The sequence below is a fragment of the Cygnus olor genome, chromosome 9 (genome assembly GCF_009769625.2).
Source record: "Cygnus olor isolate bCygOlo1 chromosome 9, bCygOlo1.pri.v2, whole genome shotgun sequence".
NCBI lineage: Eukaryota > Metazoa > Chordata > Aves > Anseriformes > Anatidae > Cygnus > Cygnus olor.
The window spans coordinates 8,122,458-8,262,905 of record NC_049177.1 but is presented as its reverse complement, the minus strand read 5'-3'; the positions used below and the strand labels follow the sequence as shown (position 1 = coordinate 8,262,905).

The 140,448-nt window shown below is 47.2% G+C and overlaps 4 protein-coding genes across 18 annotated transcripts; 3 read left to right on the top strand and 1 right to left on the bottom strand.

The window, feature by feature from the left end:
* The first annotated feature begins 55,305 nt into the window (after positions 1-55,305).
* Positions 55,306-64,165, top strand: OTOS (otospiralin). Of its 2 annotated transcripts, none has more exons than XM_040567283.1 (6): positions 55,306-56,496; positions 58,820-59,558; positions 59,858-59,943; positions 60,273-60,299; positions 61,977-62,803; positions 63,882-64,165. In XM_040567283.1, the coding sequence occupies exons 3-5, from the start codon at positions 59,892-59,894 to the stop codon at positions 62,159-62,161; spliced, it is 264 nt and encodes an 87-aa protein (XP_040423217.1). In that variant the 5' UTR covers positions 55,306-56,496; positions 58,820-59,558; positions 59,858-59,891; the 3' UTR covers positions 62,162-62,803; positions 63,882-64,165. The 2 variants fall into 2 exon arrangements, with proteins under 2 accessions (XP_040423217.1, XP_040423219.1); XM_040567285.1 differs by lacking the exon at positions 55,306-56,496 and adding an exon at positions 57,368-57,391 and having other exon boundaries at positions 59,455-59,558.
* On the top strand, positions 62,665-64,165 carry COPS9 (COP9 signalosome subunit 9). The gene is made up of 3 exons (XM_040567286.1): positions 62,665-62,803; positions 62,881-62,953; positions 63,882-64,165. Exons 1-3 carry the CDS (start codon positions 62,741-62,743, stop codon positions 63,917-63,919), a joined length of 174 nt encoding a protein of 57 aa, XP_040423220.1. The 5' UTR covers positions 62,665-62,740; the 3' UTR covers positions 63,920-64,165.
* Positions 64,166-70,119: 5,954 nt separating this feature from the next.
* Positions 70,120-75,884, bottom strand: ADIPOQ (adiponectin, C1Q and collagen domain containing). Its single transcript, XM_040567404.1, has 3 exons — positions 75,331-75,884; positions 72,298-72,517; positions 70,120-72,060 (listed from the first exon to the last, which is right to left on the bottom strand). The coding sequence occupies exons 2-3, from the start codon at positions 72,506-72,508 to the stop codon at positions 71,534-71,536; spliced, it is 738 nt and encodes a 245-aa protein (XP_040423338.1). The 5' UTR covers positions 72,509-72,517; positions 75,331-75,884; the 3' UTR covers positions 70,120-71,533.
* A 7,761-nt stretch (positions 75,885-83,645) lies between these two features.
* On the top strand, positions 83,646-139,790 carry ST6GAL1 (ST6 beta-galactoside alpha-2,6-sialyltransferase 1). Of its 14 annotated transcripts, none has more exons than XM_040568053.1 (11): positions 91,892-92,258; positions 107,397-107,554; positions 120,357-120,493; positions 120,796-120,867; positions 123,887-124,123; positions 125,202-125,330; positions 126,333-127,014; positions 130,191-130,288; positions 134,412-134,513; positions 135,576-135,750; positions 138,281-139,790. In XM_040568053.1, the coding sequence occupies exons 7-11, from the start codon at positions 126,384-126,386 to the stop codon at positions 138,520-138,522; spliced, it is 1,248 nt and encodes a 415-aa protein (XP_040423987.1). In that variant the 5' UTR covers positions 91,892-92,258; positions 107,397-107,554; positions 120,357-120,493; positions 120,796-120,867; positions 123,887-124,123; positions 125,202-125,330; positions 126,333-126,383; the 3' UTR covers positions 138,523-139,790. The 14 variants fall into 14 exon arrangements, with proteins under 14 accessions (XP_040423978.1, XP_040423979.1, XP_040423983.1 ...); XM_040568052.1 differs by having other exon boundaries at positions 120,764-120,867; XM_040568044.1 differs by lacking the exons at positions 91,892-92,258; positions 120,796-120,867; positions 123,887-124,123 and adding exons at positions 83,646-83,850; positions 87,246-87,376.
* The last annotated feature ends 658 nt before the right edge of the window (positions 139,791-140,448 follow it).

The window sequence follows — 140,448 nt, the reverse complement described above, 5'->3', positions numbered from 1 at the left end:
ACAAACAGATTTCATTAAGAATGTTAATAAATCAACCTGACCACTTTCCTAAGCAAGCAGATACAATTAATCTCAGCATCAAAGCAGAGCTCTGTGTGATGGCACGTATTTCTAGGAAACAGTACTCAGATAACAAAGATCTTTTCAGGAGCAAGCAAAAGGATAAATTATGTGAGATTGTATCATTTCTAACAAGTAATAGTCTTCTGCAAGGTGTTGATGTGTCAGGGTAAAAACAACCATCTTTGCTTCTGTTTTCCAATGGAGAGCTCTCTATTCACATGTGTTGGAACGCGTGGTCTTGAACCACATTTTAAAAAAAAACAACTGAAGTCTTTCATTATCCATCAGCTCAACTCTCTGATGAGGTCCCTGTCTAAAGCTGAAACTGAGGGGTGGTGAAAGCAAAAACCTGTGCGTATGAGTTTGCAAGATGGAAAGCCAGCATGTAAATAACCAGTAGCAGAGGAAATGGATGAAATGTGCACAAGATCATACGGGAAGCGTTAGAACTACTGCTGGTGTGTGTGGTATTTATGCACAAAAACTTGAAGTATGTTTTCTGGATCAGAGCTTTACAAAATGTGTTATTTCAAACTTAAATGGCTCTATCTGTTGTGCACTGAAGCATGTGCCTGATTTTCAGTGTATGTTTAAGACTCTTCTCTGCTTGTCAAAACACTTTGGGATAAAAATACAAAAGGTATAAGCCTTGTGATTAGTATTAGATGATCTGTCTTAATTACCCTTGTTATCACAGAGGAATCCCCAACCCTGACTTAAAGCTTTAGGCTCTGTAGGTGGTGGAGTCCCTGACACCACTGAAGTGAAGAAAGAGTTCACAGAATCACAGCATGGGCAGGGTTGGAAGGGACCTCTGAAGATCATCTAGTCCAACCCCCCCACAGAGCAGGATCACCCAGAGCACCTTGCACAGGATGGCACCCAGGCGAGTTTTGAATATCTCCAGAGAAGGAGACTCCACAGCCTCTCTGGGCAACCTGTCCAGTGCTCTGTCACCCTCCCAGTAAAGAAGTGCCCCCTCATATTCAGCCAAACTCCCCCGTGCCCCAGTTTGCACCCGCCACCTCCTGCCCTGCCGCCGGGCACAACCAAAAAGAAACCAGCTCCATCCTCCCGACACCCTCCCCTCAGATATTTATATACATTAGTGAAGTCTCCTGTCAGTCTTCTCTTTTTCAGGCTAGGTTGATAAAGCCTGTTGTAGAAAATACTGAGTAATTGACATTTTGCTCTGAGAACTGCAGCATCTCCTCCTGCAGGAAAAAGTTACAGACTTGCATCTTTTCCTGGAATTAATTCCTTATGCCTTTACTTGTGAAACTAGAGCAGGGGAAAAGCAGGTTAGTTTTCTTTCATACGAGACCAGCGATAGCACTGGAACTTTGGCCCCATTGCAGTTCAGTGGTCTGAACACACCCAGTGAAATAAAAGTAGCTCTGGATCTACAGGGTACTCTTAGTTGCTTTGCAGCAGCCTCCTGTCTGCACTGCTGATATTTCAGAGATAGAGATGTTGTTAGTGCAGGAGTTGGCTGCAGCTCAGAAGCATTTTTTAAAGACAGGTTTTGGCTTGAGCATATGCCAATACACGAGGCTTGGTCACCTATGGCGTTTTATAGATCTGGGCAGTGGTTCCCACTGGGGAGGACTGTGAGAATGAACAGGGTTCTGGAACTAGGAAACAGTACCAATACTTCATTGCAGAAGTTAGATTTGTAGTTAGAAAGGGAAACCAAAAGCGGACAGCCTGCAGGGAAGTTGGCAAGTTGCTGTACTGGGGAGAAGGGCAACTGTAGCATCATTGAGCAAAGCACTACGCAAACTGACCCCCACTAGAGTCATCTAGATAGCTTTGGACAGAGATGCTCTTCCCTAATTAGGCTTTGTGGGTTCTGGGGTGCTGAAATCAGTAGGACCTATGTCTCCTCTCCAAGTTTGGGGCTGCTCTTAAGCATGCATTAATGAGTTTGGTAGCAAGTCCTTTGCTGAGCTAGAGCCTGGCAGACCTAATGTTGCATATGCAGAGCATCTCATTGAAAGAATGTCTGACCCAGAAACATAGCAGTTTGGGAGCAGAATGCAATGTTCAGTCTTGGTAGGGTATTTGTCACCTGCTATGTGTCAGTTACTTGCAATAAATTAGAATGATATATTCCTAAATCTAATTGATAGCTGGTTCTGGTTCTGGACAATTAAGATTGATTTTATGTATGGATCCCTGGAGTCTAATATTTTACACAGAAACAGATTATATAGGCCTCATTATTTTCTAAACTATGCAAATGTCTCAAATTTTGCTGCTAATTTATTAATGTCCAGTTCCTTGTATATGAAGAGACAGAGTCTGGATAAATTTTTAAAAATGTGCTTCTGAGCATTGATGCTACAAAAACATCAGAGTTGCTTCAAAACCTTGAGACAGACAGGGCTCCTAGAGTTTTGGATTGTCTCAAAGCGAGCAATTAAGCTTGAACTGCTAGATTGAATTTTTAGAAGAATTGCTGAGGGGAAAAGGGGGAAAAATAAATAACAAAGACTTTTTGGCCTGTGCTCTTTTGTTGTAGCTCAAGGAGGACTGAGAGGTTTATTGATTCGGGTTTTCAGTTTCAAATTGCAAAAGAAGATTGAAGACTTAATTTTCCTTGTGGCAGGCGAGCATCAAACTCCTGCTTCTGTATCAGTGCATTCAGGCAGGCTGCTGTGCCAGGCACAGCTTCATCCACCTCCTTCGGACTGAAAAGAAGAAATTGCAGAACAATATATCAAAAGATCAGCCCTGAAAAAGCACCAGGCATTTGAATACGTACTGACACTTTACAGAGAGGAAAGAATGTGTTCACCATGATGGTCTGCATTTTTGAGAAATTTTGTGGTGCCAGGAGTTGGACTCGATGATCCTTATGGGTCCCTTCCAACTCGGGATATTCTATGATACAGAATTAGTTTTTTTTTCTAGACTGGCAAAGTTCCTTCTTCTCCTCAGACACACCACATTTTTGCTGGTTTTCTATTTTGAAACTGTAAGCTCCAGAGATGTATGCAGGTGAGCCAGAGGAGGTGAAGGAGGCTGTGTGAGCTCGTTCAATTTGAGATAAAGTTTTAATCCTTAGATTAGATGCAGTATGTTCCTACCTTACTTGCTAATGAGAGTTTGCTCCACAGCTCTGTATGATCATCAAGAAAAGTCTAAATCACTTAGACATAATTTAGGAAAGTTTTAAACAGTTTGCTGTTGTAAACAGTTACTCAGTTTATATAAGCACCTTTGAATAAGAAATTCAAGTCAAGGGACATTTTTTTCCTATTTTCCACTTTATTTGAAACAGACCCGTCTGTCACAGGCAGTTACCGACTCCCTTTTCACTGATGGACAGTAAGGGGGAACAGCACTCTGAAGTGAAATTATGTAAAAATCCAAAATTGGCAAGCATCCGTCTTAGAGAAGTCATGGCATACTAGATCCTCCTAAACCATCTTCTGGTTGACAGCATAAGTGCAAGACCAGTGCACGTGGAATCAGACGCATGCCAGTGTTTCCCACTGAGAAGTAGAGCAGAGTGGCAAATACATCCTCCTACTGCCAGATAAATTGACTGACTCATGTGCAGGAGGACCTGGACTCTGAATTCTGAGCGATCAGGTACTGTGTTGAAGAGAGAGCAGTCTTGGAAGATGTCTTTAGGCAGAAGATTCATGTATTTGTAGATGAAAAACAGTATTTCTATGGCATTTGGCAATTCATGCAAAGGCTTTCAACTTTTTTTTTCCTCTAAAGCTTTTTTCCCCACTAGTTCAGATGGCAGGTTACTCTTCTGTGTTTCCCAAGCAGGTGTGTCTTGAGCTTCAAACACTTATCAAAACTGTTTCAGCTAAATGACCCTAGCCTTCTGCAGATAGTCATGGCAAGTTTCAGGAGCTGCTTTGTTCTAATCAATTTTGTTTTTCAGAGCCTGATGTTTATAAGTCCCTTGATATGTAAATGTGTTATTTCATTTGTTGACCTTAGCAGTTAGGAGATTTTGAGATTTTGTTTTGTAAATGAAAATGCATTTTTGTATCTGAGTAGAGCAAGTATGGACTATTTGTGATGGCATGGATAAATAACAGACCTGATTCAGAACAATACTCAGCAAAGTCATAGGAGCTGGGAGCAGGGGGAAAGGATGGAGAGGTGTCCCATGTGCCCTTTCACCATCAGGTGAAAGAGGAAAATTGGAAAGGGCTGCATTTATCTTCCTTTTTGCTCTCATATACTCTGCCTGCTCTGTTCCTCCATGTCCCCCATCAGAAGTGAACTTCTCGTGTAAAACACAAGGCTGTTTGAGCTTCCTTCAGGTGGAAGGAGATGACAGGAACTGGCACAGAGGCCCTGGCAGCCCCCGATGGCAGGTTGGTGGTGGCAGGGCTGGGCTGGTGGCTGCTTGCTCTCTGGAGCTCCTGCTCTCTGGGCTGCTTGCTGTCTGTGTTCTGGAGGCTTGGCATCCTGATGGCCTGAGGCAGAGCCACAGGCTCCTGGGGGCGTTGGGCACAGGCCTTTGTCCCAGACAACAAAGTGCCTGGCTGCTGCTCAGAGTAAACTTTAGAAACAGCATAGGCTTTGAACAGACAATTAGGAGTTAAGCTATCTATCAAAAACCTGTAAAAACACCCTGGGGAGTTGAATTCATACTAGAATCGGGGGTGGAGATGTTCTAGTTGATTCTTTCTTTTGATGTGTCAAGAATAAGGTTTAAGAAGTATTTAAATACTTTCTTAAAATAAAGTCTTTAGTTGTGTGGGTGGAAGTAACAAATCTTTCAGCTCATAAAACTGATGCTTCGTATAATTTCCTGATGTTCACTTACCTTGGCTGTTAATGGAAACTTGTATTCCAACATCAACTCTAATCATCCCACTGAAAGCAGCTGGAAAGATTTGTCCCTGGTGACAACCAAGGGCCATTCATGCACTACACACAGCAGATATACTCTCCCCTTCTGTTCATGCCCTTTAAAGCTATCGTGAGCAGTACAGTGCTAACTCTTCAGAAATGTTTAGCAGGGCTGGAGCAGTGTGCGCCTTGCCTCAGAGAGGTGACCCTGTCTCTAAGTTAAAACAAATTGCTGCGGAGGCCTTGCCTTCTCCTGCAGTATTTGCATCAGGATATATCTCAGATCATCCTGAAATGTGCCAGTAGAGTTCAGCACGAACAGAACACCTTATTTGCTGAGCTCACCGATGCTGAGGGCTGCCATGCATACAGATTTTCCCAGATTCCATCTTTCTATTCCAGAAGTATTTCCGGGAACAGTTTTGTGGATTTTATATATTTGCCCATGATTTATGGATGTCTGGTAGATCTAACAGGTCACACAGGATCTGACCCAAACCACTGGCGTGAATGCTGAGTTACAGACATGCTCAACAACTTTATGGTTTGGGAGAAGAGTGAATTTATGGAGCATGAGTTTACAGTGCTGCGAGTCCCTCTCGGAGATGTGGTACCTCTGGGTAGGTGGTCTTGCCTCTGCATGTGCTGTACAGCTGGTCCGTGTCGGCACCATGACTGCTTCGCTCCAAAACCTACTGCACATGCTTCACTTGGTTTTTGGCTAGCAATTCTAGTGCAAAAATTGGTATTCTGAGTGTACAGCTCATTTTATGCTGAACAGTTCGCTTGTGGAAGAGTCTCCTAGCACCAAGGGTTAGCCAGGGCATTGAGCTGGCTGCCCCCCTCGAGGAGGGCACGAGCAGAGCAGAGCTGGGTGTGCGCTGAGCAGCCAGGCAGCACAGAAAGCAGAGACACTGAAAGGCCAGCGAGTGAGCACAGCAGTGCGTGTCAGGAGAAAAGCTGATTTCTAATCAGCTTTGGGGAAGGCCAAAGGAATGTGTTAGTTAAAGAATTTGGTAAGCCCTAAATTCAGCTGTCGAGGGCAGGGTAGGGGATGTAGTAGCTAGCTGTTAGGGAGGAACTTGTCGGGATTGCTATTTCAGCTGTAACATTGGGTCAGAGGTTGTACGTATGTATATATATAGCAAGTGTGTGTGTGTGGGGGGGGAACAGGACACATACATGTACATGCTAAAATCCAAGGCAGGGTTTGTGCACAACAGGCCAGAATTCATGGTTGCTAATTGTGCTATAGTGGCCTAAGTCCAGAAACTCTCCCTGTAAACTTCTGCCAGGAGTGAAACATTGCTCTATTTTCTTTCTCAGAGGCAATAAATTAAAGAGAAGATCAGAGTTACTGAAGCCCTAATTTGCAAGAGAGGGCTTAACCACTTGTTTCCAAGATTTTAAATTTATTTTGCAAACTTTTATCCTGTACAGGTTGAATGTAAGTGTTTGGAAGTGTCATGGGCAGTCTCGCTCCCTACCAGAGCAGTACAGTACAGCAGATGTCTGGACAAGGAATTGTTCCATTATTAAACAGATCAGCAAGGAGACTAGAAAGAAGCACACTTACAGCCTTTATATCTCACAAGGCCATATACTTATTCTAAGATGAGGGAAAATTAATATGGCATCTTTATTGGATGGAAAAGGCTTTTCAATTTAACCTTGAGCCATTTCCCCTTCCAAAGAAATTGCATAAAAGCAACAATGAAAAAATTTAATCTCCTTACAGGAGATAATAGGAGAGAGATCATCTGGAGTTTATAAAGCATCTTAGTTAATGGATTCATTTTAGTAATGACAGGTTTATCCACCCACATTGGCAAATCTTAATTTTTATTTTTTTTTTTTAGTGCATGCATCCAGATTACTCATGTTAAAGCCCAGAAAGGAAGTGTCATACTAAGAATAATAAAAGCACTTTCCTGTCTCTTCTTTGGCAGTTAAGATGGAAAGTGCCAGCACTTCCCCTGACACTCGGGTCCCTAATTTGGGCACCATCTCTGACCATCTTTTCTCTAAATCGTAATGTCTAAGCTACAGGTGATGCACGCTCCAGTCTGAAGTGTATCTTCTTTCCACTACATCTCTCCTTCTCCTTGGGCTTTCACCAGCTGAACAGCATTGTCATCTCTGACTTTTACAGAGGCTCCTTCTTGCAGCCAGCTAAAGTGCTTCCTTCTGTACTTCCTCCTCTGTCATCTGCAGGCTGGTTCAGCCATGCAAGATTTCTCTGCATCTTCCTGGTGGTTCCTTTTGTTTGTTTTTGTTTGTTTTCTTTTTTTTACCCCCACCAGCATTAAGTCATTAAGTGCTTGCCTTTACTTTAAATCTCTTCATGTACATAGGTACATGAAGACTTACACTGTCAAGACCGTGGCTCCTTCTTCCATGCAGCCAGGGATGCAGCTGTGCTTGCTTGATCTTAAACCCATAGCCTTGCTCTCTAGCTAAGAGGCCCTCCACGTGCAGAAGGGCCCTCCTGCAGGCCATGCCATTCTCCTTTCTGCTATACTCTGCCTAAAGCCTCTTTTGCTAAAACGTGTATGAAATCTCCGTAGCACTGCTTGGGGTTGTTGTGCCCCAGGTGCAGGACCCGGCACTTGGCCTTGTTGAACTTCACACAGTTGACCTCAGCCCATCGGTCCAGCCTGTCCAGATCCTCCTGCAGAGCCTTCCTGCCCTCGAGCAGATCGACACACACACCTAACTTGGTGTCGTCTGCAAACTTACTGAGGGTGCACTCGACCCCCTCATCTAGATCATCGATAAAGATATTAAAGAGAACTTTTTTTTTAAAGAGAAATTTACTTTTCAGCTTGCTTGAATACCTTAGAATTCTCTATAAATAGGGCCTAACTTCACCTCAGCAGACAGCTTGTGAACCTTGTGAAATTCCTCCCCAGCCCGGGTGTAAGTATTTCTCAAGGCTCTTAGAGTCTCTCATTCTGCTGCTTGGTTTCCCTAGTCAAGAGGCATCCTGAGATGCTTGCTATATTAATTGAGAAGTTGCCAGCTGGGAAGCAAGTCTGTGCTCGTTTCTGACCATTTGGTTGGATCTAATGAGAACGGGAAAAAATTCTCTTTTGGAAAAACTCCTTGCAAAGGCTTGCTCAGGCTCCATGAGGGTGTCTCCTTTGCTCTGCAGCACCTGCACAGGTATTGGGAGGTTTCTGGAAAGATTCCTAATGCCTCCTTCAGGACTTTAGGAAACTTTAATACCTCACAACAGGATAAGCCCTGATGCTGCTCCAGCTCTGCCTGACTAGGTCTGAAGAAAATAGGAGAATGACTGAAAGAGCAGCTGTCACCAAATAAAATTTCTGATCACATTCCCAAACCTCATATAATGCAGATTTCTCAGGAGAAAACTCTCACTTTGAGAAAACTGCAACCAGTAATTCCAACAGAGTAAAATGAGAATTTTGAAGGTAAATCCTGTGCCAAGAATAGTGCTCCAAACTTAAAAGAACAGGAGGAGAGATCTCAGATGTGCTACCCTTATTTTTGCAATTCTTTTGCCTCAGTTTATTTTTTTTTTCCTTTGCATTGACTCAGTCGAGGACTTTTCCTTAATAGCTTTGTGTTGTTTTTGTTTGTTTGTTTTTCTCAAAACTACTTAGTAAATGCAGTGTAAGAAAAGTGGCAACAATCTTTGCGATACCAAAGGCTTGTTTAATTTACTGGTCAGTTTATTAATATTATCTTGATCCATTGTGGTAAAGTGGTATCTTTCAAACCTGAATAGCAGAAGGAGAAAATCTTAACTCTGTTTTCTTCCTCCTGGGTAGTGAAAATGTGCTTTGACAGAAGTCTCCTCTTTCTTGTGACAAATTAGGAAGGTTTTAGAGTATCGATTGGAGGGCTGTAAGTGGTTTTGTAACAGTTCCAGATCCCCGTGAATCTGCAATAGATAGCACAAGAATTGCTTCTATTTAATCCCAGATGGGTATATGGGAGCTTAAAAGAGTCTTCAGGGATCCCATGGTGCTCACTTATTCAAAGCAGGAGCTGTGTTTTCAGTAGTCTCCATCACATTAAGTGATTCCCACAGGTTTGACAACTGAATATCCCTTGTGTGCAAAGGTACGCAGCTTCAAACCCACGTACAAAAATGCTGCAAGCCCTAGGTGTGGAGGCTGATGTGACTTTATTCTCTGATGATAAATTAGTTCCCATTTTAAAAGCAGGAATTTCAGTTTCTTATGGAAGGAACAGCAGGTTCTCCCCTGTCCGTTGCATATCTGCTCAAATACTTGTGTGCCCAAGTGCCAAACCCTACAGTGGAGACACCTGTGAGCACCCTCATTTCATTTGTTCTCCCCTTCCCTGAAGGCAATGACAGATCTCAAAGAAGAGTCCTGGATCAGGAACACAAAGCATGGCAGGGCCGGGAAGACTCATTCCCGCATTCCCAATGTGGCTTGTGGCATTCTGTAACTACCTGCAAACACTGACCAAATGGGTTATTTTATATTTGTTTTTCAGGGTTAAGCTATTAAGATGAAGGGTGTAATAACACCCTTTTAAAGTACCAGGCTGTTGTACTTCATGTACTGTTATTAAATACCACTGGCCTGGAGACTGCTGCATGCATGCTCTGGATGACTGAACCCAAGGTTCAGTCACAGAAGCGTTCTCATTTTCTCTTCTTTTCTCATCCAATAAATGTACAATTACTCTGTATGAAATTAAATGCCACCAGTAAAGAAATGAGGAACTTGTCCACCATGGATATTCTGTGGCCTAATGATTAAGACTTCATTCTCGATGCTGAACAAGGGCATGAATTTGAATCCAGATTCTGTCACCAGGCAGTTCTGACTGCCAGGCTGCTAGGTAACAGGCAGGGCTCTGCTTCAGGAGCCCCTTGTATCCATTGCTTTGGTTAAAATCTCCAACGCAGGTGGGTGGGAACTGCTGTTGGATCAGCAGTATTTGCCTTTTAGTTTATTTGATGAGTTCTCTTGATTGGAAGCTTTTGGGAGGGATATATGTTTCTGCCACCAAACTGATCCTTTCTGTATGCAATTCTTTTTTGTTGTTGTTGTTGTTTTTTGTTTTGTTTTTTACTTTTCTAACAGTTTTAATTTATGTAGAGAAAGAAAAAAAGCCTAATATATGTAAAGTAAATAGATTTCATTTTTTCTCAATCATATTCATTAGTTGAAATTAGTCACTGAATAATTTACGTGGATGGTTCTTAGTTCACCAGTTGTCTGTGAGCAGTTCATTACCCATACTCAAATTACGGATGTTTTGATTAGGTACATGAAATGCATCACAGCTGTGATCTTTCTTTCAATGTGGTTCCTCAGATGTCAGCAGAGGCTCTCCCTGTTTATACCAGCAGGAGTTCTGACTTCAACCCAGTATATATCTCTCTTGAATTGAGAACTTCAGGAGCGCTTCCTGTAATCGATGCAATCTTTGTGTTAATGTCTGTCAGCCTTGGGCTGCGATTGGTTTTCCAGCCATTTTGGGTTTGTGAACCCACACTATTTTTCCACTTAAAATCCTAATCCTGCACAGCAAATACGAGCAAACAGTCTGTCTTTTCTAAGTAAGCTTTCACAGTTTCTTTATCAGTGTCCCATAGAGCCTTGGTAGATCACGGGCTGAAAATCAGAGAATTAAACCTTCAATTAGGTATCTTACAGCCAGGCTCTGAATGGTGAAGCCAAGCGCTCTAAATTTGCTTTGGTCAGGGCTGCCCATATCATTGTGTATACACATTTTGTAGAACGTGTTTTCAGTTCTTTAGTCTTTCCTTTCTGCAAACGAGCAAATGGAGATTTCCTTGCAGCCTTTGATTTCCACCATGCCCTTTGGTTCACTTTGAAAGAAATGTAGCTTCAAAGACAGCTTAGTTGCCATTCCGCTTAAACCCTCATGGGATGCAGTCTTAGTTCACCACTGCCATGGACAAACACAGCATTCTTACTGCGTTTATTAAGCTGAGAAAAAGGTGAAATCATTATTGTTAATCTACAAACAAGGCTTGAATACCTATCATCAAATGTAAAAAGGAGTAAATATGGTATAAATTATTCTAATAGGTTTGCACAAAAAAGAGCAATTAAACTAATGCAGTTTGACTTCTTTTCAATTAATAACATACCCAATCATTTCTACATTGTTTGGAAAGACTATGTGCGGATGATATTGTCTTATGGCCTATTTTTTTTCATGCAATTAGTTGCATACATTTGCTGACAGGCTAATTTATGGGCAATTGCTTTAAAAGCAGAACTATTTTGCATTTAATTACATTGGGTTGTAATCCATCTGTTGACAAATTTGTGTGTTTTGCTATTTATTTGCTAATGCGTTCCACTACTCCAACGTGATCAGTCATACAAGTTGAATATTTTTTTGATTATATAAATACCATAGGGTAATTAAGGGCCAGATGCATGCCTGGTGGGAATGACTAGTTGCGGTATTCCTACCCCCCCAAGTTGAACCTTTTATTACTGCTCTGTGGAGAGTGAACAAAACTATGATTAGAACTGTGATGCTGTGGCTGGTTGTCTGCTTCTCAGCAGCTGCAGTAGGGAAGGGTGATGAGAAGTTTATCAGACAGGGCCCTCCCATGCTCTGTGCCCAGGGCTTGTTTGCTTCTTGTGCAGGTCATCTCCAACACACTGTGAGCGGGAGCAAATCGCTGCTCCTGGAGCAGGAGGCACAGGGTGACCGGGGAAATGGGGCCAAGCAAGGGTGGTGGGTTCGCTGTGTTCAGCGCTCACTCCAGGGAGGAGGGAAGGCAATCCAGACGGCACAACCTCTCAGTGTAGGCTGCCTTTGGGCAGCAGGTGCCAGGTGTCGAAAGCAGGGGCAGTTTGTTTGGATTGGGCATCTCGCTCAGTTGTTTGGCAGGGGGTGACTGAGCTGCATGTGCAGTGTGTTGTTTCTCTCAACAGTTACTGCTTGGACACACTGAAGAGCAGTGTTTGTTGGATGTAAGAAATGTGTTTTTCTAGTACACTTGAAATAAAACAGAAGTATTGAGCCGAGGAGTTCTGAGACAGGCATGATACTTGGACTTTGTGTCATCCTTGGGGGAAGAAGCAGGAGGGCTCAGAAGATTATGGGCTGGGTAAGGGATAGGTGTGTAGTGGCCTGTGGGTATAGAAGTGTGCTTGCTCCTTTACTGGGGAGTTTCTTGAAGAGCAATTGAGTTTAGGCTGGTCTCACAAAGAGGACAACAGCATTGGAGAAATCTTATGTGCCAGAGACGAAGTCCTGGAAAAGTTAGTTGCATCTGGGCACTGCATAGCACCTGAGAACACACTGTGGCACAAGGCCTTTCTTGTTAAAACAGCTGCCCCAATGTGCAGTGTTGTATTCCCTCTGTAGACCAAGCACTGTCATTCGTTCCTGTTTGATTATTCCATTACTCCCTAAGTAATCGTTTCTGTTTGCACGGTGATTTGAGGTGAGCTGTACTATCCAGGAAAGTGAAGGGCAGCATAATCTGGCTCCTGATATAGCTTCTAAGAGAACTTGGTATGTCCCATCAAAACAACTGTAGAGGGTACCATGTGGAAGTGACAGTACAAGTGGCAGTTTCTTGCATATCAAAAGCAGAGATTGAATAATGTGCATTGAAACCTGTTACGGTGACAGGGGCTGTATAGATGTGCATTAACATACATATGCTCTGGCTGGTTCATTTGCACTATTATGTTAGAAGCACAGGCTATTGATTCTTTTACCAAAATAAAGGCCATTACAAGGCTTGTTATGGTACGTATTTGTATACTGGTTTCATCTGTACTTGGGTTCAGATACACATCTGCTTTCTCAGCCACCAAGTGGGATTGAATTGAATCTGCAATTACCTCATTTTCAGACAAATAGTTTCTGATTTTGGATTAAAGACAAAGGTCAAATTAAAATTCTCTTTGTATGCTTTGTAGGTTGGATTTTTGTTTTCATTTCTTTTTGGTTTTAAATAACTGATTTCCTATTTCTCCTGAGTATTAACAGCTGGCAACTGTACAGGTTCTGAGAGTTCAGACATCTATAAAAATATCAGTTCCTTTTGAAGTGCTTTAAAGCATAAATTATAGTTAGATAATATCCTCAGATGAAAATACCAGTCTATGAAAAAGGATTTTCTTTCCCCACCTCCTTCTGCTTTAAATCTAGAAATTAAAGACAATAGGGACTGCAATTATCAAAGATGCCAAAGAATATTCGCTCTTGGAGGTTTCACCTAGAAGTTCCAGTTTCTGCTCAGTGTACATTGGAAAGCTCGGTTTGTTGTCAGCACTCTTTTGTAGAGCTGTCTAACAGTCTCCATAAAGCAAAGTGACAAGAGACTTTAAAGGAATGGGTGGACAGTTTGTGAAAGTCAGACAAATAAATTGCAAGCTTTTGATTCTCCAAAGCACCAATGCCTAGAATTGTAACTGAATGAATAATTTGCAGTGATTAAATTGAAGAGATTTTCCTGGATTTCAGTTCCCCTTGAAAGTCTATACATTTAAGTAGAAGTATGGTTTATTTAAATATAGTGAGTATGATTGTTTGGTCTTGAGACCACTAGCAGACAACTGTCATTTGAAGTATTTAGTGTGTGTACAAATTCCATAAATTCTGTGGTATTTTTGTCTTGCATGATAAGGAGTTACATGGAGAAGGTTTATTGCTTACATTACAAGTCATAACTTTGCTGATATTATTTGCCATTCTTTCCATGTTGGCTAACCATATAAGATGGTCAGGAAGATGGGATGGTATCATACAGTTCATAAAAGTACCAGGCTGAAATGTGAATTTTGGAATTGAATGTACTTGTTATTGCTGTTCTGATGGTAGTGGTTTCTAGTTACTGACAGGGTGAATGACTATGCGGGTGTTCCAGGCAGCTGCCGTCCTAGACAGTCTCCCTACCACTACCTCAAATCATACTTTTCCTACCATTATCATCTTAACTTCTCTTTAGGAGCAATTTGCTCATTTAAATTAATAAATGCTTTGGATATTTTGTCCTTGAAAGCTGAGATGATTAGGGAGGAGAGGAAGACAAAGACTGTAAGAAAACAGCAACCCTAACCTCTGCTTCTGAGTGGGGAAAAAAAAAAAAGTAATATATGAGCATAAGCCATGTGAAGAAACGGCGACCTGCTTGTTTCCCTGTGTTCTCCACATTTATTTGGGATCAGGAGTTGAACTTAAATGTTGTGAAGGGCAGGGGAAGGGAAAAGCAATGCAGAGGGACCGGCTGTGAGATTCAGCACATCAGTCTATATCTGCATTCCTGCTATTCCAGCTGACGGTGTAGTACGTTTTAAGGATTTAACAGATAGCAGAAAATATTGTGGTTTTATGTTTCATATTCAGTTTTAGAGCTAAAGATAAGCATTTTCTCTGGAGATCCGTGCTGGTTTCCCAGCTGAAGAGATCTAGAGAGAGTTTATAAAAGTGGAAGAAGGGGGATTCTGAAGCCTGATGAGGCTCATCTGAAACTTAATCACTGTTGGCCCTGATTTTACATTCAAAATCTGAATAGCTGCAAATATGAGTGTGGGAAACAGCAGTGATTCTATCCCGTGTCTTTCATCGTGATATCCTAGTGCCCCCCAGAGTCTGACTAATAAAATCACTGAGACCAAGATCCAACAACTGGGCTGTCTTCCCTGAGATAGATGGAAATTCTTCATGACGTAGAGCTTTGTCCTTGATGTCTCTTGCTAAATTTAATTCTAAATTGGGCCTTGGCCTTCCTCATTGCATCCCTGCATTCTCTGTCAATGTTCTATGGTCCACCCAAGTGGCCTGTCTGTTCTTCCACATCATGTATGCTTTCTTCTTCTGTTAAAGTTTTCCCAAGAGTTCCTTGCCCATCCACGCAGGTCTCCTGTTCAACTTCTTTCTCGATGGGATACACCAATCCTGAGTTTGGAGGAAGTTGTGCCTGAATATTAGCCAACTCTCCTGGGCTCCGTTTCCCTCTAGGGCCCTGGCCCAGGGGATTCCTCCAATGAAGTCCTTGAAGAGGTCAAATTAGCACTCTTGAAATCCACTGTTGTGGTCCTACTTTTTGCCCTGCTTCTTCCATGCAGGATCTTGAACTCCAGCATCTCATGGTCACTACAGCCAAGACTGCCCTCAACCTTCATGTTTTCAACTAGACCATCTCTGTACCAGGTCCAGCAGCACCCCTCTCCTTGTTGGCTCACCTACCACCTGCTTCAAGAAGTTATCTGCAATGTTCTGCAGTAACCTCCTGGACCGTTTGTACTGAGCTGTGTTGTCTACCCAGCAAATCTCGGGGTGGTTAAAGTCCCCCATAAGAACCAGGGCCTGCAAATGTGAGGCAACTTGCATCTGCCTGTAGAAGGCCTCATCCACTTCCTCTTCCTGATCCAGGGGCCTGTAGTAAACACCCACCACAATGTCACCCCTGTTTGCCTGCCCTTTAATCCTCACCCACAGACTCTCAACTTGCACTTCATCTCCCCCTATGCAGAGCTGCATAGATTCCACTTGCTCACTCACATAAAGAGCAACTCCACCACCTCACCTTCCTGGCCTGTCCTTCCTGAAAAGCACAAAGCCATCCATGGCCACATTCCAGCCATGGGAGTTGTCCCACCATATCTCAGTAATTGCGATGAGATCATAACCTTGCAACTGCACGCACACCTCCAGTTTCCCTAGTTTATTCCCCATGCTGAGTGCGTTTACATAGAGGCATTTGAGTTGGGCTCCCAACACGTCTGCCTTTCTGGATAGGGCGACTCCAACTTGTCCACGTGGGCCTGCGGTAGCTCTCCTGTTAAGCTCTGTTCCCTCTCTAGGCTCTGGGCATCCTTTGTCAGCTGTGGTGTTCAGCAGGTGTGAGGGGGATGGCATGTCATCCTGTACCTTATCGCCAGCATCCCTGGTGATATCCCCCTTCCCAATCGAATCTAGTTTAAAGCCTGATCAATGAGCCCTGCCAGCTCATGACCAACGACCCTCTTCCCCCTTTGGGAAAGATGAATCGTGTCCAATGCCAGCAAGCTTGGTGCCACGTAAGGCTTCCTGTCACCAGAGAACCTGAAATTTTGGCAGTGACACCAGCCATGGAGCCGTGGGTTAATGTACAGTATCCTTCTCTTCCTGGCAGTACTGAGGAGAATGGAGGAGAAGATGACTTGCACACCTGAGTTCCTAATCATCCGTCCCAATTCCTTCAAGTCCCTTTTGATTGCTCTCAGGCTACGTGTTGCCACTTCTTCTCCTGCCATGTTTCTGTTTGGTAAGTGGCCCCTTGCTGCCCACTTGCTCTGTGTTTGCCTCTGAGTGCTCCTGGCATTGGTGAGCAGCACCATGGGCTGGGACTGTGCCTCCAGGCTTGCTGCACAAGCCAAGGGGCTGCACAGCAAAGGGATTGCTGCTTAGCTTCCCTGAATCCCAAGGCTGTATTCCCACGCACCTGCTTCCCCTCAGTTACTGCGGCTTTAGCTGCCCAGCAGCTGTTTAACAAGGAAGGTTGCCTGCTGCTCAGAACATATTTTATGAACATGAGGACACTTCCCCTGCTACATCCAGCTAACTTTCTCATTACGCTTTATAGCAAACATTATTGTGTAGAAAAAAAAGCAGACTTTATCTGTTCCCAAGATAGAACATAAAACAAACATCCAAGGCTCTGTAATGCCAAGACATTTATAGAATGCTTTTCAGAAACTGTACTTGACTTCAGTCATCTCAAATCTTTTTTGTAATTACAAAGCCATTTTATGTTACTTTGAAACAGATTCTAAAGCTATTCTGCAGCCATGCTGAAAATGTGTGAAAGTTACACAAACACTGATTTCAGTCCTATCTTTTTTTTTTTTACTGCATTGATAATCTTTAGGTAGGAAAAGGGGTCTTTCCAGAACCCAAGTTACTCTTGAACATCTCATCATGACTGCTATAAAAGGCATTAAAAATCCACCAAATGTGAAGTTTTAATACCAGATGGAGCCATTATCATTTAGTTTTGACTTTCCGTGTGGCACAGGCCATACTGTTTCACAGAGGACTCCTTTGTCAAGGTGAGCAGCAGAGGTTTACTAGACCATGAAGTTTTTTTACTGGCTCTGAGCTTTAGGCAACTGTCTGCAGGGCATGACGGGCTGCTTCGCTTGCTGAATAGGAGAAAGGTCTTTTCTCCTTTGTCAGATTGAGATAATGGTGAAGGAAAGATTGAAATCCACCGAACAGACCACACACTTTAAGAATATCTTTGGGGCTTGGATCAGCATGCTTGTCTATTGCTATTATCTTACTTTCTCCATGCTGACATGTGAGGAACATGATCAGATTTTTATAAAAGTATTCACTGCCCAACTTTAATGTAGCACTAATAATAAGTAGGTTTTGTTCGATTGCAAAATAAAATTGGCAAAGCGCCGATCCTTTACATACCAGATACCGTCTATTGCAGGCAAGTCAAAGCTCTGCTTAGAGGCAGCCATGTTAAAGCACAAATCCATCGCAGTGTGTAGGGACAGCAATGAATGATGTGCAGGCATTTAAAGAGAGACATAATCAGAGTCTGTATGCTGCCAGAGAGGAAAAGCACATAACAGAGGGGAAAGCAGAGATCTGCTTCTGCATGTGCTGTATTCACAGTGCAAGGCACGACATGAAGCTAGCATTTAACAAATTGTCAAATGTTACTACGTAGAGTAGTTGGAAATAAAACTGACTTCTCATAAACAGTGATATGATACAGTAATCATTCAAAAGCAGAGGAATGGACTGTAAGCCACTGTAATCTGGTTCTAATTTGAAGTTGGTGGAATTTACGTCCCCTGAGCATCTTTTCTGGCCCACAAGGAAATGAGCAGGCTTCGTGCTCTCTGCGTTTACGGGAATAGCAGCTGCGTAGCTGTTTCCTCACCCCAGTCTCATCAACACTGGCTTTCATGTTATTAGTTCTCAAGATTGCTCTCACAATGATTCAGCCTTTAAGATGTGGTTATTGTGCTTTTCATAAGTGAATGGAAAAAAACGACAGAGGTTAGGCATACTTCTTCTAAATGAATTCCTTAGCAGAAGGAAACATTCAATGATGCCCCTTTCTGTGAATGTGGTCTGACAGATCAATGCATTTTCTGGGTTCTGTTACCCTGCTGAGAATTTTTAACAGATTTTGAGTCCAGACTACATCTCCCCTTATAGCCAAGGATAAGTCAATTAGGTAAACACGACCACACAATCTCACATTTCTGGATCGTCAGGGAGAGAGGGTTGTGTTGTCCCCTGTCCCATGGGAGAATCAACGCTGGGGCTGATAAACATCTATGCCGGCCGAAGAGGCATACAAAATGCCAAGGAGAATATTGATGAATGATAAACGGACTTTTTAAAATTATTATCATTTTTTTTTACTTTAAGTGTGTTCTTCTCGGATTTTCTATTTCTTTTATACCAAAGGAAGGTATGATTTTGCTGATAATTTCTGCCTACTGACATAACTAATTACTTAATCAAGGGCTTCTGGCTTTTGTTTGTAGATAACTGAGATATTAGGAGATCGTATTAATGCCCTTAGAAACACAGCAAGACTTGAGAAATCCATGAAGATATATTTAGTAGTAAACATTATTCCATAATAATTTGTCAATTACAATGTTCTTTCAGATATCTAATGCTCGAGTTGAAAACTGCTCCAGCTGGGGGAAGGATCCATCTTCTGTGCTTGCATACGTGTCTGGAAAGAAAATGCATTTTCTAAACAATTTTTCTCATGTTTTCTAGGTTTCTTGGGTTTGGGTTGTATTTAGTTAGCATCAAGGTGGCTTTGCACAGGGCTAGCAGATTGTTGATAGGTGTTACCAGCATTGCTACAGGCATAAATGGATGTTTTCTGGATTGGTAAGGGATGTCAGAAAATATTTGTAAGTAAACCTCTGATACTGGTTCAGAGAGTCATGGAGTAACTTAGGCTGGCTGGGACCCATGAAGGTCCTCTGGTCCACCTGCCCTGCCTGCCCTCCCCGCCCCCCCCCCCCCAAAAGCAGGGCTAAATCACATTAAAACTTCATAAATGTAGGCATTATGGTCTGTTCAGCCTTGAGAAAAGAAGACTGAGAGGGGTTCTTATTAATGTTTACAAATATCTTAAGTGTGGGAGACAGAGGGATTCGGCCAACCTCTTTTCAGTGGTCTGTGGGGACAGGACAAGGGGCAATGGCCACAAATTGGATCACAAGAAGTTCCGCACCAACATGCAAAAGAACTTCTTCACGGTGAGGGTGACGGAGCACTGGGACAGGCTTCCCAGGGAGGTTCTGGAGTCTCCTTCTCTGGAGATATTCAAGGCCCGTCTGGACGCCTATCTGTGCAGCCTGCTCTAGGGAACCTGCTTTGGCAGGGGGGTTGGACCCGATGATCTCTTGAGGTCCTTTCCAACCCCTACAATTCTGTGATTCTGTGATAATAGAAAGTGACTTACAAGCCCCTCACAGTTTTACTTAATGCTTAATTTCCATGTGATTTCTGTGTACTTCAGTGCTCTTTTTAATTATGGAAAACTGCACATATGAAGATGTTCTAGATTGTTCCTACCTTTGAGATACTGAACCTTCCCACCATTGTTACTGTTTTAAACAGCATTGATCCTTTGACAGAGGGGTATTTACCCATGTTCACAGCACGTTTTGCTCATTTCTGCATCTGAGAATCAGATTCTTAATTTCTTGTATAATGGCATCCTCTGGCACATGGACAGCCCATCTCTGGCATCCCCAGGAGCAAAGGCCCAGCTCCTCCTCTTGTAAGAGATTTAGGACAGGGTGGCTGCCCCTTCAGATAGGAATCCACAGTGTTAACCCTACAGAAACGAGCTGGGGCCTCATCTTTTTAAGACCTCCACAGAGAGCAGTTGGTAGAATATGCTACCAGGTCACCATCAGCGTCTGTTATAAATGAAGCTCGTTGTCTATGGTGTATAATGTGTACATTCAGGGTAGTATATTGATTTGCTTTATTATCATTTCTATCATTCTATCGTATCTTACCAGTCAGCAATACAAAGCCATAGTTTTAGTGACAGAGAACCTCACAGTCTGCCTTGTCTCTTGTTTCAGTAGGAAAGCTTACTCAAGGAGGACTAATGAAAATTATAGCTATTTATCCACCAAGGCTATGAGAGGATACATTATGATTCCCAAAGTGCTGGGTTACTGTACTGTGACAAATAGAATAGTTTCCTAAGTACCCTTGAGTGAGAACAAGTATGCAAAAACGAAACTAATATTGGAGATTTATTTTTTTTCAACCACTTTGTTGCCAATAGAAGGAGTTATAAGTAAAGCTCAAATATCTGTCTGATGGGGGGGAGGGGGGGGTTAAAGCTGATAAAGCAAGGGGGTCTAGACCCTATTGGGTTTGAAGTGAGCAGAGAAATAAATGAGATTTGAACGCAGTGAATGGCTTTTAAGACTTATTTCTACAGCTGCTCTTCTTGGCTTTGTACAGCTGTGGAGCCCTCAAGAGGAATGTGTGCTGCTGCTTGGGCCTATCACAAACACCAGAGCCCTGCCACAGTTTACACTAGCCAGGTCTGGGTTACCTTATGCGCTAGGGGTGGCAGCACACATGACAGCACTAGCTTGGTGATGGCGTGTGACTAGCACAATTAGCAAAGGCAAAAGAGAAGTTGCCTTGAAGCTCTTCCAGTGCCTGTAAAAAATGAGCTTTAGGTTTTACAGAGGTGGCATTATTTTTAAATGTCAGACCTGGACTTCGTTTCCTCTTTTAATATAAGTGTCAGTGGCATTTTGCTGCGAAATCTTTTTGTTTCACCTTCTGCTTTGATAAATTCAGACTGGCTTTCAATCTTGCCGTCTACCTTTGTATATTAATAACTCTGTTGACCGGAGTTCTGCATCAGGCTTTTTCCAGAAGCCATGAATAAAACACAAGGGGCAGCCCAGGCATATTCCAGATCAGCAGTAAGGCTTAGCATGAAGTAGACAAGTGCTGCAGTGACAGGGAGGAAACAAAACGCAACAAAAACATATCTCCATAACCAAGGCAGAGAGCTTGATTAGCAGTTGGGCCACTGGTTAAATTTTTGAAAAGCGAGTGTATTACTTGCTGGGGAGGTAAAACAGAAGCAGTAGCACTTGCAGACTTAGTAGGGAAAGAAGCTATGAGTAATAGAGTACCCCAGGAAAAAGAAATAATCAGAAACTGGTAAATACTCTACGCTGCTCTTAAGTGATAGCAGATTTTCAGTGTATTCAGACACTTCAAGGTGTTCCACTGTATGCTGTCAGAACCTTTTGGACATAGAAAATCTCTGATATTTTTGTATCTTATAAGCTTCTGTGAATCTGTCTCTCCTGAGAAGTCATCATGAATCCAGCTGCATAAAAAGACTGCAGGTACTGCTTTGCAGCATAAACAGAACAGCCCTGACCTTTATTCTATCACACAGATGTAAGTGCATGTGGTATTCCTAGTGCTATGGTGTAAATAGCTGTCTGGTACAGAAATCACTACTGATGATGACCGGGTCTTCAAGACAGACACAACGATATACCTCCTTTTTTCTATTGTCTGAATTAAAATTACTTTATAAACTGCTAATGCACTTAGTTGTTCAGTGTCCAATTTCAACCTAAAAGGTTCCGTTGGCATGTCCCTTGTCCTCATATTATGTTTATTGCAATTTCACCTCCTTGAAGATGAAACAAAGGCTTTATGCTCCTTTGGGGAAATAGGAGCCAAAGACAGTCTGCCAATGCTTGCTGAACAAAGTGTGCCTGAGGGGGCAGGCTCAGCTCTAGGGCTACAGCTGATCTGCCTTTCAGGCAGGCCTAAATGCATGGGCAAACTAAAATTCGTCTCGTGTCCTCACTGAGTAGATGTTTGCATTTGTTCAGACAAGTGAAAAGACACTCAGGCCTGCGACATGTTGGTGTGGGTTAAGGGGAATAACCTCTCTCTCTTCTATCCCATCTCTTCCTCTGTACATCCTTTTCTGTTTTTGTAGCAGCATCATATTTGGCCAACAAGTCTACCGTGCATTCTTTTTCTGGAAAGTTTCCTGGGTATCAAAACAACTAAGATTTATAGGTAGCAAATCTACCCTATTGCTCTTGGATTCCCAGAACTGAGTCAAGACATGCACCAGGTTTGGTTTTCAGCCTGCCTTCTTGTTTAATATCCTAAGGAAAGGACAGATTTGTGGTGAGTAGCATTGCCAGTGCGATCTGAACCAGGACAGTTAGCAACAAAAAGCATGCGCTGTGTCTTCAGGCGGTCTTTAATTACGCTCCTACAGGCCCCTGACCGGACTGTGACACCAGAACACCTCACTGTGTTCAGAGTGGACATTAGGTGCCATTGAGTTTAGCGAGCTATATGCTGAGCTTTACAAACAAATGTAAAGACTAGATGGAAGATGACAAGCAAAGACACATCCCACAGAGCAGATTGACACAGATAGTCATTTTGACGTGGCACAAATAGATAAGGCTAAGACTGGAACAAATTAGTATGGCTGTAATACTCTTAATTATGAAAACTCAATTTTTAGTGGAGCAGTTAAGACATGAGAATAACTCATGGTACCTAGGTTTTAAAGCACAATTCATTAAAATAAATAAAAACAGTGATGGTTACAATTTGTATGTTGTGGTGTGCAGTTGTTTGTTTTAGGACCAGATTCTGATACTTGCATTAAGTAAAACAATTCCTGGAAGATGTCCAATGTGGGATTCAGTGGTATACTTTTGTGTTAAGGTACCAACAAATGGGAGTGACAATGTTTGTTCATTAAGGCATGTTCTTGATGGGAAGGACTGGTGTTTGCTGATAAGGGTAGTTAACCTTGTGCACTTTTGTAGTGGTGATAAAAGCTAAAAACAGTACACAAGCAGTGATTTTGTTCTCAGATTCATGTAATATGGCCAGTTGCCAAACTCCTTGCAGGAGTGGTGCTGTCAAGGTGTGCTCTCTTTTGTGAAACAAAGGCCAGGTCTGAGCTGGCAGAAATCCCAATTCACATGCAGTCTTTGAATGTGTTGAATAAAGAGCAGCTAAAAGAAATTGCTGTAATCCAAACCCGACTGAAAGGCTGCTCAGATTGAAATGTAACTACTTCCCACAGCCAGTTTTTGAAAATGTCTGTTGCTGTTAATTCATTGTCTTTAAATATTTCTTTAATAACTGTCTTCATTGCTTTTGAAAAAACCTTTGATCTCATGAGATGAAAATATAACTGGCAACATAAAAATAGAAAAGCTTATGATGTTTTTATTAATACAAGTTTACTCAATAACTCTGAAGGCTTTTCTTCCAGTCCAGGAAGCAAATGCAGTGCTAGTGCAGCTGTGTCTCCCATTTCTCCATTGATACTTTTTCCTTTCTCTGTATCACTGTATTTTCCACAATTGCTGAAAACTGGAATTACTGCCTGTCCCAAGTCCACCTCCTCTCCCTGCATCTCCTTTCAGTGGAGGTTGGGACAGTCTGCTCTGGGTCCCCTGCAGTGGAGCCCTGCAGAGCGTGGAGTCATTTCAGAGCCTCTTGCCAGTTTAGAGCTGAGTGTTTTGGGTATGAGGGAGCAGAGGTTCGCCAGCCCTGGCCTCATTTCGCGATCCCACTGTGCCACCTGGAGCCACCTCTCCATGCAGGAGCAGGGCTCCTGCTGCAGTGGGCCTGATGTTGCCGCAGGGTGGGATGTAAATTTGTTAGATATAGTGGGTGAAGTTCTCATGTTGCATGGAGTTTGACAAAGCAACTTCTGGTAAAGGTTAAAAGGGAGAGTGAGGGATACAGAGAGAAGAGGAGGGTGTTGAATGGGTTATTGGTGGACTTGAGCCCCAGATATACGTGGGGAAACCCCAACAGCAAGTTGGGGATGGAGCTCAGACACTGCCCAGGCCTGCCCCTGCTATAAATACATAAAATTAACAGGATATAAATACAAATACATAAAATTAACATGCTATAAATACATAAAATTAACAGGAAGAGTCCAGGCAATAGTAATTTCTTCACACCCTTCCAAACATTGGAGACACATGGTCATAGCCCCATCCCTGGGGACAGCGACCAAGGGTGTTGAGGACACCGGCGAGGCGTTGCATGCCAGGCTGCAAGTTCCCTGTTTGGGCTCCCTGTGGCTGTGCGTCACTGCCTGACGTGTTCCAGGGTTAACTGAGCCATATTCAGGGCTGGGTCACGTCCTGAGCTACAAGGAGCTTTCTGCTGCTCCGTGACTTTCATTTTGAAAGGGGGAAGGTGAGGGGCAGAAAAGGAAGAACTTTACCTCAGAGGACGAAATTTGCCTCAAAGGATCTTCCATGCTAAGGCTGAATACTTTATAAAATTTAACTTTCCAGTCAGTTTTCTGGGAGGCAGTGAGCGAATCACAATTAGCTCTGCCGCAGGCTACGAGGGCTCAGCGGCTGAGTCATGACAGACCAAAGGGAGTAATACATCAGGAACAAAATCAATGCTGGTCAGCCTTGAGTGCTACAGCTGAGGAGCACCATTAAACAGCTGACAAGGACCATTCCCTCTCCATGACGTTCTTCCATTTTGCTACGTTAGTTATAGTTTCTGCTGATGACCTCTCTTGACTCAAGGGATTCTTTTGTGAGAAATTTCTTATATAAGTTTCACATTGTGATTCTACTCATATTCTGTCAGAGGTTAGTTCTACATTTGACTGAATTGCTTTAAATAAAAGTAGTTCTGGAAAATTAAGCCCCTTGTTTGCTAAGCCTCTGTCAGCGAATAAATGGGTAACTGATGCTAGGAAAGGAACAAACCTTTTCATGGGAGCCATGATGCTGGGAGAAAGCTGTCAGGGCTCACACATGATTCAAAAAAATTAATGGCTGTAAATAGAAAGGATAATCAATCTCTGAAAACCTGAGGATATCTTAACCCACACTATGTTTAAATTCCTTAAAAAAAGAAACTTCTACACAGAGTAAAGAGCGGTAGAAAATCTAGGGAGAGGCATTTACTAAATTTACTGGGACAGCTCAGAAATTTGTTAAAAATGAAGTAACGATTGGTGTCAGTGGATCCACTAGAGATGCATATTGAATAAACTTGTTTGCTCATTTCCCATGTATGCTTCCCTGTTCTGGAGTTAGAGATAGGTGCAGTGTGTTGGCTTCTGTGGTGTCCAATTAACGATGCCCATTAACTTCAATAAACTGCAGTTTTAGTTTTACAAGAACAGCCTTGCATGTAGTTCCGCTATCCCACAGATATGCAAACAATAGCTCTAATTCCATTTCTCTCCCTACATTTTACTTCAATAGCTTGGCAAGAAGTGATCTTATATTAGTGTCTAACAGTTTGGAATCGCTCAAGGACACAAGGAAGAGGCCAAAAATTGGTGACATTCATAATCAATTCCTCTTTTGGCTCAACAAGCGGTTTGGTTTTGTTTGCTCCTACATCTGACAGACTGTGAAATTACTGTCTCATTGTTTATAGGGCAAATAAAGAGGTTAATATTATTGGGCTGTGTTGAAATATCTGCACTACAAAAGAAGATTGGGTTTTCAAGTGTTTCCCATGGAAATGTCTCTGAAGTAGTTTATACAACCCTTCACAGAATCACAGAATCATCTAGGTTGGAAGAGACCTCCAAGATCACTGAGTCCAACCTGTGACCTACGCTTTCGCTTCCTTTGGTTTTACGTGTGAACAAGAAACAGGAGCTTGTGGTTCTTCTGTCTCTTCTTCCTGTAAACGCCAGTCATCCTGGCTGAAAAAAAAAGATGTCGAAGATGTTTTAATATTAATTTAGTGATGTTTTTAGAAAGGACTGTTGTTTAGAAAGGAAAGGAAAACATTGTAAGTTCATACAGATTTTATTTTTTTATTTTTTTCAGAAGGCCAAGCATTTCTGCTGCAGTACATACTATGGATGACATCAGAAGGTTGAAATATGGAATGCACCAACATACTCACCATCCTGGTATCTGAAGGCCTTTACTGTCCTCGTGTCATGTTGCAAATAGACACTGTCTAGGCCCTGAGTATTCCACCAGGCTCTGCAGTATCTTTGCCCCCCTGGGATTTTGGCTGCCGATGTGCAAGATCAGCCCTGGTGTGGTGCAGGTGAGTTTGGATGTGCCTCATCACTATGGACTTGTCTCATGTCCAAGGAACTTTAGGCTGACACTTTTTATCGTCACCCAACTCACTCTGCCCTTCTTTCTTGGGTACAATGGGACTGCACCAGGTTGGGAGGACACTGCCCTGCTGTCTTGGTGATGGCCTGTGACTCCCAGCTTGTCTTTGCAGATCAACCCACTGAAACATGGTAAGATTCCGTAATTATACTAAAATAGACCAATATTTTCTCAAGAAATTTACTAGTCTTTTGAAATGTTGCTCTGTGCATCAAATCCATGTATAAAAGAAATGGTAAATCAATTATTTCAACCTAGAAAGTTTTTTTTCTATAGTCCACATACTAATAGTCAAATGCAGATTGCCCTGCTTCTTAACTGTCTTCTGCCTGTGAAGTATGTTCATGTGGTCACAGAGACAAACATGCAGGCTGCTATGTTCAGGGAGTATGGCAAATCCTACCTGGCTTACGGCTGGCTCCAAAAGCCATTGAAATTATTAGAAATGTCTTGTGGGTTATCTGTGAGCAGTCCTGCAGACTACATGTTCTATGGTAATTTATGTACTATACTGTGCTCTTAAACCACGACAGTATCTCAATGCCTTCCACTCCAGGGGAGTCCTTTGGTTTACTCAGTTCCTCTGTCAAACCCTTACCAAACTTGTCAGTGACAGGTAAGTGACATTCAGAGCTAGGCTCCTCAGTTGCTTATCAAAATCATTGTTTTAATCTTGTAATCCAAATAAGTAATCAAAATAAAAATCCCCTTTTTGCAATTGCTAATCTGAAATACTCAGGCAAACTCGCTCTTCACTGTACTTCCTCAAGACGGTAGATAGCCTTCAGAGGTGTTTCAGCTTTTAGACCAAGATGGTATAAAAGGTGGTTTTCATTTTGGGTTCGTTTTATTTGTTTCTTTCTTTGTTTTTATGATAGTTGTTTAGATCTTTGCCTGAGGTAGACTTGCAGCTACTAACAGGAAAATCAGAGCAGGAAACAGTCCTTTTAGTTCCACATACAAAGGCTCCTATTAACATGGCTTCTGAATTGGATTCATCTGAAGTAAAGCTAATCCTCCCTTTGACATTTACAGAGTTGGTTGATTACTTCTCTTCTGAGCCGTCCATGGGGAGCATTGCAGGTTTTCATAAATTCGTTCCTGGATGTTCTTAATATTATGTTTTTCTGATTCCTGTTTTAAGCTCTGCACATTAATAATTCAAAGCTTACAAAGTAAAGCAAAACAAACGACAGATCAAACCTGGCAGAGCACACTGGGAGAAGAAAATATCACTGAGACAAAAATATTTTAACTGCAGTGGCCAGAATCCTCTTGACCATAATAAAACTACTTTCTGACATCAGATGAAGGCTGATGTGGCAAGATGGCAAGCTTGAGGCTAGTGTAGCAGCTGGTATTCATGCAGGGCTATATCTGACTTAAGTGCAATACTTACACATAGAGGTAGAACTGAAGAAAGTGATCCACTGCATATTCTCTGCTCAAGAAAACCTTATAATTTCTTCTAGTACCTACACAATTTATTTGAATTTACTTAACTGTGTTGGAAGTACTCTGTCCACATGACAGGAGTATCTAAGAAAGGGAAATGGTTTTCAGTATATATAGTAGAATGCAAATACATATATGTTTTATATTAGAACAGTGGTGGTAGCCAACAGATGACCCATCAGATGTCAAAGTCCCCTGTATGCAGACACTAGAGTGAGCAGGAAGTAGTCACTGTACCACAGAGCTGACAACTCTATGGAGACAGACAAAGGAGTAATTTCTGTCCCTATTTTTAGGAAATTGAAGTAAAGCAAACTTAAGGACTCAAATATATGTATGGGACAGATCTTTATAAGCTTTGAAAAAGGATCGGATTTTTGAATCAGTTCTGTTCGTTTGAAAATATAGGCCTAAGCGTTGTACTGCAGGTGCTAAATTTAAAGGTTTTCTTTAAATTCTGGCCCATATCTGAGGACAGCCAAGGAAAGGCTGTCTCTAAGGAAAATAAAACAAGTAGAATCCCATCACAGAGCTTACCTCTAAAGTCTCTCTGGTGGTGCTGCTGTGACTCAGAAACAGGCATCTACAGTGGATCTTCACAGCTATCACATCCAGTCTTCTGCTACTACCATCAATCCCCTCTAATCCTATCTATAAGTTTATCAGGCCTCTTATTAAAACTAAATAGGTTCCTACTTCAAGTGCTGTTACCATTGCCTCTTTATTCCATCATCTCAGAGGAGGTGGTTAAAAAAAATCGTTTCAAGCTTGAATTTATTTTTGACTCATTCATACTTATTTATTCCTTGTCAATATTATCTTTTTCCATTTACATAACATAGCCATCCTTCTAGTGTAAGTAGCTCTTCTTGTTTTATTGCGTTTAACCTCCTTTTTTTTCTACACCCTACGTTGAATTTACTGACAGCAAGTTTAGTGTTGGTTTTGCAAGGTTAAATGTGCCTTAATTGATCTCTTAATTGAGCTCTTTAATTGTGCCTCTCTGATCAGCTGACCTCTCCACAGCTGTTATTCTAAGAGCTCTTCTACACATCTGATGCAGTTTTGATAAGTTTATCCTTAGATGGGGTGATCAGGCCCAGAAATTTTGTTCCAGGTGACTTCTTGCTCAGGCACTGCCTTCAGAAATGAGAGTGCTAAGTTCAGTTCCCTTCTCTGAATGAGTGTGTGAACTATTTCACACATACTAGAGACCAAGTCAAAAGGTAATGTGGCCTAGTTATATTTCAGTTGCTTGTAGATACTGTTTTTCATTCACTAGAAGAAATTAAATGTTAAAAGTGTAGCAATGCTATCCTGTAACACTGTTGAGAGTCTTAAGCATTAGGCTAGAAAGCCATTCTCTTTCTTTACCTGTGTTGGTGCTGTCATAAATGAGGAGAATTGCCTGGAAGACACAGATCATGGAAGTCTCTGGAGGGCTTCCTGGTCGATGTGTTCTCCTTTTCTTCCAGGCAGGGGCGTGAATTTAACCTGGCTCTCCCAAGTCCAAGGAAGACAGATGCTGCATCGAAGTAATTTGATGCCTTTTCTAGGTTTAATGCCATCAAGAATAACTGAAAATTGTAAGCTTAGATCAGTCTGGACTGTTTTTTGTTTAACTTATATTAGGCCTGTTGCATTGGGGGAAAAAAGGGGAAAAGAAGAATGACTAGTGTCGCTTCTCTAGTAGCTTAAGAAGGAAATTTAGTAGCTTCCCCTAACAGGCAATGGGGAAAATGGACAATTTGCTTTTTTGCAGTCTGCTGGATTCCATGAAATACAAAAAAAATGCATGTGAACAAGGAAGAAACATAGCTTCAATGTTTGTACAGTAGAACAATGCAGCCATTTGTTAGGAGGGCTTGTAGCTGTTAAACACAAATGACTGGAGTAACCCCATGTGGTTCATAGTCTTATTATGCAGACTTATTGTAGTAGACACAACTTGTTTTCACACTAATTGGTTCCGTGGTGACAACCTAGAGACATTGTTCACTTTGATCAGTGAGAAGTTCAGAAGATTTTGAAATGGTATTGTGTTCCTTCTTCTTTATTTTTTTTTTTATTTTTTTTTTAGGTTTTATAAGTAATACATTCCCCTACAAAGTTAGCACCAGAGGAGTAATAGTACAAGGTTGGTGTTAAACTTATTATATGAAAATTACACTTGGTAATGATCTGAACTTTAAAAAATATCTGCTTCTTATTTCAGAAATGAAAGAGCTCAATTCCTTCCTACATTTCATTTGTTTTAAGGCAGAGAAGGAAAATGGTATCAATTTTTCTGCCAGCACATTAAAACATGTTTTTATTAACAAGTAATTGCATTGAATCTTGGAAAGGATCAGTAGCAGCAGAAAATACTTCTGGAAAGCTGAAAAATGTATTTCAGATTCCTTTGAACAAAAAAGTAAAACTGCTCCAGGAGGGTATTTCCCTTACCTGAGCATAGGATGTGAGAATTTTATGTAAGTTCTACTGCTGAGAGCTATTTTAAATCTCTTTTGAACTCAAGTAATCTGTGAAGTAAATGCATGTCTGGACAAAAAGGCACCCTGTGCCTTGTTTGAGACAAAACAAGTACAAAATTTCTGAAAGCTTAACAAATCCAAGTGAGATTCAGAGGGAAGTCCACATTTTAACTGTTTGTAGGTTTTATTTCCAGTTCTGGTCTAGTATGGATCAGAAGAGAAGAGGCATGGTAGATCTATCCTATGGCAATCTTTCCAGGACAGTCTCCTATGTGGATGTAGCTATAGCAATGTAAAGGTGCCAGAGGATTAGAAAAGAGACTGAAATGTGCCACTTCATTTAGCTTGCCAAAAAGAAAATTGAGAAGCAACACCACATAACTCAGTGGACTTTGGTCTTGCAGAGGAGGGCAAACCAAAAATAATGACTGGAAGGTAAAGTCAATAAAAATCAATTAGATTTTTTTTTCCAAGTGAGAGTGACTGGGACTAGTGAGAGTGAGTGAGTATGTGGTGGATGCTGGATCTGTAATGGAGACTGCATGTCTGACTCTTGGTTGCTTTTGTGAAACATACAAGGTACAGGACTCAGAACAGGGTGAGTATAAGTGTAATAGTCTGAAAATAAATAGGATGCTGACTGAACGATGTGACAGTCCCACTTGGTCTTAAACTCTCAGAGGGAATCTTACTTTAGTCAAGCACATAGCTGCTATTCCTGCAGCTCTGAGTTCAAGAGGTAGTTGAGGCAAATATGTTATTAAAATGTAGCAGCAGGCTTATGTCTGTAAGTTGATGGAGAATGGTTCTTTGAAGAAGGTGTTAGAAGTAATGTGTGGGATTTTCAGAAGGCCCATTTGAATCATGTGGCAGGATATCAAACAATGTTCTGAAGACTTTCCTGGGGAGATGGGTCTCTCCAGATTGCCTCTGGGAGTCGAAAATCCTAAGAAGGTTGACTTATTGGCATTAGTGACCATATGACATGCAATAGCTCGGAGGAGCTGGTTTAATCATGCAGAGGTTAGATGAGGTACATACTGCTGGCAGGCCTGGAGAAGCATCCTGGAGCTTGTGTTTCAAGGGTGCTCAAGACAGCACTGAAAGTTTCCTTCAGTGAAAAGTGAACAATGGACAGGGATGGAGGCAAGGCTGATTGTGTGCAAGGGTTGTCGGAGAGGCCTTTACCTTCCAGCTAAGTTCACCAAACCAAGGAACTCAGTGAAGCCAAGTCATTTGGAGGCATCACTTCCAGCCAGAAGCCACTGTACAGTGCCTGTGAAGGGAAGCTAAAGAGAATGGTGCTCTAAAGCCTGTCATCTTTGCTGCTGTTCATATTGCTGTTGAGACAGTAGGCACTGTGCAGGCTTCCCACTTCCCTGAGAGTGTTTTAAAATGCCTTGGAAAAAACAAACCACCTGTCCTTGGATTTTCACTCTTGTAATCAAACTTCATATAGTGACCTCTTAGAGAAGAAAAGGTCTGGTGACTGGTTGAGCCCCGAGCCCTTCTGAATCCTAAGAGTAAGTCACTCACTGAAGATTCACCAAGGACCATTTCATCCTTGCTTTATAAAAGAAAAGACTGATGTCCCAGCCTAACCAAAACAGGCAACAAGTGTATAAATCCAAGATATCCCATAAAAAGTTTCCTCCTGTATCTCCTCCTTTTCCAAACAAGGGTACAACTCCCTTTTAAAAGCCTCTGCAGGCTGCTGCAGCAATATTGTAGTTTGAGGCTAGAAGGAAGATGGAGTTTTTTCTAAAGGAATAAAGAAGCAGTTTGATTAGAGTATGGCAAACCTCCCAGCAACCCTTCTATATTTTGGGGGGAGTGCTTGACCTGACAGCACAGCTGGGACCTTGTGGCTCCAGATGACCATCCACTGATCCTTAGGTTTCCTTAAATCATCCCGATACAGTAAAGCAGTTGATAACATTGGAAGCCAGGGCTCATACCTTTCAGACTCCAGGTCCTTTGGTGTTTGTTCTTGCACTGAAGCACACTCACATTGGCTAGTATAGGAAAGAGATGATGAAAATGTACTTTAGCCTTGGATTTTGTGTTGGTGGAATTTAATGAAATTTCATCCACGGTATGGCTGAAGGTTTGTGGGTCCCCATCTGACCACCCAGCTGGAGTGCCTGGATTTGGCAAGTGGGCATGTCAGCAGGATCACTTCTGAACAGACTGTGTCTTTCAAGGAATGTACTTCATGCACATTCACTGCTGCAACATGTGTTCCTTGGCCACCAAATGCTGGCAGGAAATTTGTGAAGGATACAAAGTAAGGTAGTTGGAAGGAAAAAAGATACCACTTGGATGGAAATGTTCATATATTGGAAAATGATGTCTGTTTTGTAGTAAACAGGCTGTTAGGTATGTTTGTTATTTTTAGCCAATAATGCACTTGATGAAAGAGTGCACTTGATAAGGAACAGCCTCTGATGTGAGGGAGATGGTACAACAGCAGGTTGTTATTAAGGCTAGCTTGATTGGCAGCTGTAAAAGTAAATAGTGGTGCTGCTCTTGGTTAACAAGCGGCAAATGGGGGGATTGAACAAACTTTCAGATCATTAAACAAATGGAAAGCTTGCTCAACATCAAAGTGTGGTTTGGTGTTCTATTTGTAGCAAAAAAAAAAGAAAGAAAAGGCTGGACTTGGTATTTCTGCAGTCCTTGTGTAGTCTCTGTCTGCCCTGCCCTGCCTGGGAGCAGGACTGATGCCATGGAGAGGAAGGGGTTTTTTAACTCCTCGTTCGTGTGGGTAGCTTTATAGTGACATTTGTCTCCTCAGACATTATTTCTCTACCCGGGTTCCACCTCTTTTGTTAAATCCTGTCCTTCAGGGAGCCAGGAACACAAATCTATTGCTGAGACAAGGGGCTGCAGCCATTAGGTGTGACAGCCAGGCACCGTGGCCCGGATCCAGCCTATTTCCATTAGAAGGCAATGCAAGGACCACTGTCAGTCACATCGCCTAATTAGTGGAACTAGGATGGAACTAGTGGAATGTTACTGGAACTAGGATGATGATGATGATAGAAAATAAAGGGAAATTTTAAAAATAAAAGATTGAAAAAAATACAACTCACATAGGGCTGTTTATTGCTTGTAGATAATTCAAATGTCACCCATCCCTTTAAACCTAGGCTCACGGGGGTCCCAGACTCTGTGCTCTTCTCTGCTCAGGGTTGAATGTGAGCTTATAGTTTTCAAATTTACCCATTCTAACTGTGAGGATAAATTCTGTACCATTTTTTTTATTGCAACCTAAAATGGAAGAAAGCTCATTATTTAAATACAGCATCAGACTTCCCCTTGGTGTTACACAGTGGTCTTCATGCTCTTTCAATGCTACTAAAGTCTCTAACTGAGCTACCAGCCTCTAATTCAACTCAGAGACTAACAAAGGGAGAAAATGGTAAAAGTGTTGTTTATCTTAGAGAAAGACTGCTTACTGAAAGTTTGGTATAAAGATGCTCTAATACTTCTGGGAAAAATAAATCTTTTTTTTTAATAGCTCTTTGTAATGCAAATGTTCTGTAGCAGAGCCTGTGGAACCTTGTGTTATTAATCACCTTGAGTATCCAAACTTTATTTTTAGGACTGTGCTGTTTAGCTATTGGGAAAAACTATAAGTATACAATTTAAGTGAAAAAAAAAAAAGAAAGAAAGAAAAAAGGAACTCATAAAATACACAACAAAGGAAAAACCCCTACAAATCAAAAAGAAAAAAAGAAAAAAGAAACATGAAGACATTTGATTTCTCCTCATTTATCACACCTGTACAGGAAGATAGCCATCTGATTACTTATTGCTTTGAGATGACTGCATCAGCCTGGGATGATTTTTCTATTATTATTGTTATCATCTTTTTTGCCTCTCTTCTCCCATGCCTCTTGTCTATAACAGAGATGAGGGAAATCGTTCCAATAGCAATCCTAGCACTAGTAATAATCAAAGAACTATTCTGTTCTTATTTCAGATTCAAAGAAAAAAAAATTCATTGTTCTTTTTCCCTGGTCTCTGCTCTTAACGTAATACATTACGGCCACTTTTTATGTTCTTGTTCATCCTGGGGCAGATCATGATGTAGGTGATTGATCACAGAGGGGAGTAGGAGCTCGCGCTCGGATGTGCACCGAGGACAGGAGTCTCACAGCCAGTTTAAGCCAGCAGCAACTTTTTTTGTCTTCCTCTCCCAGCAGTGGAGAAGGGGTATGGGCGTATCGTGAGGGTGTTCTGCTGGACATGGCTGGGGTGTTGTCACTCACCATACCAAGGCCACCTGCCATGCAGTTTGTTGTTTCTCATGTTCCTCAGCCAGCTTTTTTGCCATCACCTGTCCCATTTTTCACACCCAAAATCATGTTCCTTAGTGGTTTTTAATTGGAATGTCACACCTAATTTAATTTTTCTTTGTAAGGTAGTCTAAAATATTTGTTGCTTTCTGTGACAAACAGAAGCCAAATAGGAGGATGGATTCTAGTTGTATGCTTATGTCATCAGAATACAGTTTTGAGTTGCATTTACACATTCTGCCTTCCCCAAATATTGGTATTATGATAAAGCTCAGGGCAGTGTTATTCAGATGAACTCTACCGTTTGCTTCCTGCTTCCACCAGCTTTCCTGCTTTGTTTCCCTCTTGCCTCCTCAATAATCTATAATTTTCCAAACTCTGCTTCAGCCCACGAGTCCCAAAGGTCCTTTATGCACCCTGCCATGCTCAGGCACAGCGACCCCTTTCCCTTCCCCATGCACAGACACATCCATGCCATCGAGCATCCTGCCCTTCCCAGCACTGCAGTCCCCTCTGCCTGTGTACCACTGCTCTGCTGGGACAGGGCCAGGTTTGTCCCAAAACGCTCTTGTTCAGAGGTGGGGCTGTGAGCCCGGCTGCTTTCTGTGTTAGCTGCTATATAACAGATAATCAGTTTATAAATAAATTGCATCACATTTTCCCCAAACTGGGCAGCAGCTTTCTGGGAGGATTGGGACTGGGACAATCCCCAGCCCCGTGTGCTCGACAGACTACTACCCGCTACTGATCTTCCAGACAGGTGGGGAGGAAGCTGCATACCGTAGTCTGAGGGGAATGAAGGAAGACTTCAAGGCCTTGGCACAGTTGGTGAAAGAGTCTGGGACGCAAGTTATTTTCTCTTCCCTCCTTCCATTTTCAGGTGATGACATGGGACAGAATAGAAGGGTCCAGTTCATAAATGCTTGGCTATGTGACTGGCTACAGGCAGGGCTTTGGGTTCTTTGATAATGGCTGGTTTTATAAGACACCAGGCCTGACAGTAATATGCGGGGAAGGTTTATCTCACAGGGGCAAAAGGGTTCTGGGACAGGAATTAGCGGGGCTCATTTGGAAAGCTTTAAACTAGATCCGAAGGGGGATGGGGTTGTAGCTGGGCTTGCACTGGTGAGGCAGCACTCTAGCAGTGATGAAGACTGGGAGACCTCCCACCCCCCGGGGTGAAATCGGCGTGCTCAGCTCGCTCCCTGAAGTGCCTGTACACCAATGCACGCAGCAGGGGAATAAACAGGAGGAGTTAGAAATCTGTGTTCGGTTGGGAGACTATGATCTAGTGACAATTACAGAGACATGGTGGGACAGCTCACATGACTGGAGTGTGGTCATGGATGGTTATGTCCTGCTCAGGAAAGACAAGCCAGCAAGGTGAGGTGGAAGAGTTGCTCTTTACATGAGAGAGCAACTACATTGTATTGAGTACTATCCAGGGGCAGATGAGGAGCACATCGAGAGTCTGTGGGTGAGAATTAAGAGACAGGCTGGCATGGGGGATACTGTTGTGGGTGTTTATTACAGGCCTCCAGACCAGGATGAGGAAGTTGATGAGGCCTTCTACAGGCAGTTGAGAGCAGCCTCGCAATCACAGGCCCTGGTTATTGTGGGAGATTTCAACTACCCTGACATTTGTTGGAAGGCCTACTCAGCCAGCCAGCCACAGTCTAGGAGGTTCCTCCAGTGCATTGATGATAACTTCCTGATGCAAATGGTGGTTGTGCCAACTAGGAGAGGAGCGCCGCTGGATCTTGTCCTCACTAACAAGGAGGGTCTGGCTGAAGCGGTGAAAGTTGAAGCGGCCTTGGTTGCAGTGACCATGAGATGGTGGAGTTTGGGATCTCATGTGGCAGGAACAGAATACCAAGCAGAATTGCAACCCTGGACTTCAGTAGGGCCAACTTTGGCATTTTCAAGCAATTGCAAGGGGAAATCTCAAGGGACAAGGTATTTGAAGGTAAAGGGACCCAAGATAGTTGGTTAGCGTTCAAGGACTGCTTCTTCCAAGCACAAGATCAGCGCATCCTAACAGGTAGGAAGTCAAGAAGGAGAGCCAGGAGACCTGCATGGTTAAACAGGAAACTGCTGGGCAAACTCAAGTGGAAGAGGAAAGTCTACAGATCATGGAAGGAGGGGCTGGCCACTTTGCTTTGGCATGACATAATTGTCATGGTTTTTTTCATGACTGTTTTTTCTGTTCCATTATCAGGTGTGGTTGCAAGCCAAAAGGGATGCTTGCACCCAAGACAGGCCCAGAATTAATAGATGTAAAAGCAGCAGGTCCGGTATATTCTGGTGGAAAAAAAGCTATGTCCCAGCTTTTCCTACAGGATAGGCATAAGGAAAATGGTGGCAGCTGCTGTGGTTTGCAAGGAAATCGAAAAAACATTTGTGCAAATTCTCGCGGCTAGATTTATTCTGCTGGGTTTGAGGCCACTCCTTCCCAATTGCATTCCCATTTCTAGTTCAGGGCTGTGTTCTTTGTCTTTCAGCAACTGCGCAGCAGTAGGCCCTGAGGACTGAAGACTGTGTTTTGATCCTCAGCTCCTTTTCAGAGCTAATAAATAAGTTAGCTGTTGGTTTATGTAACAGTTTGGAAGTCCGCATCACTCGAAGGTGTATTTCATTGGTGTGGGTAATTAGCAAACAGTACCACAGCACTATAATTTGCTGTTTGTTTTCCTCTGAAGCAAATAGATATAAATTGTTTAGAAGGGCAAACCTGTGCAAGAGAAAAGCATCCAGGCACCCAAAACCCAGTTTATAGCAATTAAGGATGTATTATTGGCATCAACAGGATTATTGTCATTTTTAAACTGTGCAGCTGCTTGTGATAACAGTGCTCTCCCAGAAAGGCAGTGGATCACCAGTATGCTGGGCCAGCAGTCACTAGGGCAGGCTGGGAGCCGCCCACTGCTATGCTGAGGTTGTTTATCTTAGAGGTCCAAGGCCACGTTTCTCTTTCAGTGCCTCGTTATCGCTGCTGGTATTCTCAAGACAGCCTGTATGCCTCAGCCAAAATTGAAGCCTGCCAGCCTGCGTGGTGCAGTGGGTAAAGGCAGATGGGAACTGTCTGATCAAACAGCTTTTTAAACAGAAAGCACCTGTTTGTCACAACTGATTTTTTTTTTTTTGTAGGAGTACATCCCTTTCACTGGATGTGTAGGAGTAGATCCCTTTCACTCCTTTCTAGGAGACAGCGCAACTTGTGACAGACCAGTCTCCCCTTTTTTCCGCAAGTCAGCACCACAGTGCTGGGCAAGGCCAGACTTCTGAAGTCCCAAGCCCAGCCTTTGTTTGTCTAACCTCATGTAAGCTGTGGAGCCCCTGTTTTAGCTGGGCTTGTCTCAGATTTTGATATCTAGAAACCAGATGTCAAATAAGTCTTGAGAAGCAATTTCATTTTCAAATTTGAAAAAGAAAGAGAAAAGTGATTTGTAAGTGAAATTTATTTATCTTTCTCTACTGTGGAAGACATGGAAGCTTATGTTTTCTTCTGAAAGAGAATAATTTCTGTACTTTTAAAGCAGTTTTGGATTCCACACTGAACAGACATGCCTTCTTTCAGCCAGCCGCCTGGTACTCTTTGGAGCTGCAGTGGGGTCACTGCACATGCTCTGAGGCTGCCCTGAAGTTCCCTCTGCTGCTGTGGGTGCTTCTCACTTCCTTTTGTACTTCACAAAACAAAGGCAGGTCACCTCAAGCTTCTCTGCCTCTGCTCTGCCATCAGGAGCCCCACTGTACAGACTTGTATTAAACCAGCAGGCTCTGACTGCATCTTTTAAAAAAGACACACGAGGGCACCATGGAGGCGTAAACCTCATCTTCTCCCTGTCCAAATTCATCCTTTCCAGTAAACCTGGGCACTGCAGTCAAACAACATATTCTTCCCCATAAGGAACCCAGGAGCAACAAGCATCCCCAAAGTTGGGTCTGCTGCCTGTTAGCAAGGCAGGCTTTTGGCCTCATTCTTCCCTCAGCTGCCTTCTATGCTGAGAATTGACGTAAACGGAGTTTCTAAGTGGCTTTCTTAAACCCAAGCATAGGCATGGCCACACTAGGCAGGTACCCTGCCCAGTGAAGTCAACACAGATCTGCATTTCCTGAATTTCAGATCACTCAGCCAGAAGATCACTGCAATGACCAAACCCAAGACACATCCACTCTGGTGGTGTGTCTTTGACAGGCACCAGGGTTTCATCTTCGGCAGCTTTCTAGGCACCGGCCATCAAGATCCTTGTGCACACCGCAAGAATGAGATAGGACCCAGTGTTCTCACCCCACCCTGCCCCACTGGAGAAAGCCTCAGACTGGCAGTTACATGGATTCCTCTCAACCCACGCAGAAAAGTAAAGTTGCTCTTTCTGCTTCTTTCTGTAGTGTTTATGGCCACACCAAAATCCAATGTTTTGTCCAGAGTTTGTACTGAGTGATTAAGCAGATGTAGTGCAGCAGAGCTACCCATGTGAAAGAGTGTCACGGATGTTTATGCAGTTTTAGCTGAACTGAGAATGAGAAAATAAAACAGCCTCCAGTCTCATTTGTAATTACCCGTTGGGAAGGAAATTAAAATGACCGTATTTAAGTTTTCACTGTCTCCTGGTGACATTTAGAGATGGGGTCACACTTGGCAAAGGCAAAGTAATCAGCCAAGTACAAAACCTCACACAGCCCTATTTCTTGTTGCAAGTGGGCCGTTCAGTCCTCTCTTCTCCCTTACACAGGTATGCAATTCATTTTATTAGTCCCTTGTGAATTACATTGCAGACAATGACATAACTGAATTTAAACAAACTAGACTAGACTCTCCTATGGTCTGGTGAACATTTATGTCACTCAAACACCAGGAGACCTCCAGAGAGGTTTGAGTTTTTGTCCTTTTATCCTTTTCTTAAATACTTCAGAAAAATCAAATGTCAATGACATTTTCTAGAATAAATAGTTCCAGTGAAGCTGCACAGAGATTTGGGTGATCATATGCTTTTTGTGTACAACAATGAAGCAGGATTAGTTTTGCCTTAAAGACAGAGTTGTGAAGCTCCCCACTGGCATCTCAGGAAATGCTAATTCTTCCTTACTCAGGTGGATAAAAGATTATGACTCAAATGGTTGCATTTAAAGGAAATACCTCCTCCCTAGAGCATGGTGGTTCTTTTTGACCATGAGCCAGCAGTGTGCCCTGGTGGCCAAGAAGGCCAATGGGATCCTGGGGTGCATTAAAAGGAGCATGGCCAGCAGGACAAGGGAGGTGATCCTCCCCCTCTACTCTGCCCTGGTCAGGCCTCACCTGGAGCACTGTGTCCAGTTCTGGGCTCCCCAGTACAAAAAAGACAAGGATCTCCTGGAAAGAGTCCAGTGGAGGGCCACAAAGATGATACGGGGCCTGAAGCATTTCCCTATGAGGAACAGGCTGCCCAGGGAAGTTGTGGAGTCTCCTTCTCTGGAGATATTCAAGGCCCATCTGGACGCCTGCCTGTGCAGCCTGCTCTAGGGAACCTGCTTTGGCAGGGGGGTTGGACCCGATGATCTCTTGAGGTCCCTTCCAGCCCCTACAATTCTGTGATTCTGTGGCTCTTATCTAGAGGTTAGTACCAATAGATAAAGAATATGTTACTTAGATTGAGAGATCTGTATGTTTGTCAGGTTATATGTTGCTAAGAGGAGCAGGGGACACTGTGGCTTTTACATGTTTTATGGAAGATTGCCTAGGCTGCTAATGAAGTAGGGTCAGATTCTTGTCTGCATAACTTTGTGTGATTACAACTTCCAGTAGAATAAATATGGCTGCATTTAGTTTGCTTTGAATTGAAACTTTTGATTTGAACAATCATTTTATGGAAAATAATGTAAATAGTCTGGGGTTTGTTTTGGTGGGGCTTCTCATCTACATACCATTCTCATTGCTATCTGCAGTACCCAAAGTGCTTCTTTTTTATCCGCAGAAGCATGAAGACTAAAACGAGTCAGCTCAAACTGATTTTGACCCTGGGCATTGAGAATCAATCCCAAACTGACTTCAGCCCAGAGCTTAAGTGAGATAAAAGCAACCTGTATGCCCTGGGACCTTGACCTCCTTGTAACTTGGGGATTCTTTCTAGAGAGCACTTAAGCTTGTACTGAAACCCCACTGGAGGTAGGTGCTAGCTGTAGCGGGCTCCAAAGAGATGTTACAGTTAATCTTAACTCTAACTAGTTAGAAGAATTAGCATTTAAGAGGGTTTTGTGCTTTTTTCTTTCTTTTTCCTAATTTCACCGCAGTAAACATAATTAAATGGCTAATATCAGGCATTGAGAATCACCTCCCTGTGTTTTCATTAGCTGAGCTGTTCTCACTCTGCATTAAACATTCATGATATTTATAATAAATAGTGCATGCATTGTTGTGTTGAAACAACAAACTTCCTTAGTGAAGTAATTAGGATGTGGGTCCGAGGTTTTTATATAGCAAGTCAGACATTATTTAACTTTGAAGAAATCCTGTGCTAGGCCTTTTATCAAGAAAGTCCATTTGTTTTTAAAAAAAACTTAATCAATAAATCCTAATTAAAATCACCTGTCAGATAAGTAGTAGTCCTTAAGATTTTGGTTTTATACCCAGTAGGGTTCTAACTTACTGATGACATAAGTGTATTTACTGACTAGATCAATAGCCTGCTCAGTAATTGTTTTTTGCTAAGGTTACAGGCATTTGGCTGGAAATAATTAGAACTGTTTGTGATGATGGATTTTTCTGAAACTTGCTGTAATACCTGAAGAAACTCTTGCCTGGATGCCTTGAGGCACAGACAAAGCTGCATTTAGTTCAGTGTGCTGCACAATCTTCCTAGCCTGTCTAAAAAAAAAGATTCTGTTTAATTTTCTATGATGGGACTTCCAAAACTCAGGGTCCACAGTATGTGCTCTACAGCCGATATGTAGAATCATATCACATTTACAGCATTTCCAGTTTCAAATGTGGTGATACTTGTCTACAGTTCTCTGTGGGAAGCATTGAGATTTGGTAGCGGTCTTTGACCCCAGAAATTTTGGAACTTCAAACTTAGGGGTGACTTGTGTTATATGGCATTGCAAGGACTTTCCTCCTTTCATTTATAATCTGTTAGTTTCCCTGTGTGTGTCTTAGTAAGGGATAGTTACACTATTCCCCTAAGCCAGTGTATAGAAGATGACAAAAGTGATTAAAAAGTAGATAATGCTTTGAAGCACTATATACTTTTGTCAAGGTAAGTATCAGTTTAAATAGTGAGAGTGGCTGGTAGATCCTTGCAGTTCAGTCAGGATAAGGCTAGCTACAGCAGTGGTCTCAACTCTCAAAGAATTTGGAAAAAATGGAAAGCGTGGAGAGCAGCCAGTATTTTTTTATTATTATTATTATTATTTTTATGACAAAGAGGCTCTAATAAAGGTTAGATGCTTCTCTAAAAAAGCCTCTTCTAACCAGCAAAGGGACTAAGAACATATTCGATTTAACCTTAAGCACATGAGTACTTCTCTTTATTCTTTTGGGGCTGACTAATGTGCACTGGGCAAGGTTTCTTCGTTGTTAATTCCAAAGTACTTTGTCACTCAGTGAGACTCACACTTAGACCTCCTTCTGTTGTCCTTGCAATGTGTATTGCAAGGGTCAGCCAGGTGGCCCTTCTCTTCACAGATTGCTGTGCAATGAATCTCCACTAGTCAACATAACAGCCTATGCTAGCACACGCCTTTGTCGTGTTGCACAGTTCAGTAATAAATACGTCTGACTTCTGCATCACATCCTTTTCCCAGGATGTCTGTTTGCCTTTGTGCACAGAAGCCAGCCATACATATTTATTACTGGGACGGAACAATAATTAGGGAATTTTTCACTTGAATTATGCTTTTTACACTGTTACTTGGTGTTGTGCAAAAATATGTTAGGGAGTAAACACAACTTGATTGCAATGACAAGAAAGAGAGGAAATATTTATCTTCAGTAGGCGTATAGTCTCAAAAATGATTATAGTGATAGCTTTTATCATGCTCTTTCTTCATCCCATTTCCCTTAGGTTAAGACTCAAGTCACTGATGCAATATCCCAGAAATAACATTTCAGCGTATTTCCAGACACCATCCTCAGCTGGGTATTTGTAGCCACTTGCACATAAATTACAGGGAAAGCTTATAGGACCGTAAAATATTTTCAGTAAAATCTAAAACCTTTGACTTCTTAGCTTGCTCATGACAAACATCCCAGCTACATAAAAAACAGAGCATATCCTCAGAGAACAGAGACTTTCAGTCTTCATAATCATTTAAAAAGAGAAAGATACCACAGATGGAATGGCTAGAAATGAGAATCCTCCTGAATGTGAATTTATCAAGCTATCCGACCGAGTAGCTGACTTTCACAGATTTAACCCTGCCTTTTACTGTGTCTTTAGTTAAATCTGAAGGGTAAAACAGATTTTATACCTAAAACGTATAAGTACATATATGCACATATATACACGCATTTGTCTACAGGAATTTACATGAAAATGTGTTTTCCAAGGGAACTCCAATATTGTGAACGAGGAAGGACATCAGGTTCTTGTTTTGGTAGGATGAATCATCTTTCCTTGACAATAACAAAAAATGAAAGAACTACCTAGATAATCTAAGTGCCTGCTTTTACATTGCTATATTTAGGTAGGATGATTCACTTGTAATTTAAGAGGCAAATTTACATAACAGGGCAATGTCAGTTAAGTGTCTAAATGTCTAGATCAGATTTTCCAGCTTCCATGAAATGCAAAGCTGTCATTGATCTCTGTGTGAAGTGAACTCTAGGAAATCAAACTACAAAGCATATTGCAGGGACATGGCCGTACAGTTCAGTTTAATTCATAAGAACTACCGTGTAGCATCAGATTGACCATTTTCAGACTCAGAATATCAATCACATATACTTAGGGAAAGAGTGTTAAGAAGCAAGGAACATGGCGTGATCGTTCCCATGGCATAGCCTCCTAGCTCGCAGCAGAGAGCTGCTAGGGATTTTTCGTACTCAAGGTTGCACCTAGAGCATTTTGTTTAATAGCTACTTAATGAGTCTGCCTTCCATGAACTTTTTAGCCCGTTTGTGAACCTCACTCACCTTGAAACCATTTGCACTTTTGATTGCTAACTATTCTGTAGTGATATTTTCCTCAGTATAATTAATTATTTAATAGTTGCCATCCTCTATGTAAAATGCTGATAAAGGTCTACTCAGTGGAAGAGACATGATAAGAACATGGTTTATATAGATTATATAACCTTGCTGGAATCAGATTGCCACAAAAGCATACTAGGGAATCTTTAGTTAGGGTCATTCTAAATTAGGTAGGCTAGAAGCAATCATTTTTGTAGAAGAAGTGAATCATTTTTCCAGAAGAAAAGGAAAATGAACTACATATGCTTTGAATATGTGGATGGTGAGAGAGAAACTCTTTCTTTCACTGATTTAATTGAGTTAAAAATAAATATTTTCTTTGAAGTGTTGCTTGGTATGTCTCAAGTTACCAGACTTCTGTAAAAGCTAATGCAGTCAAACTACGCATCCGCTGCCTGATGCTCCGTGCTTTCAAAGACTCTCGGGCATCCTCATGGGAACATGCCAACTTACAGTGACACTTTCTCCAGTTAACCAGAAAATAGAAAACCAAGAACAACCCTTCCAAATCAGCATCAATTTTGCAGGATGACAACTTACGTATTTGGAAGGCATTGTTTTTTGCGTATCTGTAGGACTGATAAAGTCAAACTAATAAATAATCATAAATGATCTATACAGTTTTTCATCTTTGAAAACCTTTTACTGGTTTTTCATCTTTGCGTCCTCTGTAACCACTGACTCGGTGGCAAACGACTAAGCTTTGATACAGTCATAAGATCCTGTGCTTTTCAGCTTCCCAGGGACTAGCCAATGTGCAAGCAGTCTTTTTTTTTCAAACAGCCTATCAGTTGGCCCCCTTACCCCTTAAGCCATTGACCTATTTTCAGATGACGTGTTCAAGAATTCATCATTTTGAAGCAAGTGGTCCACAGTCTGAACAGAACATACCTAAATCAATCCCTCTATTTTAAACAATGCAAGAGCTATACATGAATTCTTGTCTCATTTCCCTTCTTGTTCAGAGGCTTCTAGGAGTTGATCCTAATCCTCTAAGTAGACCAGGACGATTCCTCTCGTCCCCCATCTTTTCCTGTGCAGCTTTGGGTTTGGGTACAGGTTTCCATAATAGTAATAAACCCTTTTGTGAAGATGTCTGGTTTGCTCTGTCAAAAGATTTTGCTCTCACTTTTTAATCTCAGGCTAGTAATTAGGTTTTCCATCAGGAGATTAGTTACTCACTTGTCCACCTGAGATTTGCTCTGGGCAGTAGCCAGCTCTTTGAACAAAAATGTTTCCTTGTGATTATAAGCTTATCAAGACTTTACAGCCCTCCACCGCTACCCTTGTGCAGAGGTGGGGTGTCTCTTCTGGCACTGCCAGGGATCTCAGGCCAAATGGGTTTCCAGAGAGTCTTATGGAGATGCAGGGTAGTTTTTGCACTCCAGGATGTGAATAAACCTTAAGGCATCTCAGAAATAACAAGGGTTATGCAGCCTGTGTCCTTTGTAACCCACTGTAGTGAGTTCAGTTACTGCTGCTTAATACTGAATATTCATAAAGTCAGCAAATGAATAATTGGGATACATTTACATTTTATTACTGATATGGGATAGCCTGAGTATCTTGCAAAGATGCTGATGATTCATTTTGGCATGACAGTAAGAGGGTGCAGAGGGAATCTGTCAGTATGACTTGCTAATGCAAAAATAATTGTTCCATTTTCTAACTTAAATATCAAGAAAGACACTGATCTTTAAGAGTGAATCTGCCTAGTAGTCTCTTTCACTATGTATTAGAGATCTGTACAGAGCCAGCATGCTGCAGCTTTATCTTTCTATTTCTGCAGTAACTGAAGAAGTGAGGAAGAGGAGGCAGAAATAAACCTCCCCAGAAACACAGAAATGACTAAGAGCTCCTGTAAGCTGCAGATCAATTCTGATGCACTTGATAAATGAGGAGGATTAGATAAGTAATTTGAGTAGAAAGTAATAGCAATGGAAGGAGCTTTCCATTATGCTGAGACCCTAACTCTCAAAATATAACGAAGCTTTTATGGGTCAATTTAATTATAGCTGAGCTATACAAATATTTACCACGGCTACATAAGAAAAAGTTACGTTCCTCTATCTAAGTCCGCTCCATAAATACACCTGCTATAAAGATATGTAAAGAAGGTAGAATTGAAAATTTCAAAGAAAGCTAAATTTACAACTTGCTTCAATTCAACCCAGTGTGCTTATTTTTGTGATTTTGAATCATGGTCTTCTCCTACATGGTGCCTTTCCATTTGCTAACATTGATGTCCTCGTTGCTGTATTGTATACCAGCTGGTGTTGCAGGGGTCACGTCATGCAGTGTGTTGAAACACTTGGACTTGGGCTGACCAGGCCTGTTGGTCCTCCCACACAGGGCCACTGTTTGCCTCCATGAGTGTGTGGTGGGTCTGTGTCTTACCCCATGGGGTAAGACTGTGTCCTGATTGTGGAGGGGAAGAAAGATGGCACTGGAAGATGGTGGCTTTGGCAGTGTGTATGTATGTGAGCAGTTTCCCTAAGATCTGCCGGTTGTCGGAAAGAGGTAAATATAGCAGACACAACACAAGAAAAAAGGCAGATGCAAGCCTTCAGGCAGCTCGTATACAAGAATGTACTCTACATCTGGCAGACAGTTCACATTATATGTCTTTGATAAATAGTGCTTATTAAAGAGTTAGAAATTTCTCATTCCCCAGAGAAGTTGTTTCATACATTTTTCAATCTTTAAGCAAAATGAAAAAGTTTAATGAAAAAGCCCCTATTCAGCCACCCTCACTGAGCCTCCAGTCAAGATTTTCCTGAAGTAAATAAATTCTTAATTTGCTATAGATAATGTCTACCAGATGATAGTACCAGAAGCACAAGTGAAAATGAAAGAACAGCAGACTTGGAACAGACATTATTACTCACTTTTCCATGAACAGAACCATCAGCGTGTTGACTTAAGGCAAGCCTGTCAAGGCAGGAGGAGGCAACTGAGGTCATGCAGAAAGGTTTTAGGTGGCCTCTTTCTAGAGCAGATCAGCCATGCAGATGTGTATGGGATGCAGTATGAATCGCCAGTTCACCTGGTCCAAACTGCCTTAAGGTTAGGGTTGGGGTTTGGATGGAGAGAAAGCACAGAGTCCTGTTGTGAGTGGGGTTGTGTAAAGGCTCCCAAAGGGAGTTCAGGTCTACCCAAAGGCTTCCATGGTGAGCACTATTTCCTGGGAGAATTTGGCGATGTACATGTTTTGGTAGGGTCATAATTAGGGTTAGGGTTGTTAGGTTTTGGAGAGAGAGAAAGCACATAATCCTGTTGTGCATGGGATTGTGAGAAGGCTGCAAAAGGAAGTTCAGGCCTACCAAAAGGCTTCTGTTGTCAGCACTATTTCATGGGAGAATTTGTTGAAATGTCTGGGGCAGGGCCAGCAGCCTGGGACAGGTTCTGGGAAGACGTGCAGCTTCTAGTGGCTCGTTCCCTTCCTTTGTCCGGGCTGGCACGGAGAGGGACTGAGAGGTCCCTCATCCTGCCATCATCCTGCCGCAGTTGTCTGCCAAACCTCCGACAAGTTGCCTGTTTGGAAGAGTACTAACAAAATGACTTCCATCAGTGGAAACTGAACAGAGTTCCTTATGAACAGACCCTGTGATAGGCTCAGACGGTTAATTCTGGTGGCCAGCATTGCTAAGCCGGGTGCTTCCCTCTTAGTGTGGGTCACCAAAGCCAGGGACAGGGAATTTGCTGCCACACCTTCTGTTTTTCTGGGGCCTTTTGTTGCACCCGGGGCAGCTGCTCGACAGCGTGTCACAAGCAACGGCGAGCAGACCCCTTCAGCCAACGGGCTCATCAGCCTCGTATGCTGAGGTTGCTGGATATGTCAGTAGACTTTTAATCTTAGGTGTGGATTTCCCCCAAAAGTAAAGGATCTCACTTGGGGGAAGAACGCTTTTGTCTCCCTTGCCTTTGCATAAGCGACCACCCGCTGCCACCTCTTCTTGTCTTATTAGGTTCACATAAAGCAAGGGCATCGCACTCCTTTTGTCACCCGTGTGATCACTTGGGACTTGGAACAGAGGGAAAAGATTAAATGGGAGAAAAGAAAGCGTCATCAGTTTGCTGAAGGTACCTCATTCTTTTTTAATCCCGTGCGCTGATGCACCCCACATCTTCTGTGGTTTGTCGGCTCAAAGGGCTTCTCAAGATACAAACCACGATGGTCTTAGGCTGAACACCCCTGCCTGGCGCAGGACATCACAGCTGCACCCTGCTTTCTGCACTGGTAGCTAGTTTCTGGTGAGCAATGGCTGAGGGGGCGCACGGATATCATAGCTCTGGCTCGATGAGGCTACTTTAATTTCTGGAAGTCTAATTGCAGCAGCAGTTGAACGGCAGAATGTGTGACTGTCCAACAGGATGGGCACTTGTGGTTGGAAAGGCAGAACTTTTGGCCAAAGAACCCAAAGCTTTGTACCTGTGCTTAATGGCAGCCCCTGAGTGCTACCCCTTTGCTTATGGCCCCTCTCAAATCTCGGGAGCTGCAGAAGCTGCCTCTTAATGTTGTTGTCTCTTTTTACGGCAGCAAACCGGCTTCTAAATTGCTGTTCTTTATTTTGCTCAGAAAGAAAATAAAATATTCAAAAACATTATTGATATTTGAATGGAATGGCTTAGGAGTTTTTCACAACTTGCTGATGAATTCAGTTTCCAAGGGGGCCCTCCTGAAGAGAGCTGCAGTATTACAAAGTAAAAATAAGGGAAGTGAAGGGGAATTAACAAAGGTTTTTACAAAAAAAAAAAAAAAAAGCATATTTTTAACTTTTGATTCCCCCAGCTGCCTATAGTCTTACGGCAGGGTTGTCCTGCTCCGGGACAGGAGTCCCAGCCTGTTTCCTGAACCATCTCATCTTTCCAGTTCTTCTCTAGGAAAACCTAAGAGTGGGTCCACAGAAGAAATAGGTGGAAGTTGCAGGAATCAAATGCTAACGTCTGGAATTAGTGCAACACCTGCAAAGCAGAAAAGTGTGTTTTCCTCATACCCCTTCCTGTAAAACAGGGAGATGTCAAAGCTTTGTTTCAAACCAGGCAGCCTGGCAGGACCAAAAAGCGCCCACACCAGTATGTGGTCGCAGTGGAACTGAGCTTGGCTGCCCCATGTTGCCTCTTACACAGCTCCTGTTCTCACATTTTTAGGGGACATTGGCTCTTCTGACAGGCTGTTCTAAGGATTAGAGCACTCTTCTTTATTCTTGAAATCAATTCCTTGCTCGTAATACAAAATGGTTTGGCTGACCGTTTTCGTAATTGCAGCTCTGACTAGCAATTATCTTCCAGACTGTGCCTAGAAGAATGTGAAAACACCCAAAAAATCAGAGCGATGTCTGCGAGGCACCTGCAATCTGCGCAACCGATAGCTCCACCCGCATCACTGAGCTCTTAAAAAAAAAAATAAATAAATAAATGGCAAAAAAACCCGCTACTGACCCAAACCGCTCCGGCGCTCCTCGCCGCGGCTGGCAGGCGCTGTGCAGCCCCGCAGCGCCGCCCGGCTCCCGTCGGCCCTCTGCCGCCACCTGCCGGCCAAAGGCGGTACCGCAGGCGGAGGGGCCGCGCCTGGTAGCAGCGGCGCCGTGGGCAGGCGCAGCAGCGGCCCTGCCCGCGGCAAGATGGCGGCGCCCGCATCCGGAGGCGCGGCGGGCTCGGCTCGGGCCGGGATGCGGCGCTGAGGCGCGGTGCCGCTGTGGGGCTGCGGGTCGGGGCGCGGCGAGCGTTTCCGTTGCTTCTGGTCTCTGCAGAGTTCAGGAAAAGTGGAGAGACGGGGGGGCATTCCAACAGAGACGTCAGCTAAATCACACTGAGGGGGAGGAAGGAGCAGGGTTCGGTGGTCGCCATCCCTTCATTAGGAGGTGCACCACAGCCCTCAGACAGCCGGGCGTGAGCGCTGTGAGGTGCGGGCTGGCCGCCCCACACGATGTGCACCACCTCCTGGGCCAGCAGCAGGTGTGAATCTCAACCGTAGCATTTCAGTGACTTCGCTGACCGCTGTCGGCCAATTTCATTCCCAGGTGGAAGGTGGAAGAAGCCTTCATGGCCCATACAAAGCCAGAACGGCGTCGCTTCCCGGAACAAGGAGACTGGGTGTACGTACAGTGCTGCCAAAGGAAGGCTGCCAGGCAGTGCTTGTGCCAAGTCAGGGACTTTTTGGTTTCTTACACTGCCCTGCCAGCAAGGGGGCTGGGAGTGCACAAGAAACTGGGAGGGGACAGAGCCAGGACCACTGACCCAAACTGACCGAAGGGATGTTCCTCACCATCCCATATGGCATCGTGCTGAGCAATTCATACGGGGTGGCTGGGGGGGGGGAACAGGATGGGGAGGACTGCTGCTTGGGGATGGGCTGGGCACCATCAGCAGGTGGTGAGCAATTGCATTGCGAATCGCTTGCATTGGAACGTTCCATCATCATCACCAGCAGCGTTATTATTACTTCCCTGCCTTTTCTGTCTTATTAAACTATCTTTATCCTAACCCACGAGCTTTGACTATTTTTTCTTCCCAAGTGTCCCGCGGTGCCGTTTGCTCTAGCCACCTGCCAGGTTAAGCCAGAACAAGAACACAGATGGGAAAGGGTAGAATGCGCACCTCCTCGTTTGGCTTTCGAAAGGACACAGACTAACAAGTTACTCTAGTGAACAGTGTGATTGGGCAAGTTCTCCTGACTTAGGGAACTTGTCAGGGCAGCTGATCTTCTTTTTCTAATGTTATTTTTCATAATACTCACTGCAAACCCTTGCTGAATTTGAAAAAGTTACAGAGAGGTTGCCTGTGACATCTCTGGAAAGGGAGGGGCGTTTTCATGGAGGTGCGACTCTTTCTGTAATCTCTTGTCAAAAACTTCCGGGTAAACGGATCCTTCATCCTGTTGGATACGGATGTCCTGCAGGGGTGTCTACCATTCCCACAACAGGGATAGCTGCAGAGCGGGTACCGCGTGGGAAGGAGATCCGAACGACAGCTAATGTCGCCATTAAAAACTCTGTGGGAGCAGCCGGGGACAAGACGTGGAAGGAGAACTTGGTGAGGAGCTGCTCTGCAGGGTGGAGGCGGGCAGTGACCCAAGAGGAGCAAAATCAGCAGGAGAAGATAGGGGGTTTGGGTGGGGGAGATGTTGGGAGAGGCGGAGCAGCTGACAGGAGCGACTTTTCCCTTTCCTGTGGAGGGAGATGATGATGGAAAACCTGCCCCGGAGAAACGTTTGCTGTTTGCAGTTCAGGCTGTAAAGCTGCTTCACAGAATCACAGAAGTTAGGGATTGGAAGGGACCTCGAAAGATCATCTAGTCCAATCCCCCTGCCGGAGCAGGAACACCTAGATCAGGTCACACAGGAATGCTTCCAGGTGGGTTTTGAATGTCTCCAGAGAAGGACACTCCACAGCCCCCCGGGCAGCCTGTTCCAGTGCTCTGTCACCCTCACCATGAAGAAGTTTCATCTCACATTTAAGCGGAACCTCCTGTGTTCCAGCTTGTACCCACTGCCCCTTGTCCTATCATTGGATGTTACTGAGAAGAGCCTGGCTCTGTCCTCCTGACACCCACCCTTTACACATTTATAAACATTTATAAGGTCACCCCTCAGTCTCCTCTTCTCCAAGCTAAAGAGACCCAGCTCCCTCAGCCTTTCCTCGTAAGGGAGATGCTCCACTCCCTTCATCATCCTTGTGGCTCTGCGCTGGACTCTCTCAAGTTTGTCTTCCTGAGAACGGCTGCATGCACGTGGTGTCACAGGCTGTGAGTGCTCCGGCTGGGATCTCTTCATGAGGGGCAGCAAGTCCCCGGGAGAACCATCATCTGCTGGAAGAAAGCCTGGGGGGGACTTCTCAAAGGTAAGAAGCCTTCAACATACAGGGATCCCTAACTCGTGCTGAGCATGCGAGACAAACGTTTGTGGCACAAAGGTCGAGGACAACTTCTCAGAGGTAAGCAGCTTTCCCTTTGTTTCCCCATCCTCTCAGGAGCCCTCCTTAACACTCTTTGCGCACACTTGAGGCCCACAACACTCATTTTCTCCTCTACATAGCATACATAGCATTCCTAGTCCCTGCATTACCTGCCTCTCCTCCCCTCCCCAAGGACCTGCGTGCTCTGCTCAGGTCCCTCTTGAGGTCCTGCAGGTCTTTTAAATACCACTCCCTTTTTCCATGCTCCCTTTGAGAGTATTTGCACCCTTTTCAGATCTTGGTTGGGTTGTTTTTTTTTCTTTTTGGACCCAGTTGCATAGGGTTGTTTTTTTGTTGTTTTTTTTTTGACCAAGCTGCATAGCCTTTTGTTTTTCAGATAGCCTACTCAAGTGTGTGATTTCTCCTGTGAGTCATGTTATTACATTGAGTTGATTTTTTTGGTGAGTAATCTGTTACACTCCTAGATTATTTCTACCTATGTAAAGAAACCTAACTGGGACTCTTACCCAGACCCAGACCTTGAAATGGACCCTAACCCAGACCTGCACCACAACCCTAACCCTAAACATGACCCTATCTCTGACCCTTAACCTTAACCTCCCCTAACCCTGACTCTAAACCTAACCCATACCCTGATCCTAACCCGGGCAGGGATGGTTACCTGGATCCGGACTCTAAACCAGACCCTAACGCGGTCTGGGGCACAGGCTCGAGGGTCTGGGGTCAAGGGTCCGGGGCTGGGGCTCGGGGTTTGGGCTTAGGGTTGGGGATCAGGGTTAGCTCCAGGTCTAGGGTCCATTCCGGGTGTCGGGGGCTTGGGGTCAGCTCCAGGGTGGGGTCTCCAGGGTTGAGGGTCTGCAGTCGAGGGTCCACGGTCGAGGGTCTGGGGCTGGGGCTCAGGGCTGGGGCTCAGGGTTTGGGCTCAGGTTCGGGGCTTGGGGTTGGGGCTCGGGGTCAGGGCTCCAGGTCCGGTGTCCGTTCTGGGGGTTGGGGGCTCAGGGTCACCTCCAGGGTTGGGGACTCGGGATCGATGACTTGCAGGGCAAGCAGGCGATCAGGCCCAGTCAGCATGGGTTTATGAAAGGCAGGTCCTGCTTGACGAACCTGATCTCCTTCTATGACAAAGTGACGCGCTTGGTGGATGAGGGAAAGGCTGTGGATGTGGTTTACCTTGACCTCAGTAAGGCTTTTGACACCGTTCCCCACAACATTCTCCTCAAGAAACTGGCTGCTCGGGGCTTGGACTGGCGTACGCTTCGCTGGGTTAGAAACTGGCTGGATAGCCGGGCCCAGAGAGTTGTGGTGAATGGAGTCAAATCTGGTTGGAGGCTGGTCACAAGTGGTGTCCCCCAGGGCTCGGTACTGGGGCCGGTCCTCTTTAATATCTTTATCGATGATCTGGATGAGGGCGTCCAGTGCACCCTCAGTAAGTTTGCAGATGACACCAAGCTAAGTACGTGTGTCGATCTGCTCGAGGGCAGGAAGGCTCTGCAGGAGGATCTGGATAGGCTGGAGCGATGGGCTGAGGTCAACTGTATGAAGTTCAACAAGGCCAAGTGCCGGGTCCTGCACCTGGGGCGCAACAACCCCAAGCAGTGCTACAGGCTGGGAGATGAGTGGTTGGAAAGCTGCCTGGCAGAGAAGGTCCTGGGAGTACTGGTTGATAGTTGGCTGAATATGAGCCAGCAGTGTGCTCAGGTGGCCAAGAAGGCCAACAGCATCCTGGCCTGTATAAGAAGCAGTGTGGCCAGCAGGTCTAGGGAAGTGATTGTGCCCCTGTACTCGGCTCTGGTGAGGCCGCACCTTGAGTACTGTGTTCAGTTTTGGGCCCCTCGCTACAGGAAGGACATGGACGTGCTCGAGCGAGTCCAGAGAAGGGCGACCAAGCTGGTGAGGGGTCTGGAGAACAAGTCTTACGAGGAGCGGCTGAGGGAGCTGGGATTGTTCAGCCTGGAGAAGAGGAGGCTCAGGGGCGACCTCATCGCTCTCTACAGTTACCTTAAAGGAGGCTGTAGCGAGGTGGGGGTTGGCCTATTCTCCCATGTGCCTGGTGACAGGACGAGGGGGAATGGGCTCAAGTTGCGCCAGGGGAGGTTTAGGTTGGATGTTAGGAAGTACTTCTTTACCGAAAGGGTTATTAAGCATTGGAACGGGCTGCCCAGGGAGGTGGTGGAGTCACCATCCCTGGAGGTCTTTAAAAGACGTTTAGATGTAGAGCTTAGCGATATGGTTTAGTGGAGTACTTAGTGTTAGGTCGGAGGTTGGACTCAATGATCTTGAGGTCTCTTCCAACCTAGAAATCTGTGTCTTTGTCTGTGTGTGTCTGATGGCCTGGGACTGGGGCTCAGGGCTGGGGCTCAGGTTGGGACTCAGGATTGGGACTCGGGGTCACATCTGGGTCCAGGGCTCAGGCAGGGTCCGGGTCCGGCGCTTGGGGTCTGGTCTGGGTCCAGGTCTGGGGCTTGGGGCTGGGTCCTGGTCCGGATCTCAGGGTTGGATACAGGTCCAGGGCTCGGGCTTGGGCCTGGGTGTGGGTCCTGGGCCTGGGGTCGCGTCCAGGTCTGGGGCTCGGACTCAGGCTCCAGTCTGGGTCTGGTTCCAGGTCTGGGGCTCGGGTCCGGGGCTCGGGGTTAGCTCTGGGGTAGGGGCTCTGGGGTCAAGGGTCCAGTGTCAAGGATCTGGGACTCGGGCCCAGGTACTGGACCAGGGCTTGGGATTGGGTCCGGGTCCGGAGCTTGGGGTCGGGTCCGGGTCCAGGTCTGTGGCTCAGGTTGGCTTGGGTTCCGGTCTGGGTCTGGGTCCAGTTCTGGGTCCGGGTCTGGGGCTCAGGGTCAGGTCCGGGTCCAGGTCCAGGTCCAGGGCTTGGGGTTGGGTCCAGGTCCAGGACTCGGAGTCAGATCTGGGGCTCGGGTCTGGGTCCGGGTCCAGGGCTCGGGGTCAGGTCCAGGTCCGGGACTTGGGATCGGGTCTGGGTCCCGTTCTGGGTCTGGGGCTCGGGGTCGGGTCCAGGTCCGGAGCTCAGGATCGGTTAGCTCCATGGTTGGGGCTCGCTCCAGGGTCAGGGCTCAGGGTTGGGGCTCAGAGTCAAGGCTCGGGGTCAGCTCCGTAGTTTGTGTTTCGGGTCCAGGTTTCGGGTCTGGGGTTTGGGTCTGGGGCTAGGAGTCCGGGGCTACGGTTTGGGGTTGGGGGTCCAGGGTCAAGGGTCTGGGGCTGGGGCTCAGGTCTGGGGCTAGGGTCTGGGGCTCCGGGATTGAGGGTCCGGCGTCGAGGGTCTGCAGTCGAGGGTCCAGGGCTGGGTCTGGGGTCGAGGGTCTGGGCTAGAGGGTCCGGAGTTGAGGGCTCGGGGCTGGGGCTTGGGGCTGCGGTTTGTGCTTTGGGCTCAGGGTCGAGGGTCAGGGGTCGAGGGTCCAGGCTTGAGGATCCGGGGTTGGGGTGTGGGGTTAGCTCCAGGTCTGGGGTCTCTTCCAGGGGTCGGGCGTCAGGGTCAGCTCCAGGGTCAGGGTCAGCTCTGGGGTCGGGGTCAGCTCCAGGGTCCTGGGCTTGGGGTCAGCTCCGGGGTCCGGGGCTCGAGTCCGGGGCTTGGGATCGCCTCTGGGTCCAGGGCTCAGGGTGTCCTCCAGGTCTGGGGTCAAGGGTCCGGGGTCGAGGGTCTGGGACGGGGGCTCGGGGCTGGGGCTTGGGGCTGGGGCTTGGGGTTAGGGCTTGGGGTCTAGGGTCAGGGGTTGAGGGTCCGGGCTCAGGGGTCTGGGGTTGGGGCGGGGAGTTAGCTCCGGTTCTGGGATCTGTTCCAGGGTTCGGGGGTCAGGGTTAGCTCCGGGGTTGAGGCTTGGGGTGAGCTCTGGTTTGGGGCTCAGGGTCAGCTGTGGGGTTGGGGCTCTGGGTCAGCTCCGGGATCCGGGGCTCGGGTCCGGGGCTCGGGGTTAGCTCCGGGGTGGGGGCTCCGGGGTCGAGTGTCTGGGGTCAAGGGCCTGGGGTCAAGGGTCTGGGGTTGGGGATCCGGGGTCAAGGGTCCAGGTTCAGGGCTCAGGGTTGGGGGCTCGGGGTCAGCTCCAGGTTGGGGGCTAAAGGTCAGCTTCGGGGTCAGGGCTCAGGGTCAGCTCTGGGGTGGGGGCTCCGGGGTCAAGGGTCCAGGATCAAGGGCCTGGAGTCGAGGGTCCGAGGCTCAGGACTGGGGCTCAGGTTTGGTTCCCAGGGTTGGAGCTCGGGGTTGGGGCTCGGGGTTATCTGCGGGTCCTGGGGGAGCTCTGGGGTCGTGAGCTCTGTAGTTAATAGCACATCACGGGTTAACCGTATCAACCCCACTGCCTTCTGTTTTGATCAAGCCATTGCCAGGCTACTAACATGATGTTTCTTGATACAGACCAAGATTTCTTTGTCCCTTTGCCAGGCTGGAGAGAGCTGCTCTGCTTTCACTGGTTGTGACTCTGAGTCCCCCTAGCCCCTTCCCTTACATCTTTTCTCATACTATAATGTCCCCTGGCATGGTGAAACCAAAAATGCATGCAATATCCAAACTGGGAGTGACCATGGACTTGCGTGATGGCATGATGGTGCCTCCTAGTTTTGTTTTTTATTGCCTATTTGATTTGTCTTTCTGCGTGTGGCTCAGCAGCAAACAACAGTTTACTATAACTATCTAATCTGGGGGTTGAAATGTTCAGCTGCCCTGGGCCTTTAAAGTGAAGCAGGAGATATTTCCCCGGGTTCCTGATTTTGCGCTTACTTTAGTTGGCCATTTTGTTGTTCACTTGTCTGGTACTGCAAGTTCCTCTCTTGATTCTTCCTCATCTGCCCTTGGCTTTGCCATCTTGGGCAACCCAACACTGTCAGAAAACTTGGATCCTCTGTATTCGGAAAAAGGAAAGAAAATGAATCTAGGAATGCCTGAAAGCTGAGGCCAGTTCAGATCTAAGGAAAGCATCTTTCAGTCACATGAATCTCCTTTTGACCTGTGCTATTTGGACCAAGTTGCTGGGGAAAATAATCAAGCGCTTGTTTTCCAGAGATGTTCTGTAAGTCACAGCTGTTGGTTGTTTCTGATGTGCAAAAGTGTTGCAGCCTTACAGAGAACATTTTGTCTGCTCAAACCGGGGACAAAGCACTTCAGATGCAACTGTAAGTGTCATTTGGTTTTTAAATAAGTTCTTACAGAGCTCTGCGTGCATGTGCTTTTGCCTATTAAGTAAAAAGTATTCCGTTCATTAAAGCAATGTACAATTCCTTTCAATGCCTGCAGGACTACACAAATTTTTGTGTAACACCAATCTAATATAGCTATGCTGGAAACGGTCACTTTGTCGTATTCATTTTTTTTCCTAGTTAATCTTAACAAGTAGAGCTGATTTGCTCCACAGAAGCTGGCTCAGTAACGCAGCCCCTTAGAAGTGAGGTGACCGGGAGGCAGGGTTCTGGCACTTGCAGGACTGTTCCCCACCAGGGAGCAAGTCGCACAAACAACTGCTCGGCCCATACTGCATTCCCCTATTCCGAAGGGGATGTCCTCAGTGCTCCTATTGATTTCTGTCTCTGACAGAGCTGACTGATGCACGTGGGATTTTCTGGCTTTGCGAGCCATCTACAGATAGAACTTATTGATTGGATCCTCTTAGGGCTGGTTGGTGGGATGCACTCCCTAACGTCAGCCCCCTCTATAATGTAACAAAGCTTGCATGAGTCAAAGGCCTTACCTGAAAACCTTCTTGAGAACTTGCCCCCTGAAGAAGTCAAGGAGCATGACTGCTCCCTGAGAAGCAGTCATGTACAGCAGAAGTCTCCATACAAAGAAGTAACATTTAAAACAACTGTATCGCTTGTCTGTATCCCCTGATACAACTGATACAACTGTTTTAAATGCTAATTCTGATCCTCTTTATAATTTCCTAGGCTTCCTTTAGCATGGAAACCCTGAGAATTTATTTCCATCTCCAGTTTGTGCTTTAACAAATGAAAAACTTCAATAAAAGTTAAATTGAAAGCCTGTAATTGCTGGAAGACTGTCACACTACATCAGGTCTGTGATTTTCTTAGCTCTGGAAGTGGGTAACTCTAAGCTTCAAAAGACAGAATAAGAAACTGTAGAGAAGGTGGAGGTGAGGCACTGTGCCCCGTCTCAGTGCATGTCAGTGTGAGCCTGGTTAGGGGAATCCTCCTCTGATCAACAAGTGTCATAGCAGACCCTGCTGCAACCTGAGCGATGCTGAACCTGAAAAACCTCTGTGACTTTGTCATCCTCCCACAGCACCTCATTAAATCCTCCAGGGGAGAGCTGCAGGATGTAGGTGTGTCAGGAACAGGTGTTTTCCTTTGTCATCCCCCAAAGCATGTTTTCTCACCTCCGGCTTGGAACTGCACCTCCCTTATCATCTGCCAGAATACAAAGGTGCCAATGGACGAGTACAGAAGTAGTTGTATGCTTCTTAATTACAACCAATTCATTTTGTGTGTGTGTGTATTAGCATATGTAAGTGCTTCTCATTGCAAAGCCAAGTTTATAAATCGTATTCAAACTAACTGTGCTGGTGCATGGACCTGAGCACGCGGCTGCCCCAGAGGACTCCCCCAGGCAGGGGCCGTACCTCCTCTCACCAGCAGCTGCCGCAACCCAGGCAAGTGGGGCAGAGCTGCTGCCTGTATGTGAGGGATGTAGGAACCCATCCTGCAAGCCTCAGAAATATTAAACAGGAGGATGAAAGCTTTTTAAGGATGGAATAGGTTCTGTTTTCATAATATTTTTCTTCTCAGCCTCCGCATGAGTTGGCACAGCTTGGTGTGCTACAAAGCACTCTTTTTTTCCCTTGCTCAGAACATCCTTAATTAATTCTTGGCAGGTCTGTCTAGCTCTGTGCATAGCTAGGAAGAAACTCCAGCAAAGCTGGGGCCTCCTGCAAGGCCACTCGCTTGGGCTGCCCCACTCCAGGCCTTTGTGTGAGTAGGGAGGCTTCCACTGTGTGAAGCTCGTGTGGCAGACAAGTGGATGTGGTAGAGCAAAGGCACCAATGTCAGATCCCACAAATGCAGTAGGGAAATGCAGTGGTAAGAGTTCTCTAGAATTGTGATGGGTAAATGATTTTGCAGATTTCAAGTAAAGGCAACTGAAAGTTTCCAGCTGACAGGGAGCAGGGGAGCTTGCGCTGACTGTACGATCAGATCATCGCAGCGTGAACGTGAGCAGTGAGCTCTGCGATGGCATTTCAGCAGCTCCTTTCCATAGCAGAGCCTTCTAGAAACAGCTGCCAGGTTTGACAACGCAACCTTGAGCTGGCCACGTTTTCTAGAAATGTAGAAATCTGCACATTGCCATGGAACGACAGAGCTCTTCCTGCTGCACCTTAGTCCCTGCCTACACCTGCTGACCTGCTGCCATCAAGAGTTTTGTGCTAAAAGAAAACCAAGATGTGTGTGTTGACCGAATATTCTCCAAACTGCTTCTCCCTTCCAGACTTTGGAAGTGCTCGATCTGTTCGGCAACCTCAGCATGATGGAGCCCAAAGCACCTGTTTGGCACTGGGAGAGAAATCTTTACTGGAAATCAACGTGATATGAAAATGCATTTCAGTGCGCCTTATCGACCCTGTTTGAAGGTTGCGGTACTCTCGTCATCACTGTGGCAGATGTCATCAGGGACCTGTTTTTTTGTTTTATGCAAGCTAATTGATTCCAGTTGGCACCCGATGCACATGTGCATTTTAAGGATCCCAAGTAAGAGCACAAATCAGTGTCAAGCATTTGAAGTTTTTGCCTCTCAGCTGGAGAGGGAACTCAATATCCTCTCAGAAATTTGCTCAAATAATCTTTCTAAAAATCTACTTTTCTGAAGAGGGGGAAAGAAAGGAAATAAGGTGGGTAGCAAAAGTAACAATAATCTCTGAATTTGCTTCTGGATTTTCTTCCTCTGTTTTCAAAACATAGAAGTGTTATTGCTGAAGTTGATTCTGAGGTCTCTTCCATGGGCAGTGTTGAAATATAATGCAAATGTGAGCAGTTAAAATTCCTCTATGTGAAGATGACAAAATCAGATTGGTGTGCTAACTCAGTGACGTTTCTCTCCTTTGTCCCCCACCCTTGTTTAAACAGTGCTGATATTTTACGGCAATAGAAATCCTTTTGGAATTTTGTGGCTGACTTGGAGCTGCAGACCTTTACTATTGCAAGTAGAAGAAAAGGGAAGAGGAAGAGAGGTAATTTCTAAAGTGAAATTAAATTAACCACAAAATAAAACATTTCTGAAGACAATTTCATGTCAGTTTAGAGAAGCCTTTTGGATTTATGCCGCCTAAAATAAATTATCATTTAAAACTTCAGTACTGTATTTTTTTAATACTCTGATGGAGTTCTGAAAATATAAGGAAATATAATTGAATCTTATTACGCCTAGATTAATAATTAAATCTATTTTTGAACAGAATCTTCTAATACAAGAAGAAATAACATACTTTGCATAATTCTTAATATCTTCTAATAATCCCCAGTTGTACAGATTAATTTTTCAGAAACAGTAGCTTGCAGGAAAAATGAAATTTATTGGCTTCCTTTTCTTCTGTATGCTGATGAACATGCTAACAGGTAAGATTACTGATATATTTATTCTTTATTTTTCAAGCAGTCCGAAATATTTTGTTACCGAACAAGTCTCTTCTATTTAGTATCAGCTATTGCTTGTGTATTAATTGTAACTGCTTCCTGGTGTATTTGGTTTGTAGCACTCAGTGACCACAAACGGGCAATTCTTTACTCATCTGTTTGAGAAAGAAAAACATTTGGCTGTAAGGAGGGCCCTGTGTGTGTCTCAAAGAGCTTGTCAGCTTCTGGCTACCCAGCAAACTTTTTTTTTTATTAACAGAAAGTCCTTCAGTGTGAGAACTGGTATTGATGAGTTTCCTGTTTATTTACAGATACCCGGTCAATTCAGGAAGGAGATGGTAATTATATCTTTTTCTTTCCTATGTATCATTAACAATTCAGAGAGTCAATTGTAACTCCCAGACCTGATCCCTAGCATCAGTTTTGGCAGGAACACAGTAAACCCAGTGGGTTGGGATTCAGGCTTTCAGAAGCGCTTTCATCTAGTTCTGGTGGAGAAAGAAGGGGAAGTTTTAAGGTTTAATGAAAATTTAAGCTAATGTATTTGCAATCTTAAAATGAAAAAAACCTCTGTAACAAATATGACAACTTCTTAAAGGTGAATCCTCCACAGGGTTAAGGTCAAGTCACGAATGATCTGCTTTATAAAAACGTAACTGGAAAGCACCAGACTTATAAATATATGAGAGACATCTGAGAATTCTGGCAGTCCCGATAAGTAATACTAGATGTCTGTCTACTTATTGGCAAGAAATACTCAGTTCCACAGCAAAAAGATTAAAATTTACAAATTGCCACAAATCCAATTAAAGAAATATTGGAACAAACCCCTTAGCACAGCCACCCTGTGGTGTGTGACACTTTGGGTGATTAGCCCATTGGACTGGTGTTTGCCTTTGATTTATAAAACAAACCAAAAAAGAAAAAAAAAACAACTCAGCATCTTAATGATATTTACACCGACTTACTGATAAGATAAATTCATTTTGAAAAAGGAGGTTGCATAGAAATGTCTGTTATAACAAGGTACTGCTATTGCTGGTGTAAATCTAACCCGCAGGACAGGCAGCAGCATCTGGAGTGCACAGGCACAGATATGCAAGGGGAATGTTATAACAGATATGGAGAACAGAAATATATATACAGAGTAAGAGCTGATGTGATTACTTCTAATTAAAAATATTTTCCCCCATGCTGCATCTTTCCTTATGGCTCTAACATCTTATGAATGTATCATCTGTTTTCACAAGTTTAAGGTTTAAGCGCACTTAAATTTTATTTGTGTACAGCAAATATTTCTTTGGCAACCTCTGAAGTGAACGTGTGGCATCTAAAAGCAAAACTGTTTGTGCAACGTCCTGTTGTTCTCATTATCAACAATTACGGTTTTCTTTTGTTGGCCAAGCAGCAGACTGCAAAGTGAATGTAAGTTCAGTGGTACCATCAGTGTGTTCTCCACCACAGACAGCATTTGGCTGGTTTGTTCTGTTTGTTATAAGCCATCTGTGCCTGTGCACACCAAAAATTATGAAATTAAGGTCTGATCGTAGGATTGTTGAAGGTTCTTAATTCCCACTAAAGACGCTGGTATGAAGCTGAGTCTAGTGAATGAAATGGCTCCCTTTTACTTAAAAGGGCTTTAAATAAAGTCAAAATACGGGGTTTAGCTTTGCTGCATGGAAAGACATTTCTATCTACGTGGTTGTAGCAACTGTTTACATTGTACATGATTCTGTGTTTGCCTGGGTTTAGGCCGAAGGCTGATCAGCTCCTGGTATTTTCAGAATTTTTGTTTCCATTTTATATTTGGCTTTTATATTTTTATGTGGCAGAGGAAATGTAGTGGAAGAGCAATGGGGAAAATATCTTTAAGGGAGCTAAAATATCTTTCAGGAGCTAGTGGCTCCCTCTTTCATGCCGTGCCCAGCAGCAGGGAACCCCAAACCTCATTGGCCCAAGCTTTCAACAAAAATGCTTCATATTACATTAATTGACATTTTTCTTTATTATTTGAGATCTTTATCGGGACTCTGTAGCCATGCCGTACTGGCCCTTCTCCTCCAGCGACTTCTGGTCCTACGTGGAGTATTTCCGGGCACTGGGAGCCTACGACAGGATCGACGAAATGGCCAGAGCCTTGTTCGCCCAGCTGCCTCTGGGCAGCCACCTGGGCTTCCACGTGCCCAGCCGCGAGCACTGAGCCATTGCTTCCCTCCTCGTGCCTCGGCCGCGCCGACACGTCCTGGTGGGCGGACATGTGCAGGTGGGCGCCCGGCGGGAGGCCTGCCCGTCCTGCCGCTCCCGCTCTTTAGAGCAGGTGTGTGTAGCGCTGCGTGCGCTGGGAGGCCAGCGGGTAAAGGTAGCCTTTCCTTGCTGCCATTTCTGCTTTTGTGCAAAGTCAATAAACTCGTCGGTTGTGTCAGGAGGTTTTGTTTTATTTTTTTAACGCGTCACGCCCGTGGCCTTGCCTCAGGAAAGCAAGCTCTGGCATACGCTGGGCGAGCCGAACACCAATCCCCGCCCGTCTCTGAGGCGGGGGGGGGGCGGCAGGGCACCGGGGCTCTCCCGGCCCGGCTCGGAGCCGCTCCCCCCGCCCCAGCGAGGGTTCCGGGTGCCCCAGGCCCAGCTCCGGCCCCAGGCCCCGACACCAGGCCGCGTCGCCACGGCAACCGCGGGGCCGGCCGGGCCCCGCCTGCAGAGCGACCATAGAGAGGGCGCGCAGAGCGGCGGGGCCGGAAGCGGAAGCGGGCGCGGCGGGGCAGAGCAGAGCGGCGGCGCCATGAAGCCGGCGGTGGACGAGATGTTCCCCGAGGGCGCCGGGCCCTACGTGGACCTCGACGAGGTGAGGGCGGGCGGGCGAGCGAGAGAGAGGGGGCGGCGCTCACGGCTCTTCCCGGCGCTCACCGCGTGTTGTTGCAGGCAGGGGGAAGCACGGGGCTGCTGATGGACCTGGCGGCCAACGAGAAGGCGGTGCACGCGGACTTCTTCAACGGTGAGGGCTCCGCGCCGCCGGGAGCGCGGCCAGAGCAAGGCTGCTTAAAGTTAAGGTTTCTCATGCTACTCACGAGTTAGGACCCGGGGAAAAGCAGACTTCTTTTATTCTGCACTTTCAGTAGTTGAGAAAGATCTCTTCTGGAGCTGGCTTATTAAGGAGCAGGCTTTGCCAAGAAGCTCTACCACCAGGTTGTGCTGTTGCATTGCCTTGAAAGCACTTATAAATGAGGATTAGGTATTTATTGCGTGGCAATTGTAGGCTTTCTGTCAGAATAACGACTTGGCACCAGGTACGTCGTTAGTATATACAGGTATATTGTCAGTATATGCTAACAGCAAGTTTTTGGTGTTTTTTTTTTTTGTGGGTGTGAGGGAAATGTTAGCAGCTGCTTCACAGCAATCAAACTTTATTAAGGAAGGGATTTTTAACAGTAAATCACAAATATGTATGTAACTCTGCAAAATGTATAAATGTGTGCCTGAATACTGTGACTGCAGCCGGAATTCTGCACGAATTTCTTCATCTTGATGCATGCTTGAAGCTAATACTTGTTTGGCTTTGTAGTCTGCAGATCACTGTCTATCCATCCTGAATGCAATGGCTAATTAATGCATTTTAAAATGTCCCTTCTTTCAAGCTTTACTTTGCTTTCGTGAGTTTAATCGCAAAGCTTGCGTTGTACAAGTGAAGCAGTTAAATTCACATATGATAGTGAGCATGTTCCTTGGATCTGCCTCTTTTTCATTTCTGTCTGCTCCTGTGCTGATGTTACACATGTAGTAACTGGCAGTACAGTAGCTGTCGTGTACCTAATTCACCTTCATTTCTTTAATTCCAGTAACAATGAACTGCTTGTGTGCTATGTGCGTATGTAACGGTTGAGACTTCAAAGGTTAATTTTACTTTGTCTTGTTTTTCTGACTAGATTTTGAAGATCTCTTTGATGATGATGACATCCAGTGAACTTAGTTGTCCTGCTATGCAGTGCTGGGATGTGGAGTTTTCTCTAGGATCGCCTGTGGTGTCCGTTATTTATTAAAATAATTAAAACAGGAAAATCCTGCGGAGGGGTGGAACCTGTGTAAGCTGCCAGATGGTGAAAGATAACTAAGGAGAGAATTGTGGACTGTTACTTCTAGGAAGATGTGCGTAGGCTTTTCTTAAAATTACACTTGCTGATGTGTTCATTCAATAAAATACTAACAAAAACTCTTTCTGGGATGTACTTTGAAAGTAGATACTGCTGTGTTCTGAGTGTGTTTTTTTTTTTTAATGCACTACTTTGTTCTTACTTTGGATATTATATAAAGATACAGGGCAAGATGTATTGCTGCCTGGAGAAGATTTTCTCATCTTGCAGTTTAGGATTATCTAGAGCTAAGATGACTGGTTTTTCAGAATAGTCTTTGACTCTCATGTTTAGCAGTAGCGCCAGGAAGAGTGGGGGTCTTCTCTAGTTTCAAGATAGATGTGCAGTTCTTATCAGTACTTTCTTTTAATCTAAGTAGCACAGGAACAAAAAGTAGTAATCTGATCGTAGCATTTTTTTGATGCAGGCTTTTACTTTTGGAAAAATAAGTGTATGGTATTGTGCCTTTCAGAGACCAAAATGAATCTCAGAATGAGAGGAGCCAGAGAGTTTTTAATGCATTGTTTCAGAGTCAAGAGTTTAATCCTCTCCTCTAATCATATGTTAATCCTTGAAGATCAAAGTGGTATCTGTATTCATAGAACCATAGAATATGCCGAGTTGGAAGGGGCCCACAAGGATCATCGAGTCCAACTCCTGGCACCACACAGGTCTACCCAAGAATTCAGACCACGTGACTAAGAGCACAGTCCAAACACTTCTTAAACTCTGGCAGATTTGGTGCCGTGACTACGTCCCTGGGGAGCCTGTTCCAGTGCGCGACCACCCTCTCGGTGAAGAACCTCTTCCTGATATCCAGCCTGAACCTCCCCTGTCGCAGCTTGACACCATTCCCTCACGTCCTATCCGATTAAGGAGAATAGATCGGCGATAATTCCATTCATTTATCACAGAAATAGTCCTGTGACTGATCTTTCTTTAAAGAGACTTAAATTTCATCTGGAATGTTGATAGCTGTAAATGCTAAACTGTATGGAAAAATCCCAAATGAAACACTTTCCTTCCATGCCTCTTGCACAGGTTTTTGCATGTTTTTAAACTTAAAAAGGTTCTACACGAGAACAGTAGAACTAAGTGGTTTTTTATCGTGTTCTTGTGGATTTCTCAACATCTTCCATTTTGTCATTCAGACTACCTTAGAGCATGTTCTGACACTTACTCTGCTCAGTGCCTGGCATTACAATGTGTCCCTCAAGGAACACAGGCTCCCTCAGGCTTGCTGAAGCAGTCTGCTTTTCCATTTTAGCTCTTGCTTTGGTTGAAGTGGGAGGGATTTCACGCTTTCTTCATTGATAGCAATGTAAACATTGACCGTTGAGTGTTAGAAACAATCCAAACAAAGTTGCTGTCTTCAGTGCTGTGCTTTCTCTCAGCTAGGTTTTGGGAAGTGAGCTGTTACCAAACAGAGGGTGCGTTCTGAGCAGGTGCACTTAAAAAAAAGCTTTAAGAAACAGCTGTTCCTTCTGCTGTTCTGGTTGTTTTTGCTGATGCTCGGGTTCTTCAAGTTAGTCGTCTTTGCTTTTGGAATACTTCATTGTCCTTGTTTTATATAGGTTTGTCCTCTGGTTTTCACTTGCCTTCCTTAACCTTTAAGAAACACAAGTCTGAAGTTTGATCACAGCAGCGAGAATATATGTTCTACAAAATAAATTCTTCTTGAATTATTAGTTGATCTTCAGTATGAATATTTCCTCAGTCCCTTCCACCTTTTTTGAGGGGTTTAGCCACCTGCTCAAGGTAGGTATAGCTAACTCCTTTTTGTGAAGCTTTCCAGAATCTCAATGTTTCATGTTAAAAAGTAGTGTAAGCAGACTGTTGGCACGTGGGAAGTATGTCCGTAGGGGAGGAGCTTACTAATCCCAACACTTTCACACAATATAAAATTTCTTATGAAGAAAGCTCCTTGATTAGATGAACTGTCTTGGTGTGCAGCTGATACCCATCTGTTTGTAGCTGCTGTGAGCACTAATTTGATATTACCTCCTGGGTACTGAGCTTGCATTTAAATCTGGCACCTGACTCGGGTTTGTTCTCTCAGGACACGGTGAAATGAACAGGTATGTTCTTCAGAGTGGGGTGACACCGAGGGCATGTGTTGTGTTGTCAGTCGTCTGGAGTATAAAGCTGCCTCTGCAATGAGACTGGATGGATGGGGAGTGTTTATATAACTTCCTTTTTCTAAGAAGGCTTCAGAGTAAGAATTTTCATCAAGGACTTCAATTTGTTTGGGTCTCTTTTGGGACAGTATTAAAATGGAAAGGCTAATTTGAAGAACAAAACACCCTTGAGCTTCAAATTGTTTCTACATTAGCATTTGGCAAGTCTTTTGGTCTAATTAGTCTGCAGGCAATCAGCCTGTGATCAGGAAATAATTATAAGATGTCAAATTTCTAATAAAAAATGATGTAAAGGGCATTTGTCTGACACTTCATTTGCTGAGGTTTGATTCCTGTACCTCTTGTGGATTTCGACACCATTCTTAACAGGCGTTTCTAAGTTAAAACACGAGCCTCTTGCAGCAGTGTTTCACACACACTTTGGTGACTTTGTAATCAGCTGGGTACTACTTGCTATCTTAATGTCCAAATAAATGCTGTAGTCTGAGGAGATTTATGGAGGTGCTGAATCTAGTGCCATGAGTTGTCCAGTTGATTTCAGTGAGGCAGACTGCAGCACAGGAGGCTGGCCATCTGCCTCTGTCTTGGCAGCTTGAGGTCCTAAGTACCAAAATGCTTTCGAATGGGTGCAGCCCGTTGTGCAGCCCAGATGAAAAGCACAGGCTGCAGAACGCTTAAATGTCAGCCTTTTCCCATTGGTAGTCTCACAAGGCAGATTCTGTTTGCAAGAAATTGCCAGCTGCTACAATATAGTAGGAATGTGCAAACTATTTTCAGCTGAAAAAAGTCATTGTGTGGGAGAGAAAGTTCCAAGGCTGAAGGAAGCTGGCTTTGATCTGGGCGTGGTATTTCTGCTGTGCCATTTCTGAGCTGCGCAGCAGGAGAACCCAGAGCTCCATTGCTCTTCGTGCAAGCAGGAATGGAAGCTCAGACCTGGCGTAGCAGTGGGTGTTCCTTGGTTATTTGGTTTGGTTTGAAGTTAACTTCTAGAGAATGAAAATCAGAGGTTTTCCCTTCAATATGTTACTTCGATAATTGAAGTAGACAGTATTTTTCTCAATAAAGGAATTGATTTAGATGAATAAATGGAGTTCTTCCTGCTTCCCTGGGGAGTTGGGAGGCTGGCAGGCATCTAGCTCTGAATATGCAGTTGCTGAGCACATGGAAACGCGCTCGGCAGATGACAGCGTAGCCCTTTTTCTCAAGCAGCTGCAAGCAGCTCAGAACAGAGGGACACAGGAACGGCACCTTTTAAAGCTTTTAAAGTTGGCGGATAGGACCTTTGGTGAATGTTTTCTGCCTTCTTTGTGGAAAATTCAGTTTGCTTGTAGTGGATTTCCAGTCGGCTACACCTTCAGCTGTGTTCATGCTACATTGCCTGCAGTTGCGGTGTGTGTGTATGAGCCTTTACGGTCTCATTAAATGAACTCATGTAACCTCCTCACGGGGCTGGAAAGGACCCTCCTTGTAATCACCTAAAAGGCATTGCTTTGGGTTGTTTTTGGTTATTTTTGGTCTTGGCTTCCTTGGGGTAGCACTGAAAGTGCTGAGCTGGGTCTGCATGTGGTTTCCTGCTGGTTTGAGGTAGCTTTGGCATTGCCGGGATATGGGCACTGTGCTGTGGGAATCCCGCTTCTGTTCTCACTGCCTCCAAGGTGACAGATGGCCTTAAAATATTCATTGGAATATGTTACAGTAATAAAATGGCTTGTCTAAAAATACCTGTCAAGACTGGAGAAAGCTGTGCCTGACCCCTTTGAGAAGAGCACTCTGTTTCAGAGTCAGCCATGGGATCAGAGGGACCTGGCTGTGAAAAAGTGTCTTGGTTCATACCCCCTGCTCCTCCCTGTCCTGGTTCTGTAGGGGACGTGGCTTCAGGTGGGATCTTCTCCTCCCCCTCTGCTGTCCTACAGGTTTATGGGAGGGGTTCCACAGGTTTCTTTGTGGGTCGAAATTGTCTGATACGGCTGCAGGAGGAAATAGTTGAAGTTTCATGTTCCTGCTTCAGTTGGAATAAACCCCCTGGAGTCAGGGGAGGCTAACACACTGAGCCTGCACACAAGGAGGACGCACAGCTGTCCTCGAAGAGCAATGGAGTTTGGCAGGACGGGTGTCCTGGGATGAGTCTGTGGAAGACGAGCTGTGGGTGGGGTTTGCCGATTTACTGTCCCTGCCTTTGGCACGCTGAGTCTCTTCATCTTGTACCTACATCCAGCACAAACAAGTCAAAAACTCCCAACAGTCTTGTTCCCGGTTTGGGTGTGCTCAGGATGGGTTTTGTCCAAAGCATTTAAATGGGAAAACTAAATCTGCTGGCCTTTCCTGCGGGAAGGTACAACGCAGGTTAGCTAAATGCAGGGTTTATCCGGTGCATTCCTCCCTGCCAAAAAGCCTCTGGCAACTTTATACTAGACAAGTAAATGTGATGCAAGTCCTCCAGGAAAACTATTTCTCTTTTTCTTGTAGCTCTTCATGGTTTAGTGTGACTGCTATTCGTAGCCCAGTTAATTACTGACACAAGTGGTTACGGGGGGTTGAGGCACAATTAGGATCAGCCGATGTTGTCTCAGCTGCTGTCCGGCATGTATTTGGTGTGGATGTCTCCTTGGGAGCCTGCATGCAGACACCTGCGTGGCCACCAGGAGGCCAATGATGGTGACCCTGGGCCTCTCATGGGAGGCTGGTCGTCAGCCACAAGGTCTGATGGCACCTGGGAGCATCCCGAGTGGGGTGAATTCATGTGAGGGGTGATGTGGGGGGCAGGAAAATGTGGGATTCAGTGACCATTTCCCATCAGGGCCAGCATAGCGCTGGTCTCCAGGTTTCTAACACTCCCTACAGCTGTGGCAGCTTGGGGCAGGAGATGCTGCTGGCCTGGGTGGGAGCTGCATTAACAGGGTGATGTTGGTGCTGGGGCCTTGTGTGGGCTGGGTAAGAAACCCGGGGCTCTGCCCTGGCTGCAAGCACATGGCATCAGGTTTGTGTGGCAGGGTGAAGAGCTGTATACAAGCCTCTCAGTCCTGGGGCAAGGGATATCACTGTAAGTATATTTGCTCCTGCTGTGCGGCAGCAAGGAAAGGAGTAATTTATTTTGGCTGCCTCTTGGGAGCCAGTCTGTAAATCAGTATTTTCTCCTACTGCCTATTCCAAATGTCTCTTAGCACTTTGGTAGCTTCCATTTTCCCTGCCTTCAGAAAGTACATTTGAAAATGTTTGAGGGGAAAAAAAAAAGCCACAACACTGCAAAGCTTTGATTTGCTCCTTTTGATTTAAGCTTCTTATGCGATTTGATCCAGCAATTGTTTCATTTTTAAATCTCCTTTTGTTTATGGATTAGTTTTGTTCCCCTGCTCCTCCCATTCCCCTCCCATTAATTCACACAGTAGGAGCAGGCTTTTTTTCCCAGCTGTCTGAACTCAACATTATCGACCTGAGCGTCACTTCAGGACTTGCTAGGTCTGGTATGTTTGAAATTGCCTGGGCTAGAGGAGCCTCTCCAGTTCCTGGCTGCTCAGGAACCATTCCGCTAGTTCCTGGCTGGTGGATCTGGGGACTTAGTCTGGAAAACCGAGTTTATCCTCCCTGAGAAGGAGGGAACACAGTGTGAGGTGGTGTGATGCTAAAGCCTCAACAACAGCTAAGCAGGAGTTTTTTAAGAAAGCAAAAGTTGGGTGACCCTGTGTGTGCTGGCACAGGTGCCCCTGCCTTCCTGGCTCAGAGCGAGCCACACTGTGATCTGCTCAGTGTGTATATATTATATATATATTTATTTATTTATTTATTTATATATAATCTCCATATACTATTTTTTTTCCCTGGACTGCCTGGTAAGGCTGCAAGAATGTCCCTTTTCTTTAAACCCTTCCCAACAATGCATACAAAAACACAAGAGCATCCTTTATTGAGACAGTATTTTATTGTTGTTGTTGTTTGTAGTGTGGTAGTTGACTGTAGTGTAGAAAATGCAGCTGCTGGAAATATTTTCAGTAGAAGCTTTTTGTGCTGTCTTGTGCTTGTAGTAACGCATTAGCTCTGATGTGTGCTAGCTTGTTCTCAAGCTCAGTGGGAGTCTTCTTTAACGTATCTGAGAAGCTATCTAATGCTCTTTTCACTGAAAGTCAAGCAGGTTCCTCGGAGAGCAGCTCGACAGGATTGTCACCAATCTCAGCCCTAATGCTCTTCCCTCCATCGAGCTAATGTTGCTGAGAGCTGGGGCAGGTCTCCGGGTGTTCGTGCCAGGAGCCTCCCTCGGTGTGGGAGGCTGCACCACCTGAACTCTGCCTGGGTGGTGCGTGAGCCTGTGCCAGTGGCACTCTTATGGTGTGGAAAACCAGCAAAATGGCTGTGCTGGTTCTCAGCTTGTGGCTGAGCTTGGGAACTATTCGGAGGGGAAACGGGACAGGATCCTGCCAGTCTGCAGGTAGAAACCAGGGCACCTTACGTGCTGACAGCCTCTGGGCTGAACGAGCGCTCGTGCCATCACTTCCAGTGCCAGGTCAGTGAATTTGGGAAGGGCCACCTCCACCTCAGGAGCTGCGAGGACCTTCTGCTCATCTGTGCCCACCTCAGGACCCCCAAAGCCACACAGGCAATGGGCTGCTTCTGCTGCGTAGCCTCACGGGTGCCCCTAAGTCTTTTCAGATAAATTGAAAGAGAAGATCCCTGACCTAAATGAGCACGTCATCTAAATTAGAGATAATGATAGGGGATAAACATAAAAGGAAAATCAAAGGATTAAAGTTAATGAAAGTTAATAATCTGAATATATTCAACGATCTGGGCTAAAAAAGGGAGACGACAAACCATGGGTGGACATCAAAGGCCCTAATAAGACTGGGAGATGTAATGGCAAAACTGCAGCCATCGGTTCCAGCTGCAGGCAAGCACAAAGATGGCTTTCAAATCTTAAAATGCTGGCTAAAATATGTACTTTTGTTTTAAATGAATCCAAGTGGTTAAAAAAGGGAAACGTAGAATGCGATATTTAAAAATAACCATTTTTTTAGTCAGCTTTATATTTAAAAAAGGCCAGCTGATCTTTAGAGTTACTGTTTCACAATGTGGTGGCTGACTTTGGGCCCAGGTCTCCGCAAGGAGAGCAAGAGCAGAGGTAGGAGTGAACTCTTGACCCCAGACAAGTCATTTGTGTATAACCTCACTGATTTTACAGGAGATAGGGTCCACCCTTGGCAATCGTTGCCCCCACAAAAGGCAATTTTCTGGTGAATATAGTATAGCTATAGCGCCAGTGCCCCAGAGCTCTGTCTGGGGTTAAGCCGCCTTCTCCTCTCCCATGTAGCACACCCTGCTCTAATGGAAATCCAAGTCTGGGTACAGGAGGAAGCCCATGAAAGTGGAATCGTTGATGTTGTCAGCATAGACACCGTTGTTGTCCCCCTCCCCATAGACCTGGAGCCAGACCTCATCCCCTGAGCTGAGGTGGAGCAAGACCGAGCCACTCGCTTGGTCGACGTTGTTGGTCTGGAACTGGTCGTAGGTGAAGATGACCGCCTTGTCCTTCTTGTAGAGGCTGACCTTGACGTCCGACATGTACACCGTCAGGTGGTAGGCAAAGTAGTACGTGCCAGGGATGCTGCAGAGGAACTTGCCGGTGCTGGTGTCGTAGTGGTTCTGCTCGTTGTAGAAGATCTTGCTGAAGCGGATCGGGACGTTGGGGTGGGGGGCTCGCTCCGTCAGCCCCACGCTGAACGCGGAGCGGTAAACGTAGGCCCCTTCGCCCTTGTCTCCCTTCAGCCCTGGGTATCCTGGAAATCCTCTTGGCCCCTCTGGCCCTGGGGTTCCCGTTTCGCCTTGGTCACCTTTGGAGCCTTGCAAACCTGGGGGACAGAGTTGGGATCAGGAGTTGTTTGTACTGTGCGAACCCGTGGCCACAACCCACTGGCCTGAGACACAGAAGGGACTGTGGCTTGGGGATCTGCTCGGCGGCATGGAGTGAGGCCTGTCCCCTGAGGAAAGGTTGGATGACCTCAACACCCATAGTGTGAGACACCATGTCCACCCCAACCCTGTGCAGAGCTCCTCCAGTGCCAACGTACCCCACGCTCCTCACCAACCTTGCTCTCCTTTCTCTCCCTTTAGTCCATCTTTTCCATCTTTCCCGTCCCTGCCGGGGAGCCCGTTGTGGCCAGGGTAGCCGGGTGCTCCTCCCATCCAGTTGGCGCATGGTGTTTTGGGGTCGGGCTGGGGATCTGGGGCGGCCACCTCTGTGCAACAGGGGGCCACCAGCAGCAGTGAGCAAAGGAGGAAGCCTGCTGAGTCCCTCATGGTTGGTTCCTGAAGTGGATAAGGGCTTTGTTAACTTTAAAGGTTAAAAGAAAAAAAAAATAAAGCGAACAAACCCCCCGCCTCTTGACTAACAAAGCAGAGTTAAAAGTTAAAAAAAAAAAAAAAAAGGAAAAAAAAAAGCACAGTTAAAGTTTTAATCAACATATCTGAAGGAAAGTGATTCTGCTTGGCCTGATGGCCCTTCTCCATCCAGTGGGGCACTGGCATCGAGTCCAGCAAGCTGAGCCAGGACAGGCCCCTGGGAGAAGCGAGGATCTCAGCCCTGGAGCAAATCCAGCGTGGAGAGGAGCAGACTGCAGGGCTGCGCTTCTGCACTGGGGCAGCTGGCGCTTGGGACTGAGCCCGGCAGATGTTGGGACATCTGGGGCTGGTCTCTTTGCAAAGCTCTGCTCAGTTAGCAGCAACGTGCTTTAACTTCTGTCCGGCTGAGTGAACGGCTCGTTGGAAGCACAAGCTCCTCTGGCAGAGCTTGTGTCCAAATCTCAGCCGCCTTTATGCTGAGCAGGTGGTTTATCGCCGTGTGTACCACACGCTTACCCTGCTCTGATGTGAACAGAAGTTAACGGTCAAGCTTTTGGCTTCTAGTGAGCAACAGTATTAACTTATGATGATGTTTTTTTTCCACCTGAATTGTATTTTTTGGATTGCAAGAGCACACCTTATGCAGTGTCTGGACGATGTAGGGTCATACTCTTCTTTAATTTCATCAGAGCAATTAGCGTGGCTACCCCAAACCAGGTGTGTATGGCCAGCCGGGTGCATTGTCCCGAGGCTCACAGAAATTGGTGGGTCCTTAGCAGGTTTGGATCAGGCTTTTAAGAAACAGATATTTTTAAATGACCATTGTATAATACTGCTCCCCAAGCAGAGATTATACCCTGGAACAAAAGGGTATCCTGTTATGAGGATTTTAAGTGGCATACAGTACAATAAATGTGGATAACAGTGTGGCCTCTACAGTCCCTTAGCTCTGTAATTTCCAATGAAAAATAATATTTCAGAGCAACTTATTTGCAGGGTTGATTTTTTTCTTATGTGAGTTATTTAAATATCATATTTCCAATAGTGTCTCATTAGCTCTGGCATAACAGCTTCAATGGAAGCTAAATAGCAAAGAGGTTACCATGATTGTGTTTCTTGTGGGATGTGAAGGGGTTTTAAAGAAAACTTCAATGCTCTGCACAGTGAGTCCAGCAGGCAGCACCCAACATATAGGCTTAAGGAACTCTTCAAGCCATCAGGATCCAGCACCCTGTGGTGGGGACATAGCCCCTGCATGGGGTATTTTTGGGGCTAAGGTATGCTGTGGCTGGGTGTTTGTGGACCGGACCAGTGACCATAATCTGAAACTTAGGACCTAGAGTGGACAAGTAAATCGTGCAAGTACCCTGGGGATTGAGCTGGGGTGTGTGTGTTTGGGCACGGTGCAAGGTGGCCAGTTTGCCGTACCCAAAAGGACTGCATTAAACCGGGGGGGCTTGTCCCAGCTCCATGTCCTCCCTCTTGATGCCAGCACCCTCCAGTATCAGCACAAGCCATCTGGGGACATTCAGCTGCCTGAAAATACACTTGTGTTCAATAAAATATGCCTCAAAATTCCAGTTCTTGAGCTGTGTTTTGATGGTTTTGCTGGGGTTAGTTCTGCTTTCTCATACGCTGCCTACAACTGAAATAGCATTAAAACTTCAGTGTCATGTGCTCAGTGCAGAGAGCTGGAGCCAGACCTGCTGGTGTCACAGGGCTACCCTCCTGTGAGTTCAGGGCGGGAAGGGCAGCCCTCCTGGCCATCGTCCTCCGCCTTGTTCTGCGAGGCCAGGAGAGGTGTGCATCCCGCAGCACCCCGGGGTGGCTCTCCACCACGGTTATGTTTTGCAGCCTAATTTTCTCCTTTTTAATGAGAAAAGTGCTGTGATAAGCAAATAGAAGATGATTTCTAGTAGATGTTGCTACATTTTGACTCCGATCACAAGTGCTTGTTCGAGAAACCAAGCAATTCTCTGGCATTTGAATGTCAGTGGTACCTTTTCAGATGAGGAATAGATGAACTGAGTACTCTTGGTGGCTGTCAGATAATACAGGAGCTCCTGAGGAAATAAAAGCTCCTATGCATTACAGAAAGTCTATGCTGACAAATGAATATGACCCATAAGAACTACGCTGTTCAGAATTAAAGTGCCACACAGCAAGGTGTATGTGTGTTTGTGTGTGTATATATATATACGTACACACACAAACTCTTTGCACAAAACGGAGAAAAAAATACTGTTTTCCAGCTCCTGTATTTTCTTCAAAGGGCGTAAGCTGGGGGTTTGGGTTACGCTGATCTCTTTTCTTTTTTATGCTGATTGCACGCAGCACAGGCAGCACGCTTCTTGCTGCAGTTACAGCAGTGACTTGCTCCCAGGGCTCATCCCTTAAATCCGAGTGGCACAAGTTTCCAGCAAGGAGCATGTAGAGCTCAGGGAGATTTGGAGCAAAAGCAGCCTTCCTGGGGCTCTTTGTGGAAAGAAGGGAATCCAGAGGTACCCTTACAGTGCTCACTGAAAGAGCCATGTGTTTTTGTACTGTCGTTCCTGACTACTTTTGATTTAGGAGTTTTGATCTCTAAATAGCGTTTCCAAAAACAGGAGTGTGAATCTAAGGGAGATCGGCTATTTTTGGTTTAAAATAATCACTAGCTATTCCAAGAATAAGCCTAATAAAGGAAACTTCTTGTGAACAGAGAAGTCTGTCTGTGATTTAGCCCAAAAGAAGAGAAAATCCAGAATTTAGTAAGAGGGGAAAAAAAAAATCAAGCTTACCAGCTCTTTTGAGTCCTAGTTGGCTTGCTGCAGTCTCCTTAGAAATGAAGTCCGGCTAGCATGTCACTGTCCCTAAGGGCACGAGCAGCTGTCAGCTAAGATGCTGTATTTTCCATTTGCTATTGCGCATGCTGGCTTAAAAGTTGGGTTTTCCCATTATTTTTTCCTGGTCATTGCTTGGTTTTGGGGCTGCTTATATAATCCAGTTGTGAGTGATAGCTTGTGAAGATATCCATACCAGGGGAAAGACTGGTTTGGGAATTTCAAAGGAACCCAAACAGAAATGTTCTGGGGGGGAAGTCAGTGCCTGAAAGCCCACTTGTCAGGGGCTCGGCTCTTACAAGCCCCCGTGAACAGCTGCTGCTCTGGGTAAACTGGGAGCCCTTGTTAGCAGCTGGTGGAGAAAGTAAGTCTACGGGCTTGTATTAACACATTTGAATGTCTTTTTTCTCTCTTTCTTTCTTTCTTTTTTCCCCCCAGTGTGTTAGTAAATGATTGTGTGAGAAATGTTTGCTTCTCCTTGTACCGTCTGGAGCCGCGGCTGCCGCACCAAAGAAGGGAATCGCCTGGGACGGGGCAGTGCTGGGGAGAGCTTTATTTCAAACAGAGCTAGGCTAACAGGCCGGCCTCTGAGCAGCTGGCACACATCAGAGCCAGTGGAAATCATCAGAGCAATTTCAGCCCTGCGGATGGTTTTCAGTCTATCACAGGTTTCAGCCTTAGGCCAAACCAAAGTTGTCTTTTCCTGCGTTTCCTTCCGAAGTGGGCTCTGCGTCTCAGAGGAGGCTTTGTGCCCTGGTCACTCCTGGGCAGCTTGGGGTTAACTGGATGTAACCTCAGCAAACCCTGCCTGCAAAACTGGGCAGGGGAAAACCAGAGCAAGGTGTTGTCCCAAGCAAGCATGGGGAAGCAGCGTCAGGGAGCTGGAGTCCCTGGGCATGGGGAAAGCTCATCCAAGGGAGTATCAGCAGAGAGGTGTCCTGAATTTCTGCTGCTCTAAAGAGATGGCTATCTAGGAGGGAATAAGAGGATGTGTAAATGAATTAATTTCTTATATGTAGAGCTGGGAGTTAGCAAGGATAAGTTCTGAAGTAGTGAGGAGAAGGACGAAGAAGGGAGCAGCTGTTGGATAGCTGCTTGCTTGCTTCCTTATTTTGGTCAAGCTGTCGGTCCAACATTTGAAGAATTTGGATATTATTTTTTTTTTCTTGACAATAATTTTTCCAGGCGGGGTTGAGACCTAAGTCAATCATCCCTCATGCAATCCCAGTAACATAGGATGGAGAACCGTTTGGAGGACTCAGTGAAGATGAGAGGTTTTCATCTGCTTCTCCCCGGCCAGGAGCCAGACAGATTGTTGTCTCTGCCAGCTCTTGGCTTGACCCCCGAAATGCATGGCTGGAGAAGTTTATTAGGCTGCTAGTATCTGAGAATCGGACGTGACGTGTTTCATAGGTAGTGCTGCAATTACGGCATGGCATTTCGATTCAGCTGTTAGGAAAATGCCACGGCGATGAATGCCTCCTGGTCCATCAGCAGCCTCCCAGACGGTATCTCTGCTTCCCAGAGGAGGGCAGGAAGGCGACGGTCGCTGCCTGCCTCTTGGCCGGGGCACACCCCGCTGCCACAGCCCCATGCTTGTGTTCTTGTGCTCCTACCTGCTGGGTCTGGGCATCGGGGCCAGCTCCTGTTCCCAGTGCAGGGTGAGATGTGTACGGCCCAGGGAGCCGCTCCTGCCTGCAGGATGTGAAAACACCTCAAACGCCTTTGCTCTGCCCGGTGCCATACCAAGCCTGCCACCAAGCGAGGGGTGGCCCGGCTGTGCCCACCGTGGCGGTGCTGGCAGGCAGCGGCTCCCGCAGGGGCTCTGGGGTGTTTTCGGCTCCCCGCGAGCCCTGGTCACCGGCCTCGTGCTCAGCCTGACCTTGTTTGCTCTGCTGGGTCCAATCCCAGCCTGAGAATGTGAGAAATGCAGAAATGACGGATTGCGGACCGCAGCCTTCCCCGAGAATTAAAAATAAGCACAAGGTTATATTTAGATGTCTATAAAACAGCGGGAGGCTAATTATCAGCTGGGCTCCGTCGGCGCAGGCATGGTCCCTGCTGCTGCAGCGTGAGGGGTGAGCGCCGTGCCCCCCAGGGACGCCCGCCCTGCGCTGTCCTGCCCTGTCCCCTCGCCTTCCCCTCTGCCCTGGATACTGCACGTACAAGGAACAGCACACAGTCTCCACTTCGCTAAAAACAGCTAGAACTGTTTACGCCGTTCAGCAGGCAGGCTGGCAGGCTGTAAAATGCTCTTTTCATACAGCCTGAGGCTGCGCGCAGTGGATGGCCGGTGCCCCGTGCCAGGGGGGTGTCGAGGGGAGCCCAGCGGTGCTTGCCGCGCTGGGGATGCTGGCCTTGGGGAGCCCTCGCCCTCCGCCCTGCCGGGTGCTTTCTGCCCTCACTGGGTTACTCAGGGCTTCCAATTTCTCGGCCCGTTTCACTCGCACAGACGGGCTCTGCTCGTCCTGGCAGCAGGCAGCCTGGGCAGGACGGCTTCTGCCAGGCTGGAGCACGCTGGTGTCTCTCTCCAGGGTGACAGTGGACGATCTTCCCTGGCCCCAGGGAGCGCTGCTTGGCTCCCAGCGAGGGATCTTGGCACGTCAGTGTTTCTCATGCTGAAGGAACAGGACATCGAGACGTGTTTGTTCAGGCCCTGGCCCTGGGGCTGTGTCAGCCCTGCCAGGTCCTGCCCTCTCTCATGCAGGCTGGCAGCTGAGCCAGGTGTTGCTCCTTTTAGCACAGGCCAGTCTGGTCTGGAGCTTGTTCTGGGGTGGGAAGGATTGGGGCAGGGAACAGAAGACAAGGCTCAGTGACCCGGTGTGCAGCGTGCCCCCCTGAGCCATCCGCTGTCCAAGCACCCCACCAAGTCGTGTTCCCAGCAGTGATGGTGTCTTCCCAGCGAGGCACCTGGGCACGTCTCTGCCCAGCTCTCCCCTTGCGTTCACCCAGCTGACCAGCCCACAGTACAGCAGGTAATCCCGCAGCCACCCGACTTCTGTGTGCATCCACCGAATCACACTTTTATAACCAGGTAAATTGTTCATTCGGAGAGTATTTCTCAATAACTTAAACACAGAGAACAGCAGCTTTCTGTGCAGCTGTGAATTTCTGCATCACCCAAGTCAGCTGTGCGTTCTGGACAACAGATGGTGCTAAGAGCCCTGGCAGACCGGCCGCTGCCACGCCGAGCCTCCTGCAGCAGCGCCGGGCTGCGGGGCTCTGCCTGGGCGTTGTGCAGGGCCGGCAGGGAAGGCGAGCAGGCACGGGGACACCACAGCCCCGAGAGGTTTGGTGGGAAGGCAGCTTTGGTGGGGGTGCTGGGGTGGCTGCTGGGCTCTCGGGATGAGCCTGGTGGCAGCCCAGCGCCATCCCTGTGCACATCCACCCTGCGGGATCATGTCCTCCCATCGCTTTTCTTCCCGTTGTGTAAATGCACAAGAATCACTTTTGGCCACAACTGTTTTTCCATTCACTCCGGTATCGACCCGGGGCCGCTGGCTCCAGTAACCTCAGCCGTGCATTAGCTGCCTCCCTGCTCTTTGCGGCCGATCAGTGGGGTTGGTTTTACAGCACGTTTTGGGCTTTTCGGCAGGTCTCACCTCGGAGGCGAGGATGCTGCGGGGCAGCGTTTGCAGGCACCGATGAGCATCGCAGGGGCTTTGAAGAGGAGAGGCGCGAGGGACGTGTGGCTCTCCCCAAAGGCAGCGCTTCTGAGCAGCAGTTGGAGCTCTGGGTCCGAAACTCATCTGTGCCCACCTTCCTTGTGTTTGGTTCTGGTTTGAGACCAGTGTATCAAAAGTGGGAGAAGTCACTGGAAAAGCCTCTGGCTGGGCTTACCGATGGAAACTGGGGTGTCAGCTTTGTGCTTCTCCACGAGATGGCAGGGTCACGGCATGTCACAGTGAGCAAAGTCCCACCCTGCCTCTGCACGGGCACCTGTGGGGCACCTGGGCTCATGTGGGGACTGTTTCCGTGATGTGCTTCTGGCAGAGCTTTCGGCTCGTTTTGCATCAGTTCAGTGACTTTTTCCACTTAAAAGACAACTGCCGGACTCTCTTGCGTAATGCTGAATGTAGAGGATAAATCCTTCATCTCCTCTGTTCCCCTGTTTCTGTGACACTTTCCTGCCCATCACTGTACCACCCCTCGCATGCTCACCTACGTGCTGTGATTGCAGGGCGGTAGAGCAGGCGGCTTGGATGCTGGCTGGTTGGATTTGGGAGCTGCTTTCCCAGGACAGGACCCTCCTGGGCTGGCATCCAGCTGCCTGTCACCATGCCCTGGCCCTTGGGCAGACAACTCGTCCCCACACGCCTGGCTGTGCTGCGGGCAGTGGGGGCACCACAGCATGGGGAACCTGTGCTAACAGGTTCCCCATGGACTAAACTTGATAAGCTTTGCTTCAAAACACCAGTAAGGTGCTAAGGAACAACAGTTTGCGTCTTTCTCCCATCGTTCACAAAACCTAATGACCTAGACACAAGGACAGGGTTAATTAAAGGCAGTGTGAGTCTTATGTTGTCCATAAAATGAACTATTATTGTGGACTATGAATGATGCATATTTCATCAAGAAGCTGTAAATCTGATCAAAAATGACTACTACGTGTTTTGACTTTGGGCATTTTGTGGTGTAAATTAGCACAGAGCATTCCTCGGGAAGTTGCACAGGCTGATTCATCCGTGACGCTTTCCATGGGGTATTTCTTTATGCTTAGGAGAAAGCATTTATGGTTGCTATAGGGCTAATGCAAGGCTTATGAGGTCTTTAATTATTCATTTTTCTAAGTGCTTGTTCTCCTGACTCGAACAGCCAAAACCACACTATGACTGGCTTCAGCAGTAAATTGTATTTTTTTATGGAATCAAATTACTTTGCCTCTGCTGCAGACTTTGCCTCCTTTTGCTACGGAAGACGACTGATGTGACTATGCATATGGTAACTTGCTCTCGGCTCTCACGGTGTTGTACATCCTCCTGCCCTTGGCAAGCGCCTGGAAGCCTCCAGCCCTGCAGGCAGCCCTCTGTGGCACCCTGCGCCGTGCCTGCCAAGAAGCCGAGGTGCAAGCTGGAGAGGCCGATCCGGCAGGCGAGGCACCATCACTGCAGAAATGCCGGTGAACTTTGGGGGACCGAGGGCGATGTGTTCGGAGCACCGCGGGCTCTGCTCAGGAACAGACAGAGGTTCATTTCCAGGGCGTTTTCCTCCGCGGCGTGGTGCGGTGCTGGGCCGTGTGGCTGCGGGGAGGCGGGTGCCGACGTCGTGGCCGTGGGGCCAGCGGCCAGCACTGAGCCCCCAGCGCCGGCTGGGTGCTGGGAGCGCGGCGGCGGTGCGCAGGAGCCCCCCAACGTAGTGCTGCCCAGCTGGGCTTTGGGCAGCCCGGGGTCTGTGCTCACACGGGGACCCTGCAGGGCTGGAGATGCTTCTGCAGTGAGGCACGCTGCCTTCCTACACCTTTATAGGGTTTTGGCAGGGTTCGCATGTCGGTGCCTGGCCTGCTGCCTGCAGCCAGGCACTCCCCTTCCTCCCGCTCCTTGCTGTGCTGTTTTCTACGGATTAGGCTCAGTGGCATAAATTCATCTCCTTTTATACTTATAGCTCCTCTGAGGGTGGTGTCTTTAATAGGGACTGTCCTTTCTCACTGCTTTGGCAGGGCAAGTGCCAGCGTCCTGCTGTCTTTCTTCTCAAATGACACAGAGGTTCTCTGAATAGCAAGGAGGAAAAAACAAAAAAAGATCTGAGTTATTTCTTTTTTCAGACAGCTTCACACATCTGAAAAATGCTCTAAATACTTCCTTTTCTGCCTTTTGGTACTCTTGCTTCCTTGGGGCCTTGCCACTGGTGTTGGGGCAGACCCCAGCCAGGTCGGGCCGATGCTCCTGGGCTCCTTCGGGGCGGAAGAGCCCTGCCCACGGCTGTGTGCGAGCTGTCACTCGGCGCTGTCTCTGCAAATATTGTCATTAGGCTGAAACATAAATAATCACTTACAGCTTTGCCACTTCAGTTTGTGATGAGCCTGCAAATGTCAACAGATGTTTGTCAGAGATAATCAGGCCACTTTAGTGCTTAGTGGCTTTGTCATCTCTTGTGTCTGGGGGCTTTGTTTGTCCCCCACCTCCCTCTCAGTGTGTGGTGCTTTTTCCAATGCCTCTGAAAATAATTGACTTCTTGTCTTGGTCATTTTTTACGTTTGTTTCCAAAAGGCACGGGAACAGCCCCTCACCGCGGTGACTGCCATGTGTGCGGCAGTCGCTTTACGATGCGGCTCCAAGTGCAGTGGTGCTGCCCCAGCGGCCCCTCCCCGCACGGCCACTCCCCGAGCGAAACGTCCTCCAAGAAGCATCTCCTGGGTCACGAGCACAGGGCCCTGTGACAGCCCTAGTACCCACACAGTGCAGACAGCTTTGCTCTGAAACACAGAGCAGGAGCAGCCCAGTGCTGCTGCTCATGCCAAGCATTTCTCCAAGCGTTAATAGCTCTCTTCTCCTCTCCCCCGCTCCCCAAGCAGGACGGTTGGGACCTGGGTCTCCTGGTGCCCGTGGCAGCTTGGTCATCCACAGGGAGACTGCAAAGAGAAGCACTGACCCCGTCGCATCACCCCAAAGAAACGCTTCTTTCTCTGTTCTGTTTCTCTCACCCAACTTCTCCGAATTTGTTCGTTACTCTTCTTGCTCTCCTATGCTGTTCACCTGATGATCTATTATTTTTTTTCTCACCTCCTTCATATTCATTTGCAGCCGGTCTTGAGCAGAACAGGAACCCAGACACATCTGAGTCGTGTTTTCCACTGATGGTGCCGTATGCCAGAATAAATGATCTCTTACAGGGCCGTGGTAGGGACCTTATGTATGGTGAGAATTTAACAACAGGTGGGTTAGGAAACACAGGGGGGGCAGAGGTAGCCGAGGAACATGGGGAGAAGCGGTCTCAGCTACAGCTCATCTGTGTCCGTGCATCCTGAGGTGGCTTTCATAAACCTCCTGAGGTTTGGGTACATCCTCCTATGGCTTACTGTTGCTGCAGGCTGCCTCTCAGAGGAGCTTTCAGGCTCTCGGTGTCCCCTGGGGCTGCCGTGCCCGGCTGCAGGCGCAGGGAGCAGTACAGCCGCCTGGTTCCTGAGCACCACCTGCCTGAGAGCACGCGGGGCTGAACCCGGGCTGGGATGCTTGCTCTGCCCCTCGAGGAAGCCAGCTGAAGCCTCTGTCCTGGAAAACCCCCTGGCATTTGCCCTGTTACCACCAACATGCCATACGCTAAGCGTGGGGAAATGTTTCTGTTCTGCATACTTGCTTAGCTCTGAACGCAGGACGAGGACACCATCCTTCCCTTTTCCATGAGAAAGGAACTGATGCGTTGTCTCTCTGATTTTTCTTTGGGCTGTGTGCTTTGACCCTTCCTTCAGGTTCTGTCTAGGCACTGGGGGGGTGTTTCTCGGGGCTCTGTGTGTTGGACAGGCTGGGCAGGGGCTCGCAGCATCCCTCTGTCCTGCAGTGGCACCTGCACGACTCCTTGGCTCCGGACCCCAGCACACCCGCTGCAGGAGGCATCAGGAGGACTTGTCTCCCACCTGCCTGGCCCCCAGGTTGGAGAGCGGTGCCCAGCGCGCCCCGCTGTCATCTCCCTCCCCTTCCACTTCCTTCATAGCGAAATGCTTTGTTTATTTTCATACTTCTGCAAACCAGCCTTGCTTCTTGCAGATCCCGCAGCCTGCAGGTAGGACTCTGTTTTGGTCTGCGCTTGTTCTCACCATCTGTGGGCCTCGTCTCACCGTTTCCTACTCCTTGACTCAGTTTGGGTTTTGTGAGCATTTCCACAGAGCTCTGATTCCTGCCCTGTTTCAGCGCATTCCTGTGGCCTAGGGCTGCTGTGCCACTGCTGTGGTGCCTCCGTGGTCTCCCACCCAGCCTCTCACCCACCCGTGTGGCTTCTGCCCAAGCCAAGCTCTGTATTTCCGTGCTGAGGAAGGAATATTTTGGCAATTTCTTCTCCCCTCTACACTTCTGAACCCATAACAGCGTGGCAAGGGATTCCCCTGTCCTCGAGGAGAGCTTGTTCACTTCAGTGCAGCCTCCTCACAAGCCCCCTGCTCATCTCGTTTCTCCTGTAAATAGGGTATTTTTCAAGGTTTAATTCCATCCACGAATACAGTAGCTTTAAAATCTGTAGAAGCACATGACAACTTGCTTACTGTTCTCCAGTTAACTTTTGAGCAGACCCACTGCCTTAGAATTAGAGGTATTAAATCAGAAACATTGCTTTTATTCATCCTCCCTTTCAGGTTTCTTCTGCCTCCTTGAAAAGCTGACTTTCTTGCTGGAGTGTTTTCCAGCTGGCTGAGGTATTTTGGAGAGTCTGAGGAAAACCAGGGATTTTGTAGGCAGCCTTCTGCACTGGCAACCTGCCCACTCCCACCTGCTTCCAGGTGGGCTTCTCCTCCTTTGTACCAGGAAGGGAAGGGCTCCGCTGTGGGATTTGGTGAGTCGGTAACACAGCATGGGGCGAGTTTGGGGTGTTTCTCTTGGGTCGCTGCCACTAAAATACCAACAGCTGCCCTAAACCCAAACCTTTCAGCTGGAGCCTTCCAGCATTTGCAAGCCACCCCCCTCCCAGAGGGGGCTGCGGAGCACAGCCCCCTTCCCTAAATACGAACTTGTGGATCTCTGCTGGCCTCAGCCCTTCTGCTGTGCTCCTACAAGAAATGCACATGCGGGAGGGGCAAGGCTGAAGGCTGCAGGTAGCCGCCTGCCCAGCGTGCTCAGAGACAGCCTGAGAAAAGGGTCGCTTTTCTTCCGAGGGCGCTGCGGCTGGGGTCGGTTCCCTTGCTGCAGCCAGCAGGACAGTGGCAGCCCCGGTGCTCCCCGTTCCTTGTGGTGGCCAAGGCTGCTGCCCTGACGCCTCGTGCCGGCGGCATTTGGCTTCGCCACCCCGTGCTGCAAGAGCCGGAAATGCACCGTGGTGTGGTGAAAACAGGAAGCAGCGAGGGCCTGATCTTTTTATAGTTTGGTCAGTCGGTGAGAAAATGAGAAGTTATCTGCTGCTCTTATCTAATAGTGAGTTTTTTGCTTCCTGTGTTACTGCGGTCAATGTAGAAACCCTCTTCCCTCATGAACTTCATTTCCTTGAGGTCTTTTTTTAAATTCACAGCTTGCCCTCCACACACCCTGATGCAGGCAGCTTTCAGGTCACATCCTGCCCTGAAGCTACACCTTGGAAAAGAGGTGGTGCAGGAGGTGTGGGCCAGGAATAATGCCTGCCATGGTCCTATGCTTGCAGTTGGCATCTGTGCAGCAGAAGGCAAAAGGATGAGGGTGGAGAGAAGAGGTGCCGTGAACAGAGGCTCCCCTGCAAAGGGGCAGAGTTGGGGCCGGGGCCAGCCGGCTCTGGGGGCACGCGGAGAGGGTGGCTCTGGACCAGCACCTTCAGCTGGTGGCCCCCCCACGCCAGCCCTGAAAGGGCTCACAAGTGTGGACAGGGCTCCTCACAGTCCCTTGGGAACCTCGGTCTTGGGAAGAGAGGATTTGGCCAGAAGCATGCGTGTACCTCTGCATCAGGCGTACGGCTACGGGAGGTGGGAGGAGAGGGAGAGCTTGGGCTGTGCTGGCTTCTGAGCTGGTTGTGCCAGTAACAAACAGAAGCCTGTAAGCGAAGGCAGCTTTGCACCAGCACCTGTACAGCTGTTACAACTGCTTGTACCAGCACCCTGCCCTTGCTGCTGTGCTGGCAGAATAACTGTTGGGTTTTCCTTCTGCACCCCAACAGTAATTGGAAAGTTGTACTTGAGTTTCTTGAGCATTGTGCACAAAACCAGGTGGGCATGAGGGGCTACCAGCTAGGAAGGTGCTGGGTGAATGCTTGGGAGGCATCCAGGGACTCTCATTTGGACAATTCCAAAGCAAACTGGAGCAAATGGCAGGGGCCTTTAGAAGGAGGGAGAGCTGCATCCCAAATGCTTTGCTTGCAACTGTATTTTTATGCTGGCAAATACACTGGCGTCAGTATAAATCATTGCCTGGAAATTCCTGTGCATATATTATCAGCTGGTGACATCTTTATTTACCCTGACTCTTTGTTTATCTGGGATTGCAATACCAGATAAAAATCCCCTATACGTTTCCTTCAGCAGCATAAACATTACTTTTCAGTGACCTCAGCTGCTTTCCAGTGGGCTGTGTGTCCCCAGAGCTCCTCCAAAGCTTTTAGGGACGTTGTGCTCCCCAGTAAGCGCTCGCTGCTTGGGCTGGTCCTGCCGAGCATGGTTTACCTTGGACTTGAGCCTGGAGAGCACTCTGTGTGCCTGGCTGCAGAGCATCCCTGCTCCTCGTCCCTTCCTGCCTCCTGGAAGGAATGGGGGCTGGGGACGTGCAAGGGGAGAGCTTTGCAACACCCAAATTGCCTGTGGGTGCTGCAGGGTTGGAATGGTGTTGAGGCCAAGGCTGGACTTCATGCTGCTGCTAGGAGGGGATGGAAGGGAGCAGTCGTTGGCCTGGGGGAGGCTGTGACCTCACAGAAATTATCCTCTTGGATTATTTTGGAAATGAGCTTCCAAACAGCACATATTGATGGTGAATTACAGTAATGGGCTGGCGAGCTGCCCTGACAACCTCCACACTGTGCTTCTAGTGGAAGCAATCCTAGGTATTTCATTACATCGGGAGGTTGTAGGGCTCAGTGAGTGTGGTTTCGCTCCCAGTCCCAGCGCGTTGCACCAGGGCTCACTTGGAGCAACTTCTGGGGGCGTGCTGCACGTGCAGCCCGGGGCCAGCGCGCTGCCTGAGCGCTCTTTAATCCTGTCTTGGGTGCAGATCAAAAAAGCCAGTGTGCCAGCTGGCTGAGTGCTGCTGGCTACCTCGCCTTCCCCACCGGGCTTTCTGAAAAGAGGGTGCAAAGCGCCTACTGGCTGCTGTGGCACAGGATGTGCTGTAATAGCCGTTCCAGCACCATTACAGCAAGATCTTCTTGCAGTTCTTTAGGAAATAAGCACCGAGACTGAGCATAAAACAATTTGTTGCTTTAAAAATTCCCTACATAGCAGGCTCCAGAATTAATATGGAGGACTAAGTTTTGAGTTTCAAGTAAACCATCAAAAAATGAGGGTGTGAAGACCTCTCACCATCCCACTGGCTCTCAGGAAAACCTAAAGAGGCAGAATCTGTGGTGTTTTACTGTGTTGAGCAATAGCTCCCTGTGACTGTGGCAGAACTACTCATACAAATTAGCACTGATCAACAAGAGTGACAGTTGTAAAATCTGTCCCTGAACCTCCACGTTTGCAACCTGAAAATGCAGGTAATCAGTCTGCAGATCAGTTCAGGACCTTCAAGGTGTAAAGGTGCAGGTACTCACGTGATAATTAAACCATACCTAGGAGAAGTGAGGGGAAATTGATAACTCTCAATATAAAAAGCACACGGTGAGAACATCCTGCAGCTACTCCTCTTCAGCACAGCACAGCACAATGTCAAGTAGCTGGTTAATACAGAAAGAAACTTTACACCCCCATAAATTCAAAGCCCAGTTCTTGATTTAAAGGAAAGAAGTGGTTGTAGAGTACTGTGACGTCCTGGTGTGCCACTGGTATTTTTGATGTACACCTGTGGTTGCAGCGGAGCCGGTTCAGCTGGAGTAAGGCTGGTCATCAGTGGCTGAGGACTTGGTTCTCAAGTGCCTGGTACCACCAGTTTCAGCTAGTGCCGTAAATAGAAGGAAAAACTGCAAAGCACACCCAGAAAAATTGTATTTTGTTGAAACACAAAGGAATGGCTTACATTTCAACCCTTTGAAGTCAGTAGGCTATTCGTAAATTCACTAAAAAAGAAGGTAAGTAATGACTTCCTTTCTTAAAGCTTGCCTCTTACATCCTTTAATTTCAGCCCTGCTGCGGTGGGTCAGATGACTTGATGAATCTGCAGAACACCCCGCACCAGGATGCCAGCAGTGCCATGCCCCTCATCGGCGCTCTCTGTGCTGTGAACCACCAAATGGGAGAAGTTGACGCCTCCTGGTAAGCAGAGCCAACATCCCTGGCCCAGCCTCAAGCACTGCTCTGTGCACTGCGATCAGATGCTGGGTCCAAAACCACCTTACGGTCTGGATGGGGCTGGAGGGTGCAGTGTCTGCCTTGTCTCTGTTCCCTGTGCCCAGCCTGCTTGGGGTGTTAGGAGACCCTGACTGAGGACGGAGGATGCGCTGGGCTTCCCCAGGCAGGGAGGACGGGTGGTAACAATGGGGCAGGGTGGGCAGCTGGCCAAAAAGTCTGTGTTTCAACCAGCACCCAGCCCTACCTCCCTGTAGGGCAAATCCAGGAAAGCATAATGCAGATGCTGACAGCCCCGTGGGGGTGACCATGACAGCTTTTGGGGGCTGGCAGCTGGGTGCCAACCTCCGTGTTGGCCTGGGCAGCAGCAAGCATGCCTTTGTCCGGCAGAGCCATCACATTATGGCACTAGTTACGATGTCTTGAAAGGTTTCTCAGAGTTACTGCATACAGTTCAGCTCAGATAAGCTCCTAATTCTTCATTGCTGAGCAGACAGGCACCAGGTGGGATGTGAAGTAACCACACTGGATCCACTGCTCCTTAACTCTGCATCGGGCTGGAACATCTCCTCTGCAGGAGGAGGCTCACAGAGCCCCTGCCTCTTGTCCCGGACTCTGAGGAGCAATGAGGAGTAGCATATCTTGGTGAGCACTACTTGGAAATGTTTCGTTGAAATTATTTTTCAGTTGAAGTGGTGTGGTGTGGTGTTTTTTTTTCCTAACAAACTGAATATTATTTTTTTAATCAAGAAAACATTTCAAACCGAGTACTTTCCATGTTGAAATTCTTGGGTTTCATGAAAATATTACATCATTGCTTTCAATTTGTGTTTACAGGATTTCCTGGTAAGTCAGGGGCAATGCTGAGAACGCCACTAATCCTTCTGTGAATTCATGTCATGGGGCAGAGCGGTGCGAGTAGCTCTGTCTTTTTGCTGTTTTCCCATCAATGATGTCAGGTGCCGACAGCACCGTCCCTTAGTGCCGCAGCACAGCGCCTTTTCCTTTCGCAGGGAAGATGTGTCCCCCCAGAAAGCAGCCCTGCACGGTGGCAGACCAGAGCTCTGCAGCTCGCTGTCGGGCAGGCATGCTCCAGCCGCCCTCCTGGGGGCCACGCGGGGGTGAATGCAATGGTGGGCAGTGCATGGGGGTGCTGCTGGCTGGGCTTCTCAGCTCCAGTTGTGCAGAGGAAGGCTGTTTGTTTGTCAACGTCTGGATTACTGTAATAAAAACTAAGTTTGGGGGTTCATCAGGGAGAGGCAAGCTTAAACCAAGTCTGATGGTCTGACTGCTGAAGGGGCACCTCTTGTGCTGCCAGGAAATCTCTGAAGGATGGCCACTGACTTTGTTGTCCCAAAGGAATGAACACCGGAGCCACTCTCCTGGGTAGCCTGAAAAAACACGGATGTGTGGGGAATAAAACACAGCCCTGAAAGAAACCACTTCTTGCCATGAGCCCATACTGGGGAATGCTGCTCTCATCCAAGGAAATTCCTCCTGCTCATCCTTGACCTCCCATGCTGCTGGCTGTGACCCATGGAAGATCTCCTCCTCCAGCAGCGTGGCTGTGCTACGCCTGACATGCAGGAAAAGACCTTGTGAAGAGTTACAGGTCCACGTCAGGAGTTACAGGTCCACCCCGTCCCTGCGTGCTTCTGCCAGCTGTGCCCAGGAGAACCCACGGTGCTGCACACTGTCGCCTCAGCAGCTGGATGGCTTGGAGCGTAGCCAGGACTGGGCTTTTCTTCCGGGAAATGTGCTGCTGCTATAGATACCTAAGGCATGATTTAAAGATGTTTCAGTTGCACTTATCTACTCTACAAGGTGTTTTTCAGCTAATGGCAGATTCTGTAGCAGTACCTTCAGGTTCCCCCCGTGATGTGGTGCAGTCTGAGGGTCTCCAAGACCCTTTTGCGTCTCAGCAGGAGAAGATTCCTCCTTTATTGCCATAATCAAGATGATTAGAAGGGGATGGGGGAGAAAAGTTATTCATACACTCTGGTTCTGTTTGGCTTTAAAATATATGAATTCCTCTCTCCCTAAATAATAGGAAGTGACATTTTCTTCCCTATTTTAAACTTTCAAGGAGCCAGGGCATGAGCAGCATACAGCATCCTGCTGGGATGCTGATTGCAGGAATTGGTCTAGGTGATAATTGTCCAGACTTGAACCCTCTCCTGTGTGAAGACAACAAAGAGAACAGAACGATAGCTGCACTTGGACGTTTGCTGTTTTTAGCTGGGCTGAAACACGGCACGGGAGGGAGGGCTACGACTTCTCTCTGCCGTGTGCTGCCACGCAGCATGGTGTGCAGGTAGGAGATGGAGAAGAAAACTGAGCTGATGGCATTGATGCTAAAGCATTCTTCAGCCTGGCCTGAAGGGAGATTTTACATCCTTGTGTTGCAACCCAGTGACATAGAATTTTCCAAGAAAAAACAGACCCGCCTTTTTTATTATTACTTTTTTTTCCAGCTGGGACTGTGTGCGGACTTGCATTTGTTACCTTGTCTGCAAGTGCAATCTGAGACAATTGAACCTTCCTAAATTGTTGCTGAGTCTATATGCTGCATGCCAGCAACAATTATAAATCCTTCCCTGTTGCTGTTACTGCTTGGGGTCTGCCGTTTCTCTCCCAGTTAAATGTGTTGTATTTTTGTTGAATGCCAACAGCACAACACTGAGAAGAGATAAATACAACATGGGCATAATGAATCACGAGCTCTGGTAGCCTCGCCCCAGTCCCAAGAGACTGTCTGGAGCTGGCCAAAGGAGAAAACACAGTGGCCTAACTGTTTTTTTTTACTTCACTTTTGCCTGGAGAGTGCACCCGTGGGAATGCAGGAAGCAGGAGGCATCCTGCCCATGCAAGAATCCCAGATGCCAAGAGGAGCAGGAGTGCACAGCGGTGCGCAGGGGCGGAGGCTGGCACCACGCTCGGCATTGCCAAGGGGCGCGGGCTGCTCCTGCTGCCCAGGGCAGCCTGCCCGGGGTCTGGCACCAGGGTCATGGAGAGAGCTGTGGCCAGCACAGTGAGTGCCAGGGAACTCGAGTCGGTGACAACAGCCGCCCGTGAAGGCAGCACGTGAATTGGAGACTACGGGCAGAAGTGTGCACGTGTGGTGCTGTGCAACCCCTGCACTCTGCTCAGGGCAGGTTGGGCTTCAGAACAGACATCTACATCCAGGCTGGGGCACAAAAGTTAAACTCTGGCTGGGGAGGAACTGGAGGTGAGCAGCAAGAAGGATGGCAGAGCTCGGCAACATGACCTGTGGGGACAGGCTGAATGAACTGGCGTTGTTCTATTCAGAACAAGACAAGGGAGATGAGTTAAACTCTAAATATATAACAGCCTACCACAGAGTACGTCAATAAACTGTTCTCCGTGCCCACTGAGGACAAGGGAAAAATTACAACAGCAGAGATTTTGAAAAGACGGTGAGAGAAACTTTCCAACTGCAGGATAATTAAACCCTGGCAAAGATACAGCTTGCAACATCTCCATCAGTGAATGTTTTTAAGACCAGGTTAGTCAAACCTTTGTCAGGAATGATGCTTTGGGGCAAGGAGGATGGACAATGTGGATTTGGGGGACCTTCTGAACTCTCGTGTCAATTATTTTCAGTTGGTTTCACTGTACTGAAGTCAGAAGCTTCAGGAGAAATTTTCTGCTGTTGCACAGAGTAAGGCCATTCATGCAGGTCCCCTGTGTGGTTCAAGGAAAGCCAGGCTGAGCAATGGAGACAGGGACAACTTTTTGTCATGAAGCTATTAAAGCTTTAATCAAAGAGCTAAGGAACTGAAGATAGGACTGAATATTTTTTTCATGTAAAAACCAATCAAAGCCACCCTTACATGTCTCTCAATAAAGGAGTCCTGTTCTTCCCAAACTTCCAATATTAGCAGACAAGGAGCACGAATGCTCGTCGCTGGAGAGCTGACTGCTTGTCTGCAATGTGTCTAGCAAGAACCACTACGATGTGCCCTTCCTTCCCTGCCCAGACAGCTGTAACTCGGTGTGTGCATGTAGCCAGGGGGCAAAGCTGTGCCAGCCACCGCCATGAGACCTGTTCCTTTCTGTGCAGCCACCCGGGAGCCTGGCAGCTGAGCCTGGAGGAGGATCCGTAACACCAGGATGTGTGTCTTCATGTGCTGCAGCAGCTACCGGTGCTGGCGGTGGGATGAGAGTCCCTGAACCGGGCTGGGATGGGACACATGCATGCTGGGACAAAAGCCTTCTTTTTGTGATGTTCCTCCTTCAGGCTGCACGGCCTTTTAGAGCAGCAGAAAAAGAGGAGTGCTTGTGACTGCAATGGTCACCCTGCAACCACTTGTTCTTCTGCAGCATAGGGAAAAGCATCTCAGACAAAGAAGCTGGAGACAGCATTGTTCCCTGGAAGGAAGCACAGCCAGAAGGTAGGAGTTGAGAGTGAGACGAGGCAGCACACTTGGTGTGTCCCTCTGGAATTTGGCTGCTTTCCCCCGCTCCCCCTGTGGTCCCTGCTGCCTGCTCCAGGGCACGGCAAGGCAGGTGGGTGAGGTTCACCCCGCGGGGCCACAGGAAAGATTGCTTTCGTTTATCTTCACGTTTTGTAATCGCTCCCAAAGCCAGGGGAAGGTTTCCCTCCTCGATGGGTGGTCCCTTCTCTGGCAGCGTCAGGGTTTGAAGCCTCGGTGCAATGAGAGGGGAGGGATGAGCGGTGCCAGGAGGAGGGGAAGTGCTTGCTGTACCAGCCGGGGGACTTGAGCAGTTACGCTCCCTCCTGCAAGCGGTGCGGTGCCGGGGATCCGAGGTGCAGCTGAGGAGCCGTGAGAGGAGACTGTGTCATGGGAGACGTGGAGGCAAGCAGGTGTGTTACCAACCTGGGCCCCTGGGGGAGGGCAGGGGGCTTTCATCCAGTTGCTCGTGGGGGACGGCAGCTATCTTCCTGCACGGTCTGACTGCAAAAGGACCAGCAAGATGCTCAGTGAAGGATCTTACCCCAGGCCAAGACCTTTCAGAGCAACCATCCGCATAAACAAACATGATTAGTGGTAAGTGTGGGCTGGCCAGCTGCCTTTCTTGTTTATGATCCTGCTCAAGGAGCCTCGCAAACTCATCCTAGCTTCAGCTTCTGTGTATAGGTTTAACCACCTTGTAAGTGCTGGAAAGTGCCTGAAACCATTTTGCCCGTGCGGCAAAGCGCCTGTGTCCTGTGAAACCCAAGCTCTGGGGCTTGTGCTCCAAAAAGGAGCGTCGTAGGGCCATGTGGGGCCATGGGGACATGCAGCCAGGACCCGGCCCGCACACCAGCTGTGCCTGCCCATCGCTCCAGGCCCTGCGTGCATCCACGTGCCAGCAGCCCTGCAGCCTGGGGTAGGTGCGAGGACTCGGCTGCCCTGGGCGAAAGCTGTGTCCCCCCCTCTGCTTCTCCTCCACCTGCCAGGGTCACGCTGCCACAAGCTGTACCTGCCCACAGCATCATGTCACCTGCCTTCTGCGATGGCACTGCGGGTTGTTTCTTCCCTAGGGGGTGATTTCAGTGCACTCTGGGTGTCCTTGCAGGTGTCCCAACCCCTCTGGGGTCAGTGAGCCCTAGGGATGGGCTGGTTGCAAGGAGCAGGCTGGGGAGATGTGCGGTCAGGGGACGTCACCGGCCGTGGGGTGGCACGGTGAGGTCGGGACACAAACCTGCAGGGTGTGAGCCTGGGCCATAAGCTGCGCTGGGCCGTGGGGGCCGCTGCTTTTGGCTCTCCTCTTCCAGAGTTCAAGGCTTTGTGGTGACATTAACCACATCGGTGCCTGGCCGCAGCCTTACTAGTAGGTAACTTGGCAGAACACCTTTGCGCTCACTGCCGCGTGCTCGGAGGTTTGGCAGGGAACCAGAGGTGCTTGAAGCCTGACCCGGCTTTAAACCGGGACCGTGCAGCGCTGGGAGCGAGGCCAGGCCCTGGGGACACCTCCTAACGGCGTGTGGGTGCCCGCAGGCCGTGCTGTGCGCCCCCAGGCCGTGCTGTGCGCCCCCGGTCGTGCAGCCCAGGCCCCGCGGTGCAGGGCGGGCGAGCCCCCTTTCCGCTCCCCAGAAGGGCCGCGGGCACACCGGGGCCGCACAGAGCCACCAGAGCATCCCCGCGGCAGGACGGGGAAACTTCGTCCCTCGCTGCCGCCCCGTCCCAGCGCCGCCACCGGACGCGTTTCGGCCTCCGGCGGGCCCCGGGCCGCGGGCACGGAGCGGGAGGGCCCCGGGGGTCCCGCGAGCACCGCCCAGCACCGCCCGCTGCCCCCGGCCCTCAGCGCCTCGGCCGCGGCGGCAACAAAGGCGGGCGGCGGCGGCGCAGGTGGGAAGGGGGAAGGGAAGGGGAGGGGAGGGGCCCGGCCCGGGCTGGCCGCCCCCTTCCCCGAGTGCTGCGGGGCCCGGCCGAGGAGTGCCGCCCCCGCGGCGGGGCGACGTCCCGGTGCTGCCTGCCCCGGCCCCGTGCCGAGCCGCTGCCCACGGTGCGCGGCCCTGCGGCGGGCGGCCCCGCTCCCGAGCGCCCGGAGGCCGGCGGAGGAGCCCCCCCGGTGTCCCCCGGTGTCCCCCGGCCCGGCGGCGGGGCGCAGCCCGTGAGTACGGCCGGGGGCGTGCTGCGGGGCTCGGGGCGGGGGCAGCCCGTGCGGAGGTGCGTGCGGTGCTGCCCGCCGCGCTGTGCGGTGCCGAGGGCCGGCTGCGGGTTGTGCCAGGAAAGGGGCGCGGTGGAGCGGGACCGGGGAAGGGGCGCAGGCTGCCGCCTCTCGGCGTTGCCTCCACGGCCTCGCCGCGGCTGGGTCTCGTCCTGGCGGTGTCGAAGCAGAAACACCCGAGGGGGTGAAGGTGCTGGGAGGGCGGCCGGACGCGGCCGGAGAGCCCTGCTGGGCGCGGGGGCAGCGAGCTGGAGGTGCGGGTCCCGCCGCGAGCAGGGAGCGCGGCTTGGTGTGCGCTTGCCTCGGGCACTCGCTGGCCTAGTGGGAGCCAAAACCCCCTTTGCAGGGCTCATGGTGGGTTAACACTGCTGAGCCGTGCTGCCTGAACGCAGGGGAGCACCGCGATGTGGTCCCACACCGGCCTCCTGGCCTCCATACAGGGGAGGACAGCGGCCGCCTGGGATGCTGGTGTGAAGGGTGCTGCCGGGGGAACGGTGCCTTTCCAGCCTCAGCTTTTGTTGCAAGAGCTGCTGGTTGTACTGGGCTGCGTATCTTAGAGAGCCGTCCTCCCCGCCTGGTGCCCAGGGCAAGGTCAGGTTTGGAGTATGCAGCCCTCACGCCCTTCTGCCTGGGTCACGGCATCAGTGAAGGTTTCAGCAAAGCTCGGGGTAATGGCGGGGTTTGTGTAGAGGTGAGCAATGCTGGATGTGCCGTAGGAAGCAGAGTATTCCTGGCGAAAACCTTCCCCAGAAGGCCCCTGGGACTCGGGCCAGGAGCGCCGCATGAGGCCAACTTTTCCCGTTCGTTTCCGCGGTGGCTGCGGGAGGGCGAGGGCTGCAGGAGCTCGCCTGGACCCGGCGCTCCCCTCCTGTGGGCAGCGCAGCTCCTCACCGCCGTGCCGGCTGTCGCTTTGGAGGCACTACGGGCACAGGGTCCAGCTGGAACGTGTGTCACTGCCTGGCTTAGCTCCTGAAGCTGTTTGCTGCTGCTGGAGGTGGCCGTGATGCGGGGAGGAGTGAGCAGAGCTGCGTGTGCTCGGGAGAGCTTGGGGTCCTGGGTGCCAGGGGCAGGATGGCACCGCAGCCTGCAGCTGCCCAGCGCTGTGCTGTAGCTCCTCTTCGGTCATTTTGTGGATGCTTCCTCTAGGTGGGCAAAGTGCTGCGTCGTGGCCTTGTTCGCGGTAAGCAGTGGCGGCGGTTCAGGCTCTGCGGGCGTGCTGTGCTGTGTTGTGCCTGCACCTCTCTGCAAAAGCGGTGGCTGGGCTGAAAATCCTGTTTCAGAGACCTGGACAGTGAACCACCAGCCGCGACCAGCAGCATGCCTGTCTAGCTGACAGCAAGCATAAGGTTACATGTCTTGGTTCAGAAAGCAAGAGGAATACACGGGCGTCTCCTCCACCTCAACCTGTGCAAGCAAACGTGTGTTTATGAGGCTTTGATAACAAGGCTGCTTGCTTGGCTAACTGCTATTTGTTTGGAAATACTCTGTTACTTGGTTGAAACCAAGCTGTGGATGTGGAGATGCATCATCATCAGCCAAGACCTAATTTTTCTGGGACAAAGCAGGCAAGTACTTGAATCTTAATTTGTAGCAGTTGCTGACAGAGTTCCCTCTTGCAAGAGCTGGAAATGCATGGGAGGAAATTAAAAGTCCCAGAATGAGATGGACGAGGGTGCTTTAATTAATGGCAAAGTGGATGTAGCCAGTAATGTTTCATATCTTTAAGTCTGTCCTTGAGGCTGTGGTTTAAGAGGAACTTGACTGCAGAAGCAGGATTACTGCACGCTCAGCGGCTTATTTCCCTGTCTGTGCGAGAGGATAGGTGGCCTGCTGAAGGGCAGAGCTTTGCCAAAGGCAGTGCATAGGTGACAGCGCCCTTGCAGGCATCGAGCACGCAGCTGGTTGTGAAGCACAAGTCTCTCCCAGCCTTCACGCTGCTCCAGGCTGGAGGGAGAGGAGGATGATAATTGGTGCTAGCCAAAATCCGCTTCGGGTTGTCGTACCCGGGGCTCTAAGGCTGGCTTGGCTGGCTGGCTCTGAGGAAGATGTTCGAACTCAGGGTCTGTCACCTCCCTCTGCTTCTCCTGACCCACCTGAGCCATTGCACTGGCAGCTTTTGGAGGGGCAGGAATGGTGCAGTAGGGTTGTGGTCCTCTGTTCTGTTCATGGAAAAGTCAAAGCAGCCCTTGCAGCCCTAGGGGAAAACATTGTTTTCCTGTTCTCAACTTGGCATTTATAAAGATGGCAATAAAAGATCTGACAGTATTATTTTGATGATGTTTTATGAAACGTACTGGCCTTTACTGTAGCCCTTGTCTTTGCTAGAGTAATGTAAATCCCAATTCTGCAAAGGATTTAGCAATCAAAGAGCATTATGAATCAGTCTGATACTTTGTCCCAACCACAGCCCTTCTTAGGTTGCTGACCTACATACAGCTTTTGGCATAACTGCTCAGGGAGGCCAGGCTCTGATTCTGAACGTGGGGTGGTACGCGTGCTGCCGAGCTGCTGAGATCGCTTTGTGTGCGGGGAATGTTTTCACCGAGGATACGTGCAGGTCTGCTGAAATCCCTCATCGCTTCAGCTGTGCTTGAAGCTGGTGCTGCTTGACTGGGAACTTGTCTGTGACGTGTGAGCTGTAGGTAGTTCCTCCAAATGCTCTTTCAGTTGTAATCGTGCTGATTATAAAACTCAAATATGAAAGGAGGTGTTTTTGCTGTAAAGAGCTCCTAGATATCTGGCCGACAGGAGTCGTTGTTATCAGATGCTCTAATTACTTGTGTAATTAAAGACCTTGGAAAAACTTACATACTTCGGGCATTTGCTTATAGATAAAATCCAGGTTTGTTGCCTTTTTTAAAACATGCGTGGCAGTTCAGCCTCTAATGAGATGTGAACCCAAAGTGTCCTTCCTAAAACCAGCCCAGAGGTTCACTGTGCCCATGCACATCTCATCGCTCTGCTGTGATGCCTGCAGTAAGGAGGTGAGCGGGTACAAAAAGGAGGGGCTGGAAGTGGGTCTGTGAAGCAGCAGCTCCACGGGGAGCTCTGTCTGCTCCCTGCTGGCTCGTGACGAGCTCCCAAGCATCAGCCAAAGGACACGGGTGCGGTTCCTACTGAGGTGGTGGCAGTGAAAACGGACAAAGCTCAGGTGAGCTTGCTTTCTGCTGCAGCTTGGGAAGGCAAGGAGCAGTATGAAATGCCATAGCTGATGGCACGCAGAGCAAAGACAATCTTTGGGGTCAGTGTTCAGATTTGCAGCAGAGCAGGACTGCCCTCGGCTCTGAGCAGCGTGGGGTCTGGCAGTGTTGGCTCCCTCCCTGGGTAAGGGAAAACGCTGGTGTAAATTCTTCTTTCTTTTTTTATGTACCCTGTTGTGGACATCTTTGATTGTGTGGGCACATCTGTTTGTGTTTGTTAAACACCACGTTGAGCAATGGTGCTGCATTGGTTAGTGCTTTAAGGCAGCACTTAAGCCTGTTCATATCTGTCATGATTTCAGCTCTGCAAGACAGATCCCTTCGTTTGCAGGACTGCTGGAAGCAAGGAGAGGTGCGTGTGTGCTTCCCACCATGTGCCAGCAGGCTGCACATGTGCCTTTTGGTGTGGTCGTGGATGCCAGCTCTGGTGAAGGCCCTTTGAAGCGGGGTGTGCGTATGCTGGTGTTTTCATCTGCAGGTCTGGGGTATTCAATCTATTCTGGTCCTGAGAGCTCCTAGGAATTCATTTGGGGAAGTAACAGGGCAGAGTGATAGCACCTCTGTGAAATGTGGGGACTGTGTGCTGTCCCCACCGTGCTGTCCGCTAGGTTTTTGTCTCTGCAGGTCCCGAGTGGTGCGTTTGCTTCACTCGGGTTGTTGGTCCCTTGTCAGCCTTTTGAAGCTGCCTGCTGAGTTTCTGCCTCTTGTTGGGTGTCTTCAGAGACTTGAGAGTTGCGGCTCTGCCAGCAAGATGTCAGATGATCTTAAATATTTGCTCATGATCTGTTGCTCACAAGTTACCATAACCTCTGTTCTCAAACAAAGGTTGCAGAGAAAGCTGCAGTGCAGCATCTTGCTTATTCCTCTGTCTTCATAAAAAAAAAAAAGTCTGTTTGTGATACCTTAATTTAGAATAGAAACACTGCACAGAATATCACCCTGCATACCAACAGGATGCTGGAGGGCAGGGAGGCCTCCACTTTTTCCCTTTTATGCTTGTGCCCTGGATGCCTGGAACAGCACCTCTGTGAATGCAGAAGAGAGCTCCTTGCCAGACTGAGCTAAAATTTCTGTGTGCTCTTGATGCGTGTTTCCTCAGGGAACTGGCAGCTACCGAAAATTAACAGAGCGGAGCTGCCTTCATTCTGCTGCCCGGTGTGCACTCCAGTGCTGCTGGAGCAAGCCAGGAACCCCCAGCCAGCCAGCCCGGGCACGCTGCAGCGTGATGCTGGTTCTGATTATCGCCGTCCCTTTCCCAAGGCACCTGGAAATATTTGGAAACTTTACTCAAATGCACGGTGCAACTTCTAAATACATGTTGGCTGTTAATACGTCTAGCTTGACAGTGAGCAGAGACAGCATCTACAAGGTCCCTAGCTGGTGCCTGCTCCCTCCTGCCTGCGTTGGTAGAGAGGGCTGTCAGCAGGAGCAGGGGAGGGTATGGGTATTCTGCCATACGTGGTCGCTCACCTGGGGCACAAAGATCAGCAGAATTCTGTTCGTCTGGGCTTTATGAAGCTGTTTGAATGAAGTATGGAGCTCGAGCCAGGCCTGTCACAGGCACGTTGCACACAGATCTGCATTTAGCAGCCCTCATCACACTGGTGCGCATGGTGGTGCTGGAGCCCTGGCTTGTGGCTGAGATCCCAGACTGAGAGACGCTGAGAGCAAGCTAGCACTCCTGTTGTAACTAGTACAACCGTTCCTGCTTACGGGGACTGAAGCAGTTTGCATTTGTAACTGTATAACTTTGCAGAAAGATAGAAGTATGCCTTATGGCCCGTCTCTCGTACCACTACAGCATTCGCTGATGAGAAGATCAAAGGGATTGAAATCAGTTTGCCATGTTTCCTGCAGATGCCCTGTGTGAATTAACGGAGGTCACAGTCCATAGGAAGTGTGCCAATGGTGTTAACTGGGATGGAGTGACAATAGGAATTGTCATGGCAATCTTGCAGCAAAGATAGCTGCTTACCGAAATGGTTCTCTCAGAGACTGAAAGCGATCCGCGGTCATAGTTGTCCCCTGCAGAGCGCAAATCTCAAGGAGCTGTTTTTATCTTGAAATAACATTTAACTTGCAACACAAGAGTGAAAAGGTTTTGTGTTTTTCTAGATTCATTTGTAGGACTCAGCGTTCAGGAAGTGCTGCTGGCAGAAAGGTAATGTAGACCACCACGTGCCTTCCGAACAGAGTAGCTCAAGCACTGAGCATCCTAAAAACAATTGTGTAGTAAAAATTAAATAAATAAAAATTTTTAAACACAAATCACAAGGGTTTTGTGTTTCCTTGACAAATTTGAAACATGGTTGAAATGTACTCTTATCAGTCAGAGAAGATACGTTAGTGCTACCGCTTCCATTGTCAAACACGATCGAGGTATAGTTCTGTGTAACTCCAAGGTTGTACTGCAGTCTCGTGATGGATAATCAGCGTATTATTTCTTGACCATCTTTATGACCCAACTGGAATCCTGAAACCCTTTGTGCTTGCTAGGGGTCTTAAGGAAATTGGAGATTTGAATGTACAAGATTATAGGTGTTACAATCAAACTGTATTTTATTGTTTTCATTTTAATGTAAGCTTATATAATTGACATTAATACTCAACCCAGTGTTTGTTCCCTCAGCAGAGATTCGGTATAAAGAATTGTCAGGGTGCTGGGCGCTTCATAAGTGAGATTCATCAGCGGAAACAAAAACCTTGTTCTCTGTCAGCTCTGTGCTGATTTTTCTGGGTGAGTTTGGTTGAAATACGATTTATGTTTGTTTACATTTCTGTGGCCCCAGGTAAAATTCCACAAACTGGGCAGAATCCAGAGGAAAAAGTCAAGGTGCAGAAAAAGAATACAGGTCAAATTAAAACCCTTTTTTGATTCTGCAGGATTTTATTACCCAGCACTACATATCATTACTCTGTGAGTCTTTCAAAGGGACTTTTTCCCACTTTGGAGGAGTTCTGCTGGTACGTTGATGAAGTAGCTGGAGGCCTTCGTGCTACGTGCTGCTAACTTCTCAGCATCACCGAGGTGGTGTGTGAGGGAGGGAGCTGAGAGGTAGGTCTGGTATTAACCAGTGCAAAGGCAATAACCTAACGGAAGTGGGCAGAGTTGCTGGGAACAGTGCAACAGTGGAGGAAAACAGAACTTTTCCTTCTTCCTGATGCCAGGCTCTTGGCACCCTTTGGGGCGGAAGGTGGTCAGCTGCGCTCTGAGGAGTGGTTGTGACAAGGACCAGGAAAGCACAGACTCATGGAAGTAAGCAAAAAAGGAAAGATGCTCCAGAGTGTAATGAAGGAGAAGACATGGTCTGCTCTGTGGAGAGGAAAAGTGTCGGAGAGTGGAGCTGCTTTTGGGGAGAAGAAAAACAAACAAAGAAAAAAACCCTGTAGGAAGGAGTGGTTAAGTGGATTTAAAAGGAAAGGAAAGGAAAACAAAAACCAGAAGGGGCCAGGCTTGAGGGTAAGTGGAACAGAGATGGTGTTGAGGTTGAAGGAATGAGGAGCAGAGATGAAGGAAATAGTCCCAAGGATGTGTTTTGTTGTTGGAGGTAGTGGGATTCCTGCAGGCCAAGGGAGGATTGATATAAATGTAATCAGGAAGGGGTGGTTTGGAGAGATGTGAGAGTGCCAAGCTAGAAAAGCAGAAAGAGCATTACTGGAAGAACACTTTAATTGAAGAATGGCTTGCATGATGAGTTAGCCAGACTATCTGCTCATGATATAGACTGGGGACTGAGATCACTGGAATTTTCTGTCTCTTCAAATTAAATTTTACGTATTTTTAAAGAATAGCCTTCTTGAAGTCTGGCCAAATGAGTAGTTCACCTGTGGACTGAGGAGTCTGAAAACATGACTGAGACTTTGCTTTGAGTAGTGGCCCTGTGCGTGTGGACATCTGTGTCATGTGCGTGGTCATCTGTGCTGAGCCTGCTGCAAGGTGTGGGCTTTAAAAAGTGCCACGAGTCCTCAGGGGAAGAGAGGTGGGAGAGGTGCATGGAAGGAATCTCATTTTATTTTGATTTATCTGCTACTTTTCATAGCAGTCGCTACTTGCTGTCTTTCATTTCATTCTTCTGTAATCCAGTGTGGGTGTTGGTTGGGAATATTTTAGGCACTGTGGATGCGGCTCATCAATTTCAGTTGTGGTTAGGAGCGTATTCTTGAAAATCAGTGGGAATTCCTTCACATCTGTACCTGAGGTAAAAATCAAGTTCACTTTCAAGTGTGGCAAAGCCCCTTTCTGCCTTCCCTCTCCCCGTTTTGGAAACCTGTTAGCATTCCACGTTTGCTCTGGGTAGGTGAGGGCGGTATGGCAACCCTGCAACTCTGCTCTTGCTGCGGTTTTGATCTCTCAGGATAAAACCAGGGAGAAATCCCACAGAAGTGTTCTCCAGGAATCCGTGGGCAAGCTTCTTGTTCAAGGTTCACATGTGTAACCAGTCTGTCTGTGATTCAGCAGCCTCTAGTTTTGGCTGAACCACAGGGAAAGAGTTCTTGACCGGGATCTCAGAGGTGAGCTCAGCTCTGCACTTTGTCGTCATCTCTGGGCAGATCGCTTTGGAAAGCACCAGTCTTCTTCAGATGGACAGCACTGGTGTGTTGCAGTGAAATGCATGCTTTAGGGTTGAGAAGTTTCCTTAGTTATTATGGGAGCGTAATCAGATAAATATTTCATTAGATATTTATGGATTGTTTAATTAGATGGATAGACAATCACATACTTGCCATCTAGGTAGGAAAAAAAAATCAAAACAATTAAGGATTAGCTGTAAAATTTGATGTCAGAAATGGTGTTAAGTTTCTGCTTGGACACTCTTTAATTATGTTTTGTTTAGTCCATGCTGGAAGTGAATGAAAAGGAATGAAATCCAAGCTTATTTGAGCTAGAATTGAGAGGTCTTACCAGGGTCATTAATGCATATTAACTCATACTTTTAAAATTCATGCCTGCCATTAATTTGGCTTAACTCTTCCCATATGTCTCCATGTAGACAAGACCCTAGAAGCCTAACTTGTTTTGAGGTATTGCGGAAAGGCCAAGGTTTCAGAGGTCTGAGTGCCGTGCCCTGCCATGTGTGCAGTGCAGCAGGTAGGTGCGGTGGTGGGGTTGTCGCATCCCTGGTTGCAGCAGTGCCAGCTGGAGAGCTGGGGCTGTAGCACAGCTCTTTCTGCTCACAGCCCGGCCTCAGGGCTCATACCTGTCCTCAGCAGAGTTTTACGCTGGGTCTTAAGCTGCCGATCTGCCAGAGCCATTTTTGGGCAGCGCTCATCCTTCCCAGCACCTTGTGGTCTGATGGGCAGCTGAGCTGATACAAGCCTCACTTCTTTCTTCCCAGCTTCCACCCATTTTTTGCAGCTTTCAGCGCAGGTTTTGGGAGGAGGATGAAGGAAGTTGAGTTCAGATAGGTTGGAAGCTGCAATATGCTTTTTGTTTGCAGCGCCTTGTCTGGGGAAAATGGCGAGGGGTGCCTGGAGAGCTGGCAGGCACGGAGAAAGGATGCAGCTGGGGTCATGCCTGGATGAGACTGCTTCTGGGTGCCAGAACCCCCTCAGCTCTGGTTTGCATGGGTCACCTTTCTTCCTGGCCACGCTGCAGCTCCTGCTCGGGCCGTGGTTGTGCTGGAAGCTGTGGTGTGGGCTGGCTGCCTTCCTCCTGCTGCTGCCTTGCGCCCTGTCTGAGGGAAGCGTGGAGAGCAGAAAGTGGTGCCCAAACCTGCCTCGTGGCAGGCAGGTTTCCAGTTCTGTCAGTGGGAAGGTGGTGGCAAGAGTGGGAGATTTCTTCTCTCCTCTATCCTAGCAATGCTCCTCCAAAGGTGTGTGTTTCCCTTGGCGTATGGCCAAGGTAGTAATCAGTAACTTGATTTTCTGTATTTCCCCTGGAAGTTGCTGGCTTCTGCTTCTCTGGTTTCAGCAGTGGTCAGTGTCTGAAGTCTTTCTCCTGTAGCATTTATGAAGCAATTGAAGGTGAACAAGGGCTGCTGTAGCTGAAGGCGTCAAAACCAAGCAAAGATACATCCCTTCAAACAGAGTGCAGGCTGTGGAGTTGGAGTTTCTGTAGTCAAGCCTATGGCCGTGTCTTTGATTTTATTTTTTATTATAATTTATTTGTAAGAAGGTTCCATTTTGTAGGACAGGTAGTATTTTAGTAGCATCAGACATGTAAAAAAAAACAGACAGTGTACCTTGTAGTAACGGGGGTTTTATCAAGCGTAATTTTGTCCTTTTGGAATTGTTAAGTGGTCAGCCTGGGTTGACAAGAAAAGGGACAAGAAAAAGGACAACAAAAGGGTTGTAAAGTCAGGCTCAGAAGGCAGGATAGTGTTTAAGTTATGCAGCTCTAATTCAACTTGCATCTGTGCTGCAGTTTCTGATTGCATGGTTCCATGGCTGCTTCTGAACTTGATGCTTGTCCAGGTCCCTCTGGATGGCATCCCCTCCTTCTGTAGGATCAACGGCACTGCTCAGTTTGGTGTCATCTGCAAACATGCTGAGAGTGCTCTTGATCCCCCTGCCTTATGTCACTGATGAATGGTTAATTGACAGCTGGAGCTGTGCATATTCTGAGTGTTACCCAAAGAAATGTGTATTTGCTTGGAGTATTTAGACTCTTAGAAACGGTCCAAAACAAGGCTGCTGGCCTTGGAGTCTCCCCGTCACTTACTCTGGTTTGGGGCAGGTTGCTTGGTTTCTCCGTACCTCTCCGTAATGCAGAGGCAGCTTCTCTGCCCTGCTGGGCCCTGCGAGTTGCTGGGGGTCTGTGCTCTGCAGGAGCCAGAAGTGGCTCTCAGAGGGACGCGAGTTTGGAGCTTGCCTGGGGCTCTGTTGGCTGCGGTGCCAGCCTCGTGTCCAGACAAGAGTGTGGCTCCTCCGGTGCTGTGTTTTGCACCTGGCCAGCAGGTAGCTTCATGCGGTGCCTCCGTGGCTCAGCCTGCGGGTCTGGGCGTAAGCAGGGGCCAAGGGCACGAGGCTGGACCGGGTGAGCGTCCACGCTGGTGCCGCGTGCTGCCCGGTTGGGCTGGCTCCTGCGCCTTGGCTGCTGGCGGGAGGGAGCTGCTGCTTTCCTGGTAATGGCTTAATGGTTCTCTATTTAACCGTAATTAACCCAGCAGGCAGGGTTTTGATTATTACGTTTTAGAAGAGTTGTGGTGGCAAGGCTTGTAATTTTGGGATGAATCAGCAGTAACAATTAAGCAATAAACAAACATGATTTCTTTTACCAGAACGCAGCAGAGTGTTTTCCTCTGCCAAAGCAGCCGGCGGGTGCTTGTTCATGTTGCAGCTGGGGAACGTGGGGAGGAGAAATAATTTCTCACCTGTGAAAAGAAGGGAAGAGGAATTGATGATAATTTTCTTTACTGCTATCACTTCCTTTTTCTTATTTTTTTTTTTGCCTTTTTTGGGTTGGGGGCTCCTTTGGCTTTTGTTTGTTTTGTTGTGGTTTGTTTGTTTGTTTCATCTTGAGGGTGGGATCTTTTTTCGACACTGTTGTGGGGGGGTTAACATGAAGTTCTTGCTTAACCTTGTCATTTTCAAAGGTGACTTCCCATCAACTAACTGCTGGTATTCCTCATGGTGCTAATGCTTGCTCTGTAGATAGGCATGTGCACATATGGGGAGTAAAACTTGTGGCAGCATCTGGTTAAGCAGTAAGGAAAGTGCCTGTGCTGCACTGGCTGAACATGCTGGCCTTGGATTTGTGGGGCATGCTCCAAGCAGGTTTGGGGAAGCATTACCTGTGGTCGGGTGGGTCTGGGACAACTTTTGTGCCTTTTGAGCCCTTGGTCCCTGCTGGAGTCTGGCTGTGTGGAGGTGGAGGAGGTCAGTGCTATGTTAGTTATCGCTCACCAGCCACCCCTTTTCCCCCACCCACATTTTCTGGCAGCGTTTTAAAAATGAACTGTAGGACCAAAGGGTGGTGTCTTATCTCCGTCCTACTTGCAGGAGCTCCGTGTGCCTGGGTCAGGGGACAGCTGTCTTCTGCCCAGCAAAATACTGCAGCCTTATTAGAGAATTGATATCTGGCTGGGACACAATTTGCTCTATTTAAAAATAAAAATTTAGCTGGCCTGTTTTCTTCTGCCTGCGACTCGTGTGATAAGAGTGTGGTCTGGTTTGTTTTCTGGTGGTATGCTGGTGACCCTGCCCTGCAGACGGGTTGGTCCTGGCAGCACGGTGGGAAAGATGCCCGCTGTTCAAAGGGGGGAAAGCACAGCCCTGTGGAAGTGGGCTGAGGCTTCTCTGCTGCGCACACCCGGGCTCAGGCCGTGAGGCTGACTGCTTCCTTGCTGCACATCAGCTTTTACAGCTGGAGTGGAGACAGGGTAGGCTCCTGACCCAACTTTTTTTTTATTCTTGTTTTACTTTGTAATCCAATAAAGCAGCATAGAGAGAACTACTACATGAAGCTGCTCACTTAGCTGGCTGCCAGGGCGGAAGAGGAGGTGGTTTGCTAATGTTGCCTGTTTTGTTAAGCTTAGCCTGGGCTATCGAGCGAATCTGCAACCTTTTTCATGGGAGGTGTCAAAGAAGGTGGAGAGGGCTCTGACCCCCCCGGATAGTCTCCAGATTAATTACGCCTTTTTGTTTTCCCCGTGGTTGCAGAATGGGTGGACTCCCTGGGCAGCCCCTTCCAATGCATGACCACCTTCTCCATGAAGAAATTCTTCCTGATACCCAGTCTTAACCTCCCTGGTGCCACTTGAGGCCATTTCCTTGCAGTCCCTGTATTGCCACGGGGATGCCCGTATCAGGCCATGATCAGAAGGTGAGGTGGCCAGATCCCTCTCATGCCTACGGCTTGTAGGACAAGTGCTGAGGGTTCGAGCTCCCCTAAGGGACACAGCTCACGCCACAGCCCTGAGGCCCAGCTGGAGCTCTGTGCCCTCATGAAAAGCACAGCTGGTAGGAGCCAGGCTGCCAACGGTGTTCCTGAGAGGACCATGCCCACGTCACTGCCCATTGTGAGCAAGGGCTAGAAGGGGTGCAGGAGCCTGCAGAGGGGCCTGAAAGCCGCGCGCCTGTCAGCCTCGGCTGAGCAGTGCTGCTGGGCCAGGCCAGGCCAGGCCAGGCCAGCTCCCAGCCCGTTCTGCAGCTGCCCCAGAGCCCGGTGCGTGCTTCCACACCAGCAGCTGCATGGCTCTGCCCATGGGGACATCTCTGTTTGCTCTGCAGTCACGTGGAGAGGAAGGCCCGAGGGGCTGAGATGCGGAGGGAGGGCAGGAGCCAGGCACAGAGCCTGATGTGCTTACTGCATGGCGTGAAGTAGCACGTGGACCAGGGGTCCTGGTGACTGCTGGGGCTGCTGGTGGGGCTTCCTAGCCTGGCACGCACGTGCAGCCACCCAAAAACACTGCTGGTTGCCAGAAGAAGCATAAAACGTTGTTTTCTGGTTTAGCAGCCCGTTCTTCCTGCCTTCCCCTGGCCTGACGTAACCCTCAAAGATCTCTTTGGTTTCGTTATTTCTCATGCAGCCGCAGCCCTGGGGAGAGCTGGGCACTGGCGGCGTGCTGACATCTTCTAGCACCAAACGTCGCCCTCAGCCCTCCGGCCTGGTGGCAAGGACGTGTGGCCGCACCACGGTGCCCGCCGGGGTCGCTGTCTCTCGCAGCCCCCTCTGCTGAGCTTTCTGCTCCTGGCAGGGCTGGGTGCCATGGTGCCATGGGCCTGGGGTCCTCAGGGTTAGAGGTAGCTGCAGTGCGGGATAACAGCGTGTCGGGACCCCTCTGTAACCTGTGGGCACTCGGGTTCCCTGCCGATAGCAGGGAGCAGAGCTGCGGGACGTGTGGGGCAGACCCGTGCCAGGCCATGCACACAGGCTGGAAACTTGCCTGGGGCAGGGTAATTATGGGAGGTGGCAGTTTTTGTGCGGTTTGTGTGCACTGACTTGCTAAACAGTCTTGTGATTAGTATCTTATTTAAGAGGATTTTAGGACGTGTTGTAGTTACTCCTAGTTTCTTGTAGAAATAGGGGAGAGGTTAGGAAAATGAACTCTGAAAAGGCTTTTTTGTTTTCCTGGCCAAGGCTCTGCGTAGTCGCTTGTTGCTGCAGGTGTGCAATGTGTGTCCTGGCTGCCCACTGTGGTCCCAGGTCCAGCAGTCTGGATGACCGATGTGGCTGTCTCACATTGCATCCTTAATTTCTTTCCTAGGCTAGAAAACTCAACTAGACGTGAGATCTGGGCATGAAGAACTGCATGCACAGCTTGGATGTGGCAGCAGCTCGCCCGGACCTCACCTGGCCACCCCGCTGTGACTGGAAGGGTTTCACAAAAGCCGCTGTGGACAGCGAAGGAACCTGGAGATGAAGGTAATGGCCATGTTTCTCTTCTCTTCCCTGTGCCTCTTTTTGCTTTTGCAGGCCTAGCAGCAAGAGCATGGCTGCTGTCAGCATGATAAGGGCACGTATATACAAAGGCATTGCTGTCTGTAGAGGGGCTGTCTTGAGTTGCACGCAAAGTTGGGAGGGGTGTGAAGAGAACTGGGAGGGCTTTCTGCTCTTCTGCTTGCACCTCTCCTATCCTTTTTGTAAAGCAAAAAATGTTTATTCTGCTTCTTGGGGGAGCTCTTGTAAATGTTGATACGTACTGGCTAAGCTCCAGAGATAAATGCCTAAGATGCAGTTGCATTCTGACTTGCATAAAACTAATCTAAGATGTGTGCTGGGGCTCACTTTGGTTAGGGCTTTCCGCAGAAACCCTTTGGGGATATTGCTGGTGGTGCTGGGTTAGAGTAATTAGCTGGATGGGTTCACAGCCGACCTCTGCTCAACATGCCTGGAGATCTCCATGCTTTCACTGGTGGTGCCCCTACTTTTTTGCCCTCTCCGTCTCTCTTCCCTGCTGACATCCTGTCTCTTATCACAGCACTGCAAGCATTCATTAGCTGTCTCCCTGGATGATTAGCTAGTCCGAAAGATCTGTGCTGCCTATGGAATATTCCTAGCACTCTGTGCTTTAGTGTGGGGCCAGATTAGTCTAATAAATGTGTGAATGGGCTACCCTTTGGTGCACAGTTCAGTGCTTTGTCACGCTCCTCATTTAACACCACCTTCTCCTGCACACGGGAGACCAAAGGAAAGCAAACTCAGTAGGGGAGATTTTTAGAGGTGATTGCAAGTAGGGGTTTTGGACTTATGCCCATTTTCATGTGTGAAGAGGGTTTGAGAGGATTTCATTGTACAGTTGCTTTTTTTAATCCTTAATTTCCTGGCATCAGGAATGCCAGGCAGCGGTGGCCTCTGTCCCTTCCCCATTTTCTCCACCGCTGGAAACATGGTAGTCTTCCCTCCTCTGCTTAAAACCTGAATCTTTAATATGGAAAATGCACCCCCCTCTCTTCCCTTCTGGCCAGGGAACACTTCCCAGTGTTGTATTACCTTTAGCATTGCAAACTGGAGAGCCCCAGCTGTGGTGGTGCAGCTCAGCAGCCCACCTGCCTGGGGACTGAGCGCAGGGAGCAGCTGCTGCTGTAGTGTGTCAAGACCCAGGGGTACAGGACCCGGCCAGCACCAGCAGGAGTGGGAATGCGCTGCTGGAAACAGGTGAGTGGAAGAGAGGAGAGGCACGGCACGTTGCCTTGGACATCCTTGGCAGCTGTTTTTTTCCTGGGGAAAGAAGGAAATTGAGCCAGAGACGGCTTCTGGTGAGACGGGATTTCGGTATAGAATAGAGGATCAAGCAGGTCAGCCATGGAGTGCTGCCTGTGTGAAAACTTTTTATTTATTTGTGTGTGTGTGTGTATAAACAAGGGGTTTCGTTTCTGTTTTCTTGTTCTTTTATGAGAATACTCTGCTTACCAGGCAAAGAAGTGACTCATGGTGTGACTTTGGGCTTGCTGCTGAGATAGTAGGATCCTGGAGTGCTGTGTAACTTGCAGGAGTGGGACTCATACTCCCTGGGAAGGTGTGGCAGCAGCTCTGTGTGCCCATGTGAAGTGTAAGTTTGCACCAGCGAGTGTTACTTTAGCCTCGGTTGGATGCCAGTCTTTAGGACAGCAGAAATCTAAGGCCAAGCTGACCTCTCAAGCACAACTTTTGCTTTTAATTCAGAGATATTAATTCTCTTAACTTACTTTGGTAGGACAAAGTCTTTATCTCCTTTTGAAGTGAGGAGAAGTCGGTCTGTTGGACAGTCACACCCAATCGCCTTTTACTAAATGAGGCTTTGCATGAGGCAGCCTGGTTAGGCCTGGCTTGTAGTATGGAAAGGTTGCTGGTGGAATTCCACCAAATGTATCAGCGATATATTTGGTCTGCAGTATCTTTACCTCTCAGTCTGCACAACCCCCTTGTCAGCAATTACACTGTGTTCAGTGCGTCAGTATCTGAAATGGAAAATGCCCATTTCTCTTTCCTCCTTTTGGCTCATTGGAAACGAGAAGTTAAAACAAAAGCACGCCTTACCCCTCTGCTCCCTGGGCTCTGCCTCACTGCCAGGACCCTGCTCCTCCAGGCAGCAGCTGGCGGGGAACAGAGCCCTGCATGCTGCTGGGAACCGTGTCCCCGTGGTACCTGGGGCCTGGGTGACAGACAGCAGGAGCACAGCCACACACAAGGACGACCGGAGGCTCAGTGCGCTGCCTCTTCTTCAGCAGCAGTTCTGCAGCGTGGGTGTCCAGGCTGGTTGCGCACACTCAGCACTATCTTGGACCCGGTACTAAAATACAGTTTCCTCTAATGGGGATGTGTAAAGTATTATGCAAGATAACAGAGTAATTAGGTGTTGTATAAGATAATGGAGTAATTAATTCTGAACACTTGATTCTGAAGCTCAGTGCCAGCCCATCTGGGTGGTTTTCCTTTAGGATGGCTCCACCATTGCTATCGGTTTTGGGCAGCTTTCTGGATCGGGAGTTGGTTGGTCGTTTGTGCTTGTGGCTCTGGGTCTCCTGGTTCCAGCCTTCTTCTGCCTATTCAAGGCTTCTGCTGGCTTATGTTCACAAGGTCCATGCCACAGTCCCGGGCTTATTCACTTCTGTGTACATTGTTCTGGAGTCATTGGTGTTGGTTAACACTATACAATACCAGGGTTTAAAAGAATGCTTGTATACATACCTATGTGTAAATATATCTGTGGGTGTTTATATTTGATTTTACAGGTGTGCGTGTGTGTATATATTTGTATTCTTGATGACAGGTGGTTGTGAAGCTGTACATACATAAGCAGGACGGTGCTCTTGGCTTGGGTTAGGGTTGTACACTGTTCCAGTCAAGGCAAGCGGGTGGCTTGCTCACCTTCCTTTCAGGTTTACAGATGCAGTTGCTGGAGCTACTTCTGTTGCCAGCTCCTGGTGCAGAAGATGACCAGCTCAGGCATTGCTTCTGGTGGGAAGCTTCTGTAGGAGTCATACAGACACAGATTTCTAGGTTGGAAGAGACCTCAAGATCATCGAGTCCAATCTCCGACCTAACACTAAGCACTCCACTAAACCATATCGCTAAGCTCTACATCTAAACGTCTTTTAAAGACCTCCAGGGATGGTGACTCCACCACCTCCCTGGGCAGCCCGTTCCAATGCTTAATAACCCTTTCGGTAAAGAAGTACTTCCTAACATCCAACCTAAACCTCCCCTGGCGCAACTTTCGCCCATTCCCCCTCGTCCTGTCACCAGGCACGTGGGAGAACAGACCAACCCCCACCTCGCTACAGCCTCCTTTAAGGTAACTGTAGAGAGCGATAAGGTCTCCCCTGAGCCTCCTCTTCTCCAGGCTGAACAACCCCAGCTCCCTCAGCCGCTCCTCGTAAGACTTGTTCTCCAGACCCCTCACCAGCTTGGTCGCCCTTCTCTGGACTCGCTCGAGCACCTCCATGTCCTTCCTGTAGCGAGGGGCCCAAAACTGAACACAGTACTCAAGGTGCGGCCTCACCAGAGCCGAGTACAGGGGGACAATCACTTCCCTAGACCTGCTGGCCACACTGCTTCTTATACAGGCCAGGATGCTGTTGGCCTTCTTGGCCACCTGAGCACACTGCTGGCTCATATTCAGCCGACTATCAACCAATACTCCCAGGTCCTTCTCGGCCAGGCAGCTTTCCAACCACTCATCTCCCAGCCTGTAACTCTGCTTGGGGTTGTTGCGCCCCAGGTGCAGGACCCGGCACTTGGCCTTGTTGAACTTCATACAGTTGACCTCAGCCCATCGCTCCAGCCTATCCAGATCACCTCCATCGCTCCAGCCTATCCAGATACGTTGGCTCTGAAACTCACAGCATCTTGGTGAGCAGAGGACAGGAGCCCAGAACAGTCACTGCACGCCGGGGGTCTGGGAGAAATGGGAGGAAAGCTGACAAAAACAAACAAACAAAAACAGATAAGAGAAGGACTTTCAAAAAGGAAGGTTCATGGAGAGGAGGAGGAGCTCTGGAGATGGATGTGAGGATCCCACTGAGGCAGGAGGTGACTGCACACCACTTCACCCTGGGGAAAGGCCACAGAAATTTGAGTATCCCCTCATGCAGAGTCAGTGCCGAAAGGATAGCGAAGGGACTTAGGAAAGGTTTCCCAGGAAGAAGAGGAGTGCTGGAGATGCAGGCACGGTAGGAAAGTTGCTGGTTCCACACAGGTCACGTGTGGCAGAAGCAGCTGTGTGGTGGGAGCTCCTTCACCAGCACTGCACTGGCTTGGGGAGGGCCTCCCAGCTGCTGTCAGGAGCAGCTCTGGCAGGTGTTGTGCATCCTCGGTCTCTTAAAAATAGCTCTCTTAAAAACAGCGGCAGTCAGAGAGGTGGTTTAAGCGTAAACCACCAGCGCCTCTGTGCTTGTTGCTTGAGCAAGTGTTTGATCAGATTGTGTTGAACGCTGTACTTTAATCTCCTGAAAACAGCAGAGCCCTCGCAGAGTCAAAGGGTTCAGGCGACCCAGCACCTTGAGGTGAGCGTGTGGGGAACTCCGTCCAGCTTCCTTTCTCTTATCTACATCATCACCTCCTTTGGCTGTAACCTGCAGAGATCTCCACGAGCGCTTGTCTTCTCATTTCTTGCTCAGATGGTCTGCTGTGAGCGAGCCAGCTGAGAACAGATAAGAAAATCCAGGAGCAGCTGTAGTCTGAAGAAAGCCAGCCTGGTCTGCCGAAGGTTGCTTTGCAGCTCATGTGTGTGAGTACTGTGCGGTCTCCAAGCAGACTCCCCCCAGGGACGTGAGGTTTTGGAGCAGCTGAGGAAGGAGCACCACATTGTGTTGGCTTTGCCCGTTGTGCTGGTGTTTGGGAGCTCTGGTAGTTGGTGAGCTTTTAAAGCCCCCTCAGAAAGGGCATGTGAGGTTAGCTGCGAGTGTTCTCATTGCTGCAGCACGGGTGCTCCACCATGTTTGAGATCTACTACAGGTAAAGCCGTACAGAGGTGTAGGCTTTTTTAGACGTGCAGCTTAGGCTTTTTATGTGACCCAGGGTGAGAGGAATGTAAAAGCTGGAGCAGGCTTATCATCTTGATTCCTGTACTTTATGGAAAAAAATGAAAATTATTGTTCTTAACAGACTTCAGAGAATATTCTTAAAACTATTGCTTTTGTTTCACTAGTGATTTCTATGTTTAACACTTAAGGAGGAAGAATTTAGAGAAGATGACTTGCAGAAGTAATTTCACTTACGTAAAACTGTGGCCTCTATGCATGTTGGACAGCTTTCTGAAAAGCTTTTATTTCAGTTACGTCAATTTCTTACTGCATCCTGAACGTGTTATTTCCTAATTCAAAAATAGGAGGGAGATATAAGAACATAAGTACGTGAGTATATGTATTTGTAATACATCCTGTTCAGGTGGACAAAAGGCTTGACACGAGCCAGCTGTGTGCACTTACAGCCCAGAAGGGCACCTGTGTCCTGGGCTGCATCAAAAGAGGAGTGACCAGCAGCTGGAGGAAGGGGATTGTCCCCCTCTGCTCTGCCCTGGTGAGGCCCCACCTGGGGCACTGCATCCAGGTTTGGGGTCCCCAGCACGAGAAGGATGTGGACCTGTTAGAGCGGGTCCAGAGGAGGGCCACAAAGATGATTGAAGGGCTGGAGCATCTCTCCCATGAAGAAAGGCTGAGAGAGCTGGGGCTGTTCAGCCTACAGAAGAGAAGGCTCTGCGGTGATCTCGTTGCAACCTTTCAATACTTAGAGGGAACTTACAGAAAGGATGGAGAGGGACTCTTTACTAGTGCAGACAGGACAAAGGGGAATGGTCTTAAATTAAAAGAAGATAGATTTAGATTAGAGATTAGGACAAAATTCTTCACTGTAAAGGGTGGTGAGGCACTGGCACAGGTTGCCCAGAGAAGCTGTGGATGGCCCATTCCTGGAGGCTTCCAAGGCCATGTTGGATGGGGTCTTGGCCAACCTCATGTAGTGGGTGGCATCCCTGCCTATGGCAGGGGGGTTGGAACTGGGCGATCTTTGGGGTCCCTTCCAACTCAGGCCATTCTGTGATTCTATATCAGTGGAAGCAGAAGAAACTTAGCTGAATTGACCTCATTCTTGGAGAAGGAAAAAAAAAAAAAGACTACTGAAATGCAAATTAATGATCCCAAGATAGTTTGAGAGGACATTGCTAGGCTTTTTTCTGGCTCTTCTTTGCTCTCATATTGGAGAGATGCACCACCTTCTAAATGAGAGGGGATGAACTAACTAGGATACCTGGGTTTTGGGATTCTCAGCCAGTTTTGCTGAGGGTCTGCTGCTGTGATTACCTGAGGATGGGAAAGACATCTGTGCGCTTGCAGGGGAGTGGAATGATGAAGAGATGAACTCAAGTAAAGGATACGGCACAGGCAGATCTGTGCACTTGTATGTTCAGGTTATTGTTGTGCTCGTGCCCAAACTGCAGCAGACTGTGATTAGAGTCAACGTTTGGTTCTCCTCCCTGTGTTGAAAACCAGTCCTGCACCCAGAGATTTGCCAGGAGACCCCAGAATGGCCACTACTGTGTACCTTCAGATCCCTTTGCAAGCTTGGATGTGTTGTAGTAGAAGCCTGGATCCTGTTCTGAGGAACTGGAGGAGGGAAAATCACGGGAAGGAGAGGGGGGTACACCACTGGGGAGGATTCCCTTATCTGGAGGACTGAGGATAGTGGAGATGAAGGGTCACCTAGATCCAACTCCCAAGGGACTGTGCTGGCATTCCCAAATAAATCAGGTCCTTTTTCCTTCACTCAGAGTTCTTGCTGAAGGGGAAGGGGCCGTTGTGCCTAGAAAGGTGCTTGGACTGCTCCCCGTGGGCCAGCTCGCAGTGCCTCTTAACCTGGGAGTTACATCACTGCTGGGCATGGAGGTTGCTCGTATAAGCAGCTGCATTTAGCTCTCTAGGTCTGGTCCTGAATTCCTGCTTTTTCCATGCCTGGTGACTGCCTGTCCTCAACAGGTAAATGGGGATACTGATTGTCCCTTAAAACTGAGTAAAAGCAGGCAGGTTTGTTTAAATAAAATAAATGAGTAACTTTTACCTAAAGCTTGATCTGAGCTAGATCAAAAGTCAGCCTTGTTTAAAGTTTTGTGAACTTTAAGCCCAGTGCTTTCCACTTCGGAGGTTAGGTCTGATGTTAAGCAACAAGAAGGACTTGCCATGTCTCAAATGAATCAGACAGGTGCTGGAGGTGGTGTGAGATCACCCTTCCAGGCTCTAGCACCGTGTGGGATGTTGCTGTGTGCAAGATGACAGCTGTGTGAAAACAGCAGTTCTTGCTTGAAAGCAGCCAGGCGCAGTGTCAAACACTGCAGACTTCCTGTGAGTCACCTGCCTGCTGCTGGCTGTAATAGCCTGTCACATACCAGAGCTCAACTGGATTTTGCTTGCGGGTGAAGGAAATCTGAGTTCCTCGTCCGCACATAAGCGTAGAAGTCTGTTTCAGAGATAGAGATAATTTTGGCACGTCTGCTTATCTATGCAGCCCATCTAGACGTTTTGCTGCAAGAGATAACTGTATGTAGCGTATGCTGCACGATCTAATCTAAGGGATGAGCTTTGCAGTATTCTGCACGTACTCTGTGATTTGTGAAAGTTTGGTTCAGCTGAATGTTGAGCATTTGATGCTGACGTTTAGACTCTTTTCTTAAGGATGGTGGAAGCCTCAGTGATGCATTTTGGCCTCCTCTGTTTGGGTTATTGACATGCTTCTTTAAATAATTGCATGGATTTTGTGATTAGGGTTCCTGAATGAGTGATGCATCATGGATTGGCTTCACACTGAGGTCCGGGGCATCTGCTGCAGCGTGCTCCTTTGGATCAGGAGTGCACCACTGAAGCTCGTCTGCTGATCACCTCACGCTTGCTGTGCTCCCGTTCGTTTTGGGCAACAGTTTTGGATTAGGCGGGGCTCGAGTCAAGTGAAACCCAATGAGAAGATTTCCAGGAACAGTCTAACTCCCCACAGATACACCGGTTGCTTGGCTTACTGCAGTTCATGGCCGCAGGACACCAACAGAACTCAAAAGGAACACCCTCTCCTGCGCTCAGTGCCTCACAGGTGATGTTGTGAGCTTCCCTTCAGGATTCACTCAGCGAAGATGAAGTCAGTCTTGGCAGTACTGTGAAATGGCTGATCTGAGGACAAAACTGACTGATGCAGCGAGATGTTAACACAGTATTGAAACAGAACTAATTTGTGATGTTATAAAAGGAAAAAATGCAGTACAGATAAGTGTGGCTTTCCCTTGGGGCACAAATTGTGAATTAACGCTGTTAGGTGTGTGCTCATCTTGGGGCAAACAACATTCAGGATCATCTAGCTGTTATGGCTAGGAAATTGCTCGATTTTTAGCAGTTATGTTCAGAAAGCATGGTGAGAGTGAGGAGCGAAGTGAGTGTTGTAACTAGCGATGGCAATGCTTGGTGCTTACTGCAGTCCGGGTTCCTTGCATTCCAGTTGAGATTGGCCTTTCCTGGAGCCACTTTCTTCGCAGAAGTAGTAGTCTGGCTTCTTCATGGCCAGGTGGCACCAAGGGGAAGGGAGGAGAGCTGCGTGCTCGTGCAGCCTGCTTCTAGGAGCTATGTCCTTGTTTAGCTGTGCTGGAGTCACGTTTTTGGCTACATCTTCCCTCAGTACCTCATCCCTCCTCCCAGCGAAGAGGGTGGGCACCTTCCATTTTTCTAGGAAGCTCAGTGAGTTTTAGGTCATAGAAGAGCTTGCAGCCTGCTGAAATGTGTTGTGCTAAAGCCAGTGCCAGAACTGATGCTGTGCAGAGGAGGTAAAATGGCTGCAGCCTCCTTTATCGCTTCAGGGAGCAACCTGTGTTTCTGTTGGATTTAGCTGTCTAAAACTCTTCCTCCATGCCTGCAAGCCACCACCTGGCTGTGATGAAAAACACATTTGCGCTTTGTTGGTTGTTTCGCTTTTGTTTCTGTTTGTTCAGCAGCCCTGGTCTCCGTTTCGTGCAGCTGGCTCAGCGGAATACCCCGCGCGCTCAGCCTGTCTCCGGCCAGTGGCTGCCACACTGCCTGCCCTCAGGGGCTGCTGCCCACTGCCTGGGTGGCTGCGTCTGTCCCCTGGGGCCATGCAGACCCCAGGAAGATGGGCTACCGCTAGGCAGGGCATGGGGAAGCAGGCTGACACCTGGCAGAGCTTGGGAACTGCTGCTGCTGGGGCGGTGACCAAGTCGTTCGTGTCCGCAGGCCCCATGGCGGCAGCTGTGGGGTGGCATGGGGCCTGGTGGAGGCTTGAGGCTTCTGTAAGTTTTCTGGGCTTCATACCTGTTTTTTCTGCTAGGAAAAAGCGGGCTGATAACAGTTGGAGCAGGAGGTGTTATTAAATAAGCTTGAGAGACACTACAACAGTCTTTATTGCCCTTTTGGCCTCAGTAAACTTTAATTAAACATACTTCAGTATCACAAGGATAGTGCTTTTTTCCCTCCAGTAACTGTGTTAATCCTCCTTAATTAACGTACTGCACTTAGATCACTTTATACCCTGCCCATAAGCACAGCACTCCTTCGCTGGGATGCTGTCATGGTATATAAATGAGGAAATAAAAAGGGGAAATCTCCAGATAGGTGGTACCAGCGGGTGCGCTGCATGGCGCTCTGCTTGCCGTGCAGTGCCGGGCCCCACGTCCCGAGGAGGAGCGGTAATGGCACATAGGCCCGGGAGGCATCTGTGTGTTCCCGCAGTGTTTGCGGTGCTGGATTCTTCAGCTGGGGGCATGGCCATTGGTTTTTGGGTGGACGGTACCCTTGCATGTGTCTGTTTGTTGGGGGGTGTTGAGGAAAGAAAACTGTGAGGAGATTTGAAGTGAAGTGTTCATCAGGGAAGTTTCAGTAATATTTTCTGTTCTTATAAATACGTATGTGAAACTTTGAGCAGGAGGAGTGTTTTAAGTTCCTTAAATGCCTTTAAACATATCTAGATGCCCAGATTTATGTTAAATGTTTATATTTCATGAGATTTATAAAATCGAGTCTCAATCAGGCAAGGTCACTTCCCTGGTGACTTTCCTATGGGCTTACTGAAGGTAGATACATTTTAAACAATGTACCAAGAGGTTTATTGACCAGTTACCTGCTCAATAACTCAGACTTGATTTTAACAAACCCATCCTTGAAGTTTGGTTTTTTTTGCACGTGGACCAGCTTTCTCTTCCAGGAGATTGCATGTGCCGAGCAGACTGGGTGTCTGCTCTGCTTTGTAAAAAATGCGTGAAATGCTCAAGTATCACACTTGCAAGAAATGCTCAAGTGTTTATTAAATCTCACAAATACAGATTTAAAGCTGGGTCCATTACAATGCTATCAGCCTGTAATTTATTCTTGAAATAGTAGCTGGGGGTCAAAAACAAGGTAGAGCTGTGCTTGCTGTTGTTCACATCTGAAGCCCAGGTAGGCCATGAGCTCGCTGTGAGAGGACGTGACTCGCTGACGTGCCTTGGCAAAATGCATGTTTGTCATCTGCTACTGCAAATATTTTGGCTTCTGAGATCCTGGCTGCTGCTTCAACAGTGAACAATATTCAGGATGTTTTTGATATATAGATTCCTACATATCTGTTACGCGGGCTTCTCTCTTACAGCCTGACACTTAACCTGGACATGGGTTTCCCCAGTAGCTTGCGCTTAGTGATAACCGCTTGGTTGGGGCTCTTTCAGCCCTCATGTAACCAGTTGGGCCTGCTGATACATGACTGTAAGAGGTATCAGTTTAGCTTGCTTAACACTGGCTAGGGAGAACAAAAGCAGGTGTTATGGGGTTATGGAAAAACATTTGACTATTGTAATGCGGTTTTCCCCTCTTCTGTTTTTGTCAGGGACAAAAGAATTAGTTGTCTGTAATTTTGATATTCCTGTTTCTATTCCATTATTCAGGTTCCTTGCATGGGAAGGAACTATTTTGATTTTGAGAATTAATTGAAACTCTTGTTAAATAATTTCTTTTTACAAATTCTCTGAAAATTGCGTGTTCTGATGGGCTGTAATGGGTGTCCATTCTAATATTGTTTGCTGTGGTTGCGGTGTGCCTTTTGTTCTCAGCACCTGGTACTTTTTGGGGAATACTCTTGCCACCTTTATGTCTCTCTTACATTATAGAATAATGGGTTTCTTAGTGAAAAAAAAAAAAAGCTTTATTTTAAACATTGCAAGAAATATTTTGCTTGCCGTACAGGGACTTTTGATTAGTGCTTTCTGAAACCAGTGGCTTCAGAATTGCCATTTCATTTCTGTGCTCCAGTGAGGTTGGTGTGGCGGAGCGCTGTGGTGGGTGCTAGCTCTGTGTATGAAAAGAAGAACCAAAGCTGAGTATTGCTGCTGGGCCAAACTGACAGGCAGTGAATGTGCAGTTCTGCAAGTTTATTCCAATCTCTTAGTTGGCATTGAACTAGGTTCTTTTCTGAGCAAGTTGTAAAGAGTGATTGCATTGTCCTTGCAGAGATGGAAAGATATCACGCCCACCTGCAAAAGGCTGGCGTCACAGAAATATTATCCTGAGGGGCTCTGGCTGGCACAAAATGTGTTTATTGTCCTGGGGCCATGGAATACTGGTTAGGTGTCTTGGTGTGTGAAGATATTTGCAGAGGCAATAAGTGTTGACCTGCCACATGCTGCTAATTTAAAATAAAGAGTTGCTGCCCTCTCATTTTGAAAGATAAACACCCTGGAGAAACACATTGCTGGAGAAGAGGGTAGAAAATGAGGAAGTAATTTGTTTGATCTGAAGTCATAATATAAAGTAAATAGTCCTAAATGAGTGCTCACACCCTAGTTTTTATAGCTCAGGAAGTTTTACTGTTGGCTCCAGTGTGGCAATCATTATGATAAAGCTTAAAAAAATAAATTTAAGTAAGATAATTTAATTAGAATAAATTTAATTAATTAAAAATAATTTTTAGATGATGAAAACCTCACTAGTAAAGTCATGATACTAGTGGGACACAGGTATGAGAGAAGCAGTGCTTTTGGGAATCAGTACTGTACATGCATGGTATAATGTTTTTTCTCTTTTGTTCTTCAGTTTGAACATGAAACAGGCAATTTTAGAAATTGAAAAGCTTGTTACCAGCAATGTTCTCCAAATCTCTTACTACAGAGTGAGGCTTTTCTGCTGGAGAAGTCTTTAATGGCAGTGCTGCTCGCAATAGACTCTCAAGGGTATGTGCTCATCATGAGAAGACTTCTGTTTTACGCTGACCTCTGAAAACTTCCCCCTGCCTGCAGCGAGCATTGCCAGTACTTCCAGGTCCTTGGAAGTGATTCCCATCAGGAGACCGGGGGAGCTCTGGCAGTATGGCCCCCCATCTGAGCAGGGACATGCTGCCAGAGCACTGCTTCACCCGTGGGCACACGGGCCCTGGGGCTGATACCAGAGCCTCCTGGGCTGATACTGACCCTGTGGCTGAGCCATTTCGAGTATTATTCTCCTACACACAGCAGGGCCAGGGACTGTTACTGCAGGTCTGGGGCAAAGGGTTGTGCTTGCGGCTTTGCAGAAGGAGAGGATAGGCTTTTTGGTGTTAACTATTTTCCTAACAGCATGGGAATGAAAGTGGCAATGTGATGCACTTGTCAGAGCTGAAGATCCTCCCTCTGCACGTGCTGGGGTCCCAGAAGGGGCAAGGGGACAGTTCTGTCCCTTGTACTGTCACTAGCCATTACATTGGCGTAGCCGTACTGTACAGCTGTGCTAACTCCTTCCTTCCTCTCTTGGTACTTCAGGACTGAAGACAGCCCCTGTACACACATGCTCTGGAAGCGTGATAGCAGCAGGGCTCCCATCTCTGGAAGCTGCACCCCAGTGCTGCGGGGCACACCGCTCCTGTTACGAGGAAAAAACCCCAAGGAACTGCTTAGAAGTAAGTCTTCTCTGTTCATCTAATTGAAATCCATGCAGCTGAATTAATAGGCCAGGCTACACGGAGTGTTAGAGAGATCTTTTGAAACCCAGCTCTGCAGGGACAGACCTTTAGTTTTAATAAACATGTTATCGGCTGTCACCTGATATACTGAGTCTGTGAAAAGTACAGTTTCTTCCACTGCAAAATGGCACAATCATAGTTTGTTTACAGCTATAAAGGTTCTTGATAATTCTTCCTTTTCTTTCTTTTTTTTTTTTTTTTCCCCAGGACAGTAATAGGATTTTTTTTTTCCTCTTCAGTTTCCCTGGGAATGTCACTTTATTTTGAATGGAGGGATTCGTGCTCTGCAACTCTGTGTCTTCCCCCTTCAGGTATCCTCTTCCTTTTACACACTTCGATGTGAGCTCATGCTGCTGGCCACTGCTCCTTCACAGGCTCTTGCAGAGGCTGCTAGGTGGAGGGAAGGCACAGTACTGAGAATTTACAGAAAATGAACACAAGCTAAAAGGTGTAGTTGCAGTGTAAAATATTCTTGTGGGGGGCAAGAAAACACTCAAAAAACCTCTCGCAAGAGCTTGGAAATAAAGTTTTACTGCTTTGTATTCAATCATGGTAGAGTTGTGGGTACAGATGGAAATAAGCCACGCATAAGTGAAGGAAATCTGGAAAGAAACTTAAATGTTGTATGTTGAAGTATGAAATGGTTATCACATTATCCAAAAAAGGCTGAGGAACAACTGGTTAAAGTATAAGGTTTTTGCATGTGCATCAGAGGCAAGAAAACTGCTGGCGAATGATACTGGTATATAAATGGAGGTAGCCAAGAGAAGCGTGGTAGGGCAGGTGATGTTCCCTGCTTGTCCCATCCCCAGAGGCCACACCTCTGGAACTGTCTTTTAAATTGAAGGTGTTATTTGACATGGCTGCTGAATACTTCGGAAACAACTTGTCTGCACCAGCAGTTCTAAGGAGCTGAAATGTGGAAATCCTGAGTTCCAGCAGCATGGAGCCTGTTCACCTGGGTCCCTGGCCCAGAAAAATGGGAGGTAACAAACAGGATGCTATATTTCAAAGGGACTGTGGTGAGATCCATTGTTTCAGAGCAGTAAACAAATTAAAAAAAAAAAAAGTCGTCAGCTCTAGAATATGTAAGAATATGTAAGAGTATGTAATGGAGAAGTCTCATCCTCCGTTTGCAGAAGATGATGTTTCAAATCTATTTGCCTCTTTCCTCTTTTTTCATTTTAAATTTGCAAGCCTGTAGAGAGGGAAGGGAACTTGAATTTTCAAGTTCCTGGTGAGACTGCTCACCAAGAGCCTCAGAAAAAACCTAAGTTGTCAAGGGATAAGAAAGTTCCTGTCCTAGATTAGTAACTGCTTGGTGGGTAGGAAGCCAAGCGGTCGGATTTCACAGCACCACAGGACTCCCGCAAGGATTCGCTCCAAGATCTCCACTGTTCAACAGCAATAAATGATTCGAAGAGAAGAGGAACAGCAAGCGTGGCTTGCTTTGTCCTCAGAGGACTGCTGAGACCAGAGGAAAAATTGGGAAGCTGCAGAGCGAGCTGGAGATCCCAGGTGACAGGGTAGTGCAGTGGCAAGGGACACCTGTGGTAGCAGAGGTGCAATAGAGCTCCTTGGGTTTATTCTGTTCCTGCCCTCTCTGTGATGGGGACAGCTCTCTGAGTCAGTCCTGCTTGTAACATACTGTGAACTCCTCGCGGACAGCGCAGAGCTTGGGGCTTAGAGACCAGCCATAAAGGAAACAGAAGCGGAGGGAGTTGTGGAAGGAGAAAAAAGCAGCCCGGCTGTGGGGCCACACGGCCTGAGCTCAGCGTGCCTGTCCGCTGGGCCTGTGCCCAAGGGCATCGGTGCCGTGCAGGGGGTGCTGAGGGAGTCGGCCGGGACGGACAGAGGTATGGAGAGGCTGCTGTGCAAGGGGAGAGTGAGTCAGGCAGGGTGCAGCTTGGGAGAGCGCCGAGCGGAAAAAGGAGGGAGTTGAGAGGCACGTGGCCATGGATGAAGGCAGAAGGGGTGTTGGGGTGCAGTCGGGTTGGCTGCTCTGAGCCGCAGAGAGGAGGGGATGTCTCTGCAGAGAGCACCGCTGCAGGCTGCATCACCCCCAGCTGTTCTGCACACAGGAGGGGGCTCAAGAAGCAGGCAAACAAATGTGCGGAGGGTGGGCGTTAGTACAGCCGACGATACAGCTGCAACCCTAAACATTTTTGGAAGCTGGGTGTATTTCTGGGAGAGAAGCATATTCACGTGTTTGCCCATAGTTGCATGGTTTCCATATATATCTGCTTCTGGTCTCTGTAAAAAACAGGTGAGAGCTTGCCAGGCTTTTTGTCTTAACACAGTGAAGCCACCGTTATAAGCACTTCTAGGGTAGATCTGCTGTGGGTCTTGAAAATATGGATTGCCAGCTGTTCTTCTCAACCCGACTAAGGCAGCTGTTCTTTCCTACCACTCAGCAAACAAAACCACCATGACCTTGGCTGGTGGTCTGCATCAGGACACGGGTGTCCAGGATGAGAGAGGAGGCAGCGTTCTGACACCTCAGATGTTAAGACCTGAGTTCAGTAAGGTATTTGAACATAAAGGTTAAATAAAAGAGTGCAGGTTATGATGTAATTCCCTGTCTGCCTTGAAGATGCAGCATTTTTATTTGCTCTCTGCAGAGGGCTAAGATTTAGCCCTCAAGAGCTGGCGGCATGGAGCTCGCCTGCCCGCTTGATAGTGGAGCTGATGCAGAGCCAGGCTCTGTCACCTCCAAAGAAGCACACTTGTGCAAACCACGCTGACACACAAGTGCTCACAAATGACTTACCTACAGGTCTCGGAGGAGAGCACCACTCAGGTGCTATCGTAGCCTACCCAGAAAATAAGTTGTCTTCTCTCTTGGCAAAAAAGACTCCGCCAGCTTACAAATCAAAGCAGAGTAACTGTTTCCATTGCAGTTATCGAGGTGGGGTTGCACTGTATGAAGTGCTGAATGTGAGTTTTCCATGTTCCTTTGTGTGGCCTGGGAAGAAGAGGTGCTGTGACTTGTTCAGCGTCTTCTGCTGCAGGGCATCAGGAAGAGTGTCCCAGCAGGAACTTGCATTGAGCTTGGACTTCCTATATGAGCGCTCGTCGAGATGAACTTGCTGCTCCTCTGGGTGATCCTAGCCATGGGAAACAAAAGCTGACAATACTGAAACACGCCTGCTGTGGCCTCTGCCTGGAAACCTGAAGTTTCCCGGAAGTCAGCCCCTCATCACGTGTAAAGAAGTAGAACAAATTCAGGGTGGGGGGCTGCATGACGTGTTCAAAGGGCATCTTGGAGCTTCGCAGTGAACTGAGACTAGACAGCTCTATTTTGGTGTTTCTGTTTCTCTATATATATAGATTTTGAAAGCACTGCTGTGTACATTAGGGCTGCTCACGGAGCCCGGGGCAGGCTGGAGGCTGACTCAGCGGTGCAGTGGCTCATGCAGCATCCCGCCTCTGCCGCGCTGCCAGTCCCTGCCCGCACCCACACCGAAGCGCTGCAAGTCAGCCCTGTGCAGAGCAGGAAAGAGGGGGCGAAGCATCCTGCACGGACCACAACAGAAAAGGAGCTGCGAGCAGCGTGGGGAACCACTTGTAAGAGAGGCTGCAGTGAGGTTTTTAATCTCCCTGCACACGCGCTCCTTCCCTATTTGCTGGAGCTCTGCCTCCAAAATGCTGCTGACCAAAAAGACCTCAGCGTGCCTTTCTAGCGCTTGCTTCTCAAGCAAATGAAAAACCAGATGGTCTGTCAAGGCAGGGGAAATTATTTCAATGAAAACTAGAATTACTTGTGCTTCTTGATTTATTTACCTGTTTGTTTTATTTGTTTCCTGGTTTATGAAGTGGGGGTAGAAGAATGCCTTTTAATTGTGGGCTGCACTGTGACAAGTCAGGATGATTAATAGACTTAAAAGTAGTCAGCACTGGGATACGTGAATAATTTAGGACCTAATCCTATGAACTGGAGCATTTGTAATTTAGCTTACAGGGTATTCTACTGACTCAGTGTTCCTGCAGAAGCAAGCTACTTCTTGAAATGCATCACACTGTGTCAAATGTGCACTTCTCATGCTGTGTTTCCTTGGTGGAATGAAGCTGTGAAGTCTAAAATACATTCTTCTGGACAGTGTTTTGTGAGGACCTGTGGATAAAGTATTATGTAGTAAAGTAATTTTTCACACTACTTGCTCTTACTTGCTTTGAAAAAGCAGGGAGTCTTCTATGCCATTGCTTTTGAGGAGGAGTGCATGAATCACTGAAGAGCAGGCAGCAAGATATTTCCCCAGGAAAAGTTAGCTTTTTTTTTTTTTTATTTGTCCCTATGCAACGTTCATTGCGTATCCACAGCTGGAAGCAGCATCCGTCGAGAAGGCTGTCAGTCTGGTGGGAGCAGAGAGCCCGGAGCCTATGAGCAGGCTCACACTTTGGCTGAGGCTAGATTTCCGACTAATAGGGAAGATGACTGGTGAGCAAAGTTTGAACCACTCATTCTGAGTGGGTGTTTAAGCTTTTAAAAAGCCAGTGTGTTAGTAATATTTTCTCCGCTGACCATTCCATGCCTGGGTAACGGTTTTTATGGGACTGCTGTGCTTATCTGAGGAAATGTGTTGATCTCCAGAGCCATGAGGTTCTTCCTTAAGAGTTCTTTTTTGTCTTTTTTTTTTTCTTTCAGGTGTTTCTTGAACTCTTCCGTGTGTCACACAGCCGTTGTGTTTTGGTATATCCTGCTTTAACTCCTGGCCGAAAATCTGCCAACAGCCAAAAATGACTTGAGTTGAAGACCTACTGTTTTGTCCAACAGGTAGTATTTGGTAGTTGGTGGCTTCTAATAAATCATAGCTTAGCACGGCTTGCTTTCAGCAACTTGTCCAAGGAGGGAGTTGTCACTAGTGCCTTGACTTGAGGCATGGTCTGCATGCATGTATTTGCCTCCTGAGGCGCGCCGGGAGGCAGTTTGTGTGAAACGGTTTCACTGGAGAACGTGGCTTTGTAGGAGAGGCATGAAGACAGAAACACCTGAAGGCCATCTGAAATGTTTTCTGTTGCCAGTGTTTTTCCATGCCAGAAAAACAAATGTTGGGCGTGTGTCACTCTCGAGGTATTTGTGCCTCAGCACGTTTCCTACACTGGCCTTTTGTGCTACCTCGGCTAAATGCTCCTGCCACTGACATGCCCCCTTTTATTACATGTGATGAGAGCTGGAGGTGGCTGCTTATATGAGGTAGTGCGTAAGAGGACAGGCAGTGCTGTACAACAGGGTCTGGCTTTACTTTCTGTAGGGCTGACATACATAGAATAACATCTATCAAAGGACATTTATGAACCCGAACATGCTGTGGATTAATTGGCTCCCTGCAGCTGTTTAGTGAGGTCTCACACTGAGAGTACACTCAGCCCACTGCAGATTTGCAGAAGTTTCCTACGTAGTCACCAGATGTGTCAGTGTTGGGTTGGTGAAACTGCTGGTGTTCGTGAACTCCTGTTTTTTTCCACAGTAACGTGCCTCATTATGTGTTTTGTTAGTGTTCAGGCCTGTGGTCAAGTGGAAGCTCAGTTTTGGAAATGCCACTGGTGGGATTTGGATATTGACTGGCTGGGATGGGAAGGGAAGCCAATGCAAGTCTGTTCATTTGATTTTTGAGGTGGTGGACTTTGAAATGAGATCTTTACAGAGACTGAAATGTTAAAATTGCCCCTCTGTTCTCTCTCTCCCCTCCTATTGCCTGCACACTTCTGCTTATAACTTTATACATAGACATGCATGTGCACGCCCCCTTGACTGAGATGTGTTCCTCTCTCCCAGGACCAGCTTCCTGCTCTGTGTTAGTTGTCCCATTTGGATGCAACGTACACTATGGTTCACATCAATGTGTTGAAAAAAATTATGTGTGTTCTTGTGGTGATTCTGATAGCTCTGACAGTTTGCCTTTGGAAAGAGACAAGAGGAAGCTACTATGTTCCTTTCAAGACTGAGAATGATGATTCACAGATTCACAGGACTTCAGAAAAGTGGAACCTACTTAAATCACAGGACCTTGTCCATGAAGCAGCTGGTAGAATGGGTCAGATGCCTAAAACTTTGCTGAGTAATGAAAATAAAGTACAAGGCAGCATCTCCGGAACAGTGGAAAAGTCCAAGAAAGCATCAGACTATGTGAAGGTATGGGATAAGGACAGCTCATCGCGAGATCTTATACCCAGGCTGCAGAAGGTCAGAAAAAACTACCTGTCCATGAACAAGTACAATGTGACCTACAGTGGGAAGAGGAACACTGCTAAACTCAGCCCAGAGCAGCTGCTGTGCCAGCTACGGGACAGGGTGAATGTGTCCATGATACATGGATCAGATGGTCCATTTAATACATCCGAATGGCTGCGATACCTGCCGGAGAAAAGCCTCAACGAAACAGTGGGCCGCCTGGGTCGCTGTGCTGTTGTATCCTCAGCGGGGTCTCTGAAATCATCTCATTTGGGACCAGAGATAGGTTGGTATTTTTCTACAAGGATAAAGTCATCAATACTGTTTTATAACTTGCATTGAACAGACGGGACCTAGTGGCACATTCTTACTCTGCTGTAGTCACAGGGGTATTTAAAATAAATTGAAATATTTTCCTTACAATTAGGCTATAGTGAGTGAACATTACAACATAGGAGAAGATGGGAATGATGATGAGATATGCTTCTCCTCTCTTGAGTGTTTACACTGCACAGTATAGGCTTCATTACAACACTCTAGCTGACAGTCCCTGTGAGCATTAGACCTGGGACAAGCCTTGGCCATATCTGCTGTCATGAGCAACTACTGATGACAGCAGCCATCTCTCAGTGGTAGAAATAGAAACGATTTTAATAAAAAACAGATGCAGTCTCAACTCTGGAATCTTGTGAAGATTTGATTATGGTATAATACTGCTCTTCAGAAGGAAAGCAGTAAGTAGAAATGTTTCCCCAAATGGATAAGCCCCAAGGGAGTGCAAGGGGCTGGGTTTTGTTGAGAGGACATGACTTATGTGCAGGCAGTTCCGTTCTGGCTAGACCTTTTAATTTTCATGATCATGTTGACATCACCAGAGGGTAGAACTAATATGGATACCAGGAAGTCTTGGCACCTCAAGTGTTTGTTTCTTGAGGGAGTGTGGGATGTGTTGAGTAATGCCAGTGTGCTCATTGTACACTCAACAGTCAGGAGCTTTTTTATTCAGAAAGACATCTACAGAGAAGGAAGTTAAAAAAAAAAAAAAAAAAAGAGAGAGAGAGAAAAAGAAACAGCACTAAAGGGGGAGATAAAGACACAGCCCTGATCAATCTGCTCCAGTTGGCCAAGTGTTGGGCAGAGAGACTGGAGATAGGCAGTCTTCAGAGGTCCCTTCCAACCTCAGTGACTCTAATTGTTGCTCATGGCTTTTGAGAAGTGACACTGCCTCACTGACTCACAAGGCAGTGGCTGAGTTTGGGTGGCCTGGCAAATGATGGTCTGTGCTGTGCTGTCTTCTTGATACGTTAGGAAGTAGGAGGCCATGTTTATCTGAAGTTAATGCAGTAATTCATAAATGCTGAAGCATCAGTCTTATAGCGTGGATTATAAAGAGGTGCGTTTTGATACTAAAGCTTAAAGAAAGTAGCATGCAGGGAAACCAGCTCTCCAGCCTTCAACTCTGGGTTTTGTGCTTGACAGAAAATTCACCTGTGCCTGGAGTTCACTCAGCTTTCTTCACTGCTTGTTGTTTGAGGCTCAGTTAAGATTCACACTCTGCTAAACTGACTGCAGGAGTTTTAAAGCCTGTGGTTGTCTCTCCTGTGGAAATTGTTTGCAAGCATAAGTGTGTTCATAGGCTATCAGCTGGATCGGGTCCCCTTGGCCTGTACTAAGCTGGAAGTAGCCTTCATCCTTTGAAACAAGGAGACGGATAGCACTTTGATGCATTATTCATGAACAACCTAGGGAAAGCCTTCAGAATTGTAGTCCCAAGCTGCTAGGATGGGGCTGAATGGTCTGAAGTGTGTTAAAATGTGCTGAAGGAAGCAATGAAAAAGGCGTTGTCGGTGTTAACCAAGGTAGCATTGCCTCCTGATACAAATCATGGTTGACAGGTGGTTGATGGAATTGTTTCCACCTCCTAATGAACACTTGAGGCCAGGCAGGTCAATGCCTGGGAAGTCAGACGTGGCTTTTTCTTTGAGCACCTCCCTGGGCTTGTTTAGGTGCCTCCTCAAGTTCAGTCCCTGAACGTTTCTACAGAGGTGACCTGATCTCTTGTTTAACGCTCTCCTCTGACCCAGCTGGCTTGTTTCCAGTGGTGTCCGTGTTAGGCTCCTGCATGTCAATAGAACGGCTCCTTTCTCCCTAACGAGACCCCTCGAGAGCCGAGGACGTTGTAGCGGCATGTTGTACCTCGGCCGCACTGCTGCGAGCGCATCAGATGTGGAAAGCAATGTCATTGTGCCCGCAGTCAGTCTCCTCCTCTGCCCACAAACTGCAGCACCAGGCTCTTCCAAGTCAGCGGGGATGAATTCTGGAGAGCTCACTGTGTAATGTGCCATTACCCCTGCTGGTGCCCCAGGCTAGCGTGCTTCCTGCTTCAGTCACAGACCTGAACCCTTCCGCTTAGGCAATCATCTCTGCTAACGGTTCTGCACAGTTTTGGGTGCTTGGAGCCTGCTCTCACCGCAGCTCCTTCAGCTGGGCAGTGTGAATATTGAAGGATGCAGGAGTGTGTGCATAGTTTTTCCCTGACACGTGTCAGTGTAGGAAAAGCCATGGTTTGGTTGAAGGAAGGTGCCAAAAAGAAACTAAATCTGACATACTTAAAATGAAGCGTTTTCTTAGATGCTTGAAGGAGCTGATCAAGTATCATTCCTTCAGTGACCAGGATACACTTGTTCTGTGCAATCACATTAGGACAGCAAAAGAGCAGCCAGATGGTGTAGGGAGGTCTGGTGGATCGGAACAGGAGATCCTGGTAGACGGGCAGCCCTTGCCTCACCGGCTTCTCGGTGTGGGCGAAGGTTACGAATTGGCAGGTTGCAGTGGTCGTGTGCCTGCAGCCAGGGCGCCGTGCTGCCCAAGGGGGTGATGCCAGCAGAGGAGAATGCAGTGAATCCTAAAGCATTTAGGAAGCCAGGCCTGTTAAATACACAATGGTGGTTTTATTTCTGCAACGTGGGAGGTACACTGGCCAACTTAGGCCAGCTTCATTTGCCTCTGTGATCATTAGACACATTTTTCAGGCGGGTAAACCTCCAGGCTGTGAGAGAGGACAGTGGCTCACAGTTATTTCCTAATTCTTTATTTTGCAGCCAGCCACATGGTAAATTAATTGTGCATCGGTCTGTGTCCCCGTAATGTGTTTGGAAGGAAGAAGAGGGGAATGGAGAGACACACTACGCTCTCCTGTGCAGTGCAAATACTGCGGCTGCTCTCTGAACCTGCGAGTGAATTGTACTTTGAAAAAGTGGATTTCTAAAAGTGTATTGATCATGGAGCTAGGCTAGCAACTTCTTCCACAGCATCTGGGCTGTTACTTGCAGTAGTTCAGGGAAACTCTCCGGCAACTGGCCAGATTGCATTAGAAGTGTGGGTGAACAACCCACTGCGCATCTCCTCTGTAACTGCCAGAGCAGCTGCCAGCTCACTGGTTTTCCTCTGTTTTCCCTTCAGATAGCCATGATGCCGTCTTGCGGTTTAATGGGGCTCCTGTCAAAGGATTTCAAGAAGACGTGGGGCAAAAGACAACAATTCGTCTCGTTAACTCCCAGGTGAGTTTGATGAACGTGCCCAGATAGACCGAGTATGCCACGGCTGTGTGCTTCTCTGCTTGGGAGCTGCATGGCAGGGAGCGGCTTTCCTTCTAACAGGAGATGCTTGCAAGTCCTCTCCTCATTGCTGAAATACCTTCTGAGGTTACTGCAGTTAAATTACCAGGTGCTAGCAAATGCCTGCTTGCATTCTGCTGTAAGACCAAGGTAATTTGATTTTCAGCTTGGCTCTTCCTGTGTGCACAAAGCTCAGCTGCACGCTTGCTGTTGAGAATTGGGAATGTGAGGCACAAGTGTCACTGTAGCTAAGAAAAGACTGATGTGCATGAAGCCACAGTTGTGCCTGCCCCAGAGATGGGTATGAAGAACAAAGGAAGTCTGTATGGTTTAAAAAAAAAAAAAAGCACAATACTTTTTCTGCCCAGAGATAATGCAGATAATGCATTAGTGATGTTGTTAAATGGCTGAAGATACGTGGCAAAGGACGTACCTTTAAAGCTGTAGCTGCACACAGCCTGGTGTGAGCCGGGGTCCCAGGACTTCATGGTAGAGCACAACAGAAGGTGCCTTGTAATGCAGGGCATCCCTGATGGAGTGCAATTCTCTGTGATACTTTGAGAGCTCTTCTTCAATATGAGGCTGTCTCTGTGCTAATCTTTCTTTGGACTTCAGTAGACTTTGAAGCAGATGCCCAGTGTTTAAGAGACATGTTTAGTGATGCAGCAGCAGGGTATGTAAGCCCCCTGTTGAGGAGCAGAGCGAGACCCATAGCAGAGACCGTTGTTGTTCTGGGTGCCCTTAGGAGCGTTTGCACTGTGCTTCCATATAACTGCTGCACCTAATGTTTGTCCACTTCTTTTGGGGAGAATTTTCAAGAGTAGATGTGCAAAGAGAAGAGGAAATCAGTGTGCTGGTGAGAGAAATAAATACAAAATTGTGCCCAGAGCCCTTGTGCAGCATAGCAGTGCGGTGGGGGCACTGCCTGACCCAGGAGGGGGGACAGAGGTGATGGGGACATGAGGGGCTGAGTGGGGCAGAGACGAGGGGCTGGCGCTTGGCGTTGGTGCTCCAGGACCAAAGAGACACCTTCCTGCTCTCGTACCAGCGCTGAGCTCTGTAGGCCTGCTGTTTCCTCACCTGCTCCTGCATGATGTGCCACAGCAGGAGCCTGGCCATCCTTTTCAAAGGGTGGACGCGGAGCCAATGGCTGGCTAACTTCCAGCTGGTTTCCCTGGTTCATTTTAGGTGTCTTCAAATATATTCCTGCTTCTTGCGCAAATGCTGTTGCCACCTCTCAGCTCTTGGGTCACCGTCTGCCCGGGTGGCTGTGCTCTGTTCTGCTGCTTGCCGCCTCTCGGTTCCCCTGTGCTAAAACAGCTCTCGGACGTGGGGCACGTCCTTGCTCAGCCAGTCTTTTTGTAGCAGACACATCTGGCTGCTGACATCCTTCCTCAGCCCTGTTTGATCTCTCAGTGTTTTATCGTTTCCTTTTGGGTGTGTTTTACAATATCAGATAGCGTTACCGCTTAAGAAGACTCTCTGGAGAATGTGCCCATTGCCACCCTCACCCTTATGATAAGAAGTCGTTAATCAGTGAAAACATGTGCATGACCTGGGTGATCCCAGGCTTAGCTGCACAGGGAGGAGGGCGGCAGCCTGACTGTAGAGGTGTAATATATAGGTGTAGCTGCATCATTACACTCCACGGAGATGTGCCTGCAGCCGTGGTTGGCGTTTTTCACCTGCCACCATTCCCTCTAAATGGAGATACCAGCTTAGAAAACTTCAATTACAGGGCGAGCAAAACTGTTGCAATTTCTAGAGGCTGAAGTTACCTCGAAGTGCACTGTCGGTCTAGCTGCTGCCCAGGGCAAAAGATGCAAGTTCCTCCATGGGAGGCATCTCCCTTTGGGAGTTTCTAAGCCAAACTGTGAGCTGGGGGCAGCCCTAGCCGCAGCCCCTGTAATCTTCGGGGATAAGTAGACTGGGAACTGTTTTTCTTCATATTAACCGCCTTGTTTTGGGGATCACCTGGTTCCGTTTCACTTCTAGCTTGCAGAGGTTGTTTAATAATTGTTTTAATATATTTTCTGCAATAAGCAAAACCAAACCGATCGGGGAACAGTACCCAATTGGTAGTTTGCTCACTAGTCTCTAGGACATATCTGGGGCTGGGTGGTTTTAAAAGCAGGGTGGCGTATCTTGTACATCTGTTAAAAAGGGGAAGATTAACGGATTGATGTCAGTGGAGGGGGGAGAAATTTGGGATCTTCAGATCTGGGGATAGGCTTGTAGGTCCACAAGCTTCATGGTTGTTCTAAATAAAGAAGTCCTTTAATATTACCTTACTTATTTTCTCAGACCTTCACTGTTTCATCAGTACTGCTTCCTTTAATGGCATGTTTTCCTGCAGTCTTATGCAAAGCATCAATTTGTGCTGGGAAAGGACTTGCATCTTACAAAAATAAGGGCTGAGGACTCTTTGGGGGGAATGCCAATGTCGTTATGTAGGACACAATTCCTTTCTGCAGAGCTGGCCAAGGAGCAGAGCACCTCACTCCTCCCAGCCCTTGTTTATAGTTCTCCTTGGCTGGCTTCTCATTGCAAGGGAGAGCACTGCTTTGGCTGCGTTTGCTGTTATTGGCACTAATGAGTCTGCAGGGAGGAGAAGGAAGGAGATAGCACATCAGTGGAATGAAGTTAGGTGGTGGTGGAAAAGAGGGAGCATGTTTAGATTGTGGGGCAGTGACTGCGATAGCTGGAGGGAAGGAACTCGTTTTGTTATGGTCGATTGTACCAGGAAGACAGGTGCTGTATTAACAAGTTACTTGCTAAACAACAAGCTGGCTAAATAACAAATCTAGCTAGGAAATCAGTAGATTGGTCAAGTAACTAGAATCAAAAGGCTGAGCAGGACAAGTCATGTAGCAATTTAAATGACATTTAAGTACTTGGAAAGAATCAGTCCCTCTGTTAAGCAGAACAGATAGGTATCTAGGGAGCCAGATTCCTCCAGTGAACTATTTAAATGACCGACAGGAACTAACACTGCCAAGAACCAGCTCCGTGGTGTAGGGAAGGAAATGGCAAAAGCCCTGTGGCAGTGGAGATGCTGCCCGCCTGACTTGTTACACCTTTGCTTTTGTGCCCCTGGGCAGCTCTTCGGAGATGGGTGTGCTTCTGCAAGCTTGTATGGTTATGCTTGGCCCACCTTTGCTTCCTCTGATGCTCAGTCTTTCTTGAGCCCTCCTTCCACATGTTTCACATTAGTTGTTGTATTTTTTTTCTTCCCCCTGGAAAAGTTCCTGGAAGATTTCCAGCCTTTTCATAGAAATGCTGAAATGAAAATGAACCGCCCAGGTTCCTCGCCGTGTTTCTGCCCTGTGTGGGGCTGCATCCCGCCCTTGCCGGGTGAAAGGAGGAAGGACAGCTAGTGCCTGCCGCCGCGCTCTCCCTGCCAACCTCTGGTGTTGCCAGAGCGCTTGGAGCCCTGCGCTCCGGTATGGAGGCGTGCTGCTAGCCAGTGACCCAGATCCTGCCGCTGCTGCAAGGAAATGAGGCCGTGCAGCACACGTGGTCGAGGGCAAAGCCTAATCCACTGGAGCTGAGACCAGATGAAAGGAAGCCCTTTTTGCTTTTTGAGTAACGGATGGACTGGCCACAGTGTCCGTGTGTGCTGGTTAATGGGGATGGTCAGGAAAACGGGTTGCTGCTGGAGGCAGCCTGGATGCTTAAGGATAAATTGAATAGACCTTAATCAGATCCTTGGAGAACATGGGGACAAATAGGAGCTGATTTTTATGAAATAGCTTCTCTGGGACATAGCTTGTAAAGATCTGCGGATGTGTGTTAAGCTTGCGTGTAGGGAGGGCAGAAGGTCAGCTCCTGTCCTCGGACACCACTTGCTTTTTGCTGCAAACCTGTGTTAGCGCTGGCTGTCGAGAGCTGTGCTGGTCGCATCTGAGTTGTCAAGGGAGTTGTTCTCACCTTCATCCCGTGGGGCACGCTCAGTAACTGGTGGTGGGGTGGCTGTGGCTCTGCTCAAGGAGGCCTTACTGCTTAGCCACCTGCTGATGCTGGCAGCGGTCTGTGTGTCACTGTGTGTTTGTTGTTGTCATTCAAGCTTGTCACCGTTGAGCAGCAACAGTTCCTGAGGGATGCGCTATATAACACTGGAATCTTAATTATCTGGGATCCAGCACCGTATCATGCAGAAATTCATGAGGTAAGGCTGAGTTTTCTCTAAATAAAATCAGATGAAAATGCTTTGAAGTGCAACTGTTAACTCACTTCCTCCTAATGTGGGCAACCACTCATTTTAAGGCCGTTCTTGTTCCCCCCTTCATTGTCATGGCTGTATCCATACCTACGAGAGTATCTCATGCAGCTCTGTTCCGAGGGGAGCATTTGCCTGTTCCTAGTCCCTGTGCAGAGCTTCAGGCTGGGTGTAACAGGTCACTACGTTGACTTTCTCATGGGCATATGCCACCAGCAGGAGACCACCAGTGGCTGCAGCTGTTGCAACCCCCCTGTGGAGGGATGATCTCTCTCTGTTGGTTGCTGTAAAGTTTGTTGATGAGAGATGCTTGGGTATTTAGAGGCACCAGTCAGACATAAGAGATACTTGATGCAGTATGATTGGATTAGAAAACCCTCTGAAGATCTTAGCAAATGTCACCTCTCTGTGTCAGCTAGATTTTCAGTTGTGGGTGTTGCAATCCCTTTAGCATTCGCTTTGCTTTTTGAGCACAAAAGGGGGCTATTTGATAAGCGATGAGCTTTGGAGGCTCCAGGTGAAGCAGGTAGGAGTGAATAATCCATTTTTTACTTTTGTTTTAAGCCCTGTCCGTAGCTGAGAGTTTTTTGCAACTCTTTGCTCTGGACTGGATTTCTTATTTTCTCACCAATGTTTATTCTTTTGCCTAGTCCCACCTCTCGAGGAGATGTAAGGGTGTATGTACAGCCTGGTTATGAGTCAGTGAAAGCAGGATGGGGTATTTTTAGTGTAAAAAAATCTATCAAAATGACTTTAAGAAAACAGAGTATTCCTAAATATTTCTATTGAAAGTGGAAGTATCAAGATGCAAATCAGCTTGTACTGTTTGAGATGGCTGTGCTGAGGACACTTGCCTGCGGCATGGGATGCTTTGTACTCCAGTGTGGAGGGGGGTGGGAGTCTGTGTTGCTTAAGGCAGACTTCCCAACCTCATCGGCTATTGGGGTTTTCTGTCCGTTATGTGAAAGAGTGTGCTAGTAATAAATCTGACTTCTTGCTTTTGTTTTCCAGTGGTACAGAAAACCAGACTACAAGTTTTTTGAAGCCTACAAGTTGTATCGTATTAGACATCCAGAGCAGCCTTTCTATATCCTGAATCCAAAAATGCAGTGGCAACTCTGGGATATTATTCAGGAGAATTCTCTGGAGCATATTCAGCCTAACCCCCCATCTTCTGGAACACTTGGTGAGATAACTGTCTTCTAAACTTCATGTTCAGTTTGCAGAAACTCTTCAGCATGTCCTTTTCAAAGACAGTTCTGGATTTACATTGTTCAAAGACTTATCAGGCTCAAAGGCCTGATTGTTTTATGCCAGAACTAAAGCATCCTGTCTTGAAAGTATCAGCTTGGTTGTGTTAAAATAAGCAGTTTGCAGCACACTTCTGGAACAGCAGTTCTAAGCATGGCCTGGTTCCATGTGGAAACAGGAGAGTAGATTGCAACGTTGAGACATTCTCTAAGATTTCTGGCTCCTAAAGTCAAAGCAGTGCAACTTCACAGCGGGCTGAGAGGAAGGCTGTGGCTCCTGCAGGCTCAGATCTTGTCAGACAAGTTAATGTATTTATATAGATGAAGTCTAAGTGGTTACCTATTTCATTTGTGGAAAAAAAAATATATAGCTAAAAGCTTAATGGGGTGCTGGGGATGGTCAGGCTGAATTGTTGCCCTGAAAAGTTCAGTGATCCTTCCTCCTTATTCAGCATGCTAAGGTCTTGTTTGTTAGCATGCTAAATCCAGCTTTCCATTAAAGAGACTCACTTTACTTTCTGCTGTTGCAAAGCTTTTCCTTCTTATTGGAGAGCAAATCTCACAACCATGTGAATAAAAAGGAGTGAACTTCTCAGGATCCCACAGCTATGCGGAAGTCACAGCACAGAAATATGGTCTTGTTCCCCCCGTGGACGTCAATCTGCTGCACTTCAGCCACTCTTGACTCTACTCCTGTCTTTGCTGAGGAGCAGGCGTCCTTTAAATCCATGTAAACATGGGTCACTTTTATTTCTGCCAGCTAAAGCCTGTTTTTCTTCCACAACCTCGCCCTTGTCCTGTACCTATTACATCATTATCGGGATACGTGCAAGACAGTTGCGTAAGAATACAGTCAGTGGCTTCAGGGGCAAAATCTTTTTAACACTAGGTGCTGTCCCACTTCAGACAGCAAATTCCTCTGTGGCTTAGCTTTGGCCAAGTTGTCTGCTTGGTAAAACAAGTAACCTCACCGGGCACAGGGGAGCACAGACATGCTCCAGGTTTCTTGGAAGGGTCAGTGTAAATGAAAATTGCCACTTGGAAAGGTGGGTAAAAATCTTCCTAAAATGTAACTTCTTTAACAAGTGCTTTCACAGATGGGTTCTCCTAATGTCTTGTAAACTCCTTCTTCCTCTCATCATTGCTCCCAATGTCTCAAGTCTCAGCTACTGCATGGCTTTCATGTGATAGTACACATTGCTTCTATTTCCCTAGTGTACTCGTGCTATTTTTTGCACTTCTTCAGCTCAGAAAAGCAGCCAGTCACAGGATGGCTGAGGTTGGAAGAGATCACCTAGTCCAACCCCCCTCCTCAGGCAGGGTCACCCAGAGCATGTTACACAGGATGGCATCCAGGCAGAGTTTGAATATCTCCAAAGAAGGAGACTCTACAACCTCTCTGGGCAGCCTGTTCCAGTGCTCTGTCACCTGAACCGGAAAGAAGTTCTTCCTCATACGGTGATGAAACCTCCAATGGTTCAATTTATATCCATTACCCCTTATCCTATCATTGGTCACCAGTGAGAAGAATTTGGCCCCACCCTCTTTACATTGTCACAGAATCATCTACGTTGGAAGAGACCTCCAAGATCACCTAGTCCAACCTCTGACCAAGTCCATTGTCCCCTCAGGTATTTGTAGAGGTTGATAAGATCCCCTCTCAATGTCCTCTTCTCTAGGCTAAACACTCCCAGCCTGCTTAGTCTTTCCTCATACGACAGCTGACGTTCAGCCAACTATCCACCAATACCCCCAGGTTCCTTTCTGACCAACAGCTTTCCAGCCACTCTTCCCCCAGCCTGTAGCATTACATGGGGTTGTCACACCCCAAATGCAGGACCTGGCTCTTAGCCTTGCTGAACTTCATACAGCTGGCCTCGGATAAATATGGCCTGTTTCAGCCAGATCATGTCTGTGCCTAGCACTGGCATCAATGGGCTCAAGTCATTCATGTGCCTGTCAGAAGACACAGGAGGGCAGCACTGCTCTGTTCCAAGGAAGCTGTGTGAGCCTGTTCCTTGCCTGTGCATTTACACCTAGAGCCGTCTCCAAGCAGGGTCACTTCTGTATTCTCTGCGTTAAAAAGAGGCAGATGGGAGAAGGTGAAGGAATTCTGTGTGCTTACCCAAGCAGGTTTGAGATGGGCTGTTTGGATAAGCTGAGCAGAGCACACAGCTGGCGGACACCCACGGTTCCGTGAATATCTTGGTAAATGGCAGCACTCTTAAAAAAAAAATGTCCTTGTGGCATGACTGTCATCCTAAGCAGTCTGCTCTAACCAGGTCCATCGGATGGGGCAGAAAACAGCTCCGTCTGGCTAGATTTTTCTCCCTCTCATCTGAACTCCCAAGAAAGGAAACCCTTCCCATTGGAGTGGGATCCTTCATGCCTGGCCATCAGTCTCACCAAAGTGGTTTGTGAGTTCTCTGGTTTGAAATGGGGACGTTTGTTTCTTTCCCTCCACAGGCATTCTGATCATGATGACGCTCTGTGACGAAGTGGACGTGTATGAATTTCTCCCTTCCAAACGGCAGACTGACATTTGCCACTACTACCAGAAGTTTCACGACCGTGCCTGTACCATGGGAGCTTACCACCCTCTCTTGTTTGAGAAAAACTTGGTGAAGCATTTAAACCAGGGCACAGATGAGGACATTTATACTCATGGGAAAGTTACTTTGCCTGGCTTCCGAAACATACATTGCTAGCAAATCAATTTTTAGTGTGTTTAGAACTTTATCTTGACTGTTAAAGCACTTTTTAAATCTGGGTTGTCAGATTTGTTAAGTCTAAGCACTGGTGTGTTTTGACAGCTCTTCCATGTTGCAACACTTGCTCTTAGGACTTGGTTGCATAACTTCTCCAAACCGTAAGGCAGTGCAATACATTGTGGTACATCCACACGGTATCTGCATGAGCCACTGCAATAAATTTACTCCTTGTGGAGCAAGGCTCATGCGGCTGGTGGATATCCCTGTCTTCATCTCAGCTGCTGATGGTGTGTGGGAAACACAGAAGATGCTTTCTAAGCAGAGATTGCACAAGTCTGGATTAAATGCTGATAAAGTTTAGGTTGCTTCAAAGGGATTATGACAGCTGGAAACCTGGTCCATTGAGAAACAAGAAACTTACTTTAAAACTCGTTCCCATCATCCTAGAGCTCCTGGGAGCAGGGCTGATTTATGGAAATACTGTCAAAGCTGGGTATTGATAAGCTAAAATCTTAGTCCAAAATATTTGATTTTACAAACAGTTAAAATAACCATGGCAACTTCCTTTCAAACTGTAAGACTTTTGAAATCATTCAGGTGGCATTTTTGGCAAATGAAGAGGGAGGCGACTCACGATTCAGTGATTTGTGCAAGATATATTTAGACTTTTTAGCTGTTGATTTTTTTTAATCATTTTACACGTGTTTTTTTAACATTTACTTCTCCAATATAGTGTTGTGCTTGGTACAAAAGAACCCTTATTTGAAAATCTTTTTGGGTTGATGTTCAAAGGCACAAATGGGGAAACTCACTGGAAGCTGGTACTTCTTTCCAACTCTCTGCTGGTCTACCTTTGTAATTATTGGCAAATTATTTTCTGGCATGTTTTCGGTAACAAAAATGCCACATAGCTGCTGGCCAGATGATATCCAGTTCTCTGCAAACTAACCAAGGCAATCTCATAGTGGTTTTGTGCTTTCTGAATACATGGGGAGCAGATGCATTGCCTCCATTCTTCATCAGCACTGGGGAGGGAGAGTGTGCTCTGCTTCTCATGCTAAATCCCAGGCAGAGTTGAGGAGGGCACCTTTTCTCTCCTCTTTATGAGGCAACTCTCCTGTGGCGTCATGGTGGAAGTAGCAGCTCCACAATCTCTGTACTTCAGTGAGAACACATTCTGTGTCCTTTTCCATACTAATGTATTTCACAATGTCTGTAAAGAAAGCCTTTTCTTCTCCTATTTTGAATAAATCCTGTGAAGTCGCTGGCCCATTCTTACCTTGGTGAAATCAGCGTAAGTATTGTTGTTCCTGGGATTTGGGGACTTGGGCCAGTCTTGCACCAGAGCAGGCAGAGCTGGACCGGGAACTGCTGACGTGCTCGTTTCAGGGAGCCCATAGCTCTTGTCCAGCTCTTGGTGAGAGCACTGCCATAAAGCCGGTGCTCTCAGGTTGAAAAGAAGCTCTAAGGCTGGCTTTCTGCATGCTGGTCTTTTGGGATGGATTGGATCTGTCACTGCTTGTGCATTGTATGTCACTAACATATATTTGTCTGTTTGTTTGTTTTATATTATGGTCCATACACTGTTGCCCAGGGTCACTAGGACAAGAATGTGATGAAGCCCCTATACAGTTCTGTCTTGTTAAGGATTCATTTTCTTCCTTTATGTTGAACTATCAGGGAAAGGAGAGAGCCAGCAGGCTTTTCCCAAAGTGGCTGTCTGGGAGAGAGCCACTGCAAGTCTCTTTCCATCTCAACTTGTAGCTTGTAACAGTCCTACCTCTGGCCCTTGGTTTAAGGGATTATCTGTCACAGTGGTTTGCCTTCTTAGTTTGTGTTTAGTTGGGATTCAACCTGCTTCTTCCTTTTTTCTTAGGCGGTTTCATTTGTTATTTCACACAACCTCATCTTCCCTGTTGGGAT

Excerpts from the sequence above, each read along its gene's own strand:
- OTOS (XM_040567283.1), top strand. The coding sequence starts at position 59,892 with ATGAAATTTATTGGCTTCCTTTTCTTCTGTATGCTGATGAACATGCTA. Across the intron at positions 59,944-60,272 it reads GCTGATGAACATGCTAACAG|ATACCCGGTCAATTCAGGAA; the intron begins GTAAGATTACTG and ends GTTTATTTACAG. Across the intron at positions 60,300-61,976 it reads GTCAATTCAGGAAGGAGATG|ATCTTTATCGGGACTCTGTA; the intron begins GTAATTATATCT and ends TTATTATTTGAG.
- COPS9 (XM_040567286.1), top strand. The coding sequence starts at position 62,741 with ATGAAGCCGGCGGTGGACGAGATGTTCCCCGAGGGCGCCGGGCCCTAC. Across the intron at positions 62,804-62,880 it reads CCTACGTGGACCTCGACGAG|GCAGGGGGAAGCACGGGGCT; the intron begins GTGAGGGCGGGC and ends GTGTTGTTGCAG. Across the intron at positions 62,954-63,881 it reads GCACGCGGACTTCTTCAACG|ATTTTGAAGATCTCTTTGAT; the intron begins GTGAGGGCTCCG and ends TTTTCTGACTAG.
- ADIPOQ (XM_040567404.1), bottom strand. The coding sequence starts at position 72,508 with ATGAGGGACTCAGCAGGCTTCCTCCTTTGCTCACTGCTGCTGGTGGCC. Across the intron at positions 72,061-72,297 it reads GGGAGAGAAAGGAGAGCAAG|GTTTGCAAGGCTCCAAAGGT; the intron begins GTTGGTGAGGAG and ends TCTGTCCCCCAG.
- ST6GAL1 (XM_040568044.1), top strand. The coding sequence starts at position 126,384 with ATGGTTCACATCAATGTGTTGAAAAAAATTATGTGTGTTCTTGTGGTG. Across the intron at positions 127,015-130,190 it reads TCATTTGGGACCAGAGATAG|ATAGCCATGATGCCGTCTTG; the intron begins GTTGGTATTTTT and ends TTTTCCCTTCAG. Across the intron at positions 130,289-134,411 it reads TTCGTCTCGTTAACTCCCAG|CTTGTCACCGTTGAGCAGCA; the intron begins GTGAGTTTGATG and ends TTGTCATTCAAG.